Source organism: Balaenoptera physalus (genome assembly GCF_965194825.1).
Source record: "Balaenoptera physalus genome assembly, chromosome: X".
Classification (NCBI taxonomy): Eukaryota; Metazoa; Chordata; class Mammalia; order Artiodactyla; family Balaenopteridae; genus Balaenoptera; species Balaenoptera physalus.
The window spans coordinates 74,347,888-74,450,694 of NC_138903.1; the positions used below are offsets into that span (position 1 = coordinate 74,347,888).

Consider the following 102,807-nt stretch of genomic DNA (forward strand, 5'->3'; position numbering starts at 1 on the left):
AGAAATTCTCATTTAAAGCAGAAACCTGCATCAACCAGAGGTCCAACTATGTTAAACTGTTGTCTCTAGTAGTCCACATCAGGATTATTTTTATAGTGGTGCTTGTTAGCTCTAACATAAACATTCACATGATAATAACTTCCTGAAAAGAGTATACAGCTAAGCTAAAACTCCATTCCGCATGTTTCCTACTAGGACTTCCACAAAGACCATACAGATATATATTTTATTTACACACTTAAACAAATTACTTTGCATGTCATTGCACAGTCTCCATTTTATTCAACATCTAAAGCAAAATATGCTGGGAATAGAAATTAGATAAACAGGCATTCCTCATCTGACAATATCTTTGCAATTTTCAGAGATAAGCTGTGCGAAACTTGTGAGAGGAAAAAAATCACTACTATTTCTATTGAACTTAATCAAAAATTGGAAAAGAAATACATTTAACTTTGTTAAGTATAATAAGCACCTTGTTATGACCCCCATTTCTCACTATGCATGGATCAAGTGAGCCAATGAAGTGCTGACTTCTTAACTATCCCAAATTTTGGACACTGTTATTTTTATTTAAGGGTATTTTAGGAAAATCACACTTGTTCTAATTTTCAGACAGTTATGGTGGCACTTTTCTATCAAGCTACTAAAAACTTCCATTTATATGCAATGGGTAGATAACATGGCATAATTACAGTTACACATATGAGTAGTTAGCAGAGGAGAAACTACCCTGTTGTTTCTACACCAAGGGAAAAAATGTAAGGACTACATAGCTCATAAAGAATATTAACATTTTCTACCACAAAATAACTAATAAGACTGGAATTGTATCAATCCACATTATAGAGCTTAACATTTAATATTTTTTAATATATTTTCTTTTTTTGGCCACACTGCACGGCATGCGGGATATTAGTTCCCCGACCAGGGATCAAACCCTTGCCCCCTGCAGTGGAAGGGCAGAGTCTTAATCACTGGACCGCCGGGATGTCCCCAAGCTTAACATTTTAGTCGAGGTATTAAGAAAATAAAATAAAGCTTTTAGCTTCATATCAAGACTTATTTGGATATTTATATAAGTATTAAAAGCATTTTTTCTCTTCATTTGTGGTTTGATTTCATGTAGTGCCTTATATGTTCCTATCTTAACAGTTTCTTAGTATAATGGATAATTATTAGAATATAATTATAAAGAATGACAGAATTCTATATAGTTACTTGCAGAGACATTTCAGTGCAAAATCTCATTCACATGTAAACCCAAATTTATTTGTTACCTTAATCTATACTTTGTCAAATGCAAACATTTTAATTTTTGCTAATTCTTAACTTTAACCAAAGGGTTTGACATTTTAAAATTTCATTCTTATCTACTAATGTATTTAGAAAATACTTTAGTTCACTTTTAGTAAAGTCATTAGAACCCAATTAATCAACCAGCTTCTAAGTACATTAAATATTCTACTATAAAGTCTCTCCCAAGTAGAATACATATATCAAGTATTTGTTTTTGCTATTTTTATTCCCTAAGCTTTTACACAGTATTTCAATGTTGTTTTGTCTACTGCTATAAAAAAAGCCCACCTTCCTTCCACCCGCTACTACAATAATAGTGTTATAGGTTTTTAAGGAAGTGGGTGGGCTCATTTGGGGATGATATGCTTCAAAAGAACAGATTTGCCAAGCTACTGGTATGTACTTAGAACCATAATAGCATAATGTACAATTTAGTGGATTTAGGTATTTTAAAAAATATACTTCCCACTTCCCTGCTAAATGAAATTAATCATCACCTTTGATTTAGTTCTGTCTCCAAGAGGTATAAATAGCATGTAATAAATCACCTCTTTTAATCACAAGGTCTAATGTGAGAAAAGCAAATATATGCTGTATATTTTTAATTCAATAGTATTGCTTTTTGTTGTTGTTGTTAAAACACAGTATTTACTCTTGTAGCTAAATTGCACATCTAATATCATAGAAAAATCTTCTAATGGAATAACTTGTAAAATCTCTATCCCAACAAAGTTAATTCAGTGTCTAGGAAGCACCCTATTGAAAAATAGTGGATTAAGTCCTACAGTGCCTGTAATTGAGTTTTAAAAGCAGTGTGTTGTCCCTTGTAAAGCAATTATACTCCAATAAAGATGTTAAAAAAAAAAAAGTGGCGTGTTGCTATGCTGAATACAAAAATGTGATAGAAAGGATTCAGGCCTTATAAATGGTTGGAGAAACTCTCATCTGTATATCTAATTAATTCCATTAGATTTGCTGGGTAGTAGCATGGTTCAAAATATTGACTGACTTTAGTTATGGAAAAATAACAAAGTACTAATGAAGACAAAAAAAATTCCTTTGAGTTGGAGATTCATTCACGGCTAGAAAAGAAAAAAAAAGTCAGTTTAGAATGGCTTATAATTAATTTAAAACATTGTAATTGTATGCACACAGTTGTAAAAATGATTTAAATTGATATGAATAATACCAAGGGAAATGTATGGCACTGTTTTGGCACTTTTTATATGTATATTCAATGAAACAATGGTTTGTCTGACTTTAGCCAAGGTATATGTTTCAAATGATTTTAAGCACAAGGGAGGGAGATGTGAGTAGATTTACTCCTTGGTGTTATAGTTAGAGGTTAAATATGTCCAAAAGTCTCTGTTAATAAATACAGATCTATCATCTGTGAATTTACTTAAATATATTTTGAATTTGCTATCAGTATCTAGTCCCTTCAGATATTGAGTTTGATGTTCATTGCTGTATGCTGTTAATGAAAGGAGAAGTAATGACTATTATTCTGTAGACCCTTTATTTGGTAGGTCTTCACATTGATGCCACCTCTGAGACACATGTGGTTAGTAGCAGCAATTGCTTCTCAGTATTAAGTTTCAGAATCAAATAAACTTTGAGTGACAAATTTTAAATCCTATGCTGACTTTCTCTTGTTGCTCATCTGGTTCTTGGGCCAGCAAGTACCCTTTATCAATTAATAATCAGTAATAAATTATTCTCAACTAATTAATGACCTAAGAAGCACAATATATTTCAAAGCTTAAATTTTTATTTTAGGGTTACTAAGTGTTGGTTGCTTTCACTGATAATGGATAATCATATATACAAGATTGATGGCTTGATTGTAGTCAGAGAAGTGCTTCAGAGCTAACAATTTTCTGAATTTTTTGGTTTATTCAAATATTTGAGCTTGTTCAACCAAAAGATAATTTTTTAAAGTGAGTTATTTAACAGATGTTTAATTTTATTAACTGCATCTGTAGTAATTTATTAATTATACATCTGCAGTATTTTATTAATGATAAATCTACATTTAAAAATTTCCTCAAAAGGTTCTACAGAATAATTGATTGACATATATTTATCTATTGCTCATCATGATATACTTAAGCATTTTAAGACTTTTATTGAAGTATAATAAACATAGGAAAAGTGCACATATAGGTGTACAACTAAATGAATTTTCCCAAACTGAACATGTTTATGCAACTATCACTCAGATCAAGAAACAGCATATTATTAGTACCCCAGTAGTCCTCCTTTTGTTTCCTTCCAATCAGTACCCGACCTTGAGGATAACCAACCACTTCCTGACTTTAATAACCATAGATTAGTTTTACCTGCTTTCAGTACCTAAGAAGTTTTTAACATAACAAGACAAAGGCTGTAATTTTCATAGTGTTAAAAGTCAGATTCTACATCGTTTTAGAATGTCCTACAATGTGCAGGGCAGTCCCCCCACATCAAATTATCCAGCCCAAAATGTTAATAGTGCTGAGGTTGAGAAACTCTGCTAACACAACACAATGGCCTTAGGATTTTTTCTCCCTAATTATATACTCGAGAAATGCCCAAGTGAACTTACACAAGTCCATTTGTCTTCTGTTTTCTCAATCACAGTAGTCCGTGTGTCACTACCTGGTGGTATATATTCATAGTCATCATACAGGAGGCCTAGGATTGGATATTGTGACCTGTACCTATACAGAAAAAAAAGTTCGTTTACAAGCTGGACAAGAAAATAACTCTCATTACTTTTTAGTCACTCCTAGTTTGATCCTCCTTATTTAATTAATTTGGCTTTGAATGACTTTTAACTCTTTCTAAAAAGAAAATCTCTTCTCAGTGGTACAAAGATTTACCACTGCTATTTTCAAGAGAGTAAGAGGGAAGTACTTTTGCTTCTGGCAATAATGGACCACTGGCTGCACAAGACAGTGATCCCAGAGAAGGGAAGCAAATGACATGAGCCCTACAAGTGCCTAGCTCACTGCCTGGAGTCAGAATTTGTGGAGCAGAATACCAGACAGGAGAGAGTTACATAGTTGGAGAGAGGTCACGGGATCTGTAGAGAGTTCCCCCACAAGTCTTGGGGTGAGCACTGATCAGTGTAGGCTTGTGAAAAAGCTACTGAGGCTGGGGAAAGAAGCACTGAAAAAGAGCAGTCTTCAAATTCCTGGAGTTCACATAGTAAAGGAAACTCCAGACTGTGTTCCACTAACCAGAATGGAAAGATCTCCTAATACTAGAGGGCATCAGGCAAATACTACAAAAGACTATTGCCTTAGAAGTGAGATAAACTACCAATGGCATTTTTCACAGAACTAGAACAAAATATTTCACAATTTGTATGGAAACACAAAAGACCCCGAATAGCCAAAGGAATCTTGAGACAGAAAAATGGAGCTGGAAAAATCAGGCTCCCTGACTTCAGACTATACTACAAAGCTACAGTCATCAAGACAGTATGGTACTGGCACAAAAACAGAAATATAGATCAATGGAACAGAATAGAAAGCCCAGAGATGAACCCACACATATGTGGTCACCTTATCATTGATAAAGGAGGCAAGAATATACAATGGAGAAAAGACAACCTCTTCAATAAGTGGTGCTTGGAAAACTGGACAGCTACATGTAAAAGAATGAAATTAGAACACTCCCTAACACCATACACAAAAATAAGCCCAAAATGGATTAAAGACCTAAATGTAAGGCCAGACACTATAAAACTCTTAGAGGAAAACATAAGCAGAACACTCTATGACATAAATCACAGCAAGATCCTTTTTGACCCACCACCTAGAGTAATGGAAATAAAAACAAAAATAAACCAATGGGACCTAATGAAACTTAAAAGCTTTTGCACAACAAAGGAAAACATAAACAAGACGAAAAGACAGCCCTCAGAATGGGAGAAAATATTTGCTAATGAAGCAACTGACAAAGGATTAATCTCCAATATTTAAAAGCAGCTCATGCAGCTCAATATAAAAAAAACAAACAACCCAATCCAAAAATGGGCAGAAGAACTAAATAGACATTTCTCCAAAGAAGATATACAGATTGCCAAAAACACATGAAAGGATGCTCAATGTCACTAATCATTTGAGAAATGCAAATCAAAACTACAATGAGGTATCACCTCACACCAGTCAGAATGGCCATCATCAAAAAATCTAGAAACAATAAATGCTGGAGAGGGTGTGGAGAAAGGGGAACCCTCTTGCACTGTTGGTGGGAATGTAAATTGGTGGGAATGTAAATTGATACAGCCACTATGAAGAAAAGTATGGAGGTTCCTTAAAAACTAAAAATAGAGCTACCATACGACCCAGCAATCCCACTACTGGGCATATACCCCAAGAAAACCATAATTCAGAAAGAGTCATGCATCACAATGTTCATTGCAGCTCTGTTTACAATAGTCAGGACATGGAAGCAACCTAAGTGTCCATCGACAGATGAATGGATAAAGAAGATGTGGCACATATATACAATGGAATATTACTCGTCCATAAAAAGAAACGAGATTGAGTTATTTGTAGTGAGATGGATGGACGTAGAGTCTGTCATACAGAGTGAAGTAAGTCAGAAAGAGGAAAACAAATGCTGTATGCTAACAAATATATATGGAATCTAAAAAAAATTGTACTGAAGAACCTAGGAGCAGGACAGGAATAAAGATGCAGACGTAGAGAATGGACTTGAGGACACAGGGATGGGGAAGGGTCAGCTGGGACGATGTGAGAGAGTGGCATGGACACATATACACTACCAAATGTAAAATAGATAGCTAGTGGGAAGCAGCCACATCGCACAGGGAGATCAGCTCGGTGCTTTGTATCCACCTAGAGGGGTGGGATAGGGAGAATGGGAGGGAGATGCAAGAGGGAGGAGATATAGAGATATATGTTTATGTATAGCTGATTCAGTTTGTTATACAGCAGAAACTAACACACCATTGTAAAGCAATTATACTCCAATAAAGATGTTAAAAAAATAAAATGAAATAAGCTATAAGGATATATTGTACAAAACAGGGAATATAGCCAATACTTTATAGTAACTAAAAATAGAATATAACCTTTAAAATTGTGAATCACTATGTAGTATACTTAAAACTTATATAATATTGTAGATCAACTATACCTCAATAAAAAAATTTGGACTAAAAAAAAAAGTACATATAGATGAAAAAAATAGCAAAAAATCATGAAGGGGAAATGGAAGTATACTACCATAAAGTTTGTATGCTACATGTGATGAGGTATATTATTTGAAGAGACTGTGATAAGATAAAAAGGAATACTTTAAAACTTATAACAATCATAAAAAAGTAATATACCCAATAAGCCAATAAAATAGATAAAAACAATAATTAAATATCTTTAAGAATATCACTAAAATTGATACAGTTCTAAGCAGACTAGTTAGCAAAGAAGGAGCACACAATTTACAGATATTAAGAAAGAGAAGCTATCACCTCACACATGTCTTAGAATGGCTATTAACAATAAGACAAGAAATTGCAAGTGTTGGCAAGATGTGGAGAAAAAGGAACCCTTGTGCACTGTGGGTGGGAATGCATACTGGTGCAGCCACTATGAAAAATAGTATGGAGGTTCCTTAAAAACATAAAAATAGAACTAGCATATGACCCAGCAATGTCACTTCTGGGTATTTATCAATAGGAAATGAAAACACTATAATATATCTACACCCTCATGTTCACTGTGGCATTATTTACAATAGTCAAGACATGGAATCAATGTAAGTGCGCATCAATGTTAGAATGGATAAATAAAATATTATATATATAATATATATATTTACACACACACTGGAATATTTTTTTAGTTTTTTTTAAATTTTATTTATTTTTTAAAAATACAGCAGGTTCTTGTTAGTTATCTATTTTATACATATTAGTGTATATATGTCAATCCCAATCTCCCAATTCATCCCACCACCACCCCGCCCCAAACTAGAATATTATTCAGCCATAAATGAAGGAAATCCTACCATTTATGACAGCATGGACGGACCTTGAGGGCATTATGCAAAGTGAAATACGTCAGAGAGAGAAAGACAAATACCATATTATCTCACTTATACATGGAATCTAAAACAAATGAACTCATAGATAAGAGAATATATTGGTGGTTGCCAGAGGTGGGGGGTGGGAGTGGGCAAAATGGGTGAAAGTGGTCAAAAAGTACAAACTTCCAGTTATAAAATAAATAAGTCCTGGGGATGTAATGAACAGTGTGGTGACTATAGTTAATAACACTGCATTGGATAATTGAAAGTTGCTAAAAGATTAGGTCTTAAAAAGTTCTCATCACAAGAAAAAAATTTGTAACTATGGATGGTGATGGGTGTTAACTAGACTTACTGTGGTGATCATTTAGCAGTATACATATAGTGAATCATTATTTTGTACATCCAAAACTAAAATAATGTTATAAGTTAATTATATCTCAATTTTTAAAATTTTAAAGGAGATCCTTTGTCTTGAAAACATAATAAAGGAGTATTATGACAATTTTATGCCAAAAAAAACTTGATAACTTAGATGACATGCACCAATTCCTTGAGAGATACAAACTACAAAACAGAGCTGACAGAAGACCTCAAACTTCTGAAAAGACAAGAAAACCTCCACATAACCTGCTAAGACAAAAGGAAAAAAAAAAGGAATCAGGACAAGGAGGGAGCTGGGAAAGAAGAAAGGTTCCCGCACCTTGGAAAGTCTGCTCACCAGTGGAGAGATCGGACTGGATGAAGGGGGAGTTTTGGAGCCTAAGAGGGGAGAGCAGGAACCAGTTCGTGTAAGGCAAAATGGAGAGTAACCTGCACAGAGGGTTGGCACTGCCACCCTGCACTCCCCAACCTGAGACACTCCTCTGTTCGTGAGGGTGGGGGTTGGGTGCTGAAGCTCAGACTCCGAAGTTCAGTCCCAGAGAGAGGACCAGGGATAGGTGTGGAAGCAGCCTGAAGAGGTCAGGCAGTGGCAACTGAAGGTATACCATGAAGAAGCCTTGGCCCACCAGAGAAGCAAGGCACCATTATTGGGAGGTGCATGAGGAGAGGGATGGGACCACAAGCTTCTTTCCCTATGAGTGCTCCCAGTTAACGGGACACTGCCTAGAGGAGTTCTCAGGGTGGGTGTGAGTCACCACCTCCATCTTGGTCTCCAGAGGCAGGCACTGGCCACCTCTTCCAGACCCACAGGCAGACAGTGGAACCCATCCAACTGTGCCAGGAGTGCCCCAATAGCTCTCACTACAAGGAAGTCCACCAGTGGGTGCCAGGACCTGCCCCACTATCCAGGGAGCACGTGGATAGCTCTCACTACAGGGAAATCTGACAGTGGGTACCTGGGCCTGCCCCACTGTCCCAGAAGGGGAAGGATAGCTCCCACCACTAGGAAATCCACCCAGAGTAGGGGCTGAAACCACCACTGAGAGCCAGGGGCTGTGTGACTAAGGAAGAAGAGCTGAAATCTCTCCTCGGAGCTGAACGAACTGTGGAGTTACACCTCTGTTGATGGTTTCCTAAATTCAGCACCTGTGAAACATCCAAAAGGACAAGAACTCCTGCAGCTCGGATGGATATGGCATTAGCAGCTGTGGGATTTGTGGACATGTACACACGGGAAATGCACCAAACCAGAGTCTGAGCAGCCTCCATAGCTCCCACGGCAGGTCCAGGTGAATGAGTACTGTAGTCCTAGGACCTGACCTCAGTGGATCTGTGACAGTGACTGGGTGAAAATAATGCCTGAGAGTCACCAGGGCCAATTGCTGGCATACCCACAGTTAAGGTGGGACCAAGAGCAGTGCCAACAGCAGTGTACTTTGTGAGTCCACACAACGGATGAAAGAGGACACAACAGAGCACATTCACAGTGAACACCTCCAGAGGAGGAACACTCATTGGCTTCTCTCCCAGTGGGAGTCCTCCAATCCCACATACCTCACACCATACCACAGATCAGAATCACAGCCAAGAAAAAGATCCAGGGCACTCTACTCCAACAAATAGGGAGAAGACCCCGCCCCTGACAGGGCAGTAACAGCCACTGGGAGCAAAGGGGAGGTCCTCTCAATATCCAGGGCAGGCTCTGATCACCACAACACCAATCAAACACCTTACCAACGGGATAACAGCACAAGCCAATGGACCAACCTCACCCACCAGGCGGCAGACAACAGAAGCAAGAGGAAGTACAATCCTGCAGCCTGTGGAAAGGAGACCACAAACACAGTAAGTCTGACAAAATGAGATGACAAAGAAATATGTTGCAGGCAAAGGAGCAAGAAAAAAACCTACAAGAACAACTAGATGAAGAGGAGATAAGCAATCTGTCTAAAAAAGTATTCAGAACAATGATAGTAAAGATGATCCAAGATCTCAGAAAAAGAATGGAGGCATGGATTGAGAAGATACAAGAAAAGTTTAACAAACACCTAGAAGAACTAAAGAACAAACAGAGATGAACAACAGAGTAATGAAAATAAAAATACACTAGAGGCAGAGGACCTTTAAGAGGGCGGAGGAGTAAGACGTGGAGAACACCTTCCTACCCACAAATACATCAAAAATACATCTACATGTGGAACAACTCCTACACAACACCTATTGAATGCTGGCAGGAGACCTCAGACTTCCCAAAAGGGTGTGCGAGGAAAGAGGATTCAGAGCACTGCCTAAATGAGCTTCAGAGACTGGTGCAAGCCGCGGCTATCAGTGTGTACATCAGAGACGGGCATGAAACGCTAACGCTGCTGCTGCAGCCACCAAGAATCCTGTGTGCAAGTACAGGTCACTATCTACACCACCCTTCCCAGGAGCCTGTGCAGCCCACCACTGCCAGGGTCCTGTGATACAGGGACAACTTCCTCAAGAGAACACACAGAGCACCTCAGGCTGTTGCAACGTCACTACTGGCCTCTGCCGCCACAGGCTCACCCTGCATTCTGTACGCCTCCCACCCACCGGCCTGAGTGAGCCAGAGCCCCCTAATCAGCTGATCCTTTAACCCCCTCCTGCCTGGGAGAAGAACAGATGCCAGAGGGTGACCTACATTCAGAGGCGGGGCCAAATCCAAAGCTGAATCCCAGGAGCTGTGTGAACAAAGAAGAGAAAGGGAAACCCCACCCAGCAGCCTCAGGAGCAGCGGATTAAATCTCCACAATCAACTTGATGTACCCTGCATCTGTGGAACACCTGAATAGACAATGAATCATCCCAAAACTGAGGTAGTGGACTTTAGGAGCAACTATAGAATTGGGGTTTGCTTTCTGCATCTAATTTGTTTCTAGTATTATGTTTACCTTAGTTTAGTATTTAGAGCTTATTATCATTGGCAGATTTGTTTATTGATTTGGTTTCGCTCTTCCTTATATTTATATATATATATATATTTTTTTCCTTTTTCCATTTTTGTGAGTGTGTATGTATATGCTTCTTTGTGTGATTTTGTCTGTATAGGTTTGCTTTTACCATTTGTCCTAGGGTTCTGTCTGTCCAGTTTTTTAGAATAGTTTCTAGCACTTCTTATCATTGGTGGATTAGTTTATTGGTTTACTTGCTGTCTTCCTTTTCTTTACTAATGACTTTATTTTATTATAATAATATTTTTTATTTTAATAACTTCATGTTTTTTTCTTTCTTTTTTCTTTTCTCACTTTTCTTCTGAGCTGTGTGGCTGACAGGGTCTTGGTTCTCTGGCCGGGTGTCAGGCATGAGCTTCTGAGTTGGGAGAGCCGAGTTCAGGATATTGGTCCACGAGAGACCTAACAGCCACTCGTAATATCAATCAGCAAAAGTTCTCCCAGAGATCTCCATCTCAACACTAAGACAAAGCTTCACTCAACGACCAGGAAGCTCCAGTGCTGGACACCCTATGCCAAACAACCAGCAAGACAGGAACACAACCCCACCCACTAGCAGAGAAGCTGCCTAAAATCATAATAAGTTCACACACATCCCGAAACACACCACTGGACATAGTCCTGCCCACCAGAAAGAAAAGATCTGCCCACAGCCACTAGAACACAGGCACCAGTCCCCTCCACCAGGAAGCCTACACAACCCACTGAACCAACCTTACCCGCTGGGGGCAGACACCAAAAACAAAGGGAACTATGAACCTGCAGCCTGCAAAAAGGAGACCCCAAACACATTAGCTTAAGCAAAATGAGAAGACAGAGAAACACAAAGCAGATGAAGGAGCAAGGTAAAAACCCACCAGACCAAACAAATGAAGAGGAAATAGGCAGTCTACCTGAAAAAGAATTCAGAGTAATGATAGTAAAGATGATCCAAAATCTTGCAAGTACAATGGAGAACATACAAGAAACGTTCAACAAGGACCTAGAAGAATGAAAGAGCAAACAAACAATGAAGAACAACACAATAAATGAAATTAAAAATTCTCTAGAAGGAATCAATAGCAGAATAAGTGAGGCAGAAGAACGGATAAGTGACCTGGAAGATAAAATAGTGGAAATAACTACTGCAGAGCAGAATAAAGAAAAAAGAATGAAAAGAATTGAGGACAGTCTCAGGGACCTCTGGGACAATATTAAATGCACCAACATTCGAATTATATGGGTCCCAGAAGAAGAAGAGAAAAAGAAAGGGACTGAGAAAATATTTGAAGAGATTATAGTTGAAAACTTCCCTAATATGGGGAAGGAAATAGTCAATCAAGTCCAGGAAGCACAGAGAATCCCTACAGGATAAAACCAAGGAGAAACATGCTGACACATACTAATCAAACTATGAAAAATTAAATACAGAGAAAAAATATTAAAAGCAACAAGGGAAAAACAATAAATAACATACAAGGGAATCCCCATAAAGCTAACAGCTGATCTTTCAGCAGAAACTCTGCAAGTCAGAAGGGAGTGGCAGGAAATATTTAAAGTGATGAAACGGAAGAATGTACAACCAAGATTATTCTACCCAGCAAAGATCTCATTCAGATTCGAAAAAGAAATTAAAACCTTCAGAGACAAGCAAAAGCTAAAAGAATTCAGCACCACCAAACCAGCTTTACAACAAATGCTAAAGGAACTTTTCTAGGCAGGAAAAACAAGAGAAGGAAAAGACCTACAACAACAAACCCAAAACAATTAAGAAAATGGTAATAGGAACATACATATCGATAACTAACTTAAATGTAAATGCATTAAATACTCCAACCAAAAGACACAGACTGGCTGAATGGATACAAAAACAAGACCCATATATATGCTGTCTACAAGAGACCCACTTCAGACCTAGGGACACATACAGACCGAAAGTGAGGGGATGGAAAAAAGATATTCCGTGCAAATGGAAATCAAAAGAAAGCTGGAGTAGCAATTCTCATATCAGACATAATAGACTTTAAAATAAAGACTGTAACAAGAGACAAAGAAGGACGCTACATAATGATCAAGGGATAAATTCAAGAAGAAAATATAACAATTGTAAATGTTTATGCACCCAACACAGGAGCACCTCAACACTTAAGGCAAATGCTAACAGCCATAAGAGGGGAAATCGACAGTAACACAATTATAGTAGGAGACTTTAACACCCCATTTTCACCAATGGACAGATCATCCAAAATGAAAATAAATAAGGAAACACAAGCTTTAAATGATACATTAAACAAGATAGACTTAACTGATATTTTTTGGACATTTGGTCCAAAAACAACAGAATACACTTTCTTGTCAAGTGATCATGGAACATTCTCCAGGATAGGCCATATCTTGGGTCACAAATCAAGCCTTGGTAAATTTAAGAAAATTGAAATCATATCAAATATCTTTTCTGACCACAACACTATGAGACTAGATGTCAATTACAGGAAAAAAATCTGTAAAAAATACCAATGCATGGAGGCTAAACAGTACACTGCTAAATGAACAAAAGATCACTGAAGAAATCAAAGAGGAAATCAAAAAATACCTAGAAACAAATGACAATGAAAACACGACGACCCAAAACCTGTGGGATGCAGCAAAAGCAGTTCTAAGAGGGAAGTTTATAGCAATAAAATCCTAACTCAAGAAACAAGAAACGCCTCAAATAAACAACCTAACCTTACACTTAAAGCAATTAGAGAAAGAAGAACAAAAAACCCCCACAGTTAGCAGAAGGAAAGAAATCATAAAGATCAGATCAGAAATAAATGAAGAGGAAATGAAGGAAACGATAGCAAAGATCAATAAAACTAAAAGCTGCTTGTATGAGATGATAAACAAAATTGATAAACCATTAGCTGGACTCATCATGAAAAAAAAGTAGAAGACTCAAATCAACAGAATTAGAAATGAAAAAGGAGAAGTAACAACTGACATTGCAGAAATACAAGGGATCATGAGAGATTACTACAAGCAACTATATGCCAATAAAATGGACAACCTGGAAGAAATGGACAAATTCTTAGAAAAGCACAACCTTCCAAGATTGAACCAGGAGGAAACAGAAAATATAAACAGACCAATCACAAGCACTGAAATTTAAACTGTGATTAAAAATCTTCCAACAAACAAAAGCCCATGACCAGATGGCTTCACAGGCGAATTCTATCAAACATTTAGAGAAGAGCTAACACCTATCCTTCTCAAACTCTTCCAAAATATAGCAGAGGGAGGAACACTCCCAAACTCATTCTACGAGGCCACCATCACCCTGATACCAAAACCAGACAAAGATGTCACAAAGAAAGAAAACTACAGGCCAATATTAGTGATGAACATAGATGCAAAAATCCTCAACAAAATACTAGCAAACAGAATCCAACAGCACCTTAAAAGGATCATACACCATGATCAAGTGAGGTTTATCCCAGGAATGCAAGGATTCTTCAATATAGGCAAATCAATCAATGTGATACACCATATTAACAAACTGATGGATAAAAACCATATGATAATCTCAATAGATGCAGAGAAAGCTTTTGACAAAATTCAACACCCATTTATGAAAAAAAATTCTCCAGAAAGTAGGCATAGAGGGAACTTACCTCACCATAATAAAGGTCATATATGACAAACCCACAGGTGACATCATTCTCAATGGTGAAAAACAAACCATTTCCACTAAGATCAGGAACAAGACAGGGTTTCCCACTCTCACCACTATTATTCAACATAGTTTTGGAAGTTTCAGCCACAGCAATCACAGAAGAAAAAAGAAATGAAAAGAATCCATTTCAGAAAAGAAGTAAAGCTGTCACTGTTTGCAGATGACATGATATATACATGGAATATCCTAAAGATTCTACCATTAAACTACTAAAGCTAATCAGTGAATTTGGTAAAGTTGCAGGATACAAAATTAATACACAGAAATCTCTTGCATTCCCATACACTAACAACGAAAGATCAGAAAGAGAAATTAAGGAAACAATCCCATTTGCCATCACATCAAAAAGAATAAAATACCTAGGAATAAACCTATCAAAGGAGGCAAAAGACCTGTACTCAGAAAACTACAAGATGTCAATGAAAGAAATCAAAGACGACACAAACAGATGGAGAGATATACCATAGTCTTCGATTGGAAGAATCAATATTGAGAAAATGACTATACTACCCAAAGCAATCTACAGATTCAATGCAATCCTTATCAAATTACCAATGGCATTTTTCACAGAAGTAGAACAAAACATTTCACAATTTGTATGGAAACACAAAAGACCATGAATAGCCACAGGAATCCTGAGACAGAAAAACGGAGCTGGAGGAATCAGGCTCCCTGACTTCAGACTATACTACAAAGCTACAGTCATCAAGACAGTATGGTACTGGCACAAAACAGAAATATAGATCAACGGAACAGGATAGGAAGCCCAGAGATAAACCCACACACCTATGGTCACATAATCTATGACTAAAGAGGCAACAATATACAATGGAGAAAAAACAGTCTCTTCAAAATGTGGTGCTGGGAAAACTGGACAGCTACATGTAAAAGAATGAAGTTAGAACACTCCCTAACACCATACTCAAAAATAAACTCAAAATGGATTAAAGACCTAAATGTAAGGCCAGACACTATAAAACTCTTAGAATAAAACATAGGTAGAACACTCTTTGATATAAAGCACAGCAAACTCTTTTTTGATCCACCTCCTAGCATAGTGAAAGTGAAAATAAAAACAAAAAAAGACAAATGGGATCTAAGTAAACCTAAAAACTTTTGCACAATGAAGGAAGCCATAAACAAAACAAAAAGACAATCCTCAGAGTGGGAGAAAATATTTCCAAATGAAGCAACCCACAAGAGATTAATCTCCAAACTATACAAACAGTTCATGAAGCTCAATATCAAAAAATCAAAAAACCCAATCAAAAAATGGACTGAAAATCTAAATAGACTTTTCTCCAAAGAAGACATACAGGTGGACAAAAAGCACATGAAAAGATGCTTAACATTGCTAATTATTAGAAAAATGCAAATCAAAACTACAATGAGGTTTCACCTCACACCAGTCAAAATGGCCATCATCAAAAAATTTACAAACAGGGCTTCCCTGGTGGCGCAGCGGTTGAGAATCTGCCTGCTAATGCAGGGAACACGGGTTCGAGCCCTGGTCTGGGAAGATCCCACATGCCGCGGAGCAACTAGGCCCGTGAGCCACAACTACTGAGCCTGCGCGTCTGGAGCCTGTGCTCTGCAACAAGAGAGGCCACCATAGTGAGAGGCCCACGCACCGCGATGAAGAGTGGCCCCCGCTTGCCGCAACTGGAGAAAGCCCTCGCACAGAAATGAAGACCCAACACAGCCAAAAATAAACAAATAAATAATTTAAAAAAAAAAAATTTACAAACAATAAATGCTGAAGAGGGTATGGAGAAAGGGGAACCCTCCTACACTGTTGGTGGGAATGTCAATTGGTACAGCCACTATGCAGACCAGTATGGAGGTTCCTTAAAAAACTAAAAATAGAACTACCATATGACCAAGCAACCCAACTCCTGGGCATATTTCTGGAGAAAACCATAATTCAAAAAGATACATGCAGAACAGTGTTCACTGCAGCACTATTTACAGTAGCTGGGACATGGAAGCAACCTAAATGTTCATCAAAAGAGGAATGGATAAAGAAGATGCAGTACATATATACAATGGACTATTGCATAAAATAACAAAATAATGCCATTTGTGGCAACATGGATGGACCTAGAGATTGTCATAGTGAGTAAAGTCAGACTCAGACAAATACCATATGATATCGCTTATGTGTGGAATCTAAAAAAAAAGTGTAAAAATGAACTTATTTAGAAAACAGAAGTAGAGTCACAAATGTAGAAAACAAACATGGTTACCAGGGGATAAGCGGGGGAGGGATAAATTGGGAGGTTGGGATTGACATAAACACACTACTATATATAGAATAGATAACTAATAAGGACCTGCTGTATAGCACAGGGAAATCTATTCAGTACTCTGTACTTGCCTGTATGGGAAAAGAATCTAAACAAAGAGTGGATATATGTATATGTATAACTGATTAACTTTGCTGTACACCTGAATGTTAACACAACATTGTAAATCAACTATACTCCAATAAAATTTTTTGAAAAAGAAATTAAAGAGGATCTAAATTGAAAAGGATCCCATGCTTATTGACCAGAAGACAGTTTCATTTACATGGCAATAATACCTAAAGTGTCCTACATATTCAATGAATTTTCTGTAAAAATTCCAGTGGGATCTTAACAAGCTTAACCTAAATCTCATATGGAAAAGCAAAAGACCACAAACAGCTAAAGCTTTCTTGAAAAGAACAGTTTAAAGACTCACACTCCTGATTTCACAACTTAACTAAAATGCTATAATAATCAAGACAGTGTGGTACTAACATAAAGACAGATAAATAGATTAATGGAGTAAAACTGAGAGTCTATATATTTGCCCTTACATTTATGGTAGTTTGATTGACAAGGATGCCAAGTCAAGTTAATGGGGGAAAGGATAGCATATTCCATAAATGAGTCTGGGACAACTGGATACCCCCATTCACAAGAATGAACTTGGATACCTAATTTACAACATATAAAAAATTAACTCAAATGGATCCTAAATCTAAATGTAATAGATAAAAATATAAAACTCTTTAGAAGACAATGTGGGTGTAAATATTAATGACCTTGTATTAGTCAATAGTTTCTTATATATGATACCAAAAGCACAAGTGAGTAAAGAAAGAATAGATGTATTGGACTTTCTCAAAATTAAAAACTTGTGTTGCAAATGATACAATCAAGATAGTGAAAAGACAATCCATGGAATGGAAGAAAATGTTTGCAAATCATATCTCTGGTAAGGGACTTGTATCCAGAATATATAAATATCTCTTGCAATTCAACAATAAAATAGAAAATAATACAATTTTAAAATGAAGCAAGACTTTAGTCATTTCTTCAAGAAGATATACAAATGGCCAATAAGCACATGAAAAAATACTATGCAACACTAATTATTGGAGAACTACAAATCAAGAGTGCAATGAGATACCACTTCCCACCCCTTAGAATGCTACAACCCAAAAGATAGACAATAACAAGTGTTTAGGAGGATAGAGAGAAACTGGAATCCTTTTACACCACTGGTGGGAATGTAAAATGGTGCAGCTGTTTTGGAAAAGTTTAGCAGTTCTTCAAAAAGTTAAACAGAGTTACCATGTGCTCAGCAATTCTACTCTTCTTTATATACTCAAAGAAATGAACACATATGTCCACACAGATTTGTACCCAGATATTTACAGTAGCATTTTTCAAAATTGAAAACAGCCCCTAAATGTCCATCAGTTGATGAATGGATAAATAAAAGGTTGTACATCCATAAAATGGACTATTATTTAGTAACAAAAATCAATAAAGTACTGACGCATGCTAAAACATGGATGAATCTTGAAAACATGCAAAGTGAAAGAATTCAGTCACCAAAGACCACATTTTGATTATTCCATTTATATGAAATATCCAAAATAGACTTTTGCTGAAACTATTCATAAAGAGTCACTTTCTATTTGGTTTTGCTAAATTGTTGCGATGTAAGCTATGGTCGTACTGCTAACATGAGGAGAGACCCTGCCTAAGAATGACGTCTATGCAGGAAAGAGCAGAGCCAAAAGATAAAGACAGATTTCTGAAGACATATTTTGATCACACAAATCCATCTGGACACCAAGAAATCCCAATTACGTGAATTAATTAATTCCCAGTTTAAGTTGGGTTTCTGCCATGTGCAACTGAAAGAGTCCTGACTAATATGGTTGGTTAAACAACTAATTATTTGCTTTTCACTTTCATTGTATTTACTGTATTGTAAATACAGTAAAAGTGTGCTCTTGAATTTTGTTGGCCATAATAGCTATGTCTTTTTGTGAACATTCATTCTTCAGTAGAATTATTGGCCAGCAGAAAACACCAAACTCTGTCTAGGGGCATATATATCAGTTAAACATGCTATAATTTGGATTATCATAACCAAAGTCATATCCAAATTTCATTAAAAATACATTACTTTCTAGTGTTAATAGTTGTCCTTCCACCACTGGAGGGTTGGTTATGAGATGAATATATTTCTTGTCTCAACTTCGAGAGTTCCTTACAAATAAAAAACAATATAATCATTTGAAAACCATAGAAACATGAGGTAAGAAGTATGTTTGATCATTTAACAAGGTTACTAAGAATAATTACTTTTTTCCCTTCCTTTTTAGCCTTGAGGTAAGAATGTTCCAATCCCACTTGTTGAATTCCCTATAGTCTTGCTTCATGGTACCTAATCAGTTACATTATAAGTCTCTGCAGGAATCCACTAACTGGTTCTATACTTAAGGGATAACATGAGATAGAATGGGCATGATTCTCAAGATGAAGATGTGAAAACTTTTGTTCCAAAGATTTAAATGTGTAGCTATAACAGAAAAGTATGAAATTTCAATATGGAAGCAGATATTGTTTCCTAACAGAAAATCTATCACTGAACGTTACTACAAGTACCATTTGTTCAATAACAGCAATACAACATTAGCCACCATTTGGGTAGTTTCTTCCTTCAGTACCTATTTTATGACAGATCTTGGGCTACATGCTACTGACACAGAAAGGAATATAACACAGTCCCTTGCTGAAGCAGCTCACAGCCTTATTGGGAGTTTGACTGCTAATGAGGTAGAAAATCAATGTCTTAAAATTATTAAAGGCACAATAGCACATATTTTTTGCTTCAATTCTAGCTTTTATTTGAATTATTTCTCCTGAAATGTGAGTCTTCTACTTCTCATAGGCACTCACATTCTACTTCATGAATAAAGTAAGTCTTGGAAACATGTCTTTTTATAGTTTGTGGGAAGTATTTATCCAACGGGGCTGAGTTGTATGGTTCATCTCCACCTTGACCCCTTCTCTGTTACCTCTGATTGATGCTTTATAAGGGAATCCTTCTCTTCCAGCAAGCTTGTCAGTTCATGAATCTTGAGTTGGAAGTCACTGCAACTTCCTTCTCTTCTTGAAACATCTTTTTGGTACTGATTTAATTGAGTCTAAGGATTTAAAAAGAACTAAGAATTATTATAATTCTCATTTAACAAAATGGGTAACTGAGTTCCAAAGAGGTTAAGTGACATAAAGTCATACAGCTAGTTATGAAATGAAGAGCAAAATACCAATAGTTATAAACATTTAAAGAGCTTTATGAATGTAATATGTGAACTGAAATGCCAATTAGGAATTTCTTATTTTTTTTTAAGATTTATTGTTTATTTTTTTATTTTTTATTTTTGGCTGCGTCGGATCTTAGTTGCAGTACGTGGGATCTTCATTGAGGCTTCTCTCTAATTGTGGCGTGCAGGTTTTCCCTTTTCTAGTTGTGGCGCACAGGTTCCAGAGCACATGGGCTCTGTAGTTTGTGGCAATGCGGGCTCTCTAGTTGAGGTGCACGAGCTCAGTAGTTGTGGCGCATGGACTCTAGTTGCCCCATGGCATGTGGGATCTTAGTTCCCTGACCAGGAATCGAACCCGAGTCCCCTGCATTGTAAGGTGGATTCTTTATCACTGGACCACCAGGGAAGTCCAAGAAATTTATCATTTTTAAAAGGTAACTTTACTATTTAGGCTTAGGCATTACTTAAGTAAAAGTCCTAGGCAACAAGAATTAAAATAAAGCTAAGAAAACAGGTACTTTATATTCCTTCAAATACTAATTAAGGAAAACTCAATAACAAATATTATATCATAATTTGCAGTTCACAACATATTCCTCCTTCATGACTCATCTCAGTCCTCACAGCAGCCCTCCAAGATAAGTATTATTATAATCTTTATTTACAAAACAGGTAAATGAGATCCAGAGACACAAAGGCACAACAGCTAGTAAGCAACATAGCTGCAACTCCATGACAAGTCTTCTGACTGCAAATCCTGTCCATTTCCCTCTTTACTGCATTATGTGTGCACAGATGGTTGTTTAGGTTAAAGTGTTATTAGTAACGTTCAGATGGAAAAGAAACCAGTGGAGGAAATCTGCAAGAAAAATCAGCAGACTTTTGAACAAATTCTATTTTGTTTCATTTTGATTTTTGGTAAAGACTATACATTATATTTAGAGAGAAAACACTGTGGTCAGTTTTTCTATTAAAATATTTGAGTTTATATAACTACAATTAGGAATCAGTAAATTAAGGGTTAGTCAATTTGACCTAGAATGACAAAATAAGGCAATGTATATTTATTCTCACAAATATCACCTTAATTTTGATGCCAATTACAGGTATATAATTCAACAGTTTTTATCCATGTGCTTGACAAAACTCTTGCTAGCTATCATCCTTCAAAATCAAGTGAGGATATTTATGAAGTCAAATGTGGCTTCACTGGATAATCTTGAAAGTTGCTTGGCTGCATAGAGCAGGCTTTAGGCAAGATCATAAAGTGTTCCCCCGTCACCAAAAAAAAAATAAATAAATAAATAGAAATTAAAAATCAACAACCCTGAACTTAAGGTCTTCTTTTGCTTTCCTAGAAAAGATGAAGCTAAATTACAAGACAATTTAACAATATTCCCTACATAGTGATATGTATTTAAAAATATGGTTCTATGGCATACTCCTAAAACTCTACCTTTGGTTGATTTTTCTTTGTAGCATTAAACTTGAGACTATCATTATCTTATTAGAAAGTTTGTGCTGAACTGTGTATTTATGCAGTGTAGGATCTACATACCCTTAGTTTGCAGATCTCTCTATCTTTCTCCATTCTTAAGTTTTTTACCATCTCCATGTAATGGTTGCCAATCTCATCCACTTTAGCCTGCAGCATCGGGCCTGTGCAAGTCTCTGAAAGCTACACAAGACAAAATAAATTTCTGTAGTTAGACTGTTATGAAGGAAATACATATTATATTACAAGACATTAATAGATGAAAACCACTTGATTAAACAAGACATTGAAATAATGAGAGTGATTTTTAGGAACTGCATTACACAGCTCAAATGGCAGTGAGTTAAGACCTAACTGCATGTAAGATCATCAGAAAGCAGTCTACATATTTTCTTGAGATGAAGTGGATATATATATATATATATATATAGCCAATGCTAGGATTACAACCATATAACTAAGGCAATAACATATATTTAAAACAAAATTTGAATACCTGCACTCTAAGATTTTTATTCTCTTGCTCTAAATTACGCTTACAGTATTCCAGTTCTTTTAGTTTATATTCTACGTCTGATAGTGTATGCCGAAGAGAAAGATTGTTTTCTTCCAATGCTTGGCATTTTGAAGTTGAGTCTTCAAGTCGTTGCTGTAAAGAAGACACAGTAAATAAGACAAATGGATTCTACTTTTGGAGAGAGTGCTTTTAGTTGATTAATTCAATGAAACAAAGCAAATATTGATATTTTTCCATGCCCAGTTTTCTTATATATTTAACCTTAAAAGGTAAGTTAAATCAACTATGAAAGACATTACCCTCACTTGCCTATCTTGAGTGAGAAGGACTCAAGATTAGATGAATGTTCAATGTACCAATCTAGCAATCTGACTCTTGCTGCTTTTTGACAATACCGTAACCTGCCTTCTAGTAGGCACCAAAATGACCATATGCCTGATTATGTGACAAATGAAAACCCAGCCAAAATTTGGGACTGTCATGGGAGTGAATTTTAGGAATGGACAGGCCTCAGAGACTCATTACGATTTCCTAAGAATCTTCTCTGCTCAGGTATATGGAGAAATCTTCTAGAGTTCATTCATTCAGTTATTCATTGCACAAACATGTGTTAAGATCTACAAAAACTTTTTTATTGACACATTAGTAGATTAAATGAATGAGTGAACTTAGATTTTCAATATTTATACAATTTTTGTCACCCAACAAAACAGATAATTGTGGATTGTATATACTTTCTATCTAAAATACTTGGGGTTATCTATTTTTCTGAGAGGGCTTCAGTAATTGGAAATACCCAAAGCCACTCAATTCCCATATGAACAAATTGTTCTATCATATTTTAATTGTCTGGATTATATCTCATAACTCCAATGTGCTAGTAATTGTGCATATGAAAAACTATCAAATTTATTATCAAAGAAAATGTCAACTTACCTGCTGCTGGCGATTATTTGCTCTCACTGATGCTAAGAGTTCTTCATACTCTTTTATTTGAGTTTCTTTGAATGCCAAGTCTTTCTCAAATCTTATCTTGTCATTTTCCAGTGACTAGAAGCAAAATTATCTATGACTCAGAATTACAGAAACCTGTCAACAGTTATGTAATACAAAGACCTGTTTACATTGGAAGGTTTAAATAAGCACTTGTTTCATTTGTAGTTGTTTAATAAAACAGAATTCTTAAAAGTTAATCAAACTATGGGATACAAAGGATTGAAAATTTAAAAACCCGCATCGATGGACATTTTGATGAATTGACTAATTGTAAGTACAATGAAGCAGAACCTTTTGAATTATTTTAATGTTTTTCTTCAATCTACAAAGACCCTTGTTAATCCCAGCAGGTGGTGAATTTTCAAATTAAGAGCATAAATGTGTTCATCAGAACCCAGAAACAAGAAAACCCACTCCAAAGTCCTCAAGGAGTTATTCATTGTATGGAACATATTCTGAATGTATCTGAATGTCATGAAGAACACCAATTAGAATAGAAAATAGAAAATGTTAAGTTCTTGGAGAAAGAAGTTTTCAAGTATTCAAAGAAATTCAAAGTATGCTTTATTATTACAGGAAAGGGGAAATTCTGAATCAGAGTCAGATTATTCTAATTTTACAAACTACTCCCTGGCTTTAAGCATTAAATTACCTTAGCGATAAACTAAGTAATAAGTGTGCACCCAACTTTCTTTCATTTTCACATTGGATAACTCAACTCCTCTCTCCCAACCCCAATTAACTGTTTCAAGAAAATAACTATATCTGGGTGAGCACAATGTTGTTGTGTTGTATTAAATTTTGAAAAGGTATACTGAATGCTTTGATTTCTATGTTATGAAGCTAGGAACTAGAAAAGATTTGGAAAGAAAAATCAAAATAAATGTTACTGTCAAGTCATTCTGAAGATGTCCAAGCTCCTCCCGTATGTTGCTGAATGTGGACAGCACTAGCCGGAGTGATTTATCAGACATACCCCTCATCTGGAGGAAGAAAATGATTGATGGTTTATTTTTACTAGCATTTAAAAATAGGCAGTATAAGTAACAATAATCTTATTTTTCTATTCCTACAAGCAAACTTATTAACAGTTTCATTTTTGATATGACAATATTAGAATAGTGATGCAAAGCATTTGGTCAATAACATGCATTAGTAATCCAAGCAATATCCCTGAAGAGATCATAGCTATGCTATTAAAACAAGGGTCTCATTTTTTCCATGATAAATATCATCTTTCTCACGACAGAAATGTATCAGCAAATTCTCAAATTGACTTTTCTTCTCTATTTAAAGATTAGAAAAGATGAGATAGTCAACCTTCAAGTAATAAATTGCATCTCCGTAAGTGTGTTGCCAAATGCATGGATTTTGCCTGAGTTGAGAAGAATCTAATACAAATTAAGTTTAACCTTGAAGTATAGAAATATCTCAAATTTTAAAGAGGGAGAAAAACCCTTTAACTAGATTAAACTCATTTCTTCAAAGAAAAATGGTTTTAAAAACAGGCAACTTCTGTTTCTGAAAAGATGGAGCAGAAATACTTTTCTCTATTTTTCCTGCTAAGTCTAACTAAAAACCCTGCACTTTATGTATAAAACAAACATAAAAAGACTCTGAAAGTTAAAAAAAAAAGAATAAAGTCTGGTTGAGAACATTGGGAGCTAAGGAATAATACAGAAGTGATTTCCTGGGTTTTCTTTTTGCTTCATATATGAGTGGTATTGGGGAAACCAGTGGATACAGACAACAAAAGTCCCTAGAAAAGCCTGCTCTCTTTACCCAAAGTACCATGAAAAGGGCAGCCTAGGAAGGCAGATAGCATTTAGATAATAACCAGTCTACTCCAGCCAAACACCACAGAAAAAAATCTGCAACTTTATTCTACGCCCACCCAAACCATCAAAAGCCAAGAAGGGAGCGTAGACTCTCTCTCTCAACCTCCCTGCTTGGGTGATGTCAGAGAATTCTTAGTGAAATGTCAAGACTTTCATCATTGCCCAACAGAAATGAGGCCATTCACCTTGCAGTGTCAGTAGAGGCCAACAAGGGAACAGTAACACAACACACCTCCCCATCCAAACCAGGGTATTTTCAGTGGGAGCCTAGTAGAGAACCACACTTCCTATACCTGCCAAGGAAGAATAAAGAGCTACTCCCCCAACCTGTGTCAACAGAGGCAGAGTGGGGAACCTGGACTTCCACCCCCACCTGGCAGTAACAGGTCATGCCCCTACTTCCCCTGTTGCTCAGTATCTGAGGAGGCCTGCTAAAACAGAAGATGTGAATAAGATCCAAAGTCAGAACATAATACCCAAAATGTCCAGGTTTCAATTTTAAAAAATCACTTATTCTAAGAACCAGGAAATCTCAACTTGATAAGAAAAAAGGGTTAATACATGCCAACATCAAGATATCAGAAAAGTTAGAATTATCTGACAAGGATTTTAAAGCAGCCATCTTAAAAATGTTTCAAAGTGACCTAAATGTCCATCAACAGAGGAATGGATAAAGAAGATGTGGCACATATATACAATGGAATATTACTCAGCCATAAAAAGGAACAAAATAGTGCCATTTGCAGAGACGTGGATGGATCTAGAAACAGTCATACAGAGTGAAGTAAGTCAGAAAGAGAAAAACAAATATCACATAATATCACTTATATGTAGAATCTAGAAAAATGGCAGAGAAGAACTTATTTGCAAAGCAGAAATAGAGTCACAGATGTAGAGAACAAACTTATGGTTACCAAGAGGGGAAGGGAGGGGTGGGATGAACTGAGAGATTGGGACTGACATAAATACACTACTATGTATAAAATAGATAACGAATGAGAACCTACTGTGTAGCACAGGGAACTCTACTCAGTGCTCTGTGGTGACCTAAATGGGAAGGAAATCTAAAGAAGAAGGGATATATGTGTATGTAAGACTGATTCACTTTGCTGTACAGCAAGAAACTAACACAACATTGTAAAGCAACAATACTCTAATAAAAATTAATTTAAATAACACACCAAATTAAAAACAGTTTCAACAAGAAATTACAAAGATTTAAAACAAATAAAAAATAGAAAGTCTCAGCAACAAAACAGAAAATCTCAGAAAACAAACAGAATCTATAAAGAGTAACTAAATAAAAATTTTAGAACTGAAAACTCAATAACTAAAAAACAAAAACAAAAACAAAAACTTCAGTGGATGGACTCAAAAGCAGAATGGAAAGCATAGAGCAAAGAATCAGTGAACTTGAAGACAGAACAATAGAAAATACTCAGTTCTGAACATCAGAGAAAAAATAGATTGGAAGACAATTGAACAGTGCCTCAGTGTCCAATGGGAGTATGACATATATCTAACATTCATGTCATCAGAATCCTAGAAGGAAAAAAGAAAGAAGGGGGAGCTGGAAAAGTATATGAAGAAATAATAGCTGAAAACTTCCCCAAATTAGCCAAAAAAAAAACATAGACAGATTTAAGAAGTTGAGCAAACCCTAAAAAGGATAGACCCAAAGAAATCCATGCCTGGACATATAAGGCAAACTTCTTAAAACTGAAGATAAATTTAAAATCTTAAAAGCAGCAAGAGAAACCTTAACTATTGGGAATAGCATTTCAAATGACAACCGATTTCTCATGAAAAATCATAGAGGCCAGAAGGAAGTGGCATACATTTTTAAAGTGATGAAAGAAAAGAATTGTCAACTCCAAATTCTGTATGCAATGAAAACAACCTTTAGGAATGAAGGGGAAATCACATTTTCAGAAGAAAAAAAAAAGAATTTTTCACTAGCAGACCTACCCTTAAAAAAATGGCTGAAGGAAGTTCTCTGAAGAAAAAGAAAATAATAAAAGAAGGAATTTGGAATATCAAGAAGGAAGAAGTAACACAGTAAGCAAAACTATAGGTAAACACAGTGGGCTTTCCTTCTCCTTTTGCATTTTCTAAATTATATTTGAAGATTGAAGCAAAAAAAATATATATATAACACTGTCTGATGTGGCTCTCAATGTCTGTAGAGAAAATATTTTAAAAATTATAAATGTGGAGGTTAAAGAAAGATAAATGAAGCAAAATTTTCTGAAGTTCACTGAAACTGATAAAATGTTGGCACCAATACACGGGGATAAGTTATGGATATATAATGTAATACTTAGAGCAACCCCTAAAAAAGCTATATTACGAGATACACTCAAAAGCACTAGAGGTAAATCAAAATGAATTCTAAAACATATTCAAGTAATCCACATGAAAGCAAGACAATGAAAACAGAGAAACAAAAAACAGAACAAACAGAAAACACAATGGCGGATCTAGCCCTAACATATCAATAATTACAACTTGGTCTAAATACACCAGTTAAAAGACACATTGACAGAGTGATAAGAAAAAACATGACCTCACTATGTGTTTTCTATAAGAAATTCATTTCAAAGATAATGAAAATTAAAATATACATAATGAAATTTAAAAGTTGGGAAAAAAGATATACCATGCAAACATTAATCAAAAGAAAGGAGTGCTATTGATATTAGATAAAAATGACTTCAGAGCAAAGAAAATTACCAGGGACACAGAGGGACATTACATAATAAGAGTCAGTCCACCAAGAAGACATAGCAATCCTAAATGTTTGTGCACCAGACAACAGAGCTACAAACTGTATCAAACAAAAACTGATAGAACTGAAAGGAGAAATAGACAAACCCACAGATATAACTGAACACTTTTATACCCCTCTCTCGGCAACTGATCGTACTGCTTAGCAGAAAATGAGCAAGAATACATAATACAATAATTCAACAATACCATCAACCAAAGGATCTAATCAGCATTTATAGAATACTTCATCCAACAACAGATGCACTTTCCTTTCATATTCCCATGGAACATATACCAAAATAGACCATATCCTTGACTATAAAACTTAACCATTTCAAAAACATTGATCTCATACAGAGTATATTTGCTGCCCACAGTGGAATCAAACTAGAAATGAATAACAGAAAGACAAGAGGAAAATCTCTAAACACTTGGAAAGTAAACAATACACTTCTAAATAATCCACCAGTCAAAGCAGAAGTCTACAGGGAGATAAAAAATATATAAAACTGAAAGAAAATGAAAATACATATCATAACTTGTGGACACAACTAAAGCCATGCTGAGAGGATATTTACAGCACTAAATGCTTACATTAGAAAATATAAAAGGTGTGAAATCAATAATCTAACTTTCTATATCAAGAAACTAGACAAAGAAGAGCAAAATAAACCAAAAGCAAGCAAAGGAAGGAAATAATACAGACGAGAAAAAAAATCAATGGAAGTGTAAACAGGAAAACAATAGAGATCAATAAAACTAAAATATAGTTCTTTGAAAAAAATCAATAAGATCGATAAACCTCCAACAAGACTGACAACAAAAAAGGAAAGAAGACACAAATCACTAGTGTCAGGAGTTAAACAGGGAAGAGTAATACAGACCCCACAGACATCAAAAGGATAATAAGGGAATACTGTGAATAATTATGCACATATAAATTTGACAATTTAGTTAAAATTGACTACTTTCTTGAAAAACACAGGTTACCACAATTCACCCAATATGAAACAGATCATTTGACTAGACCTGTAACTACTAAGGAATTGAATTTAGAATTTTTTTAAACTCTTGAAAAATATATATCCATACCCAGATATTTTCACTGAAGGATTATACCAAATGTTTAAAGAAGAGTTAACACCAAGTCTATACAGTTTCTTCCAGAAAACAGAAAAGGAAGAGACATTTACTAATTCATTTTATGAAGCTAGATTATCCTGACACCAAAATCAAAGCAAATACAAGAAAACTACAGACTAATGTTTCTCAGGAACTTAGATGCAAACATTCTCAGAGTTTTTTGAAGAAATAGGCCTTGAATGCACTTTGGATGGACATCCTGCCACCAGAAATAATACCAAGGATGTATCCAAGATTCAGGTTCTGCAGAGCATATGTGTTCCCCATACCACTATCTCTTTATAATACAGACTGTGTGCCACTAAAAATATTTCATTTAAGTTTCACAGATAAGATGTCAGGTCCAATATCTGGATGATCAACAAAGATTTGAGACCATATATCAAACTTAGAAATTTGCCTCACTAGACAAAACTAGATTATCTTTAGAATCCTTTCTTGCAAACACATGTACTCTTCATTTTAGCCTTATTTCTTTAGCACCTATCTTGATCCGTCTTGGTCTGTCTCTCCCTTCAGTGTAGGGGAATTTACTGTTGCAGTGGTCTCTAGCATTCCACAATTCAAGAAAATCAAGTCATTGGCCTTTCCATTTGCCAGGGGTAGGGTAGGGAGGTATAGAAAGTAGAATGGAGAAGAGGAGGGCAAATCCTATATGTTAGAGTCAGGTTGTGCTACGGCAGTGAGGAGAGAATAAGGGCATTCCACAGCTCGGAATATTTCTGTAATGATTTCCTGAATGCTAGTCATTCAATACTACTGTTTGATAGTCTGACCAAACTATAAAGCAACCCTTGTTTAATCAAAATGTAATCAACTCGAAAAGGAGAGAAGATGGCGGAAGGGTAAGACGCGGAGATCACCTTCCTTCTCACAGATACAGTAGAAATATATCTACACGTGGAACTGCTCCTACAGAACACCCACTGAACACTGGCAGAAAACGTAAGACCTCCCAAAAGGCAAGAAACTCCCTATGTACTTGGGTAGGGCAAAAGAAAAAAGAAAAAAGAAATAACAGAGACAAAAGAATAGGGACGGGACCTGCACCAGTGGGAGGGAGCCGTGAAGGAGGAAAGGTTTCCACGCACTAGGTAGCCCCTTCGCGGGCAGAGACTGCGGGTGGGGAGACAGAGGGGGGAAGCTTCGGAGCCACGGAGGAGAGCACAGCCACAGGGGTGCGGAGGGCAAAGCGGAGAGACTCCCGCACAGAGGCTCAGCACCAAGCAGCACTCACCAGCCCAAGAGGCTTGTCTGCTCACCTACCGGGGTGGGCGGGGCTGGGAGCTGAGGCTCGGGCTTCTGTCGGATCGCAGGGAGAGGACTGGGGTTGGCGGCATGAACACAGCCTGAAGGGGTTAGTGCACCACAGCTAGCCGGGAGGGAGTCTGGAAAAAGTCTGTAGCTGCCGAAGAGGCAAAAGACTTTTTCTTGCCTCTTTGTTTCCTGGTGCGCGAGGAGAGGGGATTCAGAGCGCCGCCTAAATGAGCTCCAGAGACGGGTGCGAGCCGCGGCTATCAGCGTGGGCCCCAGAGACGGGCGTGAGACGCTAAGGCTGCTGCTGACGCCACCAAAAAGCCTGTGTGCGAGCACAGGTCACTCTCCACACCGCCCCTCCCGGGAGCTGGTGCAGCCCGCCACTACCAGGGTCCTGTGATCCAGGAACAACTTTCCCAGGAGAACGCATGGCGCGCCTCAGGCTGGTGCAACGTCACGCTGGCCTCTGCCACTGCAGGCTAGCCCCGCCTCCTCTGTACCCCTCCCTCCCCCCGGCCTGAGTTAGCCAGAGCCCCCGAAGCAGCTGCTCCTTTAACCCCGTTCTGTCTGGGCAGGGAACAGACGCCCTCAGGCGACCTACACGCAGAGGCGTGTCCAAATCCAAAGCTGAACCCTGGGAGCTGTGCAAACAAAGAAGAGAAAGGGAAATCTCTCCCAGCAGCCTCAGAAGCAGTGGATTAAAACTCCACAAACAACTGGATGTGCCTGCATCTGTTGAATACCTGAATAGACAACGAATCATCCCAAATTCAGGAGGTGGACTTTGGGAGCAGGATATATTAATTTTTCCCCTTTTCCTTTTTTTGTGAGTGTATATGTATATGCTTCTGGGTGAGATTTTGTCTGTATAGCTTTGCTTTATAATAGCTTTATTTTACTTCACTATATTATAGCCTCTTTCTTTCTTTCTTTCTTTCTTTCTATTTTTTCTCCCTTTTACTCTGAGCCGTGTGGATGAAAGGCTCTTGGTGCTCCAGCCAGGCATCAGGGCCGTGCCTCTGAGGTGGGAGAGACAACTTCAAGAAACTGGTCCACAAGAGACCTCCCAGCTCCACGTAATACCAAACGGTGAAAATCTCTCAGAGATCTCCATCTCAACATCAAGACCCAGCTTCACTCAACGACCAGCAAGCTACAGTGCTGGACACTCTATGCCAAACAACAAGCAACACAGGAACACAGCCCCATCCATTAGCAGAGAGGCTGTCTAAAATCATAATAAGGCCACAGACACCCCAAAATACACCACCAGACGTGGACGTGCCCACCAGAAAGACAAGATCCAGCCTCATCCACCAGAACTCAGGCAATAGTTCCCTCCACCAGGAAGCCTACACAACCCACTGAACCAACATTAGCCACTGGGGACAGATACCAAAAACAATGGGAACTACGAACCTGCAGCCTGTGAAAAGGAGACCCCAAACACAGTAAGATAAGCAAAATGCGAAGACAGAAAAACACACAGCAGATGAAGGAGCAGGGTCGAAACAAACCAGACCTAACAAATGAAGAGGAAATAGGTAGTCTACCTGAAAAAGAATTCAGAATAATGATAGTAAGGATGATCCAAAATCTTGGAAATAGAATAGACAAAATGCAGGAAACATTTAACAAGGACATAGAAGAACTAAAGAGGAACCAAGTAACAATGAAAAACACAATAAATGAAATTAAAAATGCTCTAGATGGGATCAATAGCAGAATAACTGAGGCAGAAGAAAGGATAAGTGACCTGGAAGATAAAATGGTGGAAATAACTACTGCAGAGCAGGATAAACAAAAAAGAATGAAAAGAACTGAGGACAGTCTCAGAGACCTCTGGGACAACATTAAACACACCAACATTCGAATTATAGGGGTCCCAGAAGAAGAAGAGAAAAAGAAAGTGACTGAGAAAATATTTGAAGAGATTATAGTTGAAAACTTCCCTAATATGGGAAAGGAAATATTTAATCAAGTCCTGGAAGCACAGAGTCCCATACAGGATAAACCCAAGGAGAAACACGCCAAGACACATATTAATCAAACTGTCAAAAATTAAATATAAAGAAAACATATTAAAAGCAGCAAGGGAAAAACAACAAATAACACACAAGGGAATCCCCATAAGGTTAACATCTGATCTTTCAGCAGAAACTCTGCAAGCCAGAAGGGAGTGGCAGGATATACTTAAAGTGATGAAGGAGAAAAACCTACAGCCAAGATTACTCTACCCAGCAAGGATCTCATTCAGATGTGATGGAGAAATTAAAACCTTTACAAACAAGCAAAAGCTGAGAGAGTTCAGCACCATCAAACCAGCTTTACAACAAATGCTAAAGGAACTTCTCTAGGCAAGAAACACAAGAGAAGGAAAACACCTACAAAAACAAACACAAAACATTTAAGAAAATGGGAATAGGAACATACATATCGATAATTACCTTGAATGTAAATGGATTAAATGCTCCCACCAAAAAACACAGACTGGCTGAATGGATACAAAAACAAGACCCATATATATGCTGTCTACACGAGACCCACTTCAGACTGAGAGACACATACAGACTGAAAGTGAGGGGATGGAAAAAGATATTCCATGCAAATGGAAATCAAAAGAAAGCTGGAGTAGCAATGCTCATATCAGACAAAATAGACTTTAAAATAAAGACTATTACAAGAGACAAAGAAGGACACCATATAATGATCAAGGGATCGATCCAAGAGGAAGGTATAACAATTGTAAATATTTATGCACCCAACATAGAAGAACCTCAGTATATAAGGCAAATACTAACAGCCATAAAAGGGGAAATCGACAGTAAAACAATCATAGTAGGGGACTTTAACACCCCACTTTCACCAATGGACAGATCATCCAAAATGAAAATAAATAAGGAAACACAAGCTTTAAATGATACATTAAACAAGATGGACTTTATTGATATTTATAGGACATTCCACCCAAAAACAACAGAATACACATTTTTCTCAAGTGCTCATGGAACATTCTCCAGGATAGATCATATCTTGGGTCACAAATCAAGCCTTGGTAAATTTAAGAAAATTGAAATCGTATCAAGTATCTTTTCCGACCACAACGCTATGTGACTAGATATCAATTACAGGAAAAGATCTGTAAAAAATACAATCACTTGGAGGCTACACAACACACTACTTAATAACAAAGTGATCACTGAAGAAATCAAAGGGGAAATCAAAAAATACCTAGAAACAAATGACAATGGAGACACGAGGACCCAAAACTTATGGGATGCAGCAAAAGCAGTGCTAAGAGGGAAGTTTATAGCAATACAAGCCTACCTCAAGAAACAGGAAACATCTCGAATAAACAACCTAACCTTGCACCTAAAGCAATTAGAGAAAGAAGAACAAAAAAACCCCAAAGCTAGCAGAAGGAAAGAAATCATAAAGATCAGGTCAGATATAAAAGAAAAAGCAATGAAGTAAACAGTAGCAAAAATCAATGAAACTAAAAGCTGGTTCCTTGAGAAGATAAACAAAATTGATAAACCATTAGCCAGACTCATCAAGAGAAAAAGGGAGAAGACTCAAATCAATAGAATTAGAAATGAAAAAGGAGAAGTAACCACGGACACTGCAGAAATACAAGAGATCATGAGAGATTACTACAAGCAACTCTATGCCAATAAAATGGACAACGTGGAAGAAATGGACAGATTCGTAGAAATGCACAACCTGCCGAGACTGAACCAAGAAGAAATAGAAAATATGAACAGACCAATCATAAGCACTGAAATTGAAACTGTGATTAAAAACCTTCCAACAAACAAAAGCCCAAGACCAGATGGCTTCACAGGTGAATTCTATCAAACATTTAGAGAAGAGCTAACACCTATCCTTCTCAAACTCTTCCAAAATATTGCAGAGGGAGGAACACTCCCAAACTCACTCTACGAGGCCACCATCACCCTGATACCAAAACCAGACAAAGATGTCACAAAGAAAGAAAACTACAGGCCAATATCACTGATGAACATAGATGCAAAAATTCTCAACAAAATAACTAGCAAACAGAATCCAACAGCACATTAAAAGGATCATACACCATGATCAAGTGGGGTTTATCCCCGGAATGCAAGGATTCTTCAATATACGCAAATCAATCAATGTGATACACCATATTAACAAATTGAAGGAGAAAAACCATATGATCATCTCAATAGATGCAGAGAAAGCTTTCGACAAACTTCAACACCCATTTATGATAAAAGCCCTGCAGAAAGTAGGTATAGAGGGAACTTTCCTCAACATAATAAAGGCCATATATGACAAACCCACAGCCAACATTTTCCTCAATGGTGAAAAACTGAAACCAGTTCCACTAAGATCAGGAACAAGACAAGGTTGCCCACTCTCACCACTATTATTCAACATAGTTTTGGAAGTGTTAGCCACAGGAATCAGAGAAGAAAAAGAAATAAAAGGAATCCAAATCGGAAAAGAAGAAGTAAAGCTGTCACTGTTTGCAGATGACATGATACTATACATAGAGAATCCTAAAGATGCTACCAGAAAAATACTAGAGCTAATCAATGAATTTGGTAAAGTAGCAGGATACAAAATTAATGCACAGAAATCTCTTGCATTTCTATACACTAATGACGAAAAATCTGAAAGTGAAATTAAGAAAACACTCCCGTTTACCATTGCAACAAAAAGAGTAAAATATTTAGGAATAAACCTACCTAAGGAGACAAAAGACCTGTATGCAGAAAATTATAAGACACTGATGAAAGAAATTAAAGATGATACAAATAGATGGAGAGATATACCATGTTCTTGGATTGGAAGAATCAACTTTGTGAAAATGACTCTATTATCCAAAGAAACCTACAGATTCGATGCAATTCCTATCAAACTACCACTGGCATTTTTCACAGAACTAGAACAAAAAATTTCACAATTTGTATGGAAACACAAAAGACCCCGAATAGCCAAAGCAATCTTGAGAACGAAAAATGGAGCTGGGGGAATCAGGCTCCCTGACTTCAGACTATATTACAAAGCTACAGTAATCAAGACAGTTTGGTACTGGCACAAAAACAGAAATATAGATCAGTGGAACAGGATAGAAAGCCCAGAGATAAACCCACGCACATATGGTCACCTTATCTTTAATAAAGGAGGCAAGCATATATAGTGGAGAAAAGACAGCCTCTTCAATAAGTGGTGCTGGGAACATTGGACAGATACATGTAAAAGTATGAAATTAGAACACTCCCTGACACCATGCACAAAAATAAACTCAAAATGGATTAAAGACCTAAGTGTAAGGCCAGACACTATCAAACTCTTAGAGGAAAACATAGGCGGAACACTCTATGACATACATCACAGCAAGATTCTTTTTTACCCAGCTCCTAGAGAAATGGAAATAAGAACACAAATAAACAAATGGGACCTAATGAAACTTAAAAGCTTTCGCACAGCAAAGGAAACCATAAACAAGACCAAAAGACAACTATCAGAATGGGCGAAAATATTTGCAAATGTAGCAACTGACAGAGGATTAATCTCCAAGATTTACAAGCAGCTCATGCAGCTCAATAACAGAAAAACCAACAACCCAATCCAAAAATGAGCAGAAGACCTAAACAGACATTTCTCCAAAGAAGATATACAGATTGCCAACAGACACATGAAAGAATGCTCAACATCATTAATCATTAGAGAAATGCAAATCAAAACTACAATGAGGTATCATCTCACACCGGTCAGAATGGCCATCATCAAGAAATCTAGAAACAATAAATGCTGGAGAGGGTGTGGAGGAAAGGGAACACTCTTGCACTGTTGGTGGGAATGTAAATTGATACAGCCACTATGGAGAACAGTATGGAGGTTCCTTAAAAAACTACAAATAGAACTACCATACGACCCAGCAATCCCACTACTGGGCATATACCCTGAGAAAACCATAGTTCAAAAAGAGTCATGTACCAAAGTGTTCATTGCAGCTCTATTTACAATAGCCAGGACATGGAAGCAACCTAAGTGTCCATCATCGGATGAATGGATAAAGAAGGTGTGGCACATATATACAATGGAATATTACTCAGCCATAAAAAGAAATGAAATGGAGGTATTTGTAATAAGGTGGATGGAGTTAGAGTCTGTCATACAGAGTGAAGTAAGTCAGAGAGAGAAAAACAAATACAGTATGCTAACACATATATATGGAATCTAAGAAAAAAAAAAAGGCCATGAAGAACCTAGTGGCAAGACGGGAATAAAGACACAGACCTACTAGAGAATGGACTTGAGGATATGGGGAGGGGGAGGGGTGAGATGTGACAGGATGAGAGAGTGTCATGGACATATATACACTACCAAATGTAAAATAGATAGCTAGTGGGAAGCAGCCGCATAGCACAGGGAGATCAGCTCGGTGCTTTTTGACCACCTAGAGGGGTGGGATGGGGAGGGTGGGAGGGAGGGAGATGCAAGAGGGAAGAGATATGGGAACATATGTATATGTATAACTGATTCACTTTGTTATAAAGCAGAAACTAACACACCATTGTAAAGCAATTATACTTCAATAAAGATATTTTTAAAAAATGTAATCAACTCTTGTGAAATAGGAATTTTATTTGGGACTTTCTGTTCTTAATTAAAGTAAACATCCTAGGCTAGTGGTTTGTTAGTGTTGCCTTCACAGCCACTCTTGACCCCATCTCACCTGCAGAATATAGCGAATTTGCTGTTTTGTAAATTCTGACAATCCTTTAGGAATCAACGATTCAATGTCTTCTGACTGTGAGAAAAGAGAGGCTTATCCTTCAACAGATACATGTTAGTGTTTTAATCAGAGGGTCAGCAGACTTTTGTAGAGAGGGACATGTTTTTACGGACATCAGAAGATTATTTCACTTTCTGGGTAATAGTTGCCACAAACTTTACTTCTAGCATTATCAGTTCTTACTTTTTAAAAAATTCATTATACTACATACACCATGGAAAGAACCTTGAATTTCCAGGAAGTTTAGGGGGAAGTTTGGGGCAATCAATCAGATGTCCCATTTCTATTTTTTAAAAAGAGCAACTTAAAAACAAAAGGGTGGTCACTTAAATCCCATTACCACTTTATTTCCATGTATTTTTTAACAACTGGAAGTTTAGTTGGGTGGTAGATATGACACTTTAAAGGCTGATTTTTTAAATAATGAAAATGTGAGGAAATAAAATAAAATTAAAGGTTTACTGAGAATTTGCATAGAGCTGTGGTGACTTTTGAAAGATTATGATGTTGCCACAGCAACATTAAGAAGCTTCAACAAATTTTAAGTGAGAATCTGAATTGAAGTCAGTACTTTGTAAAGGCAATTTAAGGCTTACTGAATTATTGTAACAAATGCAGTATGTCAATACATTGGAAATAAAGATGAAAAATAACACAAAAGAAGCCATTGTGATTGTTACTTTGAAATCAGTTCTTTCTCTATTTGATGACTTATTCCATTAAAAGTAACTATTACAAAAATATATATACATAATATTTAGAATTCATATTTGAAAATATTTACTTCAAGTTGCTGGCTATTTGGCATGGGACATACAAGGTTTCAAAATACATTAAAACTAAATTTGCTATTTAATTAGTTAACATAGATTTCAGTTTTGTAAAACAGAGAGTATGTAGTCAATGAACTTTTAAATGTTCTCATAGGCAAAGGCAAGTTAAATTATAAGGTGAAAGCTGATAAAACATTTTTTGTGTGAATCATTATTACTTTTACAATTATCACCTTTAAAGCCATTACAAAGATATAAATGGTTATATCATTTTAAAGGCAAAAGGATCAATATTTCTTTCACTAACCTGTGTTTCCAGTCTAATAAAAATACCAAACTAAAAACAATATTATTAATGCAAGTATCAGAATCTGCTTTGTTATCAACTATATTTGATTTTCAACTCTTTTTTCACTTACCTCGTCTGTAGACTCAAAGTCTTGTTTGCTGCAAGAATGAAAAAAAAAACAAACAGACAACCTTAGGAAAATATATACATTGACATATATAAATGTTAGTCTTCTAAATATTTTACCTTACTTTTTGATATATAATATATCCAAGTGAAATTTATAATCCTAATGAAAAATTTAAAGCTAACTAAAATGGCACTTGACAAAAATAAAGTTAATTTTCCTGGAATTAGCTAATCTATTAAAATTGAACAACATCCAAATAACAAACCAATATAATATGCAGAATTAGTACCATTCATTAACACCAGTTTATTTGTGACTAGATGTAGAAGTCCTCAATTTGGCAAGAAATACTATCTGAGTGAACAAATAACAATAATAGTCATTTTCTATTTCCACCTCCTTTTTCTCCTTGTATTGCTCCCTTTCAATGCTTGATTGCAGCTTCTCCCTACAGTGTCTTTAAGTTATTCATACCTTTTTAGTCAAAACCAAAACTTGCAAGACTGAGTAATCTACACTAATCATTCAATCTACACTACAGTATGTATAGCAGTGACAAAGCTTAAAAGGATATTGGAATGTTTACATAGGGACATAGCCTTAAGCAGCATGACCAAAATTCTAGTGGGATAATAGAATTTCCAGCATCAAAATGAAGGTTTGTCCATGAGGGTTGGAAGGCCCTTTGTGAAGCCATGTTACGTAGGCAAATGCTGCAAGTGAATTGTTAGTGGTTATACCAGTCCGGCACTGGCTCCTTTGGGGAATGGTGAAAGCTGGGAAGGATACAGTTCTAGCGTTACCAGTGGCAACAGATAGGCCTTTATTTTTGCCTACTTGTTCCCTCTGCACTTCATGGAAAAACTGGGCCCAAAATGCATACGGTGAACATACTTCTCAAACAAACAAACAAAAAACTGGACACATGTTCTGACAGCAAGACAAAGTATTTTAAAGTAAGACTAAGGAAATCATAGATATATGACTGCCATATTGTCAAGTACAACAGAAAAGTATTTTAGAGATATAAGCTAGTACGTTAGCTCCTACATTTACCTTCTAAGTAAGTGCTTATGAGTAATATATTGCTTACAGAGATAAGTGGGTCACTCACTGTGCGAAACCTCTTGCATGCATTTATAAAAATACACAAGCTAATGTGGAGAATGAGAACTGAAGATTTCATTTCCTGAGGCATGACTGCATATGTGCAATTGTCTGTATGTATGTATGTGGCATTTCCTGGGTTGCCCAAAATAGAAATTTTGGGGAGGCCCTAGCGAAAAGAAATGAAGTATCTTCTACTTTTTTAGTGCGTTACTAAAGTAACTGCATGCATATATTGGAAGCTAAAAGAAGTTAAAATATGACTCACAATGCAATTATAGTAGTCTTGCATTACTGTTAACTGGAATTATCACAGTATTAATAGACTTTTTATGTTTAAAATCCCAATTCCAATGCCAACCTAGTACACACGTCCCTAGCCACTTACTTCTTTCTACAAATAAGAAAACAAGACAAAGAAACAAACAAGGAACAATCAACAGCACTTAATACTGGAATTTACAAATGTAACCAAAATGGTTTCATAAGACAACCTTTCTTAATTCTGACCCTCCAGTTTACTCATTGCTGAATTGCAATTTAGAAAGAGAAGAAAAGTGGAGACAAAGGGATGGGAGAGAGAGAGAGAGAGTGGAAACAAAGAGAGCAGAGGCGGGAGGCGGAAAGGCCAGTGTGGATTACATCTCCATTCAGTACAAGGTGATGGTGGCTAGAATTACAGTGGGCAGAAAAAAAAAAAAAAGAGTGGCACTCACTATGTCATCTCACCTCCTAGGAAGGAAGGAATGTAATAAGGAAAAAACAAAAGAAGAAATAAAGGAGGGGAGGAATGAAGAGAAAGAAACTGACAACCTTCTGATAAACAAGAACTCTTAAACACCAAAATTTTATGAGACCCTCTCCACACTGGAGTGTTTACTAATGTGGATACACCAGCTTTCTATTTTCTTTTTGGTATTTTTAGCTACTCTAGAAATTAAACTCAATGTTTTGCGGCGCTTAATTACACATTTAGGTCACCCTTATACATTTATCAAAGCCCTCAATGACAGGAAGCTATTTCAAAACCCCAGATTACATCTCTACCTGGATGATCATTATAAAACAATTTAACTTCCCTTGCTCAATTACTTTGTCTACTTCTAATTAGTATGAGACTAATACATTTGGAATATATTTCTCATTCTGTAAACCTTTATTGAGTAGCGACTTTGTCAAGGCCATGTGCTCTGAACTGGATTTGGGCAATCCAAACACAAATATTATCTTGTCCTGTACGTGACACAAACATAAGTGATCTAAGGCAAAATTTGAGCAATGTAAAATTGGTCTAAGCCCTCCAACCTTTTCAAATTTCATGATTCAAAAATTGATAATTTCTTTAATGTGTCTGCAATATGTTAAATAATTTAGAGACACATATCTAGTTTGAAAGGTTAAGTGATTTGCCTAAGGTAAAAATGTTCTCCCATAGGTTCTAGTCCCAGATTTGCCACTTTTGTGGCCTTAGGTCAGTGGTTCTCATACTTTAGCATGTATCAGAATCCTCCAGAGGGCTTGCTGCTTGGCGTTACCCCAGAGTTTTTGATTCTACAGGCCTGTTTCCAAGTTCTCACATCATGCTCCTGCTGCTTGTAAGTACATGTCTTAAATAAAACATTTATTGCTTATAACAAATCTATGAAATAAGTATTATAATAATCCCTATTTTACAGATGAAGAAACTGAGGTACAGAGAGGTTAAACAGGTTGCCTGATATTACACATCTAGTATGTAACAAAAGCTGGGACATGAACCTAGGGTATGAATCCTGTATCTACAATCAGTGTACTTAAGAATATATGTCTCTATATGCTCTTGATTTTACCATGTGATACTTTAACAGAAATATTTACAAGACATGATTAATGCACAGAAGAGGAACACATAGACAAAACAGTATCTAGGGAAAGCTTTGCAGAAAAGCTGAGTCATGGCTTATAGGTATAAGAGTACTCAGAATGTTTGAATCCATCTCAAGCACTTAGCAGCTATGTGATCTTAATAACTTATTCTCTTTGGGTGTCCATTTGAAACTTTCTATGGTTACTGTGCAAATTAGATAATATTTAAAAAGCACTTAGCACAGTGTCTGGCACAATAGTGGACACTCAATAGAAAATAGAGTACTCAGAATGAGGGGAAAGATTTTAAGGTAGTGACATTATGCAAATAAATGAATGTGTGAAATAGTTGTTTGGATAAGGGGAGAGGATATTGATTAGTATAAAACACTGATGAAGGCCTAGCTGAAGATGGAAACCATGCGTTAATAATGACCCCAATTCAAATAAATGGCTGTGCTTTTCTCTAACTGTGCTCAACTGCATGGATGTAGCATCAAGAAGGCATTCATTCATTCATTCAACAAATATTTATTAAGCACCACACTAAATCAGTCACCACACTAGGCACCAAGGAAACCAAGGTAAATGAAACAGCCCTCAGTGGGTAGTGCCTGAATTCTAGAGGTAGTGGGCAGTGAGTATTGGATGGAGAAAAAAAAGAAAACAATAGATAAAGCAGAGAGCTAGACTAATCCAGAGTTGGGATTTTGCTAAGTGGCAGGGACAATATGATAAAGAGGCAAGGCAGTTGAGGGTGATGGTAAGAGAATGGTTGCAATCATGAATAAGAAAGCAAGACAAGTTGGGGAGGAGGGAGCTAATAAACAGAATTGTAATAAGCAGAGAGAAAAGAGAGAAGAGATTAAAGATCTCTGAGAAGTAGAAGAATCTAGTTGGTGAGATTTCTACTGACTTTCCTTTATCCTCCAGACTTTTCTGAGTTTATAGAGCTTTCCTAAATTTTGCCTGACAGATGACCACATATATGATGTGACTACATAGTAGAAGGCAACTTTTGGAGTATAGCTTATGAAATTCATTTCATGACATAATGCGCTCTCATCTACACATGGACAGTTGATAAATTGTTTATGTTTATATATTTAAATATGTATTATATATTATTATATAATATTATTGTATAATATACATATTTACATTAACTTATAAATAGATATTTGTATAATTTATATTTCATACATTATATGTAATATATAATATTAAAATAATACATGACATTTATAATAATATATAACCCTAAATGTATATTAAACTCTGGTCTTCATATGTTGAGCACACATCAATGGAAGATAAACAGTAGTGTGTTGGCAATGGGATTGTATCTTATATCATCAGTGTAATATCTTAAAACAAGTCATAGTATGCCACGTATTTTTTGAGCTCCTTGCCTAAGTGGTTGCATTTGTCATCAAAGTACGCTAGAAAAGAAGGTTCACATAATTCTTTACTGACTCCAAAATAGCTGGTAAGATATCTTCAATGATTTTCATTAAGTACATTAACTCTTAAAATGAGATATTTCCTCAGATCTGCTCATACAGTTGCCTGTTTCGCCATTAAAAGTACTCAAGTTTTGCTGTAAACCTAAAATTGCTCTAAAAAATAAAGTCTATTAAAAAATATCAGGGTATTGTAAAATGTTTGAAAGCTACAACACCAAGGCAAATGATATATTTACAGTACCTTCCTCCAATTCTCTGCAAATGTTCTAATAAGCAGTGATATAGATTCGTATTTTTACGGCTTAGATCAGCAAGCAACTCTCCAAAATATTTGGGGTCCAGTTTTTCAGGGCCATCATCCTGAATTGTCACCTGAAGAAAATATCAATCACAATTATAAACAATATTAAGTTCACAGATATTTTGCTGTGAAATGAAAAAAGTGAAATAACCTATTAATACAAGTAACTCATCACAAAGTCATCACATAAAAGAAGTCACTAAATTTTCTTTGTAGCTGATATATACATTTTTCAATATGGGAGGAGTTTAAAGGAAAAGAAACATTGTAATGGCATTTTCAGTTTCATTTCACTCAAGTCTAAGTGATCTAATGAATGCAAAACTTGAATAATTTACATAAAAATTCTTGAATATAGATGCTTAAATGAAAAGTAAAACAAGTAAAATCTCTGAATTGCTCATTATCAAAATCTCTGAATTGCTCATTATCATCACATGGCTTATTCATCTGTCAGTATCATTCCCCTGATCCTCAGGTTATCTCATTGCTATAGCTAGCCAGGTAGATAATGCCTTCCTGCCTCACCTCTCTATGTGTGTCCCTTCCAAAACCATTAACTTTGCCAAGTAGAAAGGGGCATTTCTTTAGCCAAGGACATTCAAGTACTGAACTCCCTGTTAGAATCTGCACACAAGTAATTTGATACACTTAGTATTTTGCCTATTTTTCTCCCTTAGCCAATTATAATGCCCTCATAATGCTGTGAAAACCATGGAGTTTTTTTTCCTTCCAGTTTAATTTGACAGAGTAATTTTACAGTTTCAAATTATCTTAAAGTATTTATTTCTTTTATTATTTCTGCACAAATATTCTCCTGTCATTGCACTGTACACTAGTTAACATGTTGGGTATACAATTCTTTGCCCACATTAGTAATTTGTGCCATTACTAAAACTCTTGCTCTTGTGATTTTAATGTGGCACCCAAATAAAGAGTCACAGAGTCCAGGACGGGGAATGATTTGCATCAGCCTGGTGTCTGTGTTCATAGATAAAAAGAGGTGTTAAAAGTTACCAAAGGGAGGTGATTTTATTTTGAGAAATGATAACAATAACTAATATTTATTTAGCTCTTACTATGTGTCAGCCATTGTGCTATGAACTTGACATAAAGATTAAATGAGGTGGGCTTCCCTGGTGGCGCAGTGGTTGAGAATCTGCCTGCTAATGCAGGGGACACGGGTTCGAGCCCTGGTCTGGGAGGATCCCACATGCCACAGAGCAACTGGGCCCGTGAACCACAACTACTGAGCCTGTGCGTCTGGAGCCTGTGCTCCACAACAAGAGAGGCCACGATAGTGAGGCCCGTGCACCGCGATGAAGAGTGGCCCCCACTTGCCACAACTAGAGAAAGCCCTCACACAGAAATGAAGACCCAACAGAGCCAAAAATAAATTAATTAATTAATTAAAAAAAAAGATTAAATGAGGTAATGTTCTCTTGTAGCCACTACACAATATTGCCTCCCAGAAGACCTCTTGTGTTTGTTTTCTCAGCAACTTAGGAATTACACTGCCCCTAACTGCATTATTTTGGAGGTTAGCTGGGCTAGGAGTTGAAACAGTCAAGAGTTTGATTTTCTTATTGTGAAACTATGCAAAATATGGCTGAAGTTCAGTTAATAAATTTTAATCAGTTAGAGAAAAGGTGAGAGTATTAAAATTGAAGAATGGGTTCTTTTGACCAAACAGCCATCAAGGTAGAATAGCAAGAAGCAAAATTTCACTCCTTTGTGTATATATTCCTCCTTAGTTGTATACAGTCCACAATTTACAGTAACATTTGAGTAACACAGTAAAAACCAAAACCCAGTTGGGTTCAAAAGTGTGGAGGGGAGAGGACAGAGAGAAATCAGATTCTCTTCTGCTGTTAAGTCTTTGCCAGGACTACACTCAACAATAAAATGAAATTTCCTAACCATAAACTATGACGTGCCAGTTAGCAATATTTTCATTACTAAATCACAGGTCAGTAGATTTTAGTTTTATTGGAACTGTTTGTAGGTGTGATTTGATATTTCTTTTAGAGTTGGCTCAAAACCATGTTCTTGTTGACTTGAAAAAGCCAAGATAGGGAGCCTCCCAAGGAAACATGAATGTTTTCAGTCAGAATAATGGTAGCTCTAATGGATGGAGGTTTTCTCTCTGTGACAATATTGAGTTGATAAGATACCTGAAATAAAATTACCTCACATCAGCATTTCTGCCTGATGAATGATAGCTATCTTGAATGTCAATCTAAGATAATAGCTTTAGCTTTCACATATAAACAGGGCAGGAATACAAACTGTGCTGAAGAATAGTTGTTCCCAGATACACAAAATGTGATATTTCTCAAAAAATTACAAAAATTATTAAAGATTCTTTAGCATGCATCCATCAAATACCTTTAATCAGATCACTATTTGACCATAATAATGGCTAGGCAGTCCAACTCCTTGTGTCTGATTGCTAGTAAAAGCCTCTGATTAGAATTACTGCCACAAACCCAAGGCAAGCAACAATGTTTAAGTGTGAAACCAGAGGCAAATCAGCAATCATTTTTCAGAAAATCTATAGAAAGGAAGTACCTTGTAAAGGAAAACCATGGGCTTCACCTCACTACTGCCTTGGAAGTTCTTGTCCTGTTTCCAGTCTGGAGTTTTGTTTCTTATTTGTGGTCTATGAGATTCCAGGAGTGGAATTTCTTTTGCTAGTATTTACATTATATAAACTTTGATATTCAAAGATGATACTTTTGACCAACTATATTTACAAAATTCAGTGGTAGTGATTATAGAGTCCTACCAATAGTAGACACACAATAGTTGCAGGTTTCACCTGAGCTATCTATATTTTCTTGCCTGGCCCCCTTCAAGCTTAGTGGCACACATTTTTGAGAATGCTGTTCAGGACTAGGGATAGCCTGTGATGAAGGCACAAATCACAATCTAGTAGTAATCTCGTAGTAGAGGGTATTGGCTTAATTCAATTTATCCTCACTGGGTAACTGGCTTATGTATGCATTTTTCACCTATTTAGAATGGTTGCTTAGTGGATTCAAAAGTGCTTAAAATGCCATGTTATATAAAAGCAATTATACATAAATGCCTAACCCTCTAAAAGGTCATGGACATGTTAACTAATAAGGTCTTCTGTGCTTAGATCCTCCTGGGTAGTAACTTTTTGCTACATGACAACAGAAAACATCACTATTTATTAAAGTAATCTTTTATTTATTTATTTATTTTTATATATTTTTTGGGGCTGTGTTGGGTCTTCGTTTCTGTGCCAGGGCTTTCTCTAGTTGTGGCGAGCGGGGGCCACTCTTCATCGCGGTGCGCGGGCCTCTTCACTATCGCGGCCTCTCTTGTTGCGGAGCACAGGCTCCAGACGCGCAGGCTCAGTAGTTGTGGCTCACGGGCCTAGTCGCTCCGCAGCATGTGGGATCTTCCCAGACCAGGGCTCGAACCCGTGCCCCCTGCATTAGCAGGCAGATTCTCAACCACTGCGCCACCAGGGAAGCCCCAGAAAACATCACTATTAAGGAAAGCTTACAACGTATAGATTATTATCCTGCAAACCTTATATGGTGACACTTGTAGATAAATAAGGTTACTGCTTCATTAATTTTGCTTTGATTTGGGACATTTAATAGCTGTCAGATAGATTGAAACCATAGTTAATCCAGTTGGCATTAATCCCTGTGAAATGAAATGCATTTTATGTACAACGTCATTTGGCTAACAAGGTAAAATAAAAACAGTAATTGGTCTCTTCCTATTTTGTACCACAAGAAGAAATTCTAGGAGAAAAAGTATCAGAATTTTAGGTTCTGAAAATCCTCAGTGCTATTTTAATCTCCATAGATATTTTAGTAAAGAAATGTTGCATTATACAGTACCTGGTACACAGAAGGTTTTCAATAAATGTTATCACTGAATTGAATGTATTGTACAATAATTATAATTCTAAAATGAAGACTTGACTCATAACAACAGTCCTGTACTTGAAATAAAGACCTAATTTAATTTTCTGTGAGTAACTCTAGGCAGCAAAGTGTTGCAATGAAGAAAGAATGGAAATTGGAGCCAAAGATGGAGCTCCCACTTCCTAGTTGTGGCCTAAGTGTATGTACTGCTTAACCTCTCTGAACCTCAGGTTCCTCAACTGTAAAATGCAGGTAATTTAGTACTTATTTTATAAAGTTGCTGGAGGTATTACTTTGGAGGGGGGCAGGTAAATTATTAAACTGTCATGTAAAAACCGTCATACAAATAATGGTTTTATTTAACTGAACACATATGGACAATTGGCTATTTGAATAATGATAGAAGGAGTGGAAGATGGTTATAAATTTTCTACAAGGCTCTCAGTTACTGGGGAGTAGAGACACTCTTTTTATACATTTCTTTAATTCCAGCACATACCATAGTGTCTGAATATAGTAGATCCTCAGTAAACATTTGTTGCATGAGGAAGTTGTCATAAAGGATGCAATTTGGGCTAAATGTTAACTATAATAGATGGAAAAGCACTAGTTGGAAGAGGTGCTTTAACAAGGCAACTGAAGGGCTTCCCTGGTGCTGCAGTGGTTAGGAATCCGCTTGCCAATGCAGGAGACACAGGTTCGAGCCCTGGTCCGGGAAGATCCCACATGCCCTGGAACAACTAAGCCTGGGCGCCACAACTACTGAGCCTGTGTGCCACAACTACTGAAGCCCATGTGCCTAGAGCCTATGCTCCACAACAAGAGAAGCCACCGGAATGAGAAGCCTGCACTCGCAACGAAGAGTAGCCCCCGCTCACCGCAACTAGAGAAAAGCCTGTGTGCAGCAAGACCCAATGCAGCCAAAACTAAATAAATTAATTAGTTAATTAAAAAAAAAAGCAGCTGAAATTGACTTTATCCAAAACCTAGTCAATGCTGTCCTTGCTCCCTTTTTGGTGTATATGTATAGATTTTGACATTTTATTATAAAATAAGATGATTCTTCCACTCCTAACAACTAAAAAAAAAAGTAGATGATTTGGATTGTCATTTTATAATGAATCCAGGTGACTAATTTGTAACTGCTTAAATTATTCTCTCTGACTGGAAAATAAAATATATTTTCCTATAACACACGTGACTACTGAAAACTTATGAAGCTTTTTCTCATGAACAATGGGAATTTTGCCACTAATCATGTTTTTTCCCCCCTTGTGGTTTCCAGAAATCTCAGAGCCAAGTTTTTAGCCCATTTTTACTAATGACATGGAACTCTGTGGCCTGCATTTCTGTGTACTCTATTTTCCTTCTGGTGTTATTGCCCCATTATATTTACACTGCCCTTGACATTTCTTTTTCTGTTCTATTACATCTTATTTCTTCTTTTAAGACACTCTAAATACTTTTTGTAATGAAACAGGAGATATATCCCAATGAAATTAATTTTAAATGAATATGTATTTTTTAATGCATAACTTCTTGGAAACATCTTTGTTGCTACTTTTTTCTCTTCTCCACCTCTCTGCCATTTCTCTATTCTGCCATTCCTTAGTATGTAATTTATTCAAGGAATGGAACCACTTCTTTATTATGTAAGCAAAGCCAGTGGAGGAACTCTCTGCACATATGTAGTAGTTCTTTCAATGTATTGATAATTTATCTTACATTCTAACTTTTTTTCTTAACCCAAAGGCTAAAATCTATACCCCCAAGCCACATGCAGGATTTAAAAGGTCTCAGTGGCATGATGCTTTCATTCATTCAGCACACATTTATTGAGAACTTACTAAGTACTGCCTTATGGTACAGTTCTAAGTGCTACTGGGAAAAAAAAAAGACATAAGATACTGTTTCCTTCTCTCTCAAGGACCTTATGGTCTTTTAGAAGAGCTAAGATATGTATCTAAATAACTTTATATGATAGATTGCACAGTTCATAAGAGCTATGAAGAGAAGCACAGATGAAATGGTAAAAGAGTGCTCTCTTGGGCTTCCCTGGTGGCGCAGTGGTTGAGAATCTGCCTGCTAATGCAGGGGACACGGGTTCGACCCCTGGTCTGGGAAGATCCCACATGCCGCAGAGCGGCTGGGCCCGTGAGCCATAATTACTGAGCCTGCGCATCTGGACCCTGTGCTCCGCAACAAGAGAGGCCGCGATAGTGAGAGGACCGCGCACCGCGATGAAGAGTGGGTCCCCGCTTGCCACAACTAGAGAAAGCCCTCGCACAGAAACGAAGACCCAACACAGCCATAAATAAATAAAAATTAATTTAAAAAAAAAAGAGTGCTCTCTTCTCTTCGGCAGCACATACACTAAAATTGGAACGATACACAGAAGATTAGCATGGGCCCTGCGCAAGGATGACACACAAATTCGTGAAGCGTTCCATATTTCTATGGGAGGGATGTGAGCCCCGGAGCCTTCACCCCGTCCTGTGGTGTCTCCCCAGGTCTTCCACAAGCTGGCCTCCTACAAGGGCTGTTTGCTGTCTAGCCTCAGCACGATGCTGAAGACGTGGGTTAGACTGCAGCCCAGGGCAGAGACTCCTGAGAGCCCTTGTTGCCGAGAAAGCCAACTGCGAGACGCCTTGCTGGCTGCTTGGAGGAAAAAAACCCTGAACACCTGTGGCCGAGTACTGCGAGTGGCTCCCGCAGGCCATGCAGGTTGACCTCGAGAAAGCCTGGCAGCCCGCTCCTGACCGCTGACCCAGTGCCTGCCTGAGGGGCCAAGGACTGGCCTGCGGACCCAGGGGGCCTGGCAGTGGCCAGTGTCCGGCACAGTCACCCTGACCCCAGACCGCGCCCAGGAGGCAAGTCGAGCCCCTGGACACCCTCATTCATCATGGCTCGATTCTGGGCACAACGTGTTGCCTTCCCTGGGCAGTCCGACCCAGGGGTGACTTTTGTAACTATTTATTACAGGGTGGATAATGGTTTTATCTCCCATGCTGGCCCCATTTTAAATGTGCTCTATGTACTACATTAGTCCCTGTAGAGCAGCAGGGCTGCTGGGCAAAGGCAACCACGGGCCCTTCCTCTGCTCTCCATTCCCTGTGAGTGTGGTGCACCCTCCCCACAGCCAGGGAGGGCCCCCAAAGCTACTGCTGGCTCCTGTGGAGTGGGTGTCTCCTCCCCGGTGGTCAGCCCCCCACTGGCTACATTACTGTAATAAACCTTAGCTGTGACGACAACAACAACAACAAAAATGGTAAAAGAGTTATAGGAAGGAAACCCAACTTTCAGCTATATGAGAGTGGTTTTATGTAGGAAGATTCTTCAGACTATGACAACTGATTAGGTGTGAGGTGGCAAATGAGAGGGAAAGTAAAAAATAATGCTAAATTTTAAGTCTGGTGATTAGGGCACTGAAGATATCATTAATAGAAATAGAGGGCATAGAATGAAAAGCTGGTATATGGTCAGTTGGAGGTGACTGTGGGACAGCCAAGTAGAGACATCAACTATTCCATTAAAAATTATGGATTAAAGCTTCGGAGGGAAGTTTGGGGAGTTGTCCATGTAAAGGTGATCATGTAAAGGTCATAGAAATCAAGCTTTTACACCATATAGTCAAGGGAGAAGGGGTAGAGAAAGGAGAAGAAGGCCAAGGATGGGTCTTTGGGGAAGATCTGATGAAAGAAAGAAGAAGAGCCTTAGAAGAATTAGAAGCAGCAGTACAGTATAATGGAAAGAAAGAATATCAAGAATACAATGGGTCAACATTATCAACTATTCCATCTTATTCGAACTGGAATAAGATGAAAATGAAGCAAAAAAGGAAGTGGAATTTGCAACTTAGAGGTCAATAAAAGCAGTTTCAGGAGAATGTTGAAACTAGAATCTGGTTTTCAAAGTGTTAAGGAATGTGTGGGTAATGAGGAAATGGCAGCAGTGAGTATGCCTTCCTCCTTCAGGGATTTTGCAAGTTAAGGGAACAAAAATGATTGAGATCATAAGTCAGTAGATTGGTAGGGTTGCTAATGGAGTCACCTTGAAGACAAGGTTAGATTATTAATTCTCAAAGATCAGAAGAATCAAAAGTTCACTGAAAGTACAGAGAAATTTTTCAATGAAGTAGGGTGTTGAAGGAGTTCACATAGTGAACGCAAATTGTGGTCCCTGGACCAAGTAGCATTAGGATAACGAGTGAACTTGGAAATGCAAACTATCAAGTCCCAGCAATCTCTATTTAAGCAGGTCAGCCAACTGATTCTGGTACACAGAAAAATCTGAGTTCCACTGCCCATTCTTGGTAGAAGGCAAGGCTACCTGCAGAGAGTAAGAGAACAGCAATGGGACCTAGAGTATGAAGAGGGAAAAATAAAGATTATATGCTGAGGACCGGGGTGGCAAGTCAATCAGAATTAACTAAAAGGACTGTCTAGCAACAGAAGGAATCCAGCAAGACAGAGATAATCTGTACTAGACTAAATTGGCCTAGTTTGCGAACTTTCTCTAGCACACGAAGTCAAAATCTAGGTGCAGAGAAAGTGGATGGCAGTCTATCCAAAGTAAGGGATTAGCAAAGTGAGGACTAATCAGAGAAGGCAACAATTTTAAGGGTTTCTAGCAAGAGCATTGTTGAATCAGCTGACAGGGGACACCAGCCCGGTTTGGAACTGAGGGCTAGAGAGCTTGTTGAGGGCAAGGCTCAATGGGAATTAGAGAGTAGGAGATGAAGTAAGAAAGTGATGATAAGAGAAAGAGAGATTCAGAATTCCAGATGAAACAGTTTCAAGTGATGTGGAGGTTCAAGGAGTGACCAAAGTCTATGAGAGCTGAAGATGTAGTAGAAATGAAGAAATTAAGGGTGATGAAGAACCATGAGGACAGAGCATGAGAAAGATCTCTCATTTGAGTGGAGAAGTTCTCATAGATGATTCCAAGGCAGGGGTCAGGGGAAAGTGGGGAGAAGATTGTAAGCCTGCCAGTGAAACTGTTGAAGGATGATGAGAGTGATTAGAAGGTCAGTAGTAGTGATAATATGAGCCAAGAGGAGAGGTGTATATGGATTGCAGGGTTTTAAAGAGAGGAAATGGTTGATCAACAAAAACCAGAACACTTGACTGTATAAAATTGTACTGAGAAAAGAATTAGCAATAGATACATAGAAAACCAAACAAATGAAAACATTTAGGGAATTATTAACACCAGCAAATAATAGTTGTACTAATAAAAGCAGCAAAATAGTACACAAATTGGTTCAGCAGTAAATAATACTTTCATAGCAATAATAATATAAACACTGAATAATGATTTAGCCTAAAATATGGGGATTTAACTATACTGAGATGATGAAAGGGATGTAAACAGGTAGGTGGGTGATTAATAGAACTAAATCCTTATGTACCAGAATTACCAACATATAATATACAACATTGATAAATCAAAAAATAGCAGCATAAGTATATCCATATTATTTACCTATATGGAAGTAAAGACAAGAAGAAAAAAAGCTAAGAGTTGAAAATTGTTGCCTCTAACTTCCGCCCTTTTGGCTCTCTGAGCAGCACCATGGCGGTAGGCAAGAACAAGTGCCTTACGAAAGGGGGTAAAAAGGGAGCCAAGAAGAAAGTCGTTGACCCATTTTCTAAGAAAGATTGGTATGATGTGAAAGCACCAGCTATGTTCAATATAAGAAATATTGGGAAAACACTAGTCACAAGAACTCAAGGAACCAAAATCGCATCTGATGGTCTCAAGGGTCGTGTTTTTGAAGTGAGCCTTGTTGATCTGCAGAATGATGAAGTTGCATTTAGAAAATTCAAGCTTATTACTGAGGATGTTCAGGGCAAAAACTGCCTGACTAACTTCCATGGCATGGATCTTACCCGTGACAAAATGTGCTCCATGGTCAAAAACTGGCAGACCATGACTGAAGCTCACGTTGATGTCAAGACTACCGATGGTTATTTGCTTCGTCTATTCTGTGTGGGTTTTACTAAAAAAATGCAACAATCAGATTCAGAAGACCTCTTATGCCCAGCACCAGCAGGTCTGCCAGATCTGCAAGAAGATGATGGAAATCATGACCCAAGAGGTGCAGACAAATGACTTGAAAGAGGTGGTCAATCAATTGATTCCAGACAGCACTGGAAAAGACATAGAAAAGCCCTGCCAATCTATTTATCCACTCTATGATGTCTTTGTTAGAAAAGTAAAAATGCTGAAGAGCCCAAGTTTGAATTGGGAAAACTCATGGAGCTACATGGTGAAGGTAGTAGTTCTGGAGAAGCTGCTGGGGATGAGACAGGTGCTAAAGTTGAAAGAGCTAATGGATATGAGCCACCAGTCCAAGAATCTGTTTAAAAATCAGACTTTTAATGGTGACAAATAAAAGATATTATTCGTGATAAAAAAAAAACAAAAAACAAAAAACAGAAAATGGTTTCCTCTGGGCATCAGGCGTGCATGGAAAGGGTTGGGACAGGAACTTGCTGTTTGTTTTATGCCATTTAATAATATTTGACCTTTTAAGCTATCTATATGCATTACTTTGATTAAAAAAAATAAAAACTATTTTTAAAAGAGTAAATAAATAACAATTCTTGTTTGCCACAGAACAAGAGTTCAAAAGGGCACAAGAGCAGGAGGTAGCAGGAGACAGATAAGGGTGGTGTTGGAGAAAAAATGGGTCCAAAACAGATATCAATTAAATTTGGGGAAGGGATAGCAGGGAATAAAGTTTTGCACAAAAGACACTCATTTTCAATAATGGGGATGGAGAAGGCATTAAAGATGGAGAAGGACTGGAGTCACATGTGACTGAGTGAGGGAACAAACAGAAATGCTGAGTTTATTAAGCTAAGCAGCCCAGAGTTTCCATCATTAGTGAATGACTTATGTTAAATAAACATTGTAACAAGCTTCCTGGATACTTGTCAGAAAAAGCACCTGACACTAAGATCTGTGCTGTCTTGATGTTGACAAAAATTAAATTTTCAAATGACAGAGGAAAGGCATCACAAGTTGGAGAATTTTCCATTGGCAATAGCACTATCCAAGTGAGCAGGACTCTTCCCTTGATATCTTCCCATGACTCAAAGTTTTCTTGGAAGCCTCAAGCCAAATGCAAGAGTTGTACATGCAATATATATAATTATTTGAGTCTTTTTTATAAACACCACCTGTATAACAACTTGTAAAACGAGTTCAGTTGAGCTTTTCCCTGTCACTAACATATGTGGAATTATCTGTTCCTTGCTAATGGCAGGAAAATGATCACAGCATGTTATTCTTAATGTCCTCGGGGAAAGAAATGTGATTGGTGCTGTTTCGAATTTGAAACCAAAATAATGATCTTTCTAAGGAGAACCATGGAAAACATACATAAATTAGTTTTATTAAAAATATTTTGAAGCCAGGTTTTTGTACATCTGATTTTCAAAAATATTTTAATGCCTTTTGCTTCTTGGAAAGCACTTTAAAGGTGATTTAGTTTCATTTAAAAATATCATTACAGGGACTTCCCTGGTGGTGCTGAGGTAAAAAATCCGCCTTACAATGCAGGGGACGTGGGTTCAATCCCTGGTCAGGGAACTAAGATCCCACATGCGGAGCAGCTAAAGCCTGCACGCCACAACTACTGAGCTTGCACGCTTCAACTAGAGAGCCCGCGTGCCGCAAACTACAGAACCCACGCGCCCTGGAGCCTGTGTGCCGCAACTAGAGAAGAGAAAACCCACACACCACAACTAGAGAGAAGCCCTCGTGCCACAACAAACGATCCCACATGCCTCAACTAAGACCCGACGCAGCCAAAAATAAAGTAAGGAAATAAATAATAAATAAATCTTAAAAAGAATATCATTACAATGGAAACCAATTTTTTATTTTGATGCTTTGAAAGATTTGGGGACTGGGGTTAGGGGAGGAAAAGGCAGAGAATCAAACGTTCATTTGTGTACCTAGTATGTGCTTGGCACTAAGCTGGATACTTTACATATTTTACCTCATTTAATCCATTGTAGATACACTGCACATTAAGTGTGATTCTCTCCCTCTTTTATAGATGGGGAAACTGAGGTGCAGTCCAGTTAAGTCGATTACCTCAGTCCAGTTAAAGTCAATTACCTAGGATCATGCAACTCAGCAAAATCAGGTTTTATAAACCCAGATAATTGAATTGAAGGTCTGTGTTCTTTCTACCTTATTATACTACCTCTGAATTGCAATTTAACTCTAAACACAAACTAAAAATGGGTCATCCTTTAGTTTTAAAAAAGCCTAACTGACATCTGCTCTATTACTCTTCAGAGACTCTTCCACTCATGTGGAAGACACATGTAAACACCAAGGAGCCTAGGTGAGACAACTCATTCGCTGCCCTGCTTTGTCCATGGGATCTGCACAATCGGGTTACCCCATCCTTACTCTGACCAGAAATGGATCCAATCCTGTGTAATCCACATAGGTGGAAATTACCAGCTCTAAGCTTCCCAGGGCACTATTCCATTTTCAGAAGCACTTCAACTTTATCCATATAAAATACTGAAAAACCAGAAGAAAAGTATCTATACAAAAAGCCTCCAGCCTTTAACAAAGCTAAGTCGGAATCTCAAACTGAAAGATTAATAATAAAATAGAAAGTAATATATTAGTTACCCACCTCTGCCTATTTTCTAAACAGACAATATCTAGTCTGGTCAAATATAGTATTAGTTGCACTAAGCTAATGAAAGGGTATCATAGCATTACCATTGTCACTGTACAAGATTCTTAATCCTGTGATATTTTTCCCATCCCTGATAATTGTCCCTCACTCCATTCCTACTGTCATTATCCTAGTTTAAGTTTTACACTTTGACTACTGAAATATTTAGCTTTTAATAATCTCTCTGCAAATTCTTCTCTGTGGCATTTTTTCATGTTGTAGGCTTTATAGTTTATAAAGCATGTCAAACATATATTTTCATTTAGTCTTTACATCAACCCTGTGAGGTAGACATCACTACCAAAATTTATGGATGAGGATATTTCTGAGAGATTTAGTATTTATTAAGAACACATAGCTTTGAAAGGACATAGCTGGGACTGGAACCCAGGTCTTCCTACCCTGAAGCTAGTCCACTTTCTGTTATAGCATGAATATCTCCCCAGTGGCAGACTATTAATCCACTGTCCTATTCATGTTTACATTATTGACCAAGGACTCTCCACATTACTGACTCAACTTCCAGAGGGAACTCTCAATAAGCTCTGGAGTCAGGTTACCTATGTATGAATCCTGGCTCTACCACATGCTAGCTATGCAAGCCTTCGCAAGTAACTTAACTTCTCTGAACCTCAGTTTCCTTCTCTTGAACAATAAAGACAACAATGATACCTTCTTCATCTGATCATTGTGAGAAGAAAACTAATCAATATTTCAATCTACCTTGTGCAAAGCTTCTAGAATTAACCTCCTAAATCATACCTATCAATATTTTCCTACTCAATAACCTTCAATCATCCTCCATTGCCTGCCAAATAAAGTTCAAAATTTTAAACTTAATGTTCGGGAATTCCCTGGTGGTCCAGTGGTCAGGACTCTGTGCTTTCACTGACGAGGGCCTGGGTTCAATCCCTGGTCAGGGAGCTAAGATCCTGCAGTGGGAAGGACCTCATGATCTGGCCTTAAGGTATTATTTTAACCCTACACTCTAGTACTCTTCATCCCATGTCTTCCTTGCCATACAAACCAAACCACTATTCCTGAAACCCAAAGCGTACTTTCCCAAATATATGACTTTTTTCATGTGATTCCCTGTTCTTAGGATGTCCATACCACACATACCACATTTGGAAATTCTGCTCACTCTTCAAAACCCAGGTCAATCTCTTCCTCCTCAACAAAGCTTTCCTAGATCTCCCAGCTGAAATTAATTTCTTCTCTTTTCTGTTCCCAAAGCACATTGCATGATCCTCTTTTATAACAGACAACACTTTGCTTTGTATAATGCTTTATGTGTTTGCCACTTTCCCCTATTAGACAATAAGCACCTAAGAGAAATGTGACAAAGTCTTACCAAGGTTTGTATTTTTCATAGTACCTGGCATGACGATTTAATGCTTACAAATAATAATTACTATTAAAAACTAGTAATTACCATTTAAGTACTTACCGTCAGAACTCAACAATGGTTAAGTGTTTAACATACAAGACATAATTTATTCTTACAATAACCCTGTAAGAAATGGATGATGAATCTTTATTTTACGATGAAGAAACTGAAGTGTAGCGAAGTTAAGTATTAGATTGAACCGTATGAAGCTGTTGCTCTTTGATCAACTTTAACCTATAAAAATGACAATTTCAGGGCTTCCCTGGTGGCACAGTGGCTGAGAATCTGCCTGCCAATGCAGGGGACATGGGTTCAAGCCCTGGTCTGGGAAAATCCCACATGCCACGGAGCAACTAGGCCCGTGAGCCACAATTACTGAGCCTGCGCGTCTGGAGCCTGTGCTCTGCAACAAGAGAGGTCGCGATAGTGAGAGGCCCATGCACCGCGATGAAGAGTGGCCCCCACTTGACGCAACTAGAGAAAGCCCTCGCACAGAAACGAAGACCCAACACGCCATAAATAAATAAATAAATAAATAAATAAATAAATAAATAAATAAATTTTAAAAAACACAAAAACACAAAACAATTAAGAAAATGGTCATAGGAACATACATATCGATAATTACCTTAAAAAAAAGACAATTTCAAATGATTTAACCTAATAAAATGTCTTTCTAATGGTTATTACTAATCCATTTAATTTAAGAAATTCAACACCATCTGGACCATGTTTTAGAGTAATTCTAAAGGCCAGTATTTCCATACATGATAATTTTAGGCTTTTTTAGATGGGAAAAACGTGGATATTAAATATTTTGTGGTTCTTTTTTTACCATATGGCCAAAGTGTATATTTCAAGTTTCAGTCCTTAGAAATAATCTCATTCATATTTAATATAAAGCAATCATATTCTTTTTTTTTTTTTTTTTAGAGTTTTAATGTTTAATATATGAGATTTCACAGAAAAGGAAATACAAATGGCTCAAGCAGATACGCAACCTTATTCTTAAGTGAAAATAAAAAATTCTATTGAGATTTAATCTCCACGGAGATTAACATATCATTATTCAACTAACAGACTGGCAAAGATCAAAATGTTTGTTAATACTTTATAAAGATTCGAGGAAATAGGAACTCTCACACATTGTTGGTGGGAGTATAAAATGATACAATCCTTATAGAAAGCAATTTGCCAATATCTATGAAAAATAAAAATGTACAAATCTTCTGACCTAATAACTTCAGTTTAAAATTTTATCTCACAACAACTCACTAATGTGCAACATGATCTATGTACAAGGTTATTAAATGCAGCATTATTTGCAATAGTAAGAGACTGGAAAGAAAATGTTTGTCAGTAGGGACTGCTCCAATATATTATGGTACATCCATACAATTAAATCTTACGCAGTTATTAAAAAAAGAATCAAGAAACTCTATGTGCTGATATGGGACAATCTCAAAAAATCATGTTAACTGAAAACGGCAAGCTGAAGAACAATGTGCACTGCACAGTACATTTATGAGCAATCATATTCTTATGTGGGTAGGCTCTCTCTTTATTTTTTCGTATTCTTTTTCTTTTGTCTTTCAGTAGTAGTTGCCTATGAGAGAGGTCAACTTGAGCAAGCTATTCTTTATTAGAAAAAAATATGAAAAAATACGAACAGTGGCTTATTCCCCACAGTTCCAGTTATAATTGTTAGTTTTTCCAAAATACAAGACAATCTTTTATCCTTTAACACATGTATAACAGAGGTTTACAAGATTCGAAAGTATTCAGAACATAAATTAGTCACTGATGATTGCATCCCAAGATATTTCTTCTTAGCAACTAAGTTGTAGTTTCTATTTTGTTGATGTAACAAATAATAAAATGTACGCCTATTCTGACTTGAGTTAATATGCCATATTTTCAAAGAAAACATATAAAAAGTAATTACCAGCTTGTGAAATGTGACCATTACAATCATCTTAGACAATACCACTTCCAATTCATTATTCATTTAAATATCATACTTCATGAAAATATTTAATGTTGCACAACTGTTGGACCCATTTTAGAACTGAGGATCAGCTAGAAATTAGGTGTTCATTGGTCAGTTCTTAACTCCCCTCATAGATTTAATGTATTAATAAACCTGAATTATTTTGTCTTCTGAGAAGAGATGGAAAATTTTGTTTTAAAAATGCCATAATACATGTACCCTGAGAAAACCATAATTCAAAAAGAGTCATGTACCACAAGTTCATTGCAGCACTATTTACAATAGCCAGGACATGGAAGCAACCTAAGTGTCCATCAACAGATGAATGGATAAAGAAGATGGGGCACATATATATAATGGAATATTAGCCATAAAAAGAAACAAAATTGAGTTATTTGCAGTGAGGTGGATGGACCTAGAGTCTGTCATACAGAGTGAAATTAAGTCAGAAAGAGAAAAAGAAATACTGTATGCTAACACATATGTATGGAATCTAAAAAAAAAAAAAATGTCTCTGATGAACCTAGGGGCAGGACAGGAATAAAGACACAGACGTAGAGAATGGACTTGAGGACACGGGGAGGGGGAAGGGTAAGCTGGGACGAAGTGAGAGAGTAACACTGACATATATACACTACCAAATGTAAAATAAATAACTAGTGGGAAGCAGCTGCATGGCACAGGGAGATCACCTCGGTGCTTTGTGACCACCTAGAGGGGTGGGAAAAGGAGGGTGGGAGGGAGACTCAAGAGGGAGGGGGTATGGGGATATACGTATGCATATAGCTGATTCACTTTGTTATACAGCAGAAACTAACACTACACTGTAAAGCAATTATACTCCAATAAAGATGTTAAAAAATAAATATATAAAAATGCCATAATAAAACACGAATCTTCATGGTATAACACCTCAATATTTTGATGAAAATTTAATGTGGGTACCTATACAGTGGTGTGAGCAGGGTTTAAGAGATTATTTCAGTTTTACAAGGAATCAGCTCATTAATCTCACCTGCTCATGTGTATGGTTTGAGTCACTATGACACAGTTCAATTCCAGTGTTTGTAGAAATTGAATCACTTCCTGTGATGGTTTGGATTTGCTGGCTAGAATGGGATTGTTGACAGTGTAGAGGGTGGAAGATCTGGGGCTGTTGGACAATGTGATGATGGCACTGAACCTGAGGATAGCATTCCTAAAACACATACACATGCCAAAAACAGTCACTCAGAATAAAAATAACTAATAAAAGAAAAGTCAACTGAATCCACTTTAAAAAATTTAATGTGTTCTTTCACAAGATAATTCAAGCCCTAGGATTTATAGTTTTAATAAGTGATATATTATTTTTTCCAATTATTCCATTGGGAAAAATTGTATTGAACTCTATTTTTATTTGACCAGGTGGCTGTAACCATCCAAATACTTACCTAAGTTGACCAGAGAATTGCATGTTCTGATTAAATTAATATTACAGTTATACTTAACACTAAAACTATAATGCATATTAATATTAATTAATATTTATTTGATGATTCAAGAGGCACTTCAGGATCTAATTACATAATAATAATACTGAAGATGTTGATGGATATAAATTAGAAAATAATGTAATGTAGTGATTTTCAATGTCAGGAAGCATATTAGAAACACAGTGGGGGCAGGTGAACTTCTTATGCTTGTGAAAATCAAGCATAAATTAAGAAAAAAAGATTGGAAAACAGTGACTGAGCCTTCAGATTCAGAAAACATGGATTCTAACTCTGATTCTACCACTTACTCTGTGATCTTGAGAAACTGTATATGCAACCTTTATAAGCTTCAGTTTCCTCTTGTGTAAAAGTGGAGATAGTATGTACCTCACTGGGTTGCTATGAGGAGTAAATTAACTAATGTTTGTTAAGCGCTTAGTACAAAGTAGGTGGGTAATTAACATTTATTATTATTATTATCATATTTTATCATTGTCATCATCATCATCAACTTAATCATCATCCACCCCGTTAATTCTGCAGGTGAAAAAAAATATAACCATGAGGTCCAGAGAAGTAAGATGATTTACTTATAACGACACAAATAATTAATGGCAAAATTGGGACTGGAACTCATGATTTCTTGCTCAGAGTTCTGTCAGAACATTAAACTGAATTTGTACTGTCTTCAAAATATTTCGGAACTTGTTTTCAAACTAAATCTTTCCTATCTGCTTGCTTATTTACCATGGCTTTTTTCTGGTAAGTGTAGAGCACAGAATAAAAACAGATATCTGGTTATTTCAGTTCGGGGGATTTCAAGTATGCTTGAATTTTCTATATTATTTTGTTATTATTCTACTTTGAAAGCAGGCACCTGAAAGCCAGTTTTCGAAGAAAAAAATACTCTATTTGAATCATAATGCTACATTCATGCACATACAATTAACTTTGAAAGTATAAATTCAATGCTCTATTTTCTTTTGACTGTTGGAAAGGTGACCTATATTAATAAAGTAAGGCACTTCAAATTTTAAAAGTTTTATATGGAACAATTTTCAAGCTATATTAAATGAAGAAAGCAAGATGCATAAGAATGAATATAGTATGCTCCTTTTGTATAATAGTTTTAATGTACATACATGTGTATTTACAAATATATACAGCGGCTTTTAAATGCATGCATAGAGCAAAAAACATTTTAAGAGTGACTGCCTCTGGGAGGAAGAACTGAGGGACAAGAGGATCAAGATAGAGAAGCTGTTTTTTCACTATATACAGTTTTATTCTCTTTTCACACTCTTTTTGTACCTTTTTATACTTTTTATGCTTTGAAATTTTTTACCATGTATACAAATATCTTTTCATGTATACAAAAAATTTTTTGAAAGAAAAAAAATATATATAAAGAAACACATTTTACAAGTAGACACTGCCTTGGTAGACATATAGATAATAAAGGTCATAGAATCAGTTCATAGAATGATTTTCTCTAGGATCTTTTCAAATATGACCTACTTTACAAATATGCTAGCACTAAGTAAGAGCTCTACAGTTTAGAAGTCTGACTGTGTACTATCAGTAACTTTTGTACAAATTTTGGGGATGAATGTATCATCTGTTCTTTTATGTTACAAAATACCTTCATACACTAGATTAGGATAAAGTCAGAGTGATCACCAGAGAAAGCTTTCACCAGTGGGGAGCTTGTACACTACTGAAGTAGAATTCCTCCTGAAAAAAAAAATGTGTCCCTTAAAAAGCAGATTAGGAAAAACTTTGAAAGGACAATAAATAAAACAAAACCCATTCCTCAATCATCTTTCTTTATTAATGCATCAGTTGAATAGAATGCTGATAGTCTCTCCATCTGGGATGTCTTGTGGTTTTCCTGAGCCTATTTGGCATCTGAACCACTCATTGGTACCCCTAAAGTCTTAGCAGGTTTTCAGTTTCCATTCCTCACACCTGACTACTAAAATTATTGTTCCAAAGCAAGATATTCATACATTTCTCATACTTTTGAAGCATACCACAAGCTGAGTTTTTAATGTACAAAATATCAAACATTTCTGATTTACCATATATCTTATCATTTTTGCTCAAGAAAAAAATACACAGAGTACAATTTATATGAATTGGATAATTATCTTGCAACTGACACCACTTTACCACCCTTCTACTATAAATACCTCTTTTTTTGGACGGGTCCCATCTCCTAAGAGCTAGTCCTATTTGGATTAGTCTCATATGACATTAAACAGGTTCATCCAGACTCTGGCTTTATCCAGCTCATCCCACCGTATTTCTGTCACTGAGGAAACTCAACTAGGTCAAAGCAGTTGTATGCATGGTTCCTTCTACCTTGGGTAGCCTCCCATGGCAGTTCCAAAACTCCCAAATCATTTAAGTCATTAATAAGAAAAGTGGACATGTAAAAGTAAATATCCTAGTTAACAGTAAGTAGCAGCAATGTTCTCTTAAAGGAATTCTTCTTTAATTGTTCCAGATGCATAGCAATAATAATGTACATGATATTCAATATTTTCTTCTAGGGCCAAGATTTAGAAAAGCTGTTTATTCTCTTTGAAACAAGAACTTGGAAGCAGCATGAAATGATGTGTCTCAAACATTCCTTCCTATTTAAAGTGTGTCAGACATTGTTTTGGCTGTCCAGTTAGATAAAGGACAGATGTTATAAACTGGTAGCTTGAGGAAAGTGCCTTTTGAAGAACTAAAATATTTCGAGAAATTTTTCTGTTTGGTATCATAATGTCCAGAAATATTCTGCAGTGCTTTTGGAAAATATGCGCTTAATATGTACTATATTAAACCCTTCAGACTATATACAGTTTTCCAAGCAGACTAGAATCTTAAAGATTTGGATATTTATGATTCTGAGAGTTTACTCTTTTTCATTTTTATTGGGTATCAAATGAGTAATAATGTATTAGTTCCTATGAATTGGGTAACAACAGCCCATAAATGCTCATAAAAATAAGACATGTTCTCATGCCAAGAAAAATGAAAAAAAGAGAATTTAGTATATTTTAATGTTTCAGTTGTATATGAGAAAAATGATTTTGTGATCAAAATTCATTTGATAATATTTAACTGCCTGTTTTGGGTTGAATTGTGCCTCCCAAAAAAAGATTCATTGAAGTCCTAACTCCCAGTACTTCGGAAAGTGAACTTATTTGGAAACAGGGTCTTTACAGAGGTAATCAAGTTAAAATGAGGTCATTAGGATGGGTCCTAATCAAACATGACTGGTGTCCTCATAAAAAGAGGAAATTTGGACACAGAGACAAACATGCACAGAGGGAAGACCATGTGAAGACACAGAGGGAGGGTGCTATGTGACAGTGGAGAATTAAAATTACGCATCTACAACCTGAGGAACACTTGAGGCCACCAGAAACTAGGAGATAGGCAGGGAAGAGTTCCTTCTATAGAGGCTCTAGAGGGGGCATGGCCCTTTCAACACGGCAATTTCATAGTCCTGGCCTCCAGAACTGTGAGACAATAAATTTCTGTTGTTTCAAGCCACCCAGATTGTGGTACTTTGTTACCACAGCCCTAAGAAACTAATACACTGTCGTAGTTCAAGAGATAAATCCCAGGATTTGTCTGGGCTGGGAATGCTTGTACCCACTGAGGAGATCAATGTGAAACCTCTGCTGGTTACAGTAACAACTCTGCTTAAAGGACGGAAGGGCAGGGGGAGAGAGGAGCTCTAGATGCCATGGAATTACCATCACCCTGCTGCAGTTTTGTACTCTGTACTTGGTCTCTCAATTAAGCTTAATGGAATTTCAAAAACTGACTTCAAGCTTTAGCTTTCTAGACCTTTTATAGTACACAGTATTTTACAGATCTGTTCATAGATAGTGTTCATTTAAAAATTCACTTCATATTAAATGAATTAAGAAAATTGCAATGTGTTAAATTATGATTTTTGTGAGCCTTGTTTAAAAGAAACATACAAAGCATTGAGATATCTATATTAAGTTCAGATTCTACCATTAATTTTCCCCGTGACTGGACATATCTTTATTTCAGTTTCCCTTTCAGTAAAATGGGAACAATAATACTTCAAATGAGGAAATGGAAGTGAAAGCGTTAAGGATGATACAAAGGGCTGTAGATATAATGAGGTATCGTTATGACATAGCGAGCTTGCCTGGCACTTGACAATTGAAGGCCATTTTAGCTCTATTAAAATATTCATAATTCAAAAGTATACACTTATAAAATAAGCCTTAAAACAAATTTCACTTACCTGATCCATATTTAGCTTCTCCACTTTTCTTATGGTTTTTTCGTAAATAACATTATTTCCTGGAAAGAAATGGCCTCCTCTTAGGAATGGCGACAGTGGTTCCTATAAAGACATTAAAGACTGTGTTTTGCTTTGAAAGTTACCTTTTCAGAGGAATCTGAACTTAAGCAAATATGCATTCTCTAATAAACTCTGAGGTAGTGGCAGACTTTAGGAGGAAAGTGGAATGACATCCCAATAAGGTTCTGAGAGATATAAGGATATAGTAATAAAAATAGTCCATTTTCTCAAACAGAACAAACTGTATCTCCCACTACATTTTACTAAGCCTAACAGTGTTTTGGGGAAATTGGAAAAGAGTGGGAAAGATTTTTTTTCTGTTCCTAAGGCAAGGTAAGTTTCCTCTGAGGTAGACAGGCATGAGGTCAACCTCATCTAAACTGGGTTCACTGGCAGGTTACTTTCTATGCCAAAGTATTATTAGAGAAATGCAAAATAAACATAATTCAGCACCACTGAGCCATAAAGTAGGTAGAACTGTATTAAATATTTTTTTTCTTGGAACTCAATTTGGGTTCCCTTGAAGTGTACAATTCCTACTTGTGATTACAATCAAAGCTAAGGCTCTCAGTACAAAGTGTTCTGAATACTGAGAACAGAGTAGAGGCTTTAAGAGCCACTGTATCTCCATATAATCAACTAAATTGATGTAGGATTATCCAAGTGCTTAGAAGTTGTCACCAATGAAATAATGGGTGGTGACATGTCCAAGATCTGAAAGAAACCAGGAAGGGCTAATAAGAATCAGACCAGGAGTCCAAAATAAATGTACTATGTACTATACTCCTCTCCTTTCTTTTGGTTTTCATATGACTTTTCACTTGTATAGGGGGAGTCAGGGTTATTTTGTTACAAACCAAAAATTGCATTCATTTATTTTTGTAATGCAAGGGAACAGTAGAGAAGGGGATTGGCTAAATCTATTACCAGTTAATGTGCTTAGGACCATTTCAAAACCAACAAAATATGATAGCATTTTTGTAGTCTACTATTGTAAAAACTGTTAGAATAACTGGACTAAAACACTGGTTGTTGAGAAGGCAAGACACTCTTGAACCCAAAGTATACACTTCTTGTGTTCAAGTTTGGATAAAGGGTGCTTTAACTTAATGTTCCTGGGATACTTTGGTAAAACAAACATATAAGTGATTCATTTTGACTAGCTGATGAATTACCAAATCTAAAGATGGATATATATTTAAAAATTCCCCTAGAAACTATTTTGTGTTTGTTTTTGTAAAAAAAGCCTCTTTGGTAATACATGTAACACATGTTTACATTCATGTAACACATGTTTAAGAGCTTACTATGCACAATATACTTTGCTAAGTATTATAAGGCATGAATCAAAGTTAGATTATTACTAGGAGCATTGAATATTGATCAGGGTTCAAACTATAGCCAGCAGCCTATATTTGTAATGTTCTGAAGCTAAGAATGGTATTTATATTTTTAAAGGATTGTAAGTAAAAAGAAGGAAGACCAAGACCTTATATTTCTAAAGGACTATAAGTAAAAAGAAAGAAGACCAAGACCCCATGTGGCCAACAAAGCCTAAAATATTTACTATATTGTCCTTTACAGGAAAAGTTTGCTAATCCCTAGTCTAGATGATATATGAACACAAATACCTATAATACAAGGGTGAAAGAGGCAAGGGCCAATAAAAAGTACAAAGAAATAACTTATGGGTTGGAATTCAGAAGAAGAAAAACCGAGTTCCATTGGCAGTGCTTGGGTAGGTTACTTGGATCAGGTAGCATTTAAGAGAAGGTAAAGGTGGGCTTTGAATATAAGGAGGTGAAAGAAAATGGTATTTGAAGTGAAGGAAACAAAGTCAAGACACCAAGGTTGGAAAAGTGTAAAGTTATATGTAGGGGGCATACTTGGCAGATGGAGCTTGGTTCTGCAAGCAGTGAGATGCCTTTGAATGCTTTTAAACGGGGCTGTGATTTGAACATAAGTCTACTTCAGGAAGATTAATTGGGGAATGGAAAGAATACAGGTGAGGAGACCAGTTAGAAAATTATCCTAAATCATCAAGGACAGCACTTTTCAAAGAAGACTCCGAGATCTTGAACCTGAGGAATCTACTATATGGTAAATGGACTCAAAAACTAAAACAGTAAAAGTGGAGACACATGGAGTTTTCTGTGCTCCTGGTAAGAACCTAGGTCAGATTCATATTTTTATTCTTCATAACACTTAGCAAAGTATATAGTGCATAGTAATCCCTTAAACATGTATTAACTTATTGCAAATAACTAGCAAAAGAACTCTTTTACAGCACACAGTTGAAAACACATGTCTGGAACTAAGTGGGGATTCCATGGCTATTGTTCTAGATTTCAGAATCATATGCTTAGAAGTTCTAGTTAAAATCATGCAATTGCTGAAAAGGCAAATGAAGATCAAAGACAGAACTACAAATCTTCAGACATATGAGAATCATAAGAGAAAAATGTCATACAGTCAAGAGAAGAGAAATTTTTAAGAAGCAATAGGAAGGTGAGTGAAGGTATAAATGCTTCAGGGAGGTCAACAGGTGAGAATTACAAAGTAGATTGGATTTGTACTACGAATCTATTGGGTTTGACTACTAAAATTAGTGGAAATAGGTATAATAGAAAAAAATTTCTGGGTTAATAAAACCTGTATTCAGTTCTGCCTCTATCACCTACATGCTGTGGAAACTTAGGTAAGTCATTTACCTTCTCTGAGGCTCAGTTCCTTTATCATAGGGATAGTAATGCAGGGTACTTTATACCAAGCAAAATACGTATGTTAAAGTACCTTTAATCTGTCATGTTAATGTATAAAAGGCATTGGTTTTGAATAATACATTAATATAATATTTAAAATCAATACTGATTTTAAAATAGTTTATGAGAATCTTGTTAGAACTTTTCTAGGATATCGAGTTTAAAAATACACAAAAGTAAGCTTGTTGAGGGCAGGGACTTTATCCATCTTGAATACCCCATAGTGAATGAACAGATGATTGGATGAGAAGGGATGATATGAACTTTCATATACGGATGTAAGCATCTTCTAATAGGGGAAAAAAAATTAACAAAAGCATGAAATTTTCTTCTCTATGAACTAAATTTCACTCTAAATGCTGAACCATTATTATTTTTTAAGAAGAAAAAGGACTTAGGTGCTAAGAGTATTGATTCTCCCTAAACTGTGTGTTGGACTTATTTTAAATGATCTACTGAAAGAAAAACTTCTAAATTTAGGGAACTATTATTTTCCCCAACTCTATAAGAAAGTAAAACCAAATATTAATATGAATAGATCACTCTGCATAAAACAGGTCAGCAAAATTAATCAAAAGTTTTAGATTTCTAACTAATGAGCTGCTAGACAGTTTCACTATTTGGTAGCTTATTTTATTTTTCTACCTGTACATTGGAATTGGTGCCAGACCCACCCTAAAAATTAACAGGTGTTTTCAAAGATGGCTGATCTTATAATTTAACTGTTACTTTTAGAACCTCTGGGAGTAGTTCTCACATCTAACAAAGTACATAATCCCCAGCATCCACTTTACTGTTCCCAGGCCATGAAACCTTGTTGGAGAACATTTTTTAAAAAAGATTTGCTGGGCTTCCCTGGTGGCGCAGTGGTTGAGAATCTGCCTGCTAATGCAGGGGACACGGGTTCGAGCCCTGGTCTGGGAAGATCCCACATGCCGTGGAGCAACTAGGCCCGTGAGCCACAACTACTGAGCCTGCGCGTCTGGAGCCTGTGCTCCACAACAAGAGAGGCCACGATAGTGAGAGGCCTGCACACCACAATGAAGAGTGGCCCCCGCTTGCCACAACTAGAGGAAGCCCTCGCACAGAAACGAAGACCCAACACAGCCTAAATAAATAAATAAATAAATAAATAAATAAATAAATAAATAAATAAATAAAGGTGCTAAAAAAAAAAGATTTGCTGATGTGGCTCAGTATGAATTCAAGTTATCCAACTTTAAGAAGCCCTCGGACATTCATGGTCATACTTGTATTCACCAAGTTCTCTATAACTACGGTTAGAAATCTTTTTTTTTCCTGAAAGCCCCATGCTCATGTTCGTTCATTCACCTTCTACTTACTGAGAAAACCAATATAATCTGTCCAATGAGATTCCTCCATTTTCCTCCCCACCTCAAAAATCTCTTCAGTTTCTGCTCCTTCCACTCATTATGGAATAACATACTCCTCTTTTATCTGGAAGTCACTTCTCTGTCTGTACCTGGAATCCTATCCACTCTTGACTCTTCCAGAATCATGTCCCCTTTCTTCCCTTTCTCTGCTGCATCTTAACTTTTCCTTACTACTAGTTACTTCCCTCTGTCTATAAATCTCTCAGATCTCCAAGATTCTGTGCTACTATCCCATCTCTCCTCCTTTGACCAATATCCTTTTTAGGATAGTAATCCTCACTTATTTCCTCCACTTCTTGATCCAGTAACCCATTAACATTTTGCATCTGGATTTTGCCTCCGTATGTATACTACAACTGCTCTCTCAAACATCACCATTGCTTTCTTAATGGTCAAACTCTATTTTCAAACCTCATCCTCCTTGGCCCTTTGGCCCTCTGAGATGGTTGACTGCCCCCTTTCTCTATTTGCTTCAGTTTGTCTGTGTTCACATCCCTCTCTGACCGCTCCTCTACCTGTGAAAGTGGTTCCTTCCTTCTGTTCCTTTAGAGTAGGCATTTTAGGTTCTAACCTCAACCCCTTCCATTACCCCTCAGTGATCTCACTCATTCCCACAGCTACAAAGATAACTTTAAGAGGAATAACTCTTATGTCTCTATCACAAATGTGACCTTCCTCAAGTTACCTTTTAACTGCCTGTTGGGCATCTTCCCTGCCATGTGTCTCAAAGGCTACTGGTTCAAACAGATCTCACAGTCTCCCCCTTTCCCAAACCAGCTTCTCCTCTCCCCTACTTCTTACTCCTTTTAATTGGGCTACCATGTTCCCAGTATCTCAAACTGAAAAGCTTAAGTCATATTTGATTTTTCTTCTTTTAACCCCAAATCCAATACAGGTTATCAAAACTTGTCAAAATTACCCCCAGAATAACAGTCAGAAAAGATAGAGAGTGACACATTTAGTCAGAAGACCTAAGCAAGTCACACTTATTTAAGCTTTTGTTTCCACATTAGTAAAATGGTACCAATAACGATGTTCATTGTAATAATTCCTTAAATACCACAATAAATCCTTCTCTGATTTCCCGAACAAATGTGTTATCCCCAGCCTCTGAACTTCAGTAAGACTTCATCTGTATTTCTCTTATGGCATCTATCATACACCTCACTATATATTTTACATAGCTGTTTGTGGACATATCTTATTCCCCTTCCTGAGAGGAACTGTCAGCTCCTTTGGTTTGGGAACCATGTCTTATTTCCTTTTATTTTCCAATTTGAAGGCTGTAGAGTGCCCTTCCCAAAGTAGGAGCTCTGCAAGTGGAAAATCAATGAAAATGATTAATATAATTTGGATTATATCTACTGATGGAATAAAAATATTTCCCCATTTCTGTCATGTTATATACCAGAATGCATAAATCCCTTGACTAAAATGACAATAAATGGAAAATAAGGAAGATCAGGAGCAACCAAAAATAAAAAGGCTGAACAGAGTTAGAAGGATATCATGAGAGAAGCGGATTGAGATCAGTTTAATTACAGGGAGAAGTAAAGATTAGACAAACTGGAAGGTGAAAAAGGATAAAGTTGCCATTTAGGAGCCTCAGCTTATTATAAATATTGTAATTTAGCCAGAATCTTCTACTGAGGGAATTTAAAAGAACAAACAAAAAGGCATATACTTAGATAAATAAAATGTATCTGGACAGGATTTTCAAGCTGCTCTGCAAAACCAGTTAGATTATTTTTGTTTACAAAGCATGGGGATTGAAATTTGTTTTATCCCTCAATACTGTAAAGAGTTAGAAGCTGAAAATGTTAAAGTTAAAATGATCATTTTTCTTTAACCCTCTGCTGCATCTTCTCCCTGAGAAACTATTTGCTTCTTTGCAGTTGAACACAACCATAATGAGGCAGGCTCAGTGTTACAAATATGTTATGTACTTGCATACATACTTCTGATTTCTCTGCTTTTGTGATTACACTCTAGCTGGCAAGGATGGGGGAGAGGAGTGGTATGTGGGTGGGTCTCTGGATCCTAATTCACCTACATCATCAATCGTCCTTAATTCACAAATGTTCCTCTCCCATACCTGCATTGTTCGATTTCAGTTCCAACTCTACTGTTTTGTAACCGAATGGTTTGGGGCCAATTAAGAACTTCAGTTCCAAGAAGGTTGGGACCTTGTTTTGTTCACTGCTCTATCTCCAGTTCTTGGGGTAATTTTTGGTGCATAGTGGGCAATCGATAAAAATTCACTGAATAGGCAGGAGCTTCAATGAAAATTCACTGATAGGTGGTAGTGGGTGGCTGGGGGCGGAGGGGCGTGGAGGAGCCAAGCCGGCCTGCGGTGGGCCTGGAGCCAAAGACGTGGCAGCGAAGCTGCCGGGTCCTTCATGGTGAAAGATTTGGGGACATTTCTCTCTCCTTTGTGTAGTTGATAGTTTGGGCAGTGAAGATATGGCAGACAGTGTCAAAACTTTTCTACAGGACCTTGCCAGGGGAATCAAAGACTCCATCTGGGGAATTTGCACCATCTCAAAGCTAGAAGGTCGAAGTCAACAGAAGAGAGAGGAGCAGCGTCGAACAAGGGCAAGCAGTGTCCTGGCTCAGAGGAGAGCCCAGAGTATAGAGAGGAAGCAAGACAGTGAACCACATGTTGTTAGTCGAATTTTTCAGTGCTGCACTTGGAATGGTGGGATATTCTGGTTGTCTCCTCTGGTTTTATTGAGTGTTTATTCCTGTGCTTCAGTCAGCAGTGGGCCAAATTATTGGTGAACCATCACTTCCTGGGGATGTTTGGTTGTGGCTAGAATTCTTCCTCACATCAATTTTCAGTGCTCTTTGGGTGCTCCCCGTTTGTGCTTAGCAAAGTTGTGAACGCAATCGGGTTTCAGGATATAGCTGATCTGGCATTCGAGGTATCAGGGAGGAAAGCTCACCCATTCACTACTTTCAGCAAAATAATTGCTGACATGCTCTTCAACCTTTTGCTGCAGGCTCTTTTTCTCCTCCAAGGGATGTTTATGAGTCTCTTCCCGATCCATCTTGTTGGTCAGCTGGTTAGTCTCCTGCACATGTCTCTTCTCTACTCACTATACTGCTTCAAATATCGTTGGTTCAATAAAGGAATTGAAATTCACCAGCAGTTGTAAAACATAGAAAGAATTGGCCTTACTACATTGCATTTGATTTGCCCTTGTCTTTCCTCACAGCAATGCGGTCCTTCTACATTGACAGTGGCTGCCTCCTTTCTATCCTATTTCCTTTATTCATTATCAGCGCCTTTTCCAATTGCACCTCTTCTCCTTGGTGGTTTTCTTAAGCAACAGACTCTTCCACAAGATGGTCTACCTGCAGTTGCCCTGAGTAGCTCAACTTCTGCAGTAAAGTTCCCCTCACCTTACCCATGTCCTGCCAAACTGAAAGCTGCTGCAGGCCACTGAGTCACCTGCCTTCAAGAGGGGATGGGCGGGATTGGAGGGGCGCCATGGCAGCTCTTTTCCTTGTTCACCTCCCCCACCAGGGAAGGCAACACCAACTCTGCCAAGGGCCCTGTGCATATTCCCCTCTTTCTGAGAAATCAGGAATTTTTTATTTGACATTTTTATTGGAGTATAATTGCTTTACAGTGGTGTATTATTTTCTGCTTTATAACAAAGTGAATCAGCTATACATATACATATATCCCCATATATCTTCCCTCTTGCGTCTCCCTCCCTCCCACCTTCCCTATCCCATCCCTCTAGGAGGTCACAAAGCACCGAGCTGATCTCCCTATGCTATGCAGTTGCTCTCCACTAGCTATCTATTTTACATTTGGTAGTGTATATAAGTCCATGCCACTCTCTTTGTCCCAGCTTACCATTCCCCCTGCCCGTGGCCTCAAGTCCATTCTCTAGTAGTGCTGAGTCTTTATTCCTGTCTTGCCCCTAGGTTCTTCATGACCATTTTTCTTTTCTTTTTTTATTCCATATATATGTTAGCATACGGTATTTGTTTTTCTCTTTCTGACTTCACTCTGTATGACAGACTCTAGGTCCATCCACCTCACTAAAAATAACTCACTTTCGCTTTTTATGGCTGAGTAATATTCCATTGTATATATGGGCCATATCTTTATCCATACATCTCTTGAAGGGCACTTAGGGTGCTTCCATGTCCTGGGTATTGTAAACAGAGCTGCAATGAACACTGTGGTAGATGACCCTTTTTGTATTATGGTTTCCTCAGGGTATATGCCCAGTAGTGGGATTGCTGGGTCGTATGGTAGTTCTATTTTTAGATTTTTAAGGAACCTCCATACAGTTCTCCATAGTGGCTGTATCAATTTACATTCCCACCAACAGTGCAAGAGGGTTCCCTTTTCTCCACACCCTCTCCAGCATTTATTGTTTCTACATTTTTTGATAATGGCCATTCTGACCAGTGTGAGATGATAGCTCATTGTAGTTTTGATTTGCATTTCTCTAATGATTAATGATGTTGAGCATTCTTTCATGTGTTTGTTGGCAATCTGTATATATTCCTTGAAGAAATGTCTACTTAGGTCTTCTGCCCATTTTTAGATTGGGTTGTTTGTTTTTTTGATATTGAGCTGCTTGAGCCGCTTGTAAATTTTGGAAATTAATGCTTTATCAGTTGCTTCATTTGCAAATATTTTCTCCCATTCTGATGGTTGTCTTTTCGTCTTGTTTCTGGTTTCCTTTGTGTGCAAAAGCTTTTAAGTTTCATTAGGTCCCATTTGTTTATTTTTGTTTTTATTTCCATTTCTCTAAGAGGTGGGTCAAAAAGGATCTTGCTGTGATTTATGTCAGAGTGTTCTGCCTATGTTTTCCTCTAAGAGTTTGATAGTGTCTGGCCTTATATTTAGATCTTTAATCCATTTTGAGTTTATTTTTGTGTATGGTGTTAGGGAGTATTCTAATTTCATACTTTCACATGTACCTGTCCAGTTTTCCCAGCACCACTTATTGAAGAGGCTGTCTTTTCTCCACTGTATATTCTTGCCTCCTTTATCAAAGGTAAGGTGACCACATGTGCGTGGGTTTATCTCTGGGCTTTCTATTCTGTTCCATTCATCTATAGTTCTGTTTCTGTGCCAGTACCATACTGTCTTGATTACTGTAGCTTTGTAGTATAGTCGGAAGTCAGGGAGCCTGATTACTCCAGCTCCATTTTTCATTCTCAAGATTGCTTTGGCTATTGGGGGTCTCTTGTGTTTCCATACAAATTGTGAAACTTTTTGTTCTAGTTCTGTAAAAAATGCCAGTGGTAGTTTCATACGGATTGCATTAAATCTGTAGATTGCTTTGTAGAGTCATTTTCACAATGTTGATACTTCCAATCCAAGAACATGGTATATCTCTCCATCTATTTGTATCATCTTTAATTTCTTTCATCAGTGTCATAATTTTCTGCATACAGGTCTTTTGTCTCCTTAGGTAGGTTTATTCCTAGATATTTTATTCTTTTTGTTGCAATGGTAAACGGGAGTGTTTTCTTAATTTCACTTTCAGATTTTTCATCAATCGTATATAGGTATGCAAGAGACTTCTGTGCATTAATTTTGTATCCTGCTACTTTACCAAATTCATTGATTAGCTCTAGTAGTTTTCTGGTAGCATCTTTAGGATTCTCTAGGTATAGTATCATGTCATCTGCAAACTGTTGACAGCTTTACTTCTTCTTTTCCGATTTGGGTTCGTTTATGTCTTTTTCTTCTCTGATTGTTGTGGCTAACACTTCCATAACTATGTTGAATAATAGTGGTGAGAATGGGCAACCTTGTCTTGTTCCTGATCTTAGTGGAAATGGTTTCAGTTTTTCACCATTGAGGGTGATGCGGCCTATGGGTTTGTCATATATATGGCCTTTATTATGTTGAGGAAAGTTCCCTCTATGCCTACTTTCTGAGGGGTTTTTATCATAAATGGGTGTTGAATTTTGTCAAAAGCCTTCTCTGCATCTATTGAGATGATCATATGGTTTTTCTCCTTCAATTTGTTAATATGCTGTATCACATTGATTGATTGGCGTATATTGAAAATCCTTGCATTGCTGGGATAAACCCCACTTGATCATGGTGTATAATCCTTTTAATGTGCTGTTGGATTCTGTTTGCTAGTATTTTTTTGAGGATTTTTGCATCTATATTCCTCAGTGACATTGGCCTGTAGTTTCCTTTCTTTGTGACATCTTTCTCTGGTTTTGGTATCAGGGTGATGGTGGCCTCATAGAATGAGTTTGGGAGTGTTCCTGCCTCTGCTATATTTTGGAAGAGTTTGAGAAGGATAGTTGTTAACTCTTCTCTAAATATTTGATAGATCTCGCCTGTGAAGGCATCTGGTCTTTGGCTTTTGCTTATTGGAAGAATTTTCATCACAGTTTCAATTTCATAACTTGTGATTGCTCTGTTCATATTTTCTATTTCTTCCTGGTTCAGTCATGGAGGGTCATACCTTTCTAAGAATTTGTCCATTTCTTCCAGGTTGTCCATTTTATTGGCATAGAGTTGCTTGTAGTAATCTCTCATGATCCTTTGTATTTCTGCAATGTCAGTTGTTACTTCTCCTTTTTCAGTTCTAATTCTACTGATTTGAGTTTTCTCCCTTTTTTTCCTGATGAGTCTGGCTAATGGTTTATCAATTTTGTTTATCTTCTAAAGAACCAGCTGTTATGATTTCTTTCCTTCTGCTAAATTTGGAGTTTTTTTTCTTCTTCTTTCTGTAATTCTTTTAGGTGTAAGGTTAGGTTGTTTATTTGAGGTGTTTCTTGTTTCTTAAGGTAGGATTGTAATGCTAAAAACTTCCCTCTTTTAAATGCATTTTCTGCATCCCATAAGTTTTGGGTCATCGTGTTTTCACTTTCATTTGTTTCTAGGTATTTTTTGATTTCCTGTTTTGATTTATTCAGTGATCTCTTGGTTATTTAGTAGTGTATTGTTTAGCCTCCATGTGTTTGTACATTTTACAGATTTTTTTCTGTAACTGATATCTAGTCTCATAGTGTTGTGGTCAGAAAACATACTTGATACGATTTCAATTTTCTTAAATTTATCAAGGCTAGATTTGTGACCCAAGATATGATCTATCCTGGAGATTGTTCTATAAGCACTTGAGAAAAATGTGTATTCTGTTGTTTTTGGATGGAATGTCCTATAAATATCAATTAAGCCCATCTTGTTTAATGTATCATTTAAAGCTTGTGTTTCCTTATTTATTTTCATTTTGGATGATCTGTCCATTGCTGAAAATGGGGTGTTAAAATCCCCTACTATAATTGTGTTACTGTCGATTTCCCCTTTTATGGCTATTAGTATTTGCCTTATATATTGAGGTGCTCCTATGTTGGGTACGTAAATATTTACAATTGTTATATCTTCTTCTTGGATTGATCCCTTGATCATTATGTAGTGTCCTTCTTTCTGTCTTGTAATAGTCTTTGTTTTAAAGTCTATTTTGTCTGATATGAGAATTGCTACTCCAGCTTTCTTTTGATTTCCATTTGCATGGAATATCTTTTTCCATCCCCTCACTTTCAATCTGTATGCGTCCTAAGGTCTGAAGTGGGTCTCCTGTACACAGCATATATACGGGTCTTGTTGTTGTATCCATTTAGCCAGTCTATGCCTTTTGGTTAGAGCATTTAATCCATTTACATTTAAGGTAATTATCGATATGTATGTTCCTAACCATTTTCTTAATTGTTTTGGGATTATTATTGTAGATCTTTTCCTTCTCTTGTGTTTCCTGCCTAGAGAAGTTCCTTTAGCATTTGTTGTAAAGCTTGTTTGGTGGTGCTGAATTCTCTTAGCTTTTGCTTGTCTTTAAAGGTTTTAATTTCTCCTGAAAATCTGAATGAAATCCTTGCTGGGTAGAGTAATTGTGGTTGTAGTTTTTTCCTTTTCATCACTTTAAATATGTCCTGCCTCTCCCTTCGGGCTTGCAGAGTTTCTGCTGAAAGTTCAGCTGTTAACCTTATGGGGATTCCCTTGTATGTTATTTGTTGTTTTTCCCTTGCTACTTTTAATACTTTTTCTTTATATTTAGTTTTTGATAGTTTGATTAATATGTGTCTTGGCGTCTTTCTCCTTGAATTAATCCTGCATGGGACTCTCGGTACTTCCTGGACTTGATTGACTATTTCCTTTCCTATATTAGGGAAGTTTTCAACTATAATCTCTTCAAATATTTTCTCAGTCCCTTTCTTTTTCTCTTCTTCTGGGAACCCTATAATTCGAATGTTGGTGCATTTAATGTTGTCCCAGAGGTCTCAGAGACTGTACTCAATTCTTTTCATTCTTTTTTGTTTATTCTGCTCTGCAGTGTTTATTTCCACTCTTTTATCTTCCGGGTCACTTATCCCTGCTTCTGCCTCCGTCATTCTACTATTGATCCCTTCTAGAGAATTTTTTTATTTCATTTATTGCATTGTTCATCATTGTTTGTTTGCTCTTTAGTTCTTCTAGGTTCTTATTACACGTTTCTTGTTTTTTCTCCATTCTATTTCCAAGATTTTGGATCATCTTTACTATCATTATTCTGAATTCTTTTTAAGGTAGACTGCCTATTTCCTCTTCTTTTGTTTGGTCTGGTTTGGTTTTGCCTTGCTTCGTCATCTGCTGTGTGTTTCTCTATCTTCTCATTTTGCTTAACTTACTGTGTTTGGGATCTCCTTTTCACAGGCTGCAGGTTCATAGTTCCCATTGTTTTTGGTGTCTGCCATAAGTGGCTAAGGTTGGTACAGTGGGTTGTGTAGGCTTCCTGATGGAGGGGACTAGTGCCTGTGTTCTGGTGGATGAGGCTGGATCTTGTCTTTCTGGTGGGCAGGGCCACGTCTGGTGGTGTGTTTTGGGGTCTTTGTGACATTATGTTTTTAGGCAGCCTCTCTGCTAGTGGGTGAGGTTGTATTCCTGCCTTACTAGTTGTTTGGCATAGGGTGTCCAGCACTGTAGCTTGCTGGTCGTTGAGTGGAGTTGCGTGTTTATGTTGAGGTGGAGATCTCTGGGATATATTCGCTGTTTGATATTATGTGGAGCTGGATGGTCTCTGGTGGACCAATGTCCTGAACTTGGCTCTCCCACCTCAGAGGCACAGCCCTGATGACTGGCCAGAGCACCAAGAGCCTGTTATGCACACGGCTCAGAATAAAAGGGAGAAAAAAAGAAAGAAAGAAAGAAAAAGATAAAATAAATAAAATAAAATAAAATAAAAGTTATTAAAATAAAAAATAATTATTAAAAAAAATTTAAATAAAAAGGAAAGAAGAGAGCAACCAAACCAAAAAACAAATCCACCAATGATAACAAGTGCTAAAAACTATACTAAAAAAAGGAAAAACAAAAACAGGCAGACAGAACCCTAAGACAAATGGTAAAAGCAAAGCTATACACACAACATCACACACAGAAGCATATATATAAACACTCACAAAAAGAGAAAAAGGGAAAAAAATATACATATCGTTGCTCCCAAAGTCCACCTCCTCAATTTGTGATGATTCGTTATCTATTCAGGTATTCCACAGATGCAGGGTACATCACATTGATTGTGCAGATTTAATTCGCTGCTCCTGAGGCTGCTGGGAGAGATTTCCCTTTCTCTTCTTTGTTTCCACAGCTCCTGGGGTTCAGCTTTGGATTTGGCTCTGCCTCTGCATGTAGGTCACCTGAGGGTGTCTATTCTTCGCTCAGACAGGACGGGGTTAAAGGAGCAGCTGATTTGGGGACTCTGGCTCACTCAGGCAGGGGGATGGAGGTGTATGGGAATGCAGGGCGAGCGTGCGGTGGCAGAGGCCAGCGTGATATTGCAACTGCCTGAGGTGCACCGTGTGTTCTCCCAGGGAAGTTGTCCCTTGATCACGGGACCCTGGCAGTGGCAGGCTGCACAGGCTCCTGGGAGGGGAGGTGTGGGTAGTGACCTGTGCTTGCACACAGGTTTCTTGGTGGCAGCAGCAGCAGCCTTAGCGTCCCATGCCCATCTCTGGGATCCACGCTGATAGCCGTGGCTCGTGCCTGTCTCTGGAGTTCCTTTAAGCAGTGCTCTTAATCCCCTCTCCTTGTGCACCAGGAAACAAAGAGGCAAGAAAAATTCTCTTGCCTCTTTGGCAGCTCCAGACTTTTGCCAGACTCCCTCCTGGCTAGCTGTGGTGCACTAACCCCCTTCAGGCTGTGTTCACATAGCCAACTCCAGTCCTCTCCCTGGGATCTGACTTCCGAAGCTCAAGTCTCAGTTCCCAGCCCCCGCCCACCCCGGCGGGCGAGCAGACAAGCCTCTCGGGCTGGTGAGTCCTGGTCGGCACTGATCCTCTGTGCAGGGATCTCTCTGCTTTGCCCTCTGCACCCCTGTTGCTGCACTCTCCTCCGTGGCTCCAAAGCTCCCCCCCCTGCCACCCACAGTCTCCACCCGCAAAGGGGCTTCCTAATGTGTGGAAACCTTTCCTCGTTCACATCTCCCTCCCAGAGGTGCAGGTCCCATCCCTATTGTTTTGTCTCTGTTTTTTCTTTTGCCCTACCCAGGTACGTGGGGAGTTTCTTGCCTTTTGGGAAGTCTGAGATCTTGTGCCAGCGTTCAGCAGGTGTTCTGTAGGAGTTGTTCCACATGTAGATGTATTTCTGTTGTATTTGTGGGGTGGAAGGTTATCTCCACGTCCTACTCTTCTGCCATCTTCAGGAAACAGGATTTTTGTCTTCGGTGCAGATAAGGCAGAATCTTCCAGACATCAGTATGAATTTTAAACACCGGTGAGTCTGAAAGGACCACAGGTTTTTCTGCTCTTTTCTAGCATTTGCCAGCCCCCATGCCTGGACTGATTTGAATTTCTCCCTGTGCCATTTATCTTCCCACTTCCCCTTCCTGCCTTCCACCACCCTTGGATGAATGGGTTTTTGTAATTCTAGCTGTTGTATTTTGTGGACTTGTTATTTTTGTTTTTCTGTGAAGTACACATATTGGATGTGGGAGTAAAGGAGGCTCTGCTGCTCCTGGTCACTCCCTTTATAGCCATCACTGTCTTGTTTCTTGTAACTCAGGTTACATTTGTTCTTTTGCTCCACTACAAGGAAAACAAGCCTGAAGAGATGGAACAGGAGGAAAGACCTCACAGCTAGATCTGCTAGGTTTTGAGAAGTGATTTTCTTCCTTCCCCTTGAAGGGGAAAAAAGCCTTTTTCACTGGTACATTTAACGTGCTCACAACTATAGGGAGGTACCAATTTCGGACAAGTGCCATTGAAGCACAGACTGCTCAGAGAACCTGAACTTTTAAACTCTGGAGGTCTGAACTTTACTGTTGGCCACTGATGGGTCTGCCTGGTATTTCAAAGGATATTGGGTGCTGCAAATAGGAACTGAAAGGGTAAACTTATTAAACCCATTAAACCTGTGGGAAAAAAATTCACTGAATAAATGACAACTTCTCTGTGCTGCTGTTTTCTCACCTTTTTAGAACTAAATGAGATAAAATATGTAAATTGCCTAGCATGGAGTTTATATCCAATAAATATTAATTCTTCCATTTCCTCATTAACTAAAGAATAAGAATGCATCCAAAGTCACATAAGAATCACTTGCAAAGAAGGCTCGAATTCAAATGATTCGATATATAAAATCTCTCCATGGATATTTCTTAGGCAAACACAACACTTCTCACATCATGAAAAAAAAGTGCTATCTAGAACTAATTCTTTGAGAGCCAGGGATGTCAAGTGTAATATGCATTCAAGTATGCATATTCCCCAGTTTATTTGTGAAAGGAAGAAAAAGAGTGAGAGGGAAAAGGGGAAAGCATAAAGTGATTGGCCAAGTTGTAGAAAGAGGTACAGTCTCATCTCCGAGGCCTTCCTCATGTCTCCCTTCCACCCCCCACATTTTTCAGATTTGTTGCTTAAACACTTGATTCTGCAAAAGGAGAAAGCAGCTGCTTTACTATAATCACATTCTCTCTTGATTTATACATAGATGTACGAAAACTCAAGGAAATGTCCAAAACAGTCACCCTCTCCAACACAGAGCCTGTAAGCTCATAGGTTCACACATGCACATGTGCACAACTAACAGCCTCTCTAGCTAAAGAGACATGAGACAATAATTTTTAAATGAATAAAGAAAGAAGAAAGATGGGAGATAGATACAAGCAGAAGAATAGTATTAATATATACTTCCCACTCAACTAGACTAGTACCAAGTGTGTTACCCTAATTTAACCCTTTGTTTTCCACAGCTGAAGCAAATGATCAATTTTATTTTTGAGAGAGAGGAGAATTGTTTCCTGCAGTAGTAGAAAAATAAAATAAAGAGAAAAGCAAAGAATTGTGGTATTATTATTCGGGGCACACTGTTTCTATTTGTGAAACTTTTGTCCTTATAACCCCATAGAAGAACCTCCTGTTGCAGCAGCTAAAGTAAGGCCGTGTGTGTGTGTGTGTGTGTGTGTGTGTGTGTTGAGGAAGGCTTATTACTGTGGGAAATTTTTTTTTCTTTTCTCCTCAAAATGAGTCAGAGAATAATATCCTAGTTTGTATAATATAAGGTTAAATATCTTTGTAGAAAATATAATAATGTAATTTTCAAAAGACCTCATTTCTAGGCACAAAAGTTCATACACCGCAGGAAACAAAGGCATGGAGACACTTTTGAACTTTTGACTTTTCATTTTCTTCTTCCTAGCCCATATCTCAATGGTAAATCTAAATAGACTAAAGACTCCAACCGCCAATGCAACAGGTGATAGTTTTATATGAAGCCTGTGAAAGAACTTTGTCCCTTTTTTCTTTGGTTCAAAGTGCACAAAGGGTGGTGCTATAGAAGCAGAAAGACTTTATAACCCAAGAATTTCCATGATACTTGGAACTGTTGCATCTCTGAGGCACATGGTTGTCTGGAGCTAAAGATGACTTTGTTAATATTAATGATCAGAAAGTAACTTTATAACTGGAAGAACTCCAACAATCTGATTTTAGGAATCTAGTAGCTGACTCACCCTTCTTGTTTAAGCTATCAACTTCTGAGGAATTACTAGGTTGGTACAAGAGTTTGCATGATATAGCTTACCTGTTCAGGATTTTGCACTACATATTGCCTAATAGTGGTCTGCGGATATGTAGTGACTTTCACTGTTGGAGAATGGAGTTCCTGTGAAGAAAAGATAAAAGCTGCATATAATCATAGTTATTTAGTGACCTTGGAGCCAGAATAATAGGGAGCAATTTTCAGAGTGAAATTTTAAAAACCATTTACATAAATGATGACATATGAATTTATGTTTTGGTTAATTTCAGTCTCAAAAACATACATGAAAGAGTGTGTTTATGGGCTCAGCACCATGCTAGGTATTTCTATTATACTCATTGCATAGTAATTCATCACACATTCCAAACTATGTTTGATGAGAGTTTCAAAATATTTGTTTCATTGTAAATGCCCCCACATGATTAGAAGAAAATATAGCTTAATATTTATTAATCAGATCTTCTGTTTGGAAAGGACATCCTATAATTTAAAAAATGAAAGGAGACGCAAAGAGAAAACTGTGTGTGTGTACACTTAAACATTTAAATCTTCAGTGTGGTGGCAGGCAAGGGCCATAAATAATGTTAAAAGGGAGACAAAACACCAGAACAAAGTCATTTATAAATTTTTGATGGAAAAAGAATGGGTATCATTAATATAAAGAGAGTTTTTATACCTCGGTGAGAAAAAAAAATCTTCACATTAATAGAAAAATGAGCAAACGGTATGAAAGCAGAAAAGAAGAAAAGCAAATGATTAACAAACAACAAAAATTATTCAAACAAACTAAGAATCAAATAAACATAACAAAAGAATACCATATTTTAACTGGGAAAATGTTAAAATAATAATGCTGATGAGGGCACAGTAGGAGGAGCATTTTCCTGTGGAGAGGGGAAACATTAAATAATCATTCATAAGCTGAAATATGTAGCCATCGAAATAATGATCTTGATAATACAAATTTACATTAAAAAGCTCATAATATTATATAAGATTAAGTGAGAATGAAGATATAAAACTGCATATATGGTATGATCTTAATTTTTTTATTTGAATGGAAGAAAACACAACAAAATGCTAAGAGTACTATCTCTGGGTAGGGGACGGGTCATGAGTGAATTTTATTTTTTCTTCTTTATGTTCTTCTGTATTTCCAAATTTTCTAGAATAAACATTTTTTGTCAGAAGTAAAATTTACAGCAAACTTAATTCTAGAGCCCTTTATTATGAAAAATAACAGTAAATGCAATTTTATGACTGGATTTGAGTGTAGTGAACAGCTCTGTGATTTAAGTAGACTTACTTTTCTGAGCTAATCCTATCTTGGTTGTCCATCCCGTGGGGCTCCACTTTTAACTCAGTTGTAGCCTTTATTCCACTGTCCTATGTTTTGTTAGGTGTGTGACCCATGTTAGTCTGAGTTCTTTGGGAGTAGTGATTGGTTCCAATTCATCTTGGTGCAATATTTGGTACATACTTGGCACTCAGCAAATGTTCGCTGAATAAATGCATGACTCTAACTGATCTAGCTTTAGGCCAGGCCGAACTGGGACATGGTAGGCAAACTTTTCTTTGATAATCTTACTTGTTCTGCATAATATCACCTTTTCCTCACTGTACCCCAGGTCTAGAGACCAGCTTTTGTCCATTTGGCCCTTCACTATTCAAGTTCACATCATGACACTTCAGTCTGGGCAGGCATGTTTTCTCAGAACAGTATCTTTCTCCCTCCTGTCCTCCAAATCCTGCAGCCTTTATACTCCCCTCCTGTGTACTAACAAACTTAGGATGTCATATGGTTTATTTACTCAGAATTTACTTTTTAATATGTGAGACTAGCTCATTAAACACATATTTGTTAATATGGTATTTAATTATTATTACAGGTACCTTTGGAGATATAATGTGTACACTCAAAAATAATCTTAAAAGTGGGATTATTAGGTCACAAAGGTTAAGGGAACTTGACCTTGTGTGTCTTTCAAATCATGCACCTTGGAGAAGGGCTAGTTCTGACCCTGTACGTTATTCTCTCTGGATATAAATGTACAGTATTATCATTCACAAAGTCACGTCCTCAATCAATCCAAGATCTAGGTACTTCATTTCTGCTCAGATCAAGGACCCTTAAAATATACATAATCAGGGCTTCCCTGGTGGTGCAGTGGTTGAGAGTCTGCCTGCCAGTGCAGGGGACACGGGTTCGAGCCCTGGTCTGGGAGGATCCCACATGCCGTGGAGCAACTGGGCCCGTGAGCCACAATTGCTGAGCCTGCGTGTCTGGAGCCTGTGCTCCGCAACAGGAGAGGCTGCGATGGTGAGAGGCCTGCGCACCGCAATGAAGAGTGGCCCCCGCTTGCCACAACTAGAGAAAGCCCTCACACAGAAACGAAGACCCAACACAGCCATAAATAAATAAAAATAAATTAAATATATATATATATATATATACATAATCAGTGGGAGATCCTTGGCAAAAAATAAACTGCACTCAAACAATAACAATCAGATTGAGTAGACAATGAAATTGAAAACCTCAATTCACAGCACTTGCTTCACATTCCTATAATGGGCTGAGCTGACTTTCATATGTAAGGCTCTCCTTTCCAGTTTTATGTTCCTGAATTTTTGTGAATGTGTAAAGCTTTATGAGGGCCTAAAGATCACTTAAACATACAAGCAAGGTTTACACAAAGAGAAAATAATCTAATCTAATCCATATCTTATTTTACCTGTTCAGTATTTGGGGTTATATGTAGAGTGCTTGGGGCACAAGTAGATATTTTCAGAGTTGGAGAATGAAGCTCCTGTTGATAGAAACAAAAGGGGGTTCAGAAACTATTACTGAGCAGTGTCATTTAAATGTCTTAGGTTAAGGTATTACTATTTCCTTTATTTTTATAATAACCCAATTTGTCAGAAATAAGAACGTTATTTAGTGCTTTCTTAGATGATGTCCATCTTTCCAAAGAGCACATTACCAATTCCTTTGTCAGCATTGCAAGTAATCTAATGAAAAATAATTTCTAGAATGCTTTCATAACAATACATACTTCTTGCACTTTTAGTTTGCATCCCTTTTTTTGCTTTTTTGAGAACTCGGCTGATGTATCCCCCAATGTTATTGTATGTCTGCAATTAACAAGATTTAAAATTTATCAAACAAAAACATTAAATGTAAAAAAATCTGAAACCAATATAGGAAACTACCTTTGAAAACTCAACTAAGACTACTGCTCTTAGATTACTTCAAGCTGATTTTTAATTCTGCTTCATGTGATCTGCTTCTAGTTTAATTTCAAAGAGTAGGTTCTGATGTTAAAGAATGATCCATAAAGATGAGAGTATGATTTTTGATAATGATTAGATAAAATGGTCACTCTATCGATTATGCTGGCATTCTTTACGTTTTTCCCAGATCAGCAAATTGCATAACTTCATCAGTGTGCAAAGAGTTGACAGCATTACTCAATTTCTTCATACATTACTATAATTTACAACCAATTGACACAACTCCAGGATATATTCCTAAAATGATAAAAATAGTGTTTTCTTCAGATCAAGGAGGTATTAAAAATCGGAATCACAGACTTACAAGGGAAACACTGACAGACTAATACCGAAGTATAGCTATAATGTAGGTGTAACATGCTGTTCTTAAAACAGGACTGTGCATTTACTCAGACTGCCAAATGTTCTGCACACTGTGGTTTTCCTTTTGGTTCAACTTGTAACATTTTCAATCTTCCTCCCTCTGTTACATCAACAGCAACACTGCAAGCTTAATGTTTCTAGGCAGACTTTGAATAGGTTCCCAGATTTCCTGCTGGTAGCTGAGGATAATTGCTCAGACAAATGCACAGAATTAAAGACTTTAGACCAAACAGGTACGTGTTCTTCAGTTTAGGAAAATGGCTACAAATACAACCAAGTGCAGGTGGATTTGGCCCACAGATCCAACAGGAATAAGTTCAGAAAGACAAAAAAGGTACTTTTTAGTTATGCAATAGTGCATGAATACACTCTAACATAAAAATTTATAAAGTCAAAGATCTTCCCTTAACCATCCTCCCTTCATTCAAATCTCTTACCCATATTTATACATATATGTATAAATAATATTTACTGCTTTTATTATTCTGCAATGTAAGCCTAACAATATCTCATATTATAGATTAATGTGTTAATTCATTATTTTAAATTATAGTGTTCCATAATGTTTGTTTGATAGTTTACTTATCTATCTTTTTAAAATTGTTTCCAGGTTTCTACTATGCTGCAGAGCATACTTGTGCAATGTGAGTATTTCTCTAGAATCCCACAAAGTGGAATTACTAGGGCACAGAATATGTGCATTATTCATTTTAACACATACTGCCCAATTGATTTCTCAAATGGCTATGCCAATTCCACATCCATCAGCAAAGTGTAAAATTACTCATGTGTGAAAGATGCTTTTATGAAAACTTTTAGCCTTTTTAGGCTGTGGCTAGTAATACTAGGGTTATTTTGAGAATACAGTTAGTGCACACTGCCTGGTACCTTGTTCTATAGATAGTAGTTCTTTCCCCTTCCCTTTACCCTATTCAAATCTGATGACATCAGCAAATTAAACAGGATGAAACTTAACTAGCTATGTGGAGTAGCTTTTAAGATGAAAGAGTACACTGAGAAGTTTTATAAACTTGTTGAAATTAACCCAAGTAGGAATACACACACATACACAAATATATATATATGTGTGTGTGTATATGTATCTTACATCTTTAGGGCATATATTGATAGGCAGTTACTTTACTCAGATGCCAAGATAGCAGATATTCAAAAGGCAAATTGGTGTATTTGCACAAAGACTAGTCTAGTGCTAAAATGAAGAAATTATTCAATCTTCTTATATTTGGAAAGCTGGTACATTAATTCCACAAATTATGCTTTACTTAATTGTTCTGAGCCTTCATTATTAGAATTGATCTAGGCAAATGTGGCTTTTCCCATACAACCCTATGGAAATGAAGGACAAATGGAATGACTTCAAAAAGTAAAATATTAAGGCGATAGCTTAATATGGGTCAAAGAGATTAAGACATATGGCAGTGACCAGCATGAGTTTAAATTGCAGCAGTATTAGACTTATCATAAGGTGGAAAAAAACCTATCTGAATATAAGGTGTATTAATTTCAGAAAAACTTGCTAAAGATAACCCTTTTCCCCTGAAAGTCTACGGAATTAGGTAAGTAGTGTGAGTAAAGGTCCAAAATGAACATTGTCTTGATGATGGAAGTTACTTTCAGTGGCATCTAGCTCTAGGCAGGATTGCAGCAAGTCATCCCACAAGTAGCTATTGCCTATTCTACAGGAAGTGATCAAAAATGTTTGTAAATGAATGAATGGATGAATGAAGAGGATGTCTTAGTTTTAAAGGCATCTCAGGAATAGAAATCTAAATCTCTCTCGATAACCTACATCAATGTTTAATTTTCAGTGTCACTCATCTGTATAGAGCTTCCTTAAATTCTTCATGTTGAAATCATTAAATCTAATGAATAGTTACATCTTTTGTACTTATGCCCTCTATGCCATAGCCCCATGTTCCTTATAACAAAATAATTGAAGGCTGGGGAAGGGGTGGTGGTGACTATCATAATATAGTGGAAAGAGTCCTGTGCTTGAAGTCCAGAGACCTAGGTTCTACTTCTAGTTATACCACTATACCACCAGCCAGCTGGGATAATGAACAACTCATGCCATCTTCCTGAGCTTGTTTCCTCATGTGAGAAACAGGATGTGGGTATGTGTAAGTGTGGATTGGAGGATCTTTAAGCCCCATTCTATTTCCGACATTCTGTGAATATAAGAGGTCACTCCCAACTTATTTTTCCATACAGACAAGACAATTTCAAATCCTTTAAACTTGTCAGTCTTGTATTCCTTTGATGAAGATGATAATGACAACTAACACCTATTAAGAGCTTTCTATGCCAAATATGTTACATAGATCATCTTATTTAACACTGAGAAAAACTGCCATCAGAAAGGTACTACTATAACCCCATTTTACATATGAGTAAAGTTAGACAAAGATAGGTTAAGTAGCTAGCTGAAGATCACACAGCTAATACTAAGGTGTTGGGATTCCAACTCAAGTAGCGTGATGCTACTTAATCACTAAATCCAGAACTCATGCCCTTAATCACTATACTTTCCCACACCTATAGCCTGCCTCATTATATTTTCTGTTTTTCAAGTTGTGGAACAAAATTCTCCTGTTAGATTTGACTAATTCTCATAATAAGAGGCTAGATATTTGACTCTTTTTATTATTTACTATCAAAAGTAACTTTTTGGTGCCTGAAAACAAGAAATCCACCCATAACTGACCATGTGAGAGAATAGCCCTGATTAAATATTTTAAACTTCTACCAATTCAACAGGGTTTTTTTTGAAGTAGACAGCATGATATATTTACAGAGTGTACATACAGAACTCTAAACTCAATAAAACATTGAATTTTTATTTAATTCTCATATCATTTAAGCCCTTTGATTTTGCAGGAAAGCCCTACTTTTTCTGATCAAATATTCAGCCTAGTATTGAGTCGTTTATTCCTGTGGCTCGCATTTGCTAAATCCATAAATATTGCCTGTTGGCAACATTCTTTAGGTAGAGTTTTGTTGAAAAATAATTTTGTTTATAATTAGTAGATTTAGGCTTAGTATGAAATCCAAGACTGTTTTTCCCATGATGACTAAAGTCATTTTCTACTTTGGGAAAGTTGTAGCAGCCCTCTTCCCTCTTCCTCCTCATTACCACCTTTTTCCTTCTTCTCTTCCTCACCCTTCTCTTTCCCTTTTTCTCCTCCTCCTCCTCTTATAAAGTACACATGGCATTACCAATTTTAAGATCAGAATGGATTAAAATCAGTCTGCTTTTCTGGGATAATTTTACAACATCACTTGAGATAATTGTTCATACCTTGGTTTAACCTAAATCATAGTTGGGATACAGGAATCAGATATCAGAGACTATATGACATAAATAAGAGTCAAATGTATAGATCAGGAATATCCAGTATAGCATGGTGGTTACAAGCATAGACCTAGAACTAGACTGCTTAGATTTAAATCCCAGTTCTACCACATACTAGCTGCATGAACTCGAGCAAGTTACATAACACTCCTGTGCCTTGGTTACCTCATCAGTAAAAATGGGAATGATATTTGAACTTTACTTACTAAAGTTTAAAATTAATTCAGTAGCTTAAGGGACATAGGCAGTTCCAGAGAGGCTATGGAACTCAGATCATGTGCTAAAAGAAAGGAAGGTGCATTTTGATTGAGGGGGGTTATTTCATCTTTTTCCTCTTTTTAAATATTTACTCTTTCAAAAAGTAAGGTTCTGGGGAAATTATATAAAGGATAGATACAGTCACCCCTCCGTATCCACAGGTTCTGCATCTGCAAATTCAACCAACGAAGGATTGAAAATATAAAAAAAAATCTGGAAAGTTTCAAAAAGCAAAACTTGAATTTGGTGCACTCTGGCAACTATTTATATAGTGTTTACACTGTATTTACACATCTAAAGATGATTTAAAATACAGGGAAGGATATGCATAGGTTATATAAGATACTTGATCATCCGTGGGTTTTGGTACCTGGAGCAGGGGTCCAAGTACCAATCCTTCTCAGATAGCAAAGGATGACTACATGTGCATACATACATAAAAATATTTCATTCAGCTCTTTTATAAAAGTTTTATGAATTTAATTTTCCTTCTACTGAAATTGTCATTCTAAACTTATACTTTGAAAGTTTGTGGCTTCATTTTCTGTTTCATTCCTATGTGTCCGTTAAAGCTGATCATGTACTTTGGCAGCCCTTTGATTGCACATTTGCACCACCATGAATTTCTTTGAATTGTGATGATCTTAGAGGTAGTTCTATACTTAAATGAATAGCTTGAATATATAGATCTGCAGTGTCCAGTAGAACTCTCTGCAGTGGTGGAATGCCTTGTATCTGTGCTGTACAGTACAGTAGTCACTAGCCACATGTGGCTGTTGAGCACTTAAAATGTGGCTATTGCAACTGAGGAACTGAATAATTAGTTTTATTGGATTTGAATTAATTTAAGTGTAAATGTAAATAAGCACATACTACCCTACTGGAAGTGTAGCTCTAGAGGAAGCATTAGGTAAGAGGCAGACTGCAAGCAAGCTTTAATGCTCAGCATCACTACATTTTAAAAAGGAAAAAGAAAAAAACACACACTAAAAAAACTTCATTTCAAATATTGAGGTTCAAGTTCAAAGACTCTAAGAGCATGGGAACTTCCAAATTACTCTTTCTAAAGGATATTTATGCCAGTAAACATTATAAATACATTCCTGCTGCTCCAGTCTTTTGATCATATACCATGTTTTAGAAAATTGCTTTAATGCTTTTCCTCATTAGTCTTTCTTAGCTAGCAGAGCCCTAATAAGCCTTTCAAGCATATGTGTTTACCTAATCTTCCCAGTGTCAAAGGAACCCTTACTTTATAGTCTATTCATTTAATTTATTACCGTAGTTTGTGCAGCTAATGGCTTTTGTTGGCTATATTTTTATAAATCAATAATACAAACAGAAAGAATTATCCAGTGCTAACTCTGTGCTGGACACCTTCACATGTTATCTCAATACTCACTACAACTCTGAAGGAATGTATTATTGTCCCCACTTTACAAATGAGGACACAAGGTCATGAGACGTCAAGTCATTTATTCTGGGTAATACAACATTAACACTTACTGTGTGTCAGGCACTGTGCTGTGTATTTTCCACCATATATTATTGCATTTGACTAATAACAATCCTATGACTTAGGTGTTATTATCACCCCATTTTATAGATGAGGCAAACTGAAGCATATAGCTAGCAAGTCCGTGAACCAGGAATTAAACCAAAGAAGTTTAAAACCTAAGCTTACACTATTAGCCACTACACTTGACTGTTTCATAGTTCAGTTCTCCCCAAGTCTACCTCATCACTGCACACTTATTATTTGTAGCTCTCCCTGGGACACTACACATAGATTCATTTGGATGGGTATTTTCTCCACACAATGTTCTCTGTGACTGATCTTTAGGATCTACATAATATGAACATTTTCAGTCAATACCTATTGGCTTTCATTTTCCTTTTGATAACTCTGATCAAAGAGTTCAAGACCTTGGTGCAATATGTAAAGGAGAGACAGCGAGACTGCTGGGAACGAGAATTAGGTAATAGAAAAGATTACATGCATAGTACAGGACTTTGTTCTTTAAATATTTGGAATCTTGTTGAAATAAACATGGCACTCTTTCATGTTGCCTAATTTGAATTTTAAAACTTTACTTAAAAACTAATACATAATATAATGTTCCAAGAAGGAAAACTATGGGAGCCTTGTATACGCTTCTGTCAGTTTTAATGACTATGAGAATCACTGAAAGTAATAATAGTGACTTAGGAAAAGGCTAGGCTGAATAGTTTCAAAAGAGGCAGTATCTTTAAAAACCACCTGACATTTATGCTGACAGAATTTGCCAAGGCAAACGGCCATTTAAATAGGCCATTTAAATAAATTTTCGGAATAGTTTGGGAGATGCTTTTGTTAGAACCTGTCAAAGACAGTAACATGGTTAAACACTTGCCTTAGGTTATTGTTGAGATGCTGTTCTGAACTTTGTACAGGAAGAAACATGTAAATTATAATGACCTTTGTTTATATGAAACAAACACTTCCTTAATTTAGGATAAAATCTGTGATCCTGTTCTCATGTAAAGAAAGCAATAGAATGTAATAGTAATAGAACTCCTTCCACTCATCCCTTCCCTCCAAGGAAAATCCCTCATTTAAGAGACCCATTCCTGGATTCTTTCTTCTTTTCTTGAAGGCAACTAGGAGAGAAAATAAAGTATACAGTCACTTTGCAGTGCATGCTTTTTGTCTTTAAAAACTGAAAGTACATACGTTCCATTGGAAGCCAAAAAAAGGACGGCTATTAAGATAGCTGCTGTTGTGAAGAAAAAGTTAGCTCAAATATACTTGTTTAGAAAGGTTTTCACTTTTAAATAGTGTTTAAGAGCATGGCAAACTTGCAGTTATTTTACCAAGAATTGTCAAGAAAAAAAATTTGGATCACAACAGTTAAAGGAAAAGTTCACCTCCCTCCCCTTTGCCCACACCACCTTCACACACACACACACACACACACACACACACACACAATGATAGCTCGTGAGTGCCATTGACTCAAAACAGGCCAAGCAATTTATCAGACCTCCCTTAAACAAGAGACAATTGGCAAGGGCATTTTCACCCAGCAATTAGTTGCACTCAATTTCTATAGCTTCATTTAACTGTAAGCACAAAAGGGATGACCAAAGCTGAAAACTCGGGCCTCTTTATCCTATAACCTCATTGCTTTCTCAGGCAACCTACTTCCCTGAATAATCATTCACTTTAGCGACCACTCCTTTGAACAACAATTTTTCAAAGCAACACACCCATCCCCACAGAACAGGAAAATTTTCTGATAGTGTATAGAAATCCTGGCACAGTAAGGGAACTATCCACTATCTCTGTAACCAAAGAAAAAGGAAAAAAGTCATGTAAACAAAGAAAAGCCCAAGCTGGGTAATTATTGAGAGAAGAGGCCATTCATAAACTCACTCACATTCTCCCCTGGGCTGCTTTCTGGAGCTAAATTTGGTTGCAAGTTTCAAATTTTAAAAAATGGTAATCCATAAAACACAATCTCTAAGAGATCCCTTCTTGCACCAAAATGTTTTATTCAATAAAATATTGATGGCTAAAGCACAAAATTATATTTTAAAATGAAATATAAACATATAGGACACCTACAGACCAGGTCGTATATATCTGTCCTCAATATGGACTCTCCTTGGATAAGCAAATGGTATTTATCCACATAATCATGGTGCTTCTTACATAATAGGCACTTAATAAATATGTGTTCAATGAATGACTAGTATTAAAAATATTTTATTTTGATCAATTTCTCTCTCTCACAACAGAACTTCTCTGTATACGTGGAAAATATCTTGAACTTCGTAAAAAGCTAAAATTAATGGAAGAGAAATACATATGTCCAATGCGTATTAACATCAATGCTGTTCATTTGAGGCAGTGTTTCATTTTGAGTTAATGATGGTTGTTTAATGTTTAGGCCTTTTAAAAGGTTGAGCCATAAGGTTTTTGTTTTCTTTAGTTTTATGTAGTTTCTAGAATTCCATTTATTTACAAGACTATATTCAGTTCTAAAATGCACCTATGACCTTGATTACACCTGCTTTTGATTTTTCCTGTTCATATGGATAAACTTAGTAATTTTAATTCTACCATCAGTTTAGACAATTTCACTATACCTGGTTTCTATATTCAGTTTTCTCTGAGAAATACTCTATCAGTCAGACAAAATAATAACTGAGGGAATCATAAAATATATCTGATCAATTTTAGACAAGAAGCAAAGCAACATTATATCTGGGGAAATTTAAAATATGTTTATGTCTATAAACACTATTTTAGTGCACAACAAAGCAAAAAAGGAAAATCGTGGGCCAAAAAGCCAGAAATAGAAAATACTAAAGTGCTGCAAAAAGCATTCTGTTAAATCTAAAATGTCTACTACATAGCGAAAATTAAGATTCAAGAAGCAAAGCAGAGTGACATCAATTTCGGTCTCTCAAAGGGAACATATTTTACTACTGGCAATTATATATTTTTTTAATCTTAGGAATTCTTTTACTGTCATCCAAACACAAAAATGCTAAAAACAATTCAAGTAAAATTTTAATTGAATTCATGATAACCAACAATTGATTATAATACTTATCTTCCTAGCTGCCATGGTCACAAAATTTAGCATCAGAATAATTGCTATATACCAACTCAAAAAGTCATTGAAACATGGCATATTAAGGAGAGAATTTTAAATCATAAAACAAAAAGTGTTTTAAGTAATGTGTACTGCTTGCTTGTGCTTGGCATGGTATATAATAAAACTGCCACCACATCTTACACATTTCGTTAACATGAAGGTAATTTCAGATCAATTTTAGGTCCTACTTTATACAATGCCATCCTGCCACTAAACAGGGAGAAAAGAAATAAAATAATAGAATAATAGTTTCCTAGTCACATTCTTTGTGGCAGCTATCTAAAAGCTTTCTTGCCAAATTATCTTTTAGTGGATTTATGAATGCCCTTTGATATCTAACTCAGTTTGAAATTTTATAGTCAAATTTTCTTTCTTATTTCACTAAGAGAATGAAGATTCTTATTTTTTTTCCTTTACCACATATCTAGAAGTTCACCTCCCTCTTCCTCACCCAGCCCTTTTCTTTCTTTTCAATTATAAATCACTTCAGACTTCACAACACCCTCCATTCCAATCTCTTTTCCCTGTTTCTGCGGCCATACTTTCTGTCCCTAAGGCTCTTTATAAACTCCTTTGGGGAACTACATTTCAGGATGGAGCTAGTCTTGTGAGGATCACTTAGCAAATATCAGGTAGAAAGGTGAGTCTCGTAAAAAACTCAACCAGCTTGGTCCCAGGAATATTAAAAAGGAAAGTTGAACTATGGAGTATACAATAAAGTGTGACCCTAAAAGTTGTTCTGTGGTCAATGTTTATAATTTGCCAAATTTCAGCTTTTTAAATTTCTATCTATTTATTTTTCTTTTACTAGGAAGTTGATAAGAAAAGAGGTTAATGTATTTAAATAACTACGCCAGATAGGGTGATTTTAGCATTCGTATGATAATGGTAACTGTTGTTTCAACTTCCCCATTGTTTTGGGGCTACTCAGGAATATAGGTGACACCCACTTTGTTGTTCATTAACATCACTGAATCCTGGAATGTACATTTTCATTATTATTATCACAAACTAGTAGTTTTGACCTTTTATTTTTCTTCCCTTTGACTTCAATGCAGGTGGAGTTTTTCTCAAATAGGAAATTACTGACAGTGAATACTGGGTTTTTCTTCATATTTTTCCCTCAAATTAAGCTAGAAGTGAAATAAAACAGGAAAATTGTGGCCTTTGTAGTTGTTGGGTTACCTATATCTTTAAAAACTTCTTTTTAAAATAGTTTCGGGCTTCCCAGGTGGCGCGGTGGTTGAGAGTCTGCCTACCAATGCAGGGGACACGGGTTCGAGCCCTGGTCTGGGAGGATCCCACATGCCGAAGAGCGGCTGGGCCCGTGAGCCACAACTACTGAGCCTGCGCGTCTGGAGCCTGTGCTCTGCAACAAGAGAGGCCGCGATAGTGAGAGGCCCGCACACTGCGATGAAGAGTGGTCCCTGCTTGCCACAACTAGAGAAAGCCCTCACACAGAAACGAAGACCCAACATAGCCAAAAATAAAGAAATAAATTAATAAAAAAGAAAACAATGATAAAATAGTTTCTTTATATACTTTAGAAATGTTGCTTCATATCCTAATTAAAATTATTGTTTTGGGAAAAATAATCCATATTATTCCAGATCAGCATAACAATGCAACATAAGATATCAGCCCGATGGTTGATTTTTGAGCTCTTCACAGTACTACTTGTATCTTGAAACATAATTTCAGTTTGGATGGAAGTTTCCAGAAAGCTTAAAGACATGCAAATTTAATATAAAGAGAGTCAAAGATGAAAACAGGCATAGAGCTGTTAATTTTATATTCTTACAGTGTTCTTTCATATTCATTGGCAAGATTATTAACACAGATACTGATGCTAAACTAACCCCTTTAAAAACAAATTTGTTTCATTTTAAAGGGTGTCTTAGACTTCCACCATTTTTAGCTTTCATGTAACAATTGCTTACATCTTGCCTTCCTCAATCTTATATTCACTCTTTCAATATTCCTTCTACTAATATTCATAAATTATCCACCTGGGGTTTCCGTGGTGACGCAGTGGTTAAGAATCCGCCTGCCAATGCAGGGGACACGGGTTCGATCCCTGGTCTGGGAAGATCCCACATGCCACGGAGCAACTAAGCCCGTGTGCCACAACTAGTGAAGCCAGCGAGCCACAACTACTGAACCCAGAGAGCCACAACTACTGAAGCCCGCGCCTAGAGCCCGTGCTCTGCAACAAGAGAAGCCACCACAATGAGAAGCCCGCGCACAGCAACAAAGACCCAATGCAGCCAAAAATAAATCAATAAATTAAAATGTATTAAAAAAATAAAAAATAAAAAAATAAATTATCCACCTTGACTATACAAGAACCAATGCATCATTTTCAAAAGATGAAACACATATGACAATTCAAATAGACATTGTGCCTGTCACTTATCCTGGAGTAGTATACTATTTGCTAAACACAAATAATTGCTCGTCACTCCATACATGCCATTGTCCCTGCACCACCATATTTGATACAAAAAAACCTGTTTACTTTTGATATGAAGTGAATCAGTGGGAACCTATTTTATAAAAATGACTGTATTCAAGTTGAGGATTGCTTTGTGGTAGGAGCAAAAGAATACCTCAGGTCATATATTCCAATCTAATTCAACAAAAAATGAACCATCCTGTGCTCTAGTTAGATTATGAAAATCACTGGAACTGATAAACAAATGGCTACGGGAACTAGTAAATGAAAGAACAGCCAAGAGATGGAATTTGGGTGACCATACATTGCATATATAGCTGCAATCCAAGAGATAATATCCTGTAGAACAGAGCCAGAGAAGCAGAAAGAAAAGAAATGAGGTTCAAAAGCAAATAAAGGCAACAAAGATTTCCCCTTTCTGGCATAGCTGTCTTTGTGGTACCTGGGAACGGTCGCTCCAAAGCAACCTTTGGTAGGAGGAGGCAGTTTTGAGAGAGGAGCACACTTCCCGTGAGCCGATGGGGTCCAAGGCCTCAACCACCTTGTTCATGGGCCCACTGTAAGTCCTCACTCGCTCATACACTACATTTTTTTCTGGAGGCTGCTGGGCTTGGCTTGACTGATGGTAGCAGTGGTAATGCTGGGGCTGGCACTGCAGCCCTTCTGGGGATTGCTGAGTCCCACAGCTGCTGCTGCTCATCTCACTCCAGTAGTTTGAGCTCATCATCTTCTCAGTGGTCAGCAAGGTACTCCCCAGATGCTCTCCCTAAGGAACAAACAGAGAGAGATCATGAAAGAAAGGGGTAGGAAAGCAGGCAGGCAGGCACACGTTAGAAGCCTTTTATCAACCACCTCTGCCTATAGTGGTGCCAGCGAGAGATGGGAGTTACCTGAGCAACAGCTGAAGCAGGTCTGGCAGTTACAGAGGAGGCAGCAAAGTAGTTGAGTGCAAATGCAAAGTGGAACCACCCCTTAAGATTGCTCCAGGAAATAGTACTGCCACGCCCCTGAGGGGCGGAATCACTGGGTAGGTTTACCTGCCGGGAGAGGCCCTGCTTTGTTATGGAGATAGCTACTAGGCTGCCCAGTAGGCTACGGAAGTCTGGAAAGAGCAGGAATGTGGAATTTCAGGGCTAAAGCCAGAGCTTCCAAATCCACAGTCTTGGAAATTCACTTGAACTGTAAATAGGCAAACAAAGACATGCCCATGCCAAAACTTACTTCAGAAAAAAGGTCACAAACGTCACATGAAAGTGGCTTTCCCATGGTTTTTAAACTTATCAAAGGTAATTACAAGCATGAGTATTATCATTCCAGAGTCCCAGACCAAAATAAGGGGTATTAGCCTAAGGACACATTAGTTTTCACAGATAAATCTTCATTCTTTGCAAAACCCAGCTAGTAATTGCAGTTAAGGGAGATTGCTATGAGTTTTCCTTTTAGCAACACTCTCTAATTTGTGGACCTGTTTATCTTGCTCCAGGCCTCGTGTGGCTTTCTAATTTAAATTGAGGAAGATTTGTCTAAATGATTAAATTGCTGTCTGTACGTGGGAGATTTGGTCAAGAAAAATCTAACCATTCCAGAAACACTTTGCATTTTAGCACTTATATTTATTGTTTCACATTTTTACAAAGGAATGTACCCTGACTTGATTTGTGCCTTAGGAAACACTGAGTTTGATTGCCTTTTTAATATCTAGTTGTTAAGGGAGCTGCAAGTCCTGAGAGGTGCCTTACCTGATATAATGAGATTAAATATGCCCAGCACTTATATTTATCACTACTTGAAATTACAATCATAATGCCTACTTAACCACCAGATTTTTCCCTGCAAGATATTTCAGCACCACGGAACTCTAGAATACTCACTGAGGGTGTCTTCAGAAAAGGGACATCTTCCTAGTGTGTATATATACCATAGAACCCAGCACACCACCACCATTCTGGAGAGGAAGAGAATATCATCAAGCTGGCTAGCCAGGTTTTTATCTGCTAAGTGAACAAAAGGTAGTGACTTACTGGTCATTCACTCTGACCATGTGAGAAGCTTTACATGGAATATCTGTCATCCTCACAAATTTATGAGGGTTTATAGGCGAGGGACTGAGGCAGAGACACAGAGAAGCTGAAAAACTTCCCAAAGTTAAACTACTAGTAAAAGATGAGTCTGGGATTTGAACATAGAGCCTATAGCTGTACTATATTATACTGCTAAGTAAAAATTTAAATTATGTTCTGTATCTGGACATTCAATACATCTTCTAAGTGGAAAACTAAAACAGTTTTGAACCATTAGCACGTTAAGTGACTTTAAAAAGAATCTTTGGATTTTTTTTAACATCTTTATTGGAGTATAATTGCTTTACAACGGTGTGTTAGTTTCTGCTTTATAACAAAGTGAATCAGTTATACATATACATATGTTCCCATATCTCTTCCCTCTTGCATCTCCCTCCCTCCCACCCTCCCTCTCCCACCCCTCTAGGTGGTCACAAAGCACCGAGCTGATCTCCCTGTGGAATCTTTGTATTTTTTTTTTAAAACATCTTTATTGAAGTATAATTGCTTTACAATGGTGTGTTAGTTTCTGCTTTATAACAAAGTGAATCAGTTATACATATACATATGTTCCCATATCTCTTCCCTCTTGCATCTCCCTCCCTCCCACCCTCCCTATCCCACCCCTCTAGGTGGTCACAAATCACCGAGCTGATCTCCCTGTGCTATGCAGCTGCTTCCCACTAGCTATTTATTTTACATTTGGTAGTGTATATATGTCCATGACATTCTCTCACCCTGTCACAGCTCACCCCTCCCCCTCCCCATATCCTCAAGTCCATTCTCTAGTAGGTCTGTGTCTTTATTCCCATCTTGCCACTAAGTTCTTCATGACTCTTTTTTTTTCCTTAGATTCCATATATATGTGTTAGCATACTGTATTTGTTTTTCTCTTTCTGACTTACTTCACTCTGTATGACAGACTCTATGGAGGAGAGGTATGCAAAATGCTGAAAATCGACCTTAAAAACTCTTTAAAATAATTTATTGTATATGTACGTTTATATTTGTGTACTGTGTGCAGAGCTTTCAAATCTAATCCTTGTTCATTATAATGCTGTTCCTCAAGGATCAATGAAAATTTAATTAGGAACACATGACCTGCCAAACAGCCTGGTAAAATATCAGATCAATAACTTGTTAATATCACTAGCAGTATCATTTTGAATAAGCTTTATATGTGAATAGGGAATGGGTATTAAGTGGGATCATCCAGTCAGCTCTGATTGTTGACATCTGAATTTAAAACACACACAAACACATACACACAGTGCTGTTAATATCTGCATCCAGTGCTATTAATATCTGTATCCTAGTAACTAAAGTAAGAGATTGAGATGAAGACTAAAAATTCCTTCATCCATACCTGCCCTTCACATTTCTTGGATATATGGCATTTTGAGGCAACCACCTTAATGCAGTTGGGCAAAGAGTAATGTGTGAAACTGACACCCTCTTTCAATTCCTGAGCCTCATCCATCACTTTTCCACATGCCTGGATATGAGGAAGAGAGAGCTTGAAGCTCAGGGATACTATATAAGAAATGAGATGAGACACTCTCTGGCAGACAAACCACATCTAAATATGAAACAGATGTTGACCACCCTTGCACACCTCATTCTCACCAAAGTCTGTGCTCCTTCTCTGAGAATGCATTTGTGCCTTCGTTGATCTGCTTCTCCAATTGTTGTATTTCTCCTTTATGCAGATAATGTTAATACTCACCTATTTTTTATTAATAAATGCATATAAATTATTTGACCATTTAATAATGGTAATTGCTCTGTTTTCTACTTGAAAACCCAAGGGCTTGACACTCTGCATTCCTCAGGCTTCATGATTATGCTACACTTCTTACACTGGTGGATGAGACAGTAAGAGTTGATTTCTTATTCTCAGCTCCAGACTTGTTCAGAGAATCCTTAGTTATATTTCTGGCAGTTATTTTGTTTCACTCAGTAATATAGATATTTTATGTTTAGTACTGAAAAAACCTCATTTATGATGATGAATTTGATTTCCCCTTAGACGTGATATCCCTTTAGAAGCTAATTCAGTTCTAACAGACTTTTAAAAACCTTTAGTGTTTTTGATTATAAAAGTAATTTAATCTTTAAAAATTAAAATAACTGAAGACATGGAAAAAGTAGAAAATGAAACTTCCCATATTGATGGTAAGAACAAGGGATAGAGTAAGGATCAGGAATGTCTGCCATATACATTACTGGTAATAAAAATAACAACAACAGTGATTAGCATTTTGACTAAGCTGTTTTGAAGGCCATCTGAAGTCTTGACTTTACCTACCTCACAAAATTGTTATTAGGTTTAAATGAAAAAGTGCCTGCTAATTGTAATACACTATCCAGATACAAACATTTTAAAATATGTTATTAACAGATGGTGTTGTGTGATTTTTGTGAAATAGAAGGCTTTGAAAAGCAAAGCAAATATGAATGTCCCAAGAGGCTATAGGTCTGGTTTTTTAAAAGCTTAGCTACCTAAAACCATTAAGGTAAAATAGTTCAGTTATTTATCAAAATTGATATACAGAACTATCTTAGCATATTAAATAATAACACTAATTATAAATTTAACACCAAATGAATTTTATAAGCATCAGCAGTGGAGCTTTCATGTGTATAACTAATCCTATACTCCACCTCTTGTTTTATGAGGCTGACTCTCAAATATATCTCTATCCCTGGCCCATTGCTTCAGGCTAATGGTGTAATGGCAAAAGATAGAGTTAAAAGCAAAGTTATTCAAATACTCTTACTTTTGATTTCTCTATGATCAGGGAGAAGTATGTTCATATAAAAAGGGTCTACAATGGTCAGAGGTAGCTAAAGGCCAAGGTAGTGAGATGATTGTAGGAAAGCACCTATGTTTTACTAAATAGGTCCAAGTCACTTGATCCAACAGAACTCCATTCCAGCCTTCTGACAGAACTAAAAGTTGAGCTTGCTAAACTGCTGTTGGGAAAGTTTAGATTAGGCAATGTTTCAGAATATCAGATATGAAAAATCATTGTCTTGATTTTAAAAAAACTGAATGGCGAAGTTTACATACTGAACAGTTTAGTCTGATATCAATTCAGGTCAAAAGTCTGTATCCGATTATCAAGTGTCTGATGATACACATACTTAGAATAGAGATAGTTGATCCCTGAAAGTCCTTTGGTATCCCCTATTATGGTTTCTGAATCTCTGTCCTTAAGTAAATTTTAAGTGTGGCATAATTTTGCTCAGAAATAACTAATTCCGATGTTCTAAGAGTCACACTAGAGAAAATCAGACCTCGATCCTGAACAGAGTAAATAACTCCTCTGTATGATATGAATGCAGCTGAACAGGCACCAAGCCTCTATGATTCTGGCAGATCCCAGGGATGCCTGACCTTTCCTGTAAAAGAGATTATTTTAGAACAGCATTTCTCAAAGTGTGTCCTGAATAACACTAGTGTACAGCATGTTATACCTGGAAAAGTGTTTTATGACCAAATAAGTTTAAGAAACACTTGGTTAAATATATTGCGAGACGTAGCTTTATTGACATAATTCTTATAGCCTTTCATAAGCTAATGGAGACTGTGATCTTCTAAATGGATCAATGATGTGTAGACGTTTTCAAGTTTTGTTGGTGATGAAATATATTTTGTGTGGAAAAACTTTAGTGACTGGTGCTCTTCAGACTTTTTTCTTCTCTATGCTTTTTTCTTCCATATGTTTTAAACTAAGCTCATTAGGTGGGAATTCATAACTAGTTTATAATTCTGCCAATATTATGAAAACATACCAAAGACCATTTGATCAGCCATATCATTATACCAGTGATACTTGAAGTGAGGTCCCTGAACCAGAAGCAGCAGCTTCACCTGGAAAATTTTCAGAAATGCAAATTCTTGGCCCCCACCCCAGATCTACTGAGTCAGAGACTCTAGCGACGGGACCCAGCAATCTGTTTAACAAGACCTTCTGGTGATTCTGATGCACAATAAAGTTTGAAAATCCCTGAATTATACCAGTATATTGGGGGCAGGCTTGGACAAAAGAGGAAGGCAGTAGTGCCAGAGAGATGAGACTTCCTGTGTATTGGGTAAGAAATTGTAAGCAGCTCAGGAGTGGGTGATTAAAAGTCTATGAGGGGGCTTCCCTGGTGGCGCAGTGGCTGGGAGTCCGCCTGCCGATGCAGGGGACATGGGTTCGAGCCCTGGTCCCGGAGGATCCCACATGCCGCGGAGCGGCTGGGCCCGTGAGCCACAATTACTGAGCCTGCGCGTCTGGAGCCTGTTCTCCGCAACAAGAGAGGCCGCGATAGTGAGAGGCCCGCGCACTGCAATGAAGAGTGGCCCCCACTTGCCACAACTGGAGAAAGCCCTCGCACAGAAACGAAGACCCAACACAGCCATAAATAAATATAAATAAATAAATAAAATTTAAAAAAAAAAAAAAAAAAAGTCTATGAGGAAGTAGAGGTGAGCTACAACCTTGGGTAAGAGTCTCTCTGTTCTGTGTATATAAAGAAGTTAGAATGAGAATGAACTACAGTGTAGTATATTAATTATAGCTATCTAAGGTATTCTGATATTAAAAATAAAATATTTTCATTTTAATAAAAGAAGAATATTGAAGGTTATATAGTGTAGTGTCGATGAGCATAA

At 37.1% G+C, this 102,807-nt stretch overlaps 1 protein-coding gene and 2 pseudogenes across 4 annotated transcripts; 2 read left to right on the forward strand and 1 right to left on the reverse strand.

Moving 5' to 3' along the window:
- Window positions 1–210: 210 nt before the first annotated feature.
- Window positions 211–99,757, reverse strand: POF1B (POF1B actin binding protein). 2 transcript variants are annotated; one of them, XM_082447413.1, is made up of 16 exons: window positions 96,975–99,757; window positions 96,527–96,850; window positions 84,431–84,505; window positions 81,738–81,818; window positions 64,468–64,569; window positions 42,647–42,777; window positions 37,988–38,015; window positions 36,736–36,810; window positions 23,889–23,981; window positions 22,939–23,052; window positions 21,982–22,134; window positions 21,549–21,668; window positions 19,742–19,870; window positions 18,847–18,929; window positions 3,887–4,001; window positions 211–2,381 (listed from the first exon to the last, which is right to left on the reverse strand). In XM_082447413.1, the coding sequence occupies exons 2-16, from the start codon at window positions 96,809–96,811 to the stop codon at window positions 2,376–2,378; spliced, it is 1,590 nt and encodes a 529-aa protein (XP_082303539.1). In that variant the 5' UTR covers window positions 96,812–96,850; window positions 96,975–99,757; the 3' UTR covers window positions 211–2,375. The 2 variants fall into 2 exon arrangements, with proteins under 2 accessions (XP_082303539.1, XP_082303540.1); XM_082447414.1 differs by adding an exon at window positions 59,726–59,908 and having other exon boundaries at window positions 96,527–99,757.
- Window positions 52,144–57,280, forward strand: LOC309653075 (small ribosomal subunit protein eS1 pseudogene; annotated as a pseudogene). The gene has a single exon. The product of its transcript is annotated as a small ribosomal subunit protein eS1 pseudogene (transcript).
- Window positions 64,577–74,429, forward strand: LOC309653063 (etoposide-induced protein 2.4 homolog pseudogene; annotated as a pseudogene). Its single transcript has one exon. The product of its transcript is annotated as an etoposide-induced protein 2.4 homolog pseudogene (transcript).
- Window positions 99,758–102,807: the final 3,050 nt, after the last annotated feature.

Coding starts and splice junctions, on each gene's coding strand:
- POF1B (XM_082447414.1), bottom strand. CDS start 96,811: ATGATGAGCTCAAACTACTGGAGTGAGATGAGCAGCAGCAGCTGTGGG. Junction 64,570..81,737: donor TAGTGCAAAATCCTGAACAG/GTAAGCTATATC, acceptor ATGTCTTTATAG/GAACCACTGTCGCCATTCCT. Junction 18,930..19,741: donor TTATAAAGCATCAATCAGAG/GTAACAGAGAAG, acceptor TTTATTTGTAAG/GAACTCTCGAAGTTGAGACA.